The sequence below is a fragment of the Liolophura sinensis genome, chromosome 9 (assembly GCF_032854445.1).
Source record: "Liolophura sinensis isolate JHLJ2023 chromosome 9, CUHK_Ljap_v2, whole genome shotgun sequence".
Lineage (NCBI taxonomy): Eukaryota > Metazoa > Mollusca > Polyplacophora > Chitonida > Chitonidae > Liolophura > Liolophura sinensis.
This window is the reverse complement of record NC_088303.1, coordinates 28376056-28520234: the sequence shown is the minus strand read 5'-3', so window position 1 is coordinate 28520234 and position 144179 is coordinate 28376056. Positions and strand designations below refer to the sequence as shown.

Below are 144179 nucleotides of genomic sequence, written 5' to 3'. Positions count from 1 at the left end.
TTTTGTTTGGGGACGGGAGGGGGAGGTACATTAATATCAATTGTCTTTAAGTAGTCCCCAGGATAGTGGCCAATACTCTCTAGCTTGGATCTAGGCATCAATTTTCTCTTTGAATGAGTCTGTTGTAACGAAATAATCTACCGATTTATTGTGCTGCAAAAAGGTCTCTGGCAGCTCAGACGGTTAAAGCGCTGATTCGCACCCACTGTCAGGTTCTTGAACAATGAATAAATAATTGGGGTTTAACGTCACATTGCCAATATTTCAGCCCTATCGTTGAGACTTGTGAAGTTGTTTCGGTTCTGTCCTATAGACATGAGATGGGTCGTATATTTGATGGAAAATATAAGTGAAAAATTCTTTGAAAATTGCGTTCAACAATTGCGCGGCACGGTTAAATTCTCAGTATACTCGTGTCTTGGTTGTTCTGCAATATTTTTCATTCATGCATGGGGATACATTCTTCATGCAGCGGATACGTTTTTATGGTTGAGGCAGCAAGGCAGCAGCGAATACCATTTTAAGGTCTTTTTTTAATATATGTACATGATAGAAACTTTATTCATGGCTCTTTTAATTACCGAATTTAACGAAGAGCTTCTAAATGGTAAGTTCCATAAAAAGAAAAGGTCTTTAGTAATGCCCTTAATCTTTGTGAGATTCTTCATTCTGAAGACTGGAGACAACTTCTGCTGCTCTTAAAAAAGAATCCATCAAATTTAGTGGCAATTTAGTGAAAAATTTATTGGAATTTAGTAAATTGTATAATTAATGTTAGAATGCATTATGTTATTGTGGCAGATTCGTCAATTAATTATAATACACACATATTACATTTGTAACTCACAGTAAGATTGTTTGCGATTAACAAAATAATGTGTTGAATATGATACAGTATTAAGTTATAACAATACATTCTAGCATCAGCCAAACAAGTGACCTTCTGTTAAAATTAACAGATTATTCACGCAAAACAAATGCAGAAATCATACATTCAATAACTTCTCACGAGGTCACTGGTTATAAATAAAGCCACTCTCCTTGCCTGGCCACTGAGATGAGATGACCTGACCTAGGTCGACGGTCGAGATCAGGTCAGGTCAGTTCATCGCCCAAACAATATTGGTACGAGAACCATTATCTTCAACTAGTGAATGACTAAATGGGCAGCTTTTAATTGCTTTATTGTAGTGAAACTACTCTAAAATTACCACTGGCATGAACTTCACACAACAAATCGAAAAAATTCGCTAAGCGAGATGCAGCCATTTTTGTTAAGCCTCAAAGCACATGTCAATTATTCTGCACGTGACTGGTCAACCATTGGTTTCCAGTCCATAATCCCGGAAAAGTTCATGATGGCCAGTATATATGCTTTGATTTCTTTTGGGCTATTCCAGTTCCGACGAAATCTGACATTTCGACAGTTCCCCATAAAGGTTATGTAGATTAACTCTTACTGCACATATCAGTTATTAATGTTTATGTCATATTGTAAAATTACCATTGTACAATTAAAAAGAACATCACGAAATTGCAGTCATATACATTGGAATCTGATTTTGGCTGTTCTATAACTATTTGGTTAGATGTGGCCGTAAAACGGCTGTTGAATTCTCTAGTCAACACTACCAAGACTTGTCTCGTCAGAATAGATATAACTATGGTAGATATCCGGAACCAAAGAGAGCCCATATGCTTGTTGCAACGGAGTATTTTATGGGTGAAGCGATCACCAAAAATTCATTCTCTTAATTCATGTTGAGACCGCGGTTTTGAAAAAGTGGTGTCACACTAAACTCACCTTTAATCTGTTAGTATATTAGTTTAAAAAAAAAATGTATTCCAGCAACCTGCGGATGGTCGTGGGATTCCCCCGGCCGCCGTCGTATAAGTGAAATTTTCTTGAGTACGGTGTAAAACACCAATCAAATGAAAAATAAATAAATAAACATATTGATCTTCTCAAAGTGAAGTTCGATTTCGAGTCTATTATCTTATTTTGGCCTTCCTGGTAATGTCTTTGGAGTTCGACAGTTATCCTGACTTTTTCTTTCAAAACGGCTCATCAAATTGAATTGGAGTGGTAAATAGCTTATGCCTGTGTTTCTCATCTTGTGAACTTTGACATAGCTCTTATTCTGACGATTTAAATCGGTGGGAAATATTTGTTAATTTATTGGTGCATATATCAGTGTTAGTCGATATTCAGTGCATGTACATTGATCACATGTACTTTTGTTTAGCCTTTCATGTAAATTGCTTGTGTATGTTTACCCCATTTGCAGCGTTTTGTGGCTTGCATGCACAGCCGGAAGTAAAGAAACTTTAAATGGAAGTTAAATCCAGTCTTGGCATATGTTCGCTTGGTGGTCAGTATATAAATCAACAAACCAAGCGATGAAGCTCTATAATAAATATGTGGGTCTTTGGACCGGTCTGATACAAAGGGCCACCGTTATGATATGGTAGAAATAATATTAACACTTTTCCTATAAGGCCCAAGCCAATACACAAGGCCTGCCATTGCCTTAGTTACAGAAAATGGTCAACATTGCATTGTCCATTAATCACAGCTAAACATACTGGCATGTCGTTCACTGACTTTATACCTGGAAAATAGTGGGGGACTTTTGCCAACAGATTTACTCTTAGTTCGTCCACTTAACCGTCTGGGAAGTCAGCCAGAAGACGTTTGTGACCTGTCAAGAGAGCCGGAAACGGCGAAAAAGAGCCAAGAGCGTTTGATTTAATGTGGCAGATACCCCATTGGGCATGGTGCGCTGTGATATTAGACAAACCGACACATTGTCTTCAAACTCTCAAGGAATCGTCTGGAAAGCTCGTAAATCCCCGCACCTGTAATTCGCCCAGGGGCGCTCTCCCGTGAGGTCATGACGGATGCAGCTCCTTGAAGGTTGTTTAATGCTGGAGTCCACAGTATATCAGGGGATACAGTCAGCATCTCGTGCGAGGTCGGTTGTGCAGAGCATAATTACACATCCTCATTGGCTTAACGCCGGTGTGTTTTGCACTTCAAAGCATTCATCGCACGAATGATTTTAATGGGCAAAGAGGGAAACGCCAAAGACTAATTGTCCATATCTACTGACGCCACCTGGTGGCACAGCTCATACATGCTATCATCCTCCTGTGATGTGCTGCTTTCTACGCTCGCTCCATATGACTATACATTGGTGTGCTCGCGCGGAGCTATTTTATCAGTGTTCAAAAGTGTCAGCGTTTAAATTTTATATTTTGTTTAGATTTTATAAATTATCGGCGTTTAAAATTGTTTCAGGTGTTGGTTAGAGTCGTGTTGTACACACTTCAGAGTGTAAGAATGCATGTGTATAAATGCATGTGTATAAAGTACTGTTAGAAACAAAGACAGTTTTTGTGTTTTATGACATCAGTTTTTGAGTTTTACGTTGTACTTATAAACTTTTCAGTTATATGAATGAAGGAACGAATGAATGAATGGGTTTAACGTCGTACTTAACAATTTTTCAGTTATATGACGATGTGGAGTCATTAGGTGTATGTGCATATACTGTGTTTTCTTGTAGCAAGGCGTCCATGCCGCCAATGTGCTGCCGCCACCGAAGTATCATGCCGAAGACACCAAACATGACACCCCACCCAGTGATATTATTGTTACACCGGGCCAACCAATTCCGTTTGCTTTGCTCTAACCTATATACCATATTTAAAGACTTTGATGTGACTTGACACAGTTTTGATCCATGGCCTTCCGTCTTCGAGACGGACGCTCCATCCATCAGGCCACCGAAAGAGTGAGTGAGTGAGTGCTTGGGGTTTAACGTCGTACTCAACAATTTTTCAGTCATATTACGACGAAGGGCATTAGGGTGCATGTACGTGTAATGTGCCTCCTTGTTGCAGAACGGATTTCCACCGCTCTTTTATTTAGTGCTGCATCACTGAGACGACTTACCGAAGGCAAGTAAGCCGCCCCGCCCGAGCCATTATACTGATACGGGTCAACCAGTCGTTGCACTATCCCCTTCATGCTGAACGCCAAGCGAGGAAGTTACAACTTCCTCTTTTAAAGTCTTAGGTGTGACTCGACCAAGGATTGATCCGGTCCCGAAGCAGACGCTCTACCAACTGTGCTATCCGGGCCGGTGCCACCGAAAGAAAGTGTCGAGCAATATATTTACATAGGTATGAACATGCCATACTTCATCCGTAATTGTCTCTCAAAATGACTCGTAATTAACCCGTATCACACATTCTGAGTGATGTGCAAGCTAATTACTCGTCCATTTTGTAGCCAACTTAGGGGCGAAATGCTGTGCTGGACAACGCAAAGATGAGTTACACGTTATAAACAAAAGGACTGAGTAATTAACTGAAGTGCTTGGTTAATTGATATTCCAGTGAAAGAATGAATGAATGATTGGTTCACTGATTTACTGAATGATTGATTGGTTGATATGTTGGTTGATTCAGTTATTGATTCATTTCTTGATTTCTTGATCGATTGATTTGATCCAACGCGTAAATCACCAATGGGGTCATTCCTTGACAATTCCCTCAATATCTCGTATACCTAGATGAATAAAGCTAGATTAGTATTTTATTGACCCCGACATTCTCGCGTGGAGGTTTCCTGTTAAATAATGTGACTTTCTGAATGACTTTTGCTGGACTAATACCATGGTTGAGCCCCCTATTCCGAGTCGTCTTACTTCACTGGTAATGATGACCCTGAGGTGTTAGTCTGGCCTTAACTTTCACATCCTCTAACATTTTCAGCCAGGAAAGTCTCTTGGTGTACTTTATGTGGCCTTAGGACGCTTTCTTTGTCTCGACTTGCCACTAGTTTTAGCACGTACTTTAAGTCCGATGTAGAAAATTTACAGCCTAGTTCGAACGTCTGTTCTCTCTATTTTTAAGTCAACCGTAAAATTCCACCAGTCCGTTGTCCGTATTTTATAGACTTTGTTCGTCGTTTCCGAGCATCAAATTCCTTCATGTCATTAAGGACGTGGGCAAGGTTAAATTAAGAGCGCTTCTGCGGAGAAGTTTTCTGTGGATACATGTACCTTGATGCCTTAAGCTCCGTCATTACCAGCATATAAATGAGCCAAAACACTCTACCATCGTTGTCTGTATTGTATTTCTGCGGAAACCAGCATTCTGCTAGTGTGCTAAACATCCTCAAGGTCTGGTCCACTTGCATTGCATTGATGTGTTTGTTCATTAAATGTGTCCACAATACAGCATTTTGAATAGTTCTATACCAGAGACGGCTGATAAATGTGTGCACAACACAGCATTTTGAATAGTTTTATACCAGAGACGGCTGATAAATGTGTGCACAACACAGCATTTTGAATAGTTCTATACCAGAGACGGCTGATAAATGTGTGCACAACACAGCATTTTGAATAGTTCTATACCAGAGACGGCTGGTAAATGTGACCACAATACAGCATTTTGAATAGTTCTATATCAGAGACGGCTAATAAATGTATCTACAACACAGCATTTTGAATAGTTCTATACCAGAGACGGCTAATGAATTGCAAGTAACATCGCTGCATCCCCGCTTCCCCTAGCTAATTCTGATTTTGTAACAGTGCTAGGGGGTTCATAAGTTTGCTACTGTTTACGCATTCACATGGACAGAATATAACCCAACCGTGCTAAATTAGCAGCAAGCCGGATTTTACTGGGCATTTACCAACTATTACACCGTCGTTGTTGCTCTGTTTTCACTCTCTAAAATGTGGTCTGTTATATTAATTTATTTCCATCGCTTAACAAACTATTTATGGACTAGGAAAGTATATATTGTTATACATTATCAGGGATTCACGTAAATAGAAGACGTCAACAGTTTTCCATTTACAGAGACCGTGTTTGTTACCTAAATATTTGGTCAAATATTTAGCTGTTTATAAATGGAAGAATTTTATTATTTACCTTATATGCCGTTACTAAAGTATGCAACTTAATTATTGTTAATCTAGACAAGTTTCAAGAAAAATCCTTCTGTAAACCCATCCCGTTTTAAATATGTTTTTATCCCCTCATATCCCATGGAGCTAAGCTCAGCTGAGTGCAACTAAAGCTATGTTATGATGAGGGAAAGGCGCCAGGGATCCTTTAAACGACTTAATTAAGTCAAAATCCCAACCGTGTGTCATGCTTAGTGCAACCGGAGAAACAAGGCTCATGTCTAATAATATTTTTAATTATTTTTGTTTTTATTATTACACACACTGAAGAAGGCAGCCATTCATTAATCCTGTCACAGATATGGTTGATTGAATGTTACCATTCGTACTAGTGATTATTTAAATCAAGAAATCACTCTGTTACAAACAAATTTTGCAAATACACATACATCCACCCCATATCAGGACTTGATAGTCAAACGCAGTACCGTGGCTCAGTTTGTTAGCGCGCTATCGCAGTGTAATGACCCAGGAGCCTCTCACCAATGCGGTCGCTGTGAGTTCAAGGCCAGCTCATGCTTGCTTCCTCTCCGGCCGTACGTGGGAAGGTCTTCGGATGTCGTGGGATTCCTCGGGCTCTGCCCGGTTTTAACCCACCATAATTCTTGCCGCCGTCGTATAAGTGAAATATTCTTGAGCACGGCGTAAAACACCAATCAAATAAATAAATAAATCAAACGCGGTACTATTACTCATTACAAGAGCTACCATTCGTGCAGAATAAACCGCCCCTTTCGCAAAGGACAAGGAAGATCTAACTGCTAGGTATAGAAAATTTCCGAGACGTCTGCTCGCTGGTCTTAAAGAATGTCTTTCTTTTATTCTGTTTCATTTTACGTAGACTCTTTGTTACCAGCTTCTTTTTCCCCTCAAGTGCAACTAAAGGGAGACAACCGTTGGTTCCACATGACAATTCGGTGAGTCAAAACAGCCCATATTTTTTGTATGGTATGGTATGGTAGCCAAGCGCAATACTGCCAATCTAGTGTTTACTTCCAATCGACGTGACATAAATCTTTTATCCACCCATTCTGCTAAAAGGAACAAAAACTACATCGCTTAGGCCGACTTGATTTAGGCGTGCAATGTACCCCATTTAGCAGTCTGGACTCTCAGTCCCCGGCTCAGTAGTGGCTACTTACAACAGCAGAACCACAACGCGGTCTACAGGAATAATGATGTATAGTGCTGCCACACTTACGCACTATCCAGCAGCCTGTGGTTCAGAAGTGTATTGGAAGTTAAGCCAGGCTTAAATCTTAATATCATTATTGGCCCAATGTAAAGCTAATGGCACTTTAGTCCAAACTAAAGTTTATACTGTAATACTGCTAATACACTTTTAAATAACTCGACCATGAAGTCTAGATATGACACCTCGTCCTAAACAGGACCGGTAAGCCTGTACTTTGCGCTTTACCGCTTTACCGCCTGAGCCACCGTTGGTCTTGCTATTACTGCTATATGTTAACACTTTTATAAAGTAACAAACAGACGAATCCAACTACCTTAACATTCATTGAGTACAAGGGAGGATAGATCTCTTCTCCCCAGCTTAGCTTTCAAAACAACAGATCTGTACTCTGTTCCATCCACTAGCCCAGGAGCCTCCAAGAAATGAGTTCAAGTCCAGCTCATGTTGACTTCCTCTTCCACCGTACGTGGGAACGTCTGCAGAAACCAGCGGATGGTCGCGTTTTTCCCCCGCGCTCGGCCCGATTTCCTGCCTCCATAATGCTGGTCTCCGTCGTATAAGTGAAATATTCTTGAGAACGGTGTAAACACCAATCAAATAAATAAATAAATAAATCGTGCGTTCATGAGGTAGAAAATTGCTAAATTGGGGCGTCAACTAATTCAACTGTAGTCAACGTTCTAGATGTTATTCCTCATTTTAGACTCCGATTCCGCTTCCCACGAGCACCTTAACATTTCTCCAATTGAAAATCGATGTGGTAGTGAGTGTAATTTGGTCATGTGCCATTTCCACTAGCTTTATGTGCTTCATATACTTTAGACGTTAAACTCTATATATTCTCTGTTCCTGATGTTTTAAGGTCCTTCCAAGCCGTGTACACGTGGACTGGCCTGTTGTCTGGATTCTGAGGACAGTAATAACAAAGACCGGGCGACGAAAAGAACGGATGTCCGGTCGGATTTCTCATTTCGGTGTAGGTCGAAATGAAGTTATTAAGCCCACGACTTCATTCACCAGTCACTCCTAATCGGAAGGTGCCTTAAAGGTAGGGACGTCTGAGAAAACAGCATGAATGTCCGGATTAGCTGAAAAGCTTTCAAAGTTTTCGCAATAAGGTTTTTTCCATTGCTTTACTAATTCTGTCAAGAGCTTTGATTTAATTTTAGCAAAAGGGCGACATTTAGGGTTGCGATCAAGGATATTTGAAGTCGGACATCTGTTGTTGTTGTTTTGAGGTTTTTGACTTATAACAATGTGACATTGTTGGACTTGCTGAAATTTGAAATCCTCTGGTGATGGACTCATGAGCTTGTCTGTTCCTTTTCCGGTGTTCAGTTTAAAGAATTATTCAGTGGAATGATTGTATGCTATATACAGAGATGGTGAAAAAGGGAGAGTAAATTGCTACGCTTTCATTACACTAGAACAAAGGGTGAGTGAGTGCTTGGGGTTTAACGTCGTACTCAACAATTTTCCAGTCATATGACGACGAAGGAATCCTTAGGGTGCATGTACGTGAAATGTGCCTCCTTGTTGCAGGACGGATTTCCACCGCTCTTTTATTTAGTGCTGCATCACTGAGACGACTTACCGAAGGCAAGTAAGCCGCCCCGGCCGAGCCATTATACTGATACGGGTCAACAAGTCGTTGCACTATCCCCTTCATGCCGAACGCCAAGCGAGGAAGTTACAACTTCCTCTTTTAAAGTCTTAGGTGTGACTCGATCAAGGATTGATCCTGGATCTACCGGTCCCGAAGCAGACGCTCTACCAACTGTGCTATCCGGGCCGGTCGCTAGAACAAAGGCATCTGACTGTTATCTGAGTGTTGTTAGAATATATTATGTTATTATGACACTGTGTCATATTCGAGTTATTATTCTAACTGTCTCACACAATCTTTAAGCTGAGTTAATAGAATATATGTTCTATATTTAACAAAATAATCCCCTGTAATAATAGTATACATTCTAAAATTACTTAAATATCAGAGCTTCTGTTGTATTTAACAGATTATTGTCTAACCACTCCAAAATTATAAATCCAGCTTTTGTAGAATTTTGCTTGTCAATTTCAAAATATAGAGGATAAATCTGTCAAATTTACCAGTAATTATATGCAGTGAAACAACTCAGAGTTAGTACTTGTGTTGATCTAACACAGGTGTTAATTTCATCAATCAGACAACAAACATTCTGACATCAACGGTGACGTGTCGTGTCTTCTTTGGTTTTTGTGGCTACACTAAAGAATTAATTAAAGTCTGTTCTCTGAGTGATATTGGAATGTATTCTGTTATTACAGCACAATATTACGTCATATTCAACATAATGTCCTGTTAGTGTAATACGATCTTTATGTTGGATTAATAGAGTATGTGTGTTACATTTAACCGAACCATCTGCTGCAAAAACAGAATACATTCTAGCATCACTTAAACAACAGACTTCCTCTGAAAATTAACAGATTAGTTAATGTTTTTTTTAATGTAAGGGCTTGTAATTTGCTATACTAATTAAGAATTTGCATGAAGAGTTAAAATAAAACACTAACTGAGGTAATTTGACACACTGGTTACGTGTGGTGCCTGCCTTGGCTTAAGTCGCTGTGCATGATTTTTTTTTTTTTTATATTTTAACATAACAGCGAAACAGGATATGAAACTGTCACGTTTAAAATTTTAGGTGAATTCAATTTTAATGTGTTCAACAAGCTACTACAAGTCCCAAGCCCACAATATGGACATGGGGATACAGAAGAATCAGTCTGTGAAACTGAGATGATATCTCTTGCTGGGCATTCTGGGGAATCGGGTTTCCTCAGCCTTAGGAACACGACAACCTACCATCTGTGACCATGGAAGCACTGAAAACCTCCCAAAATATTGAGTACAAAAGTGAAACAAAAAGTAAAACAAAAAGACACGAAAATGCCATAAAATGAGTTGGCGTTCTGTTCTTAAAATTTGGAAACCAGAAAAAATAATACTGGTAGAGTTTTCTAACCTAATATAATATAAAATAAAGCTGTAGCATTGCCCATTATTTACAGCCTACAAATCAACCGGGACAGTAAAGATAAAAATACCCGGGTATATTATGATAGTGGAAGGGAGGTAACTACGCAAAGCACCGGTTATAGCGAAGATCATGCGCTCGGACAGAGAGATTCAGTAGTCGAGGTAGTTAATAGGTATTCACATTTGCATGTTGACTTTGCTTACAATTTATGTAGTAAATTTGTCCACTTTCCCCTCATCAAATATCACCATCCCTCAAAAAATAGCGCCATCACCAAATGGCTCTAAGCTATTTCACAGCGTAGCTGCTTTCACGTTATCATTTTTACTAACATGACAACATTTTCGTTAATTTAGTCTCTTTCTTGCTAAAAAAGAGCGGGTTATAACCCTAGGGGAGAAGTCTTCATTCACAACTGTCATTTCTTATTTCGAGTCCCAGTCAGTCAGGAAGTGGTTAGAAACTGAGTGATGTTTCGGTCGTCGATGGGTTTTACAATTTTTCACACATCTGCCTAATGCGTCAAAAGTGTTTCACGTATCTGGTATATTTTTTTTTACTTTTAGAGCTTCTAACATACCTAAACACGTTGAAACTGGGTGTTACTTTGCCTTGGGTCGAATTTATACGAAGTTAACTTTGTAACAAGTCATTAGAACTGAATACAACTGGTAGATCTTACTTAGTAGCGCATGCATAATTTAAAATTTTGTGTTAGAAGATGGTACATGGAGTTCGTTTTCGATTAGTATTTTTGATTAAGGTTAATAGGAAAATACATTTACAACTTTGAAATCACCTGTGGTTTATTCTGACCATATTGGGCCACTTCAACTTTTTGCAACGTGACACACATAGATTCTTACATTTTATCATTCAAAATGCATCTTAATTTAGAGCTATGAATGCATTCAAGAAATGAATCTTTAAACGGACTATTTCAAGTAAAAATATTGCTCTGACGTCACTGACACCCTCTAGGTCCTAACAGAAAACCATAGATTAAATATCGCACTGAAGAATTCTAAAAAGATAAATCAAACTATTTTCCTGGACAGTGTTTAATGGTCTTTCAGCTGATAAAATACTTAATTTTAGTGTATTCTTTGCCTTTAAAGTAGATGTACATAGCGTATTTCAAGTTTATTTCGACTTTCTTGTTACACACCATTTAATTTGATTTCTAGATATAATTCCTACAATTTACTGATAAAATATTTACAGATACATACACGGTGTACAATAAAGATTCTTACATTATATTGAGACACTTATGAAAATGGGCACGGTACAAGTAACTAGAGGTTAGCAGACGGGTCAGATGTCACATGGACTTAAACTGAATGTCACATGGACTTACACTGAATAATCACACGCACAAAATCGAATATCACATGCACGTAGATCGAATATCACAAACATTTAGATCGAATGTCACATGCACTTTGATTAAATGTCACATGTACACAGACCGATTGTCACGTACATGAAGATCAAAGATCACATGCGTTTACATCGAATATCACTTGCACAAAGATCGAATGTCAGATGCACTTAGGTTGAATGTCACATGCACAAAGATCGAATGTCAGATGCGCTTAGATTGAATGCTGCGTGTACATAGATCGAATGTCACATGCACTTAGACTAAATGTCACATATACACAGACCGATGGTCTCGTACATGTACATCAAATGTCACATGCGCTTACATCGAATATCACATGCACTTAGATCAATTGTCACAAACACTTAGGTCGAATGTCACATGCACAAAGGTTGAATGTCAGATGAACTTAGATTGAATGTTGCGTGTACATAGATCGAATGTCACATGCACAAAATCGAATGTCACATGGACTTAGACTGAATGTCACATGCACATAGACCGAATGTCACATGCACTTAGATCGAATATCACAAACATTAGATCGAATGTCACTTAGACTAAATGTCACATGTACACAGACCGATTGTCACATGCACTTAGACTGAATGTTACATGTACATAGATCGAATGTCACAGGCACTTAGATTGAATGTTACATGTACATAGATCGAATGTCACATGCACAAAGATCAAATGTCACAGGCACTTAGATTGAATGTTACATGTACATAGATCCAATGTGACATGCCCTTAGATTGAATGTTACTTTTATATAGATTAAATGTCTCACGCGCTTGGATCGAATTATGTGCCCCCTGTTTTGTCACTTATAGCATGTTATTAAAGTTTCTATTAAACCTATGTTTCTTTATTACAAGAATCTGAATAAATGTAAATAATTGTCTTGTTCATAAGTTTAATACCTGTGTCCAGTGCTTGTTGTTATGTATTTTTTTCAGTTGTGGTAAAATGTTCTTTATTTATTTATTTATATGATTTGTGTCTTACGCCGTACTAAAGGATATTTCACTTATACAAAGGCAGCTAGCATTATGGTTGGGGAAAACCGGACAGAGCCCGGGGGAAACCCACGACCGTCCGCAGGTTGCTGGAAGACCTCCCACGTACGGCTGGAGAGGAAGCGAGCATGAGCTGGAAAATGTGCTTTAATCGTTTCCCAATGTTCAGTGTTTAAATTGTGTGTATTTTTGTATGAATGCTGGAAGAATGCATGCAATTTTAACAATATTTTGCTTTTGCTTTATATTTTTGAAATAATGTTTTGAACAGCATAATATTCTTGGTTGTGTCATTTTGCACAATGGTAAAAGTTCACACTCCCGCAGCTACTGCAATGAGTATGTCAAAATGAGGAAACTTCTGCAGTAAACTGATATTCCTGTATGAGTAATGGCTTACTTGAAATCCTCCAGTCCCATCCGCTCCATCCCCTTTCCCATCCCCCCCCCCCCTCCCATCCCCTCTTATACACAAATCTGGGTGTTTTGCCAATGTTTTTGGACTCTGTTGCAATGATAACCTTCCCCATTGGGAAAGTTTTAGCTGACATAGCTGACATAGAGAAATCCTCCAGTCCCATCCGCTCCATCCCCTTTCCCATCCGCCCCCCCCCCCCCCCCATCCCCTCTTATACACAAATCTGGGTGTTTTGCCAATGTTTTTGGACTCTGTTGCAATGATAACCTTCCCCATTGGGAAAGTTTTAGCTGACATAAACAATACATTAGTTTAAAGGTGAGGAAAACATGCTGTAACTTGTGTAAAAACCGATGTTAGATAAATTGACCAGAGACTGGTTTTCACGAGACACGTGTGACCATTTGCCAACTTTCACATGCTCTAGTTTTCCTCTCTCTGTTGAAGTCTTTCTCTATTGTACGTGTAGAGAACAGTGATAGAGAAGGTCATGTCACCAATGTGCCAGTCTTTGCATTGTTTTCATGGGAGTGTTAATTAAGTAAATGTCAACGACAACGCAGCGTTTAGAGTAATTCTGATCACTGTAACGGACATCTCTGTATTTCTTTACATAATAAGCATATATGACTATATGAATAACACCATAACTGACGTAAACTGACAATTGACAATATTTCACTAGTTAGATATGGCTACTCCTCATATATTTCACTACCGTCGCTGCTGTGGCTTTACTCTCTATGCTGCTGTAATTTTTGTTTCTCATTTGTTATCCTTAATGGGTCAATACCTATCGTAGTACCCCAGGAGTTAAACGCTTAAGCACAATCTTTACTTAACATATCAAAGGTTTTGTCCGCCAGACGTTCCTTATTTTTTTTTTTTTTTTTTTTTTTTTGGTGGGCACTGTTTTTTTTTAAAGACTTGTCACAGTTAGTGACAATCGATTAAACAGTCGGATGTCAACCAAACCATGGATCGCAGTGTTTTGGGCTTACATCTTTTTTTCCATATACAGAGAAACAAGGTTTCGGGATTTCTGGAGTCAAAAGTGTCATAGCAACGCACTCACATGATTCAACAAAGCCCATTGTCATACCTGACATTACACTCATGATATAATTGACCTGTCTCGTCATTCTTTACTCGATCACCCACTGATAAGTATACATCTATTCTTCGTGAAAACACCTTCGTGACCCAGTTAACTGAGAGCCAATCAAATGGTAGAAATGTATGGGAGAAAGGGAAATTTATATACAAAATATTGTTGGACCGCTTACGTCATGTGATCCAAATGAAAGCTGACTGACTCCACTTGAGTGCCGGACAACTAAATGAATTATCAAGAGCTATCAAAATGAAATGTTGAACTGAAACGCATCAGTATGAGCTTAATGGACTTAATCAGTTGCCAACTAACAACCATTTCAAGACATGGGAGTTAAATGGAAAGGTGAAATTGTACATGCTGGAAAATCTACCATAACAACTTTTGACATAAGATATTTTAGGATTTCTCCACGGGAATAAACAACATCAACACTTGTAGACTACAGCCATTGAAAGGCCCAAAGTCAGCCGCTATGCGTTTGATGTATGCATGTCCCTTTACCACAAAACATAGTTTAAATAAGGCTCACATCCTTTAAAGATGATGATCTATTACCAGGAATTTGTTGGCATATACCTTCTAAAGCATTTATTAAACTTAATGAATGAGTGCTTGACGTTTAATGTTATACTTAACAATTTTTCAGTCATATGACGACGAAGGAATCCTTAGCGTACATGTAATGTGCCTACTTGTAACAGGACGGATTTCCAGCGCAATTTTTAATTAGTGCTTCTTCCCCCGAAAGCAAGTAAGTCGCCCCGCCCGAGGCTTGACACTGACACAGATTGCACTATCTCCTTCATGCTGAACGTCAAATGAGGAAGTTACAACTTCCTTTTTTTAAGGTCTTAGGTGTGACTGGACCCAGGATTGACCCTGGATCTACCGCTCCCGAAGCGGACGCTCTACCAACTGTGCTATCGAGGCGGGTTTTTTTTTAAATTCATTCACTGGCAGTTTTTCCTCTGCAGTGTATGCAATCATTGGGCTTTCGTGTGAAAGAGTAATCCCTAAAACTCATTTGAGTGTCGGTCATATTTTGTTGAGCTGAATCTAGATTAACAGCCAATAACAACTTCACCAGCCGTGGATGTGTAAGGTTCAGTCAGTGACAGGCCTAGTGAAAGAACTGACACTGTTTACCGCCAATGGCCGTTGACACATGCCACCGTTAAATTCTTGGTCTGCGTGCACTTTTCCGCTAATATCGCTCAATGCCAACATATTGAACGCCAGAAAAGCGCCTAATATATTTCGGCGGGTAAACATGTTTGAAAACATATTTTTATTGAAGATTTTTATATGAACCATCCGTGTATGAAAGAGGATCGCGTATTCCTACAGGAATGCTAATTCAAGGCTTGGGAAAACTTTGCCGTTTTCCTACTTCATATAAATGTCCAACTGTAAAATAAAAAACGCTCAACAACTATAAAAGCTTAATTAACTTCGTGGTTTTGTTTTAGTGTTTTTAAACACCATCAGCACGTAGTTTATCTTTTACTGACTTGGGACGAATAGAAACTTTCAGTGTGCTGTGAACAGAAAGTGTAGATATAAAATTGGCAATGCGTCCTTGTGAACAGAAAACCAGCACTACCCTTTCTTGGTGAAGTGAAGGCGAATGGCTTTGCCAGACTTCACAGCACTTACTACCTACGATAACATGTAAAGTAGTAAATGCAAGTGGATATTTCATAACTAAGTTGATGGCTGTGGGTTTTTTATGGTTCTTCGGCGATAGGTTTAAAATCATGTTAATTATTTCATATAGATGCTTTGAAGTTGTACCCTTCAGTCGAGATTTGGTTTGCTGAATGATGTAATATGACGACTCACGTAGTGTCCAGTCGATGTCTGGTGCAACACCGTCATACAAAAAGTCATTACTATTATTTTTCACGTCTTTGGCTGAACTGCAATGAGCCAGTCTTTCTCCAGTATAATGGATTACTAATAGCAACATCGTTGCAAGAGCTGTCAACAGTTTCCTGTCTTTTTTTACCTGTATAACATTTTGCTTTCTTAATGTCAGCCTTCAGTAAAAACTGAGGTAAATTGACAAGAAAGACTCGTGTGAACAATCGCAAGCTATCACGTTGTCGCCACTGCTTTAGGCGTTGGAAACGTTGATATTGTATTTCAAAGATATTGTATTTCAAAGACTGCACGACAGCACATATATCGGGTCTTTGAGATCCCCAATCAGCAAGTAGGAACGTAATGATTTAGCCATTGCGCCTATCACTTTCATTTTCACAATTAACCATATCAATGAAAAGATCAATGATTGCACCTGATGAATCATGTATTTTACACGAGTAAAACGGTCTTGCGGATTTTAAAATGTCGTTAAACGCAGTTTTTTTCTTTTGTGTGGAAACAATTCCCACGATTTCACAGCGAGTAACTTTTTACATTTAAAGATAAAATGACATTTATCCTTAAATGTAAAAAGTTAGTTGCTGTGATAACGTGGGAATTTTTTCCAAACAAAAGAAAAAAATCTGCATTTAAGGACCTTTTAAAATACATTTTATTATTTATCCTCACTTTTCTTTAAATTTTTATTTAACACGTTACTCGAGAATTTTTCACTTCATAGGAAGACGGGCTAAACCAAAGACCCTTGGTGAGTTACTGGCGGACTCTTCCCCGCCAGACATCTGTCGCATTGGCTGAATGCTTTTGGCGAGAAAGAACCGTTGATCAGTTATTACATTTTAAGTATGTGTTGCAGAGTTTATGTAACTAAGATACAGTTAAACTCACATTTGCGTGTCCATATAATTGGTACTCACCTTATCACGAATCTATTGGAGTGCACCAGGTTGTTCAGTAAATTTTACTGGTACTGCCTCAAGAAATTGAAACCTGTTTTTTGTATTTTTTTGTTTCTTTTGTTTTGTGAACGGCTAAGTCTTTTTATCGGCACTCTACTGCCCTGTTCACAACTACGCTCCCAATTCGAATTCTGTGAATAATTTTGTAATACTAAAGGTCAACATGACTGTTGATCTCTTTCTGTTGATTTGCTGGTCAGTGATAGGGAGGACTAATGATGATGGAGTTGGTCTAAACGCGGGTGCAGCTGGGCTTTGTCGTCCTTACTCCCATTAAAAGGTGATGATGACTGTACCATTAATATGTCTCGTGTTCATTCGCATTTTATGTATATGTGATGTTTCACTTCATCTGCTGCCTGCAGATTTGTTTGTTTAGCACTGGATGTTAAATCATGGCAGAAGAGGGCAAATTCCTTCTACTTCTCTTGGTGTAACTGTGGTGTTTCCTTTGTTGTTGTAACGAGCAGTCCATCACACGTGTACGCTTGGTAGGACAATGTAAGATGTAGAAAGCCGGTGGTTTCTCGTAATAGATAATAACTATCGCAGCAGGCTATGTCAACAACTGCCTGCAGACAGAAAATCTCCAGATTTAATGGAAGTTGCTCTGTGCTTTATAATCAAGACAAACTCCCGCCGAAAAAACATGTAAAACAAAATGAAAGAAACACAAACAAAGGAACACGGAGCCATACGTGGGAAGGTCTGCCTGCAACCTATGGATGGTCGTGAGTTTTCGACTATCCGCTTTCCTTCCTCCATAATGTAGGTCGCTGTTGTATAAGTGAAATATTCTTGAGTACGACGTAAAACACCAATGAAATAAATAAATAACGTAAACGTAAAAAGTCTTCGTTGTTTGGTAAGTGGGGAGGTGGGGTGCTTTTGTGTTTGTGGGTCAGGCATGAGCTAACATCTGGGGAAGAGAGAATACTACTTAAGCCGCATTCATACGATGCGCTTAGTCGAAAGAAAGGTTCATTCTGCGGTCGTAAGGTGGGATTCGAGCAGAGCTAGAGAGATATAAATACGTCTTCACATGACGCGCATGTTCATTGCGCTGGCCGAACTCGACGGGTCGACCCAACAAATCGCACCCCGTTAACGCGGCTTTAAACAGCTTCCGTCGACCGCGTCATGGTAAGTAGCATTTTCATTAAACTACGGGACCTACCTCTTTAGCTCTGCTCGAATTCCACATTCCAATTCAAATGTTAGGTTGAAAAAATTAAAAGAAAAATATGTAACATTTGTAACGGTGGGAGAACATATTCGTTCTGTAAACCACATGGACTACGCTCAAATTATCCACATAGATCGTTAAGTTCCGCAGACAGTCAACAGACAAAGAAAGTATCTCTCAAGTCTAATGTTAATTGCCATAAAATGGCTATCTTAGTATTTCCTTGCTTGGAGTTCAACAGCATAGGGGTAGACCCAGTGGACTATTACTCTGCAACAAGAGACTGTTACTCAGCATGGCGTTTCAGTGATGCAGCGCCATAAATAGTAGGATTTGAGGCCCTATTCTAAAATATAACCAATTTGCCTCCTTCCTCAGCTCTAGCATGTACACGAGGCAAGTTGTTCTGGCGACCTTCATCTTGTTATGACGATCTTTACCTAGACCTCATGAAATCAGAGGTTATACAACCATGTGATAGCATGACAGTTTCTGAACGTGACAATTAGAATTTCAACAGCACGACTTGTCAGTAAAACCATGTGACGAACAGGTATGTTGTTAAAATGTAAAAACTCGGAGATAATGTCTGTATAGTTAATAAAATAATAAAAAATATAGTTAATAATAATAAAAATAATAATAATAAAGTAATACGAATCAGTAGAGTATACAAATGTGTAATGATGAAACATTTACTCTATGTGTCACACAAGAATTTGAACTCGGATCCCCACAGCCGAAATCCAACATTCTAACCAACTGACCCTAAGGAAAATTCCCAGCATGAACAGCTGGAAAAAGCACTGAAAAGCTCCTCCCGTTAGTACAAACCTTCCCAGTTAAACCATTCCCCTCTCCCACGACACACCCACGTTCATAGGCCGAGAGTCTCACGTTTCTTGTAACCTCTTAGGCCATGACACCAGTGTAATGGTGAAGTAACTGCTCACCAGCATTTGAACTCTGATCTTCAAAACGGAAGTCCAGCGTTCTAATAACTGAGCTAACGGGAAATTCCCAACAGTTACTGACTGCACAAAGACGGGGAGAATGCTTCCCTTGCAAAGGTCCTCAGTTACATTTAGTAACTATATTTAGTGCTCCCATCCGCCATTTTGTGTAATTCACATTCAATTTCCTTTCTCGTCGTCATATGACTGAAAAATTGTTGAGTACGACGTTAAACCCCAAGCACTCACTCACTCACCCTCAATTTCCTTCCAAGGGCGCGTTGAAACTGAAATTGTGAATCACGCAACTTCGTGTGAGAGTTACTTTAATCTCGTCTATATAGTAGTTCTTGCGAGAACGTGACTGGGAAACAACGGTTATAAGACATTAAACAACAAGTAAATAAAGCAAACAAACGCAGTAATACACATGACCTAAGTTACAATTATCCACATATAGCAGTTATTTATATTTTCATTATTTAATATAGAGAATAGTACAAGAAATTCTATTTGAAAACATTAGAAATAGTTTTGTCTGTCTTCACCACAGTGTGCCCAACAACATGAAATTTCTTATATGGAACTAATAAATATAACCATGTATACGGGAAAAACAATGATTAAGAGTAACAAAATATACCGAAGGTACCGATAAACTGTATAGCAAAGACTGATTCATACTACAGTCCTATCACTATGATGCTTCCATATTTCATTCAGTTGCAGTGTCATCAGCTATTTCCCCACTTTTTGACGTACACTTCGTTTGTCCTCCAATACACAGTTGCGACTTGATACCTTTCCTCATGTCAGAACTACAGGCCGCGTACAGAATACAGTTCGTCATGGGGTTTGTGATGTACAGCGCGTGGCCAATGGCGAACATGTAGAAAACTGGCGGATCTTGCGCGGTATGTGCGGCTCGCACACCGTTCACAGCCACCCACAATGAACCGGCTGCCGCTGCGGAGTTACAAACCAAAAATGCTATCACGATAGATATCAGCATGCGCGTGATCTGAGTCTCGCGAGATTTCTCGTTCAGACCGTTTTCTCCCGTCATTTTCAGACGTTTCTGACGTGCTTGCCATAGCTTAAATATTATAGCTGAATTCAAACAAATCAGAATTATAAAAGGCACAACCTCTGCCACAATGAGATACGACCAGAAGATCCAGGATGCAACTTCATCATTTAACCCTATGTCTGTCACGCCAAGAGTAAAGAACGTTTGGTTTGTGATGGGGTCGGTCTTTGCAATCGGATAATTACGAAAAAAACGTATAAAGTTCAAGACAAAGGAGAATACAAATGCCCCTATCACTGCAAGTTTTGCTCGCGTTCTGGTACAGTACTTCTGGGCTTTCAGAGGCAGTGCCACTGCCAAATACCGCTCCACAGTAAATGCAATGATTACCCAGACTGTCGCTGTGTGGCATATACTCACAAGAGGATATCCGTAACTATAATGAAAAGCACGAAAAGTTTGGTAAATCAGATTGGTTCTGGTGGCCTCAAAAACCGTAAATGTTGTAGGGAAATAGTTTATTACAAACACCAGATCAGAGATGCCTATGCCGACCAGATAGATGTTTGAGGTTGATTGTAGGACGTTTTTTCTGAGAACAGACAATATTATCGCGTTTCCAATCATTCCCAAAATGGCTAATGCTGGGAAATATATTCCTGTAATAAAATGTTGGACTCTATCGAACGTGATCATCCATGGTAGTACTTTATCTCTTTGCAATTTATCATCATCAAGCCGTGAGATGTTGCTGTTCTTATCAATATCCAGCCACGTGCCAAACAACGAGGAGTTTAGCCCAGTAATGTTGATTAATCTTTGGCACTCAACAACAAGGTCAGTACTCTCCAGGACTGTTACGTTGTCTGAAGGACTTGTATTCAATTGTTGGCATATCCGTAGGAGTTCCATTTCAGCACTAGCATAGAACGCTCCAGCAACAATCAAAGACATCAACAGCATCTTGGAATGGGTCGTTCAATGATGATTTTTCTATATTCTAAAGTGAAGAACAAAAGTAAATAGATAAAAACAGCCGATTACGTAATGTTTTCATGAACAAATTACTATTTTTGCGTTAAAGGTAAGTTTTTCGCCGCAAGGAGCAGAAAATAATGGAATAATCCGAAAATGATAATGGACCCACGTCTCGTGTGATCTTGCGACTGAAAGGCTTATCCACCCGGGCAAGAGGCGTTCCCCAGTAGAGATATAGCAGACTTGATATTCAACGGATATAAATACCGTTGTCACTACGAAACTACGGCGTTTAATACGTGGAGATTAAAAGTGATGTCCAAAGCTTCATTTGTAAAGGAAGAACGAGAAAGCCTTTAAGCTTCTTAGATCCAAAGATTAACGATACGACTTACGTGGGAAAAATATCCGGAGATGACATCTTGGCATGGTATGCAATTATACTTACCACATCTACGAGTATATATGCGGACATATTAGCCACAACGCATACTCCATTCCCAACACTTGCTTTAGATGATTGGCACCTGGCTCCATACCAATCACGTGATTGTGATTTACTTTAATCCACATTAATATAGTAGTAAAAATAATCTGTTGCTAATTATAAAAAAAAAAAATCTGAAAAATAGGAAACAAATGCATCTTAAACACCGACTTATTCAGAAACGACAGAAAGAATTTGATTTCAGTATAAGATTTGTATCCTTGTAGTTCCTATAATAAGACCAAATTCTTTCTGTCTAGGATTATCCTGACGGCCTATTTTGGGGTGTGAACTAATACCAGTGACGTGGGTAACTAAATGGAATTTTCATACTGGATAGGATTGATTTTATATAACACAAATTAAAAGAAGCAGACTAGAAGTACCTCATTAATATCAAAGGCAAAATCTCTGCCGCTGATTATAGACTATATTAGGGGATTTTCTTTTCAGTAGATCAGTAGAATCTATACCGATAATAGCTTGATTATCGTCTTTTATTTCAGTTTCATCCAAGAGCAGTGAGTGAACAGAAATATTGGAACTCTGTACCTGGTTGACTGGACGATTCCTCATTGATTCTTCTGTGATGAAGATAGTTATTTCATAGTGAAATTTGTGGGACTGATAACATTGATTTTATGTTTACTGAATGCTATGCTTGAATGTTTTTAGAACCAGCAAGCGTGTTAATTTGCAGTAGGTAGAATGTTCACCAGTCAAGCAACATTTTTGTGTGGACGACTTGTCTGCCAATTTATGACATTCACGGGTGATATATACACTGAAGAGAGAGATTTATGTTTACGTTTCACACATTTCACAAATGGAGTCCTTAGATACCGTTAAATAGCAAAGCTGGGAGGTGAAATGAGGAGCAGTTATGCCAAGATGTGCGATGCGTCGAGGCATTAACACTGCGTAAAAAAACGTAAAAGTAAGTCGCCTGGGAGAGCGGCAAAGTTATACCGCGATTTGGATGAAGGAATGAGTCGCTTGTGTGCGTCTCGTGAGGTGGTATCGTTTACTGATATTGCGACTTAACAGAATCAGTTGCTTGCTGCGGCTCTTGAAGGTGTGTGGTTAACTGATGTCGCGATTTAATGTGAATGTTGTGAACCAATGTCGCAAATTAGCCAGCATAAATAATATGCCAACCTGTGTCGTTTTTGTCTTCAACGAACTGTTTTAGTGATTTATCTTTGATATATTTCTGATCAAGAGGTGATTGTCTTAAGAACATCAATGAGAAAGTTTGTATTTATCCAGAAAAATAGCTTAGATTCGTGATAGAAACCATTATCCATTTGCAAGTTATTTTCCTTCCAAGCCCTTTTATATTTCTTTTTTCATAGTTTGAAAATAACAGTCATTTACTGATTATACCTTTCTACACCATTCAACAGTATATCATTTCAATGTAAGGATATCTACACAGATTACATACTTCAACCGTGCCATTTAGGTTATGACCGGTTAAATACTCTCATAATGACTAGTTCGCAAATCGCATAAACAACCGGCAATTGTCTCTTTGGTAAACAGTCCAGTGACAGACGGTTCCATGGATCAATGGTTAATACTTCTTTATTTGCTGAGGATGTATATCGTTGCTTTCCCCTGCCATTTTAGTTATATTAAGACGGCTTCTAGCAGGCTGACCATAAAGTCGACGTATTTATTTAGCAATAACAAAAGACAGACCACGCCGTCGGAGTGTATAGATCACAGCGCACATATACACAAAACCTTACCAATTTCGCAGCCAATCAGACATTAAGAATATTCTAAAATCCACAGTACCCAACTGTGGAGATGGCAACTCAATCGTCATTCACGAAACCTTAAAAACATTGCTAATTCATTACAAACTAGGATATTTTTGTTCATTCCTCGACTCACCAGTGTTGGATATACCGTGCGCAGTGTACTGAATTACATGTACGCTGAATTACATAACCCATTAATATCTAACTCTGGTGGCTTAAGTTTATTAGAGAACGAGCTAAAAAAAAAAGAGATGAAAACGTGTAGGTTTTAAGTTTGGCCACATTTTATGTTGTTAAATGTTAGGTGTTTTTCATCACGTTAAGCTAAATATGCAGACACAATTACACGTTCACGATTAAAAGCCGGCTGCAGGTTTTGTGATAAAAGATTAAGCAACGGATGATGGGACTAGATCATTCTGCGGAAGCATTTCCCTAACCCCGAATAAGGTAACGGTTGGCTGAGCAAAGACTTGCAGGCGGGAGTTTAAAACTTCATTACAACATAAAGGTTGATAGACTTGTTTTCTGTTTCCTGTCGTAGACATTTCTACCTATAAAACAAAATACAAAAAACGAACGCAAGGAGTGACGTGAAACCCGAGTGACGTCAAACAAGTACGACATGACGCCAAATCACGCTCCAACAACTCAGCCATCCCAGAATGATCTTAGATCCATGTATATTTGAACCCAAACTTTCCAACCACCAAAAGTATTGTTCAGCTTATGTTTAAAGTGATACATGAGGGAACTCTTGATCACTGATGTCGTCCATCATTAGGGGGGAAAACACGTCACTATGAGATAAATCGTCTCATAACGGGAGACCTCGGTTAACTTGGCAGGCTTTTACCTAATCTGTTTTTATTCAGTCAACAGGCGGCTTTAGTTTATCCGACCATGAAGAAAATGAAGCTTACAAGAAGTGTTAGCGTTTGAGTTAGACCTCGCCTTATGGTGAACATACGCAGTGTACTCATCTGACAGGCTTTAATATTTTCTTCATAAAACCAAGCCTAAGTGTTGCTCGATAAAAGCTCAAATCAACACGGGGAGATCATTGTGTAGAGGGCAATATTATTGACAGCTTATACAGCTTGCTGCGGATGCACCAAAATGAAATTTTATGGTCTCCCTTCTTAGCCGATATGAACTGCGGCCTTCCGTTGAATAGTTCAAGTATTTGAAATTACTCTGCATCCCATAAAGTAAGTCTAAAAATATAACAGCCACAACATTTTTTATTCTTGGACATGCTACAAAATCCATTTTTATTTTATTTTTGTTTCCATGGTGATAATGATCATGTCCAGGAATATGTTTATTGTTATGATATTTTAGAAAACATTTACATCCTTCCGATGAAATGATTATAAATAAACTATTTTCTACAGTTTATTTTTTAGCATTCATTCAGCTAAATTCGATAGCGGTTTAGGTGACTGGTATCACCCTCTGTCAAAACATGTTGAACTCCGCCCAATATCCAGCATGTCATTATTTCATAAATAATTACGACATGACCCGAGGAAATGAGTTCATACCATCGAAACCGAATTTACGCAGTTTAACATTATGAATTAGAAAAATTGTTCTACCTTCATTTTCTGTGGAAGAATATAGACGTATCCAGAGCTTGTGTTGTTACGTGTTACTGAATAAAGGCAATTTTGGTAGCTGGTATGACTGATTTTACAATCAGTTGAATATAGGTGACTGGCCAAAGAAATAGACTACAGTATAGTGATGCCTCTAAGGCTGTAAATTACAATAGCAATAATGATTTCAGAACTCAGTGAATTCCACTTGAGTCGTCATATATTATGCCTTATAGATATTACTTTAAAACCAGTATTTTCGGAGTCTTTTCAGAATCAATTTATGCAAATTATACTGCGTGAAAAATGCATGGAATTTCCCACTGAAGTCTCCCTAGCAACGCCATGCATCTGGGATAGAAGTGTTTTTGGCAAGTTTAAATGCATGGAATTTCCAACTGAAGTCTCCCTAGCAACGCCATGCATCTGGGATAGAAGTGTTTTTGTGCCGAGATAACGGGCATAGGTGTATGACTAATAGGAATGTGCCGAGACTGTACACAAACATGTGCCTAGAATGTACACAAGCATGTGCCGAGACTGTACACAAACATGTGCCTAGAATGTACACAAGCATGTGCCGAGACTGTACACAAACATGTGCCTAGAATGTACACAAGCATGTGCCGAGACTGTATACAAACATGTGCCTAGAATGTACACAAGCATGTGCTTGTCTTCCGTTTCTGTGCTTACTGGCTCACTCAGTTCAGTTAGAACGCTTTTCTTTTTCATTTTTGTTTTTCCGCCCCGGCCGATAGAGCTTCTCTTCAGTTAGGTCCCAGGTTCGAATCCATACCTCGGTGGTTCTGCAGCGGTTTTAATTTAGGAGCTGACTTGACTATTGTTGCATAAACGAACAAGATTTCAGGTGAACACAATATAAACCCAAACAAATTTATTCCTATTAGTCATACACCTATGCCCGTTATTCACTTGATATAGAGGCATCGTCTATTTTCCCCTATACGATGGTCGATAATTATGTAAATTTCGAGGGATTTAATAACAAAATTGTCCTTAGTTTAATCGATGTTGGTGATTAAACATCGTGGTTCTAGCTGAATTTATTACATTCTGGTGAGAAAAGTCACCTCCTCTTAACACTGTAAAGAGAGTTAAAGTGCTCAGAACAGAGAGCGAAATTCTGAAGAGACGTACGAAAGCATGAGAAGCGCACGAGATTCTGGCGAAATTTAGTGTACAACGCGAGATTTAGTCGGGATTCAATCGAGAATTATTTCTAGAACCGATCTCGATCGCGATTGTGTTCGAATTTGCACATTGTTTTTCCTGAGATGAGTTTCGTTCTAAGCTAGGAGAATTAGATCAACTATAAGCACCCATAAAAGTTAAATGGTCATAAAAGTGTTGGTTGCTTAGTAATTACTCTTTAAAATGCACTCCCGATCCAAAACGCCAATTTTTCGTTCGAACCAGGCACTGTGTTTTTAATTTAAACTGTGAAATTCTACATTAACCAGAAAATATATTTACTGAAACTTTCCTGCGCGTATTTCTACGTGCTGCCAATGTTTCGTTTTGGTTAACGTTTGTCTTCACATGTAAAACATAAAACATAAACTTTATAATGTGATCAGCTTTGTCATATTTTGGCAAGTTTAAAATCCGTATTTCTGTCATACTCTGTCAAGCATCCTTCATAGTACAATGTACGAACAAAGTCTCTCCGGAGAACGGGTTGTACCTCAAAGAGTTAGAGTCTTTGTTGTTCTTTTTTTCCTTAGAAGCATACTTTGTGAGAGTAAAGATATAGGCGGTTTTGCATTAAATAAATGTTATCAGGAATTAGAATGAATAAGCTATGTTATGACGTAACGTGTGGCAACTATAGCGAAATCAGACGTGAGTCCAGGTTGGGAGTACATGTAGTCCGCTAGCTATCATTAACATTAACATGTTATGTGTGGTGGAAATGTAAGCCTTGGAGTCAGATTTGTTATATGTTTATTTACTTCACTGGTGCATAACTGCGCGCTCAAAATTTTTTCGAAAAGTTACAGTTGTGGTGCAGTTTCCTTACTTGAAAAAAAAGACATTTCATTGTGCTACCTTGTCATATAGCAGGAAGAAAGAATAGAACAGAACTGAAAAAAGGAGAAACCCTAGTAGTGTGTCGGCAGCTGTCACTCACAGCTATAGTCAGTTTCACTTCTTGAGGTGCACAGTTTCTTGCACTGGGGTGGATTAGGCGCCTTATCACACCAGGTCCTTTGGTTAAGATTCATTCAAACTCTTATCGAGAAATGAACGAGGAGGCGAGATTCCAGCCAGAACACGAGATTCAGTCGACTACGCTGAATACAGCCAAGTGTGCGAGCTTTCCACGAGATTATACCTCGTCAGAATATCGCATCCGGCATCCATAGTTCCGCGACGTTGTATCAGCTGAATTTGTCTGTCGTCAGTATGTTGCTGAACTCGAGTTGATACATCATCGCGGATTACACGCAGTTACGACAATCTCTTTATTGTAGATATAGGGAACTTGAGGATCTGTGACAATGTCACACGTGGAAACTCGCAACCCATCGTTCCATTTGAATCTATGTAACCTTTCTTACAAAACTTCAAACTCGATCCACTCGCAAAACAATTGAAGTTGTAGCCCGGACACGCACTCATACTTGAACTCACAGTGACAATGGTGGAAATGCTCAGATCTAAGGCGCGACATCTTGTCACGTCTATATTTAAAGATTCAGCCAAATTTGAAACTTCACACGCAAAACAATTGAGCCGGTAGCCCGGGTACGAGTTTATACCTATTTATACAGTGTTTGTTGGGAAACTAGCTATCTGATCAGCAATACAACATCGTCACAACATCTGTACCTAAATATCCAGAAAAAAAATAAAACTGCAAATGCAACATAATTTGAGTTGTAGCCCAAATATAACGCCATAAGGTACAAGACAGTCTTCTTCTAGTAATTAAAAACTAAATACTCATCATTACACTTTTATATATCTGCAATTTTGTAAATTACCAAAGAGTGTTGATCAGTCTTACGTGACTTTACATTTGCTTAAGTAGCATGTCAGTGACTACTTTGTTAAGTTTACAGAACGGACCGTCAGGATTTCCCACACATATCTGTACCCTGTAACTCAGTTATAGTAAAATTGCCCCCCGCACTGTAAATGCTACCCTCTCTGACTGACCTGAAGAGTACCGGCAATGTCGACTGTCCCGAAGGCGATAGCTTCTCGATGCTGGAGCACACACCTGCCGTCCAAGAACTGGAATTCATAGTGTTACTAGAAGACTGCCTTAATCAATACACACCATACCTAAACTTGTGACGTCACGCGTCTTAACGATATCTGGAAAAGCTATCGCCACGCGGTATACGATTATAAGCTGATTAAACCCCTCTATCGGCATGATGATAAACACATACGGTTTCATGTAGAGAAGCCTTTCACAAATTGACGTGCAGATTTCATCTGTGGATATATTAACTCTTAAATGAATGTTAGCCGAATGAATGTTATTTGAATGTTACAAATGGAGGCCCTCTCACACCACACACTTCCGTATGCATGCTCATCGGCTTGTTACATAGTATGTACAATCTGTATACGGACAGCATCGTTCCGGTGTTAGAAGAAAACATTATAAGGCGTCTGTAGATCCTCAGCGCAAAGGAAATTAAAGGTATAGGTCCGACGGATTTCTGGTTTTCATCACCGCCCTAGCTAACAGTCCTCAAGGGGATCAACAATGAGTTTCTATGGACCTTTACGCATAAAGTATATACACCAGTAAGACGAAGAAAACTAAACACTACAATACTAAAAGGCAAGTTCAATTCCAGCTCATGCTGGCTTCCTCTCCGACCGCACGTAGGCCTGCCAGCAACCTGCAGATGGTCGTGGGGTTTCCCGCGGGCTCTGCCCGGTTTCCTCCCACCATAATACTGGCCGCCGTCGTATATTTGAAATATTCTTGAGTACGGCGTAAAACACCAATCAAATAATTAAATAAATACTAAAAGGCACATCTCATCTTTCATCGTACTCGTTAAACTTCAAGCATTCATTCTTTCATCAGACATATCCTATTTCTGGATCCCATATACCTCTTTTTGCTCCATCTTCTAATCATTAGTACATGTCCACAAATCCACCCATGATATGTCATTCGGAGTAATATTGCAGATTTTGTTTTTACTCTTTTAATGACTACTTGTATAGATATTTCTCCAAAAATCTTGAAATTGTCTGTGTGAACCCATCGTTTTACATTGTGTAGATATTTCTCCAAAAATCTTCAAATTGTCTGTGTGAACCCACCGTTTTACATCGCAAATCTAGAAAAAATTAATTTCCTTCATCATTCAGTCAGGTATCGCCACGGACGATATTATGTATTTTCCTTTGCTCAAAAAATTATTTCGCCAAAAACGCTCATCCCTGCCTGTCATATTAAAGTGGTTGCCCCAAATCTACACTTGGAACTACGTCTCTTAAACTCGGCGCACTTTTTTGTCATTTTTCGGCTCCGTACGTCTAGGTCCCACGTCTCGGGGCACCTGTTATCTTTCAATGGCTGAAAACTTGTCAATACGACAATCTAGGGTCGCCAAGCTTCCGGGACCTAAGCGACCCCTGGACTCTCACCCAGTTTGCTCGGATGTATATTTAAACTGCTACACCACACCCCTCACTTTCAATGTTTTGGGATGTTTTAAACCATGTCGTTTTTACTGTTCTGCACTCTTTCAACCCAATGTCTCGGTTTTGACTCTCAAGAATCTTTATCTGCTCAATGGCAATCTAATGGCAATCTAAGCTCCCGAGGCCCGTTATACAAAGCACACGGAACGCTGTGTCCTTGAAACTACCATAGCGATGTAACAACTACTGCACTGGTGGCTATGGAAGTTAAATGCATGTAACGTTAAGTGCGCTTTGTAAAACGGGGGTATATTGTAAATAGGTCGTCATTTCTAGAATCAGTTGGGAATTCTTGTAAACATGTTTATTGTTGATATCCATTGAGACCGCAAGATTCTAGCACGTGGTTCGAGCCTGTAAGTGTGAGTTTACAGTCTATCGTCGTCCGCTTCGCCTGTCGGGAGTGTTCGTTGTGACAATTAGAGGGATTTATATATTTGAGAAAAATTTACGCCTTTAGCAGTTTGACGTAATCAAGTTTAACGCTTTATTTTACTCTACGGTCACACATTGGGTGATGCCCACCATTCCTGTGTTTGAGACATCTGTTCTGAGTTTTTATTGCTCATCGCATTTTGTGCTGTGACGTACTTTCCCCCAATTTCATTGGATGTGGCGTTGATCTGGAGGCCGCTTTGTGTTAAGAACCGAGGACTGGATTTACAGTGCACGGCATAGATGTGTGATTTTACCTAACCAGTTTCCAAGGGAATAGAGTGACTCGCAGAGAAGTTGGAAATAATCATTTGTCAGTACACGACTGATTGTCACCTGGATACCAGTGTTATCTTTCACTTAGGAATTCATGGGGAACTGTGGATTTACCTGTTTCTGTGGAATGAGACTGTCATTGAAACTCAGTGTATATGGACCGGAAGTGTGTATCTTCGTAAGATCTTTAATGTTGTTACTGGTAAATTTATTTGTATATTGAATGTAGGTTGCATGATTATATTAGATTGTTCCATTACATACACTGAATTTATCTGAGTGTGTTCTCCCCTTGTTTGGTCTTTGTCTGGTGTGCGGGTTATCACTGTCAGGGAATTGAACAATCTATTGGTTTATTGTTTTTCCTCTCCAGTGGTAACACCTTTCCAGTTGCGCCCTTGTCCAGAAGCTTATTAAGGGCATTGCTTGCATCGGGAAAGTATAGGTCATGTAGAGTGACCAGAGGTCAACTTGTCAATCAACGCGATAGTAACGCATACAGATATAGTACAAGTGACGTTATGAGATTAAGCTATAGTTTATAAGGGTACGATTCAAAATGAAACTGATTGTATAAACCAGGCAAGGAAATTAACAGAAATATTATTTATAGAGCTAACAGAATTTTCTTGTGTCTATATCCCTTTATGTATATGATTAGTGTTTACGACGTACTCAAGAATAATTCACTTATACGACGGTGACCAGCATTAAGGTGGTAGGAAACCAATTCATGGCTATTTGTTTGGTGTTGAACTCCGAGCTCATTCACATAACGGTGATTAGGCTTATGGGTGGAAGAAACCGGAGTGATCTTGCGGATTAAGACATCCGCACTTTGTCAAGCGTCTAAGAGAGCTTCTGACTTAGATCCATAGTTTGAGGCAACGGGACAACTTTCTGGTAAATACCGTGTGAGGCCCCATCGAACGTTTTGGATATGTGGAAAGCATTAAAGTGGATTTCCTTATTTTGGTTTACATTGGCTAAAACTGAACAACGCCGTCAAATGGTTCAAAGAGCTGCTTGTCTTTTGAATGTATCATGATCCTATATCCGTTGTACATCGATGGCACCAGACATGACTTCATTCCTAGTGGAAATCGAAAACATCAGGCATTAACCTGTTCTCAGTATATAGAGAACACCAGAGTTGTCATTATCAGTTTGCTTTATTTCACACAACAGAATAAAATCTAAATACGCATTACTCACGCGGAATACTGACATAAGGTAGATAACTATTTCACTTATACGTATACGACAAAATACGCAAATAATAAGTTTAACAATGTTTATCCTCGAGTACAAAATCAAGATCACAAAATAAAGCACTTATTTGCACGCTACTTCAATTTTTACTGTTCGTTCTGTTCAGAGATATGTATTGATATAATACGCAACTGCATGTCCTATTTAACTGCATTCGTGGGATCCCCCGGGCTGGCCGCCATCGTGCAAGTGAAATATTCTTCACTATGGCGTAAAACACCAATCAAATAAATCAAACAAACACATTAGCATTCGCTCGTACATTAGCTTGAACAGTTGAATTCAGTTTGAACCAGATATAAGATGGAAACATTGTGTCAAAGGTTAAAATTCACGTGGGCTTACCTTCACTTCTTGATAAATATTATTGTGTGACTAGTGTTTTAAAACAGGATATCTATAACGTTTTGTTGTATGTCCAACAAAAGAATTTTATGGTTTGGTTGTATGTTCACAATGTGCACTGAAACTTGATCGAGATCCAACATGGTCGCGAGTACAAGGAAAACACCAAGTCTTCAGAAAAACACCAAGTCTGCAGGAAAACACCAAACCTACAGGAAAACGCAAAGATACACATCGACAATTAGAGCTGTCCGTTTTCATACTAGCCTATATTGGATTTTATGCTTGCCGTATATTTTGATGTATCTTTCGTATGTCCTCCAATACACAGCTGAGACTTGATACCTTTCCTCATGTCAGAACTACAGGCCGCGTACAGGATACAGTTCGTCATGGGGTTTGTGATGTACAGCGCGTGGCCAATGGCGAACATGTAGTAAACTGCCGCATCTTGCGTAGTGTATGCGGCGCGCACTCCATTCACAGCCACCCACAATGAACCGCCTGCCGCTGCGGAGTTACAAACCAAAAATGCTATCACGATAGATATCAGCATGCGCGTGATCTGAGTCTCGCGAGATTTCTCGTTCAAACCGTTTTCTCCCGTCATTTTCAGGACGTTTCTGACGTGCTTGCCATAGCTTAAATATTATAGCTGAATTCAAACAAATCAGAATTATAAAAGGCACAACCTCTGCCACAATGAGATACGACCAGAAGATCCAGGATGCAACTTCGTCATTTAACCCTATGTCTGTCACGCCAAGAGTAAAGAACGTTTGATTTGTGATGGGGTCGGTCTTTGCAATCGGATAATTACGAAAAAAACGTATAAAATTCAAGACAAAGGAGAATACAAATGCCCCTATCACTGCAAGTTTTGCTCGCGTTCTGGTGCAGTACTTCTGGGCTTTCAGAGGCAGTGCCACTGCCAAATACCGCTCCACAGTAAATGCAATGATTACCCAGGTTGTCGCTGTGTGGCATATACTCACAAGAGGATACACGTAACTGCGATGAATGGCGCGAAAAGTTTGGTAAATCAGATTGGTTCTGGTGGCCTCAAAAACCGTAAATGTTGTAGGAAAATAGTTTATAACAAACACCAAATCATAGATGGCTATACCAACCAGATAGATGTTTGAGGTCGATTGTAGGACGTTTTTCTGAGAACAGACAATATTATCGCGTTTCCAATCATTCCCAAAATGGCTAGTGTTGGGAAATATATTCCTGTAATAAAATGTTGGACTCTATCGAACGTGATCCTCCATGGCAGTACTTCATTACTATGCAATCCACCATCACTGACCACGGACATGTTAGTGTTGTTGTGAAGCTCCAGCCACGTACCAGACAACGAGGAGTTTAGCCCAGTAATGTTCAATAACTCTTGGCACTGAACGACAAAGTCGATACCTTCCAGGATTGTTACATTGTCTGAATGAATTATAGTATTCATTTCGTGGCATATCAGAAGGAGTTCCAGACCACGAGTTCCAGCTACGATTCCAGCCATAATCAACAACACCAACGACATCTTAAGATGTTTCTCCATTCTCAGTTCAGTCTCCTTTGTTCACTGTCCTGTTAATAAAACAGAACAAATGGCTTAAGTTTTGTCAAATAGCTGTTTTGATCAGTGCATTCCTTGCTAACACCTTCATCTCCCTACCTTCTTAATTCAAAAAGATTCACTAATATAACATCACTGTTATATACACATCACCAACGTAGGTAATAAAGGTAACTGTTACGAACTGATTATGTTCAACTCTGTCTTATTCACAAAGTATAATAATACCATTTGCTAAAGATACACATACTGACATCTAGAAGAGTTGGCATAATAATCATATAGACTACAGTGGCGTTTAAAGACAAGTACATTAGTCGTTGGGCACAACTATCAGTGATTGCCCAATGCCCAGAGGCTGGTGCCATTGTATGTTATTGGACGCCTGTATTTTTATCTATATATATATATATATATATATATATATATATATATATATATATATATATATATATATATATATATATATATATATATATATATATATTGTACGTCGTTAAACACCAACCAAATTATATATATATATATATATATATATATATATATATATATATATATATATATATATATATATATATATATATATATATATAGATAGATAGATAGATAGATAGATAGATAGAACCATCACGTTGGAATAGAGGCAAACGAAATCATAATCATCTTAAAAAAAAATGTTTACAGAGTTAAAGTCATATTTTGACTCCCTTCGGCAAAATGAGGGAGTACACCATCTTGAATAATTGTGAAATTATAGATAAAGCCAACCACATCAACACTGCAAATCAAAGAAATAAAGGCCTATAAATCTATTGACCTACTAGTATATATGGAGTCACCATTTCTTACTCTGGTCACGCCAGTTTTCTTTTTATAAAGCTGACAGGTGTCGTATAAAAAAAATGCAATCAATCAATAAATCAGAACCCTGTTAGGCCTTACAGGGAGTAACATAATACATTCTCTCATCACTCAGAAACTGAGATATTAGTTTTTGTAACGTTAATGCATGCATTAAAGGTGGTGACTGTAGATAATGTGCACATTTCCATAGAATCACATCACAGATGAAATCAGAATGTTTTACGTCACGTAACAAAAGACTTGCCAGTGAAATGTAAGTCCTTATTCACACTAGCGCCACCTTTTGTGAGAGGAAAATCTTTCCATACCCCAATATCGCTTGGAGTACAAAGAAGTTTATTTATAATCTGTTTTCTTCTTAAAACTCTACGAGAAGTATTTTAATCTTGATTGATGGAAGAATTTTCATGATGGTGAAATATTACCCGTTTTATGGGTGGAGGAGGCCTGGAGAGCCCGTGGTAAACCACTGGTCTATGACACGTTACTGGTGAACTTTACGTCGTCAGACGAACAGATTTACTCGTCATATTGGTGGAAGGTAATCGACTGCACAAACGACCATGGATCGGTGTCCACCTGTTTATTGTCACCAAGTCTGCCACGTACAGTTCACGCCATTTTAACAGAATATTTTTTATTATTATAAATGTTTTTTCCCTTTAAAATTATGATTGTATTTATATATTATGACAGCTTTGTATAATATAATATATTTGTAAACAATTTCCTTGTGTTTCCATAAATCTAAGATCTATAAATTCTGATAACTTTTATAATATATATATATATATGTTTTAAAACAATTTGAATGTGCGTTGAGATAGATGTGATAACGTAAGTATGTATCCAGCGAGCCGTTAAATATGATTGTGAATTCATGAATTCGCAAATTAATATACATTATCAGATTTCCGATGAGTTATGCCTATCATTACGTATGAACAAGTTTAGAATGGCCTGGATAAATCTGATATCCAAGGTGTATATTATATATTTGTGCACAAAGCTGTAGAACAACGGATCGTGACAGAGTTTTCACATCTGAGTGCAAGGTAAGGGTACGTGATGATTTTATTTCATATGCCTATAGCTTGTTCTTCCTCGAGATAACATTACATGCTTTGGCTGTGTTTATTCAAATAGGCTATCTGAGACTATGAAGTTCATGAATACTAGAGTAACATCTACGGTATACCATGTGCTAAAGTGGTCTATTTCTCGGTGCGTATTATATCGCCAGGTAATATATAAAGTGTGTGCAGGCTTTAAATGGTTATACATGTATACCGCCACCCCCCATCCCGCTTTCAAACGAAAAGGTGAACAGGAGCTCTGGTTTCACTTGGGTGCTATGATTTTCCTTCGTTTTCCCTTGTTTGGAAGGTTTTCCCGAAGTTCGGTGCCTTGGTTTCGCTTTGGTGCGGAAGTTTTCCCTCGAATGGGTTGATTTTCCTTTGCATGGTTGGTTGGCCTTCCCTCGAATGGTTTGGTTGTTTTTTCTGGAATGATTGGCTGGTTTTGCCCGGTAGGTTGGTTTCACCGGGTGCAGGGTTTTCCCTTGTGTTCGGTAGCTTTCCCGGGGGTAAGTTGGTTTCAGCTTCACTTCACACCAGGTTCGTTGGTTTCTCCCTTATACGTTGGTTTCTCCTTTATCCGTTGGTATCACCCGGGTGCAGTGGTTTTCCTCGCGTTCTGAGGTTTTCCTCGTGCAGTGGTTTTCCCCGGGGTCTATTGTTTCCCCCCGTGTAGTATTTTTCCATCGTTATATGGGAGCCATGGTTGTGAAATTTTCTTTACTTAAATGTTAAAGAAATTTCCATTAGCATGAAATTATTTGATGTTTGCATTATATATGCAAAATGAAAAAGTTTGATGAATTTGAAACTTTGGCTGACCATATCTGGCAAGAGTTCCTTTTTAGCAAACTATTTGATACAAGTCGAACGGGAAACAAACATGAACACATGGCGACTTGTGGCCATGCAGTATACAAGATGGCAAACAGGCGACCTTCGGTTCATTTCTAGGTTTTTGTTTGTATATTTCTAAGGTTTAGGAAATATACACATAAAAATTTTTCGTCTTGAAACTCGACTCCATTTACTCGAGGCAAAGTTCCATTTGACCCAATGTTTCATATAAATGGCATTCAATTTGATGAATTGTGAGACAGCTGAGGTATGCAGTGACTATAAACCGGATGTGACATGCATACTAGAAAACCTTTATGAGGAGGGGGGGAGGCGACTTATAAGACTGATCAGGTTTAAATATTTGGCAAACATTTAAATCCATTGAAGCTGGAATCCGAATTTTAAAATTCCTAATTTATCATCAATATTACCACAATGAATGAACCATGATGTACTATAGATCTACATACCTTCACACCTTCCATAATATTACGAGGAAGTTCTACCCACACAAAAATATACTGCTTGTTTTTTCGTTGTATTAGTGTCCTCTATTGCCGGAATAATTGATGTCTGATCAATTGCAGTCAGAATTTACACTTACTTTGGTACTGCGTCACGTTATATTCGATGTCTAAAATCCCGTTGCAGCCTCTGAGATCTTTGTCAACCACTTACTAGCCCAATATGTGGACAGGGCTTGTGCTGACCCTTTTCTTGTTGGCTGGAGCTTGTGCTCTCAATCAAAATGGTGAGATCTCTCTTCTTTCGGTACCTTCATCAAAGCCGTAATACTCAAACGTTACTCAAGTATTTTACTGAGATAAAATAAACATCACGTACATACATTCTTACTGAAGAGCACCAAGGATTTCACCTTGTTATAGATAGGTGAGTAAAATATATATTAACTTTATCTGTTTTCATCTTGTAACACATGATGCTTGGTGTCTTCTGGCATGATATTTCTGTGACGGGAGCACATTGACAGCATGGACTAGTCCTGTCGCATGAAGACACATTGTACGTACATACACCTAATGAATCCTCATCGTCATATGACTAAAAATTTGTTATTACGACGTAAAACCCCAAACTTACAAACATACATGCATACATCTTATAACATTGGACTGATCATTTGTCTAATCTGCACCATTCCAATTAGAAGAAAAAAAAGTTCAAAATAAGACGTACAACCTCACAGAATTCATTTTTAAAATGTTGTTTTTGTCCTTGAAACCGATAAAGGACTTACCTACCGAAATTTTTGCAATGTAGAGCGAGGAGAAGCTCCGAGGCAATAAGGTTTACGTAAGATTCCTGCTTCGCCACCTCATTACCTTGCTTTGGGTACTTGTAGTAAAAGGTTCTCTATCGGTTTCTGTATATATTTGTTTTTACCAACATGAATTTTTAGAGTGGAGAGCCGTTCTCACAGAGTCCTATGCCAACTGGACCATCCAAGCCAACCTCCCTGAACCTAACGGATTTTGGCTTTTACTTTCTGAGGACTTTTTGTCACTAGGTAGAGGTTTTCCCATTATGAATTATCCAGGTAAGATTTGATTACATTTTAAGCCGGGTTTTAATGTCCAGCATGGACAACACCTAAAATGACATGGCACTATAAGCCCCAATTGATTATCCCTGGTACGACTGGTGAGCAAGAAAAAAAAGCACATAACCCTCTTAATTTCACAATTAAAAATGTTTCTTGAATTTGACATTCTACGCGTCATTTAATGGATATTAGACAACTTCAATGCCAATTACAGAACGTTTTAAAACGTTTTGAATAATGTTACAACATCAGACAGATTAGATTCTAGCGTCCGGGATATGGTAGAGTTGACTTTCGCAAAACTTTCGTAAATCAGTTTTTCGTAACTTTTCTCCTAAATGACGCCGCATTTTGGCACTTGAACCTAGATAATATCCAATACGAAAAATAAATACTAATTTTCTTGAAAGTTGACGGTTCCACGTGGTTTTAAATTTGTCATTGTTTTAGTACTATTTCGCCTATGGTGCTGAAATTTTCACGCAACGTGATTAATATAATGGTGTTATGATTGAAACAGTTTAAATAATTACATATAAAGAACTAGTGTTATCGCCTTTTTCTAGTCCACCAGATGTATGCCGATAAATTTGATTTTGATTATTTTTTCCATCCGTCTTTACACCTTTCCAAAGAATATACATGTATCACTTTATTTCACGTGCATTAGTTTTTATCATATATCAGACACTGCTTCTAACACAAAGCAGCGGATGCTGGATTTGAAACTCAATCCTACAGTAGTAAAGACCTTGTGGTGAGTACTGCAGCATATACCACAAAAACCAGCGGCTCTGTGTCATCTGTACGATAGAAGTGCCATGTTGAGTTGAATCCATGCAACGTTTAATGTTTCCAATTGGTTTTGATTACACATTCATGTATCCCATTCATCCACGTGCTCTTCTATAGGTTGCAGGAGCGTGTTGATTTTTCCTACTATTTATGTAACAAATTTGTCAACTCCAACATCAAAAATATATACCCCTTAGCTTTCTTTCGCGGTACCATGCCATACCCTCGTATGTAGCTTGCACTTTTCCAAAAATCAACCCCGTATGACCACCATGTTACCTTGGTAACCTCCAGGGGGGATAGATAATAACACTGGGCAAAAAGTTTTCAGTTCTATCCAAAACAAACAAAATTCAGATATATTTTAACTGGGTGCAAAATAATAGTGTATCAGCAACCTATAATGTGTGTGCGTGGGAGTATTATCCAATTAGTGCTCCCTCACTCTAGTTCGGTGACAAATCTTGGACCCAGGCAAATCTTGGATTCATGCAATTGCCCGAATTAAATCTCTCTTTTGCTTCTGTTTTAAAAAGGAAAATACTTGAATGCTTTTCATGATTTTGATTAATGCAAAATACATGTAAAATTTTAATCTATACAAAGCGCAACGAAATGACCCAAGAGCCTCTCACCAACACGGTCGCTATGAGTTCCAGTCCAGCTCATGCTGGCTTCCTCCCCGGCCGTACGTGGGAAGGTCTGGCAGCAACCTGCGAATGGTCGTGGGTTTCACCCGGACTCTACCAGGTTTCCTCCCACCATAATGATGGCCGCCGTTATATAAGTGAAATATTCTTGACTACGGCATAAAATACAAATCAACACAAAATTGTACATAGAATTCAGGAAAGCTCCACATGAACAGTATTGAATACATGATATTTTCTTAAATTGTAAATTGTATAAAGCCAAAAATAATGTGTGCCTCAAATGAACTATGGCAAGGACGAACTGTCCAGAAATATTTCAAATTGCAGTTTACAATTTTTTTAACAAGAAATTCCATAAAAGCAGTAATTTTCTAAGGTTTTTCCTAAGGACTCATTAAACCTTATTAGAATGACGTTAATATAGTTCATCAAAGATGATTCAACAGAAAATATTTAGTTTCAAAATATCCCGTAGACAAATAAGGGGAGCTTATAAAGAAAGTGATGTGACGGCATTTCACTGAAATGTGGTCCGAAAAGGCCACCGTATTTTATCCTACCTTAAATGCTTTTTATGGCGCACAAAAAATTCTATAAAAAAATAATAAATTAAAACTGTTTTAGGTACATTTTTGCGTGTCGTTTTGAAAATCACGGTCTTGTCATATCCTTTATCTTCACAACAATTTGTTATCAGAATATCAGCAGTTCCTCGACGAAATAGGATTTTTCCCTGATCCTATATATGCTGGCCTTGTGGACCTAGTGTACGCTGATGAGATGATGGCTGTCGCTACGCATATAGGTGTGGTGCAGCGAAGAAATGGTGTCTTCCACATCGGAAAGTAAGTCTTCCATTGCACTGTTGTTTCTTAACACATGTTGTCTGGTTTGTCGGATTTGTCCCGTTTGTAGGAATTAAAATAACTAGAGCACATTCCCGATGATGGATTCTTAAACCGTAATATATAGTATACTATGCGTGTCGTTTCTTGAAGTCTTTGGATTACTGTGGGAATCACAAAACGCGCATTGTTACAAGCATGTGCGGATTTCTCAACAAAAAAAAATCATTGACTTACTCCGTGATATTTTTCAGAGGTGTTCGGTTGTTCAAGATAGAAAGTGGACAGGTGAAACTGTGGATGGAGATACATAATATGGATTCGTAATTTAAAAAGACGTGTACTGGAGCATAACCCCATCTGCAGCCTGTCACAGTTGGATTTTTACAAACGTGTAATACAACAAAACTGATCAAATTCATCTACCTTTGCTTTTTTGTTTAATTTCATGCATATAGCATTGATGATATGGTTTGATGGTATATGGAAATTCAGCCTCAGTCAGATGAACAGTGAGATATGTTGCAGTGTAAAACATTTTGTTGACATTTATCACTTTTTTGTCACTGTTCTAGTTCTCTGTCGCTGCCTTACATTTTACTGTATTGTACACGTAAAGGCAGCTGTACCCAGTTAAGTCGATCTACGCGTGCTTGCGACCACTTGGTCACAGTTTCTGCCAGTGAAGTATCAAGTGATGCACCACGTGGTTATCACATGCATGAGTTACACAATGAAAATGGCGTAAGAGTAAAAATGAGAAACAAACTGGCTTGTTCAGCTCTCAGATCAGCAATAGGCCTAAGCACAAGATCAAACAAAGAAGGCGCTTGAATAAGTTCAGTACATATATATTTGAATAAAATACACAAATAATACAACAGACAATAACATACAAAACAATACGAATAATTACAAAAATATATAGTCCCTTACTTATGAGAGTACAAATGACGAATGTCGAATGATGTGAACGCCGATATCTCCAAACCCGACAAAATCTTTCACAGTGGATGACAGTAAATATGACTGCTCTCAACCGGACTTGAATAAATGACTGCGAGCTTCACAACTCTGTCGTTCATATTTACAGACTAACATAAAGAAAATTCGGGATGGTTTGATCATAAACCTGTTTGCATCACCGATGCCTATTTCCAGAATGTTTACTCTATGTACAATGACACGAAACTTACAACCACCGGTACATATTTCCAGAATATATACTCGACACGAAGCTTATAAACACCGAAGCCTCTAGAGAGCTGCATTGAATTACAGTACAGGTAATGAAGTACATAGAGGAGAAAATGTACGTCAGACACTGACCAAGTAAGATCAAGAGCAAATAAAAAATATAATACAATGTTTGAAGACGGGGTTTTGGGATTTGATTTGTATATAAAATAACATGTGACCATCTGTGTGATGTTTAATTATCATTAAATTTTGTCTAAGACTGTATACCCAGGCGTATGTATACCTATAAAATGTCTTCAAAATCTAGAAATTAGTATTCTGTTTTGCCTACCAATCGATGAGAAATTTCTGTCAACTTGGTAATGCCAGAATATATTTTGGTAAAGGTTATATATCCGGGAAGCCTGTGCTGCAGATTGTTCACAAAGCAGGGGCAAAGCCTAGCTCCAATCGAAAACGGTGAGTCTATGCATAAATTATCATCATTATTACTACCGGTATCTGACACCTAAACTCAACCAAAGCCTGCATGTACCTAGTGGCGACATGATATAAATGGTCGTGAAAGCCTATTCTCGAACTTTATATAGACACTTTAGAGAAGCTGCAGATTTTATTCTAAACGTGTTATTCATCTTTATCGTCAAAATGTTTTATTCGTGGATTTGAGGAGAAACCAAAGTTTTTTATCATCAACATTTATTTTCACAAGGTATAAATTATTAATGACGATAATGACTGCCAATACGCAAGATAAAGTGAACAAGAATTAATATAGAGCGGTGATCCAAGGTGAGTTATTGAGCAAACCATTGGGTACGAAACAATACAACAATAGACTGAATTAAATTTCTGCTGTGTTCGATAGTTTTATCATGACACTGACAGCAATAATTTTAAAATGATCTGAAATGGAATAAAAGATGTTTATCTCTTTTTACCGCAAAAACAGATGTTGTACAAAAGCACCTAAGAGAGAAATTTGAAACAGAGCCGAGGGCAGCAGTCAGCTGTTCCGCGTCTGTCTGCAGAGGCATATGCCGTTATACGTGTACCTACACGTGTTATTGTTGTGGTTCTTTTGAACTATACATAATAGCCGTTTTGTGAGCCTGAAGGTGTCTCAGGTGAAACTGACAGCAAATTATATCACAATATATCTCAATTACACAATGTGGCCACGATATGGCTGAAAAATTGCCGATGTGGCGTTAAGCCATAATCATTCATTCAGTTACAACACGCATATATATATATATATATATATATATATATATATATATATATATATAGCTTGTTTTCTATATAAAGCGGCATACATGCACGTCATCATTGAGCGGGAAACAGGCGTTTATGGAATTCCCTGTTGATGTGCACTCCTTCCGCAAACCGTGTAAAAATGTTAGGAAAAACGAAAGAAGAGTGGAGTGACTCTTTATTTATTTTTTACATGTAGTAGTGTTGGGGAGGAGGGTTCTAGCGCACGCCCCCCTTGGGGCCCTCCCCATAACAAATAGAGGCCCCCCAGCCCCCCCTCTCAGCGGCTGTTACGTCTTTTCCCAGATATCGCTTGGCCTGCCCACCCACCGCAAGTGCCGCCAGCCTTTCCCTGAGCTGCCGTGCATCATCTTGTTGGCTGGGGTCGGGCTGTTGGCTTCGGCCGGGCTCCTCCTCTGCGCCCAGAATCTCGTCTATAAGCTCGTCGGTATCCAGAGAACCACAACAATTCATACGTAGGGGCGCCTACATCTAATATATAATCTTAGATGTGGCGGGCGTATCGGTCATTAGCAGGAGCTTAGAATGCGGATTGTTCTTGAGCTTCTGTCGAACCTCTGCCTTTTCGCCTTCGGCCTCGATGATGTGGTTCTCCTCCAGGCATTCGTTGAACGAGTGCCGATCTTTGCAGTGGAATAAAGCCACCCACCTTGTCTGCTCGCGAAAGTCTTTGAGGACGGCGTTGTATTTCTGAGTGAGGACCCAGACGCTTTGCTTTGCATGACGGCCCGAGAAAGCCATGAATGACAGCATTTTTTGTTTCTTCTTCATCGCCTCCAACGCGCTACAATCATCGATGATGTATAGGGTGGGCTCCCCCTCGAACAATCTGTAGAAAGCTCTCAGACAATCGTTGAGACGCTCGCCGGGGTCAAAACAATAGACCTCAGGGTCAGACAGTATCCATCGCCGCCGGTACGCCTCGTTATGCTTAAGAGTGGGGCACAGGATCACAGTGTGATGAAAGAAACCGCGGAAAGGGCCCTCAAGCAGGTCCAGCACGAAGACTGTTTTGCCGCAGTTCGTCTGCCCACAGATAATCGCGCAGTGGGCGTCATCAATAAAGCGCGCTATCGAATCTACCATTCTGGATGTGCAGCTTTGCGTCCATGATCACATAGAGATATACATTCAACACGCCGGGATCTTCTCTCTCTTTTGTCACCTGTATCGTAATCCCCTCGCTGGCGTTCAGAACGCGCCTCCCATTGCCATGCAGCTCGTCATCGTCGCTTGGCCGAAGGTCAAGCCAGAAGGCGTGCTTGTGCGTCAAGAACTCTTCCAGGGAGACGTCTGCCAGGCCTAAGTCTTTAACGACCCTGGCCACCTCAGGGTCCCGCTTCCGTAGGGGTGAGCTGGCGAAGAACCTCTGGACCTCGCCCCACTGCTGGTACGCCCGCATGCCCTGGCTGTACAGCTGATTGGGGAACCCTTCTATTGTGACTTCTACTTTGGTGATCTTCGGGTTGTAGAAGGATTCCGACCTCCTCTTCCACGGGGCTCCTTTAGTCTCGAACAGCATGAGGATGCCCTTCATAGCTCTCGCGGGCATGTTCAGGTTTATGTTCCAGAGAGTATCAGACTTGTCCTTCACAAACTTTCGGTGGCGGAGGACGCGATCATACAGAATGGAGACGCCCCCGGCAAACTGGGTGCGGATCTGTCTAGCGAGCTCCTCTTCGGTGACCATATCGAACTCCGGGCTGATGTTGTCGATGGTGTAAGTCGCCTCGGCATCGTCTGTTGCCTGGATGACCCGGCCGTAATCGTTGAACGTCAGTTCGTACTCCAGTCGGTCGGCCAAGGCACTATGGTAGAATGGCATGTGGCTATCTAGAAGCTCAAAGTCTAGCGGGATGTGGAACCGGCTGCCAAAGGCGCGAGCGATGGCCTTTTCTCCAGCATCGTCGTCACTTGGGTCCTCCGCTTCGACTCGAAGTTTAAGCATGTTTTCGCTGCCGATGCCTTAGTAGGCCGCATTCTGCCGTTCGTTTTTGGTCAGCCATAAGTAGCCGTAGCAATGAAACACATCAGTCGTCGATGGACATTACCTCATTCCCGCTGATTCTGATCGTGGTATTCTTGACTACTGCGCGTCCGAGATTCCCGACCACTGTGGCGTTCGGGTCGGATGAATTGATCGTGATCGAGAAGGCCAAGCGCACGGTACCGGGCACAATGACGTCATTTGCGCCGAGGTTGGGGAAGCGGACCAAGAGTTGTTGATTCTGGTCGATCGTACTCGGGCTGTTGGTGACGACCAAGGACTGCCGTACACCTTGTACCCCCCGAGGCTTACGGAGTGTTCTGAAGGGGTTTAGCCTGCGTCCGTATGCATCCATTGTCTATACTACTCATGTACCGGTAGTTATTCAAATTGAGATCCTGGTAATCGAGGATATACTACAGTATTTTGAATCGTTCGTCAAAATTATTGTGTCCAGTCAATTTCACATATCATAAAACCGAGCGAATTATTGTGTCCAGTCTTATAGAATTACAATTCATGTACCCTGATCGATCGACCGAAATATGTACGTGTATAGTATATACCCATTAATACACAGATTCTAATTTCACAGATCATAAAACAAAGCGAATTATTGTGTCGAGTCGTATAGAATTACAATTCATGTACCCTGATCGATCGACCGAAATACGTACGTGTATATTATATACCCAATAATACAACCAATACGATCAACTGATTTTTTATTAGCATCATTCTTGACGATGACGTAAATGAAGCGTTCAAATACTGTTCAAATATATAGTATTGATTAATATCTTTCATAATAACCTTCCTCCTATATTAAACCAAATAATCAATTTATCTCCGTGCTGCTATAAAGTTGTGATGTACATCGTTTCATAAAGTGGATTTTGGCAAACGTCTAGTTATCCATTTCACTCACCAGTTTCAGTCTGTTTAAGCTAGGAATGCTCACATAACTATGATATCGGCTTCACGTATATAACAGAGACAGGATACATATTGATGGACTTACATAATTTGCGTGTGGTATACGAATGTCGGATTGGAGGTTTAGGTGATATGTACAATGAAATATATTGTTTCAAAGTTTCTCTGAGCCAACATTTGAAGACACTTGAAGAGTTTACGTTTATCTGAGTCTGCGCATGCATTCAGGGCCAAAACTGCCTGTAAAGAGAGTGAAAGTTGTTCTAAACCAACCTTTATAGCTTATTCATCGCTATTAGTTGTTAAAAATTGTAGATCATATAGATAAAGCGGAATATTTCTGTGATTTTAATACGAACTACCTTGGTTGTTCTGGATTAAGACATAGTTCACATTAAATAAGCATCCACTGTCGAGCAATGGAAAGCCCTGACGGGGTCCAAATTGTGATCGTGCATGTATTCCAAACAGGGAGAAATGGACATTCTTCATGCAAAAGCATTTGTACCCAGTAGATCTTCAAGGAGATCGCTCTAGACTTTGTAATGCGTGAAACGCATGTAACGTGAAAACATTCTCTTCTCATGACAAAATAAAAATCTTCATCAACAAAAACCTCAAACTACATATACATTGAACAAATTTACTACACAAAATAAACTAAGTAATTCTAACTTATTTTGAAGAAACAGACTTAACTTGCTAATGCACAGAAAATGATGATACCAATGAACATTTAAACAAGTATAATGTCATATCCAAGAACACAGTTTAAATATGTATGGTGTATCACAGAGAATTTAGTGATAACTAGAACATAGTTTAAATATGTATGGTGTATCACAGAGAATTTAGCCATAACCAGAACACAGTTTAAATACGTATGGTGTATCACAGGGAATTTAGCCATAGCTAAAAAAACAGTTTAAATATGTATGGTGTATCACAGGGAATTTATCCATAACCAGAACACAGTTTAAATATGTATGGTGTATCACAGGGAATTTAGCCATAACCAGAACACAGTTTAAATATGTATGGTGTATCACAGGGAATTTAGCCATAACCAGAACACAGTTTAAATATGTATGGTGTATCACAGAGAATTTAGCCATAACCAGAGCACAGCTTACGAATGTGTTAAGTATATCACAAACAACATATCAATATCCATGATTCAACTGGTGAATGTGTGTTTGTTTTGCAGCTGAAGAAGAGAGTCGTGAAAACAAAATTCTTTTATGCCAGTGATAGGTTCTTCAACACCCCTTGCAAAGCACATCAATTAATTGATAAAATTGTTTTAGAATACTCAGTGATAGATGTGAACATCAACAGCCACATCTTAAATCTATAGACCTACAAGCAAAACTTGTTTGCAGAGCGATCACCAAGAACGAGCGAAAGCATACACGTTGTGGAAATGTACACACAACTGGCATACTTTGCTTGTAAATCTGGTCACTTACGTCAAAATGTAAGAAATTTCGAAAGTGTCTAAGGTGTGAAGAAAACCACTTTTTTTCAACCAACATGATGTGTCGTCACATGCTGCTAAGGTCGTCAGTAACTTGCCAAAGTTTGGTGGTTTATGCCGGGCATTCCGGTTTCTTCCACCCATTAAACTGACCTCCATCGCATGAGTAAAAACTTCTAAAGTACAGCGTTCAGCAAGAATCAAATAAATAAATGAATAAATAAACAAATAAGTAAAGAGGAAAGGAATGAAAAGTAATTTAAGATTGTTTCATTTGTAATGGAAAGTCCACGAGTAGACTAGCAATATGGTCACCAAAACTATACTCACCAACTGAATTCCCTCAGAAGCCTCTACTGTACAACAGCTTGATCTGAATATTGTTCACGACAGTATCTTTTCACGCTTTATAAATCTATCATGAGTCTGTATATGTTAATTGACGCCCATTGATTGGACGGTCCCAGTTAACAACGGCAAGACCTTACATGCTTGGAGTATGTATAGAAGCGAAATAACCAGCAGCATTTAATGATACACATTAAGATTACAGTGTTCAATGCAAGCGCAAGGATCCCCGTACAGTCCGCGTGATGAGAGAGTAGGGTCTTGGCGGTCTAGACATGCAAACTTGGCCTAGAAGGTGACTAATTTAGGGAAGTACACATCTTTTCGCAAAACACAGTTTTTCTAGATGTTAGTTACACCCCAAAATGTGAACTCTGTGACCTTTATCTCAGCACTCTTAGTCATGTTCTAGTCAAAATTTAAAATATATCTATTTTTGTTATTGTGTTTAATGATACCTTAAGGATTGTAGAAATTCTGTATTATACGGTTGCGCGAAAAGCAAGTTCAAAAGATTATGACTGATGGGAAATTTAGAAGGCTACATGCCAAAAAAAATTAGGCATATTTAATATCTCGCAATGTAACGCCTCTATCTAATGCCTACTTTCCATCAATGATCAAATTTTTTTTTGAAATACGACATTTATAAACTTACTGGGAACGCGGAACCAGCGTGGTGACCCTCATTTGGACCCTTCCACCACAACATTGTTGTTTTGACCGTTATCACAGTTGATGTCACGATTCCAGGGTGCTAAAACTATGGTCTTAGGAAAACTGTATTTTAAAGCTATATTCACGCAACTAGAAGAGAGCTGAGAAGCCTTTTGTAATTTTATATTTTATCCTGAAAGGCACATTAAGTAATAAAGTTAATGTGATTTTTAAATTTTAAATCATTTTTGATTATTTTGATTAAACCCTAATCGTTCATCCATCCATTCATAAGATTTAACGTGTTTATATATATCTAAAATGTTTTTATGTTGAAAATATTTGATGTTTTCGAATTTTATTTCTTTATGTTTTCTTAGCTGGTTTTAAAGCGCTCGCCTTTTTTGTTTGATTTTGGATTTTGGATGTTTTCGACCTTAGGTCGAAAGTCATGGTTTTCTTGGTTGTGATATGAATGCCCCAGCCGCGATGTGGTTGAAACACTGCCCATGTGGAGTTAAACATCAATCATTTCTTCATTCATTCTTTCGAATGCAAACAGATTACATCTAACTTTGAATAGGACTCCCAGGCAGTTTTGGATGTATTCGACGTTGACTACGCAAGCACCTTAAAAAACGTCTAAACAAAGCAAAACAATTAAGAAACAAAAGACAAGCAGGCTATATTCCCTATCCAAGGACTTGTAGAAGAAGGTAGCCATTCTAGGAGCAACAGTATCAAAGACAGTAGTTCACAGCGGTATAAAGCGCTTAATCTTTGGACATTTCTCACTGGTTACATCAACATTACGTATTTTTATGGTAAAGAAAAAGCAGAATTAATAATTTATAAGGGATTTTATCGTACAGTCTTTAATTCCCCACAGGGCTATTCTTATGTCACCAACATTTTACAGCGTAAAAAGTTTGATATATCAAGTATCGATTTAACTTCCCACAGGGAAATACCTTTTGTGTGAGCTTGTCAGAAAGAATAGCTCGTCTTTTTGTAAGTTTTGTTGACTAATTGTATAATTTTCTTCCGTAAATTCGGTATTATCAATCTACACCACAAATTCTGTTGATAGTGGCTGTTCACACCTTTGTTGCCTGCGTGAATCGTTTTTACTGCTGTGTATTTAGTTCCGTTGGTTGTGTAAATGGCTTTGTTGAAAACGTAAAGAGTAACGTTCACCGTGAACAATACTTTCCATCTCAAATCTATATATACATTTGAGATATATAAAACAATATATTGGACCAACCAAGCAAAACTCCATTTTGTGGGTAGACCTGTCAAGAAGTGTTAGACATTAAACAATTCGCAAAAACGATGCATAAAGGCGAATTTCACAAAAAAGGAAAAAAAAAACAACCGACTTGCATGTTTTCCTTGTGAACTTAAACAGCCATGTCTGTGTGTAACTTATTTTGCAGGATTCAAGAACATTCAAACCATTCAAGACACAGTTGGAATGCATTATGTTACCATTGTGTGTACAATTAAATCTTGTGCACGAGGTGTTTGTTTTAAACTGTCTTTGGACAGTAAGTTCGTACATTCTCCCCGCTCACAGCTCGTGGGGCCTGGGTGACTCGTACATTTCTCACGCCGACTGCTTGTGGGGCCTGGGTAACAATAAGCGGTTGGCGGCCCTCATGCGGTCGTTTGCGCAGTCTAACGTCTTCTGAGGCCGCTTGCGTTCAACCAATATGGTGTGCATATCTGTACGTCACATGTAGGAAAGTTCGTCAGTAACTTGTCAAAAGTCGTTGGTTTACGTCGGCCACTCCGGTTTCCTCCACTCATAAAATTAACCACCATTGTATTGGTGAAAAATTCTTGAGTGTGGCGTTAATCAGCAATCTAATAAATCTAATAAATAGTGGAGGAAAGAAAGAAATATAAGTTTGTGTCATTTGTAGCAAAAATTCCACGAGTAGACTAGGAATATGGTAACCAAAACTATATTCACCAGCTGAATTCCCTGAGAAGCATCTTCTACACCAGCTTGCTCTAAATATTGTTCACGACATAAGGTGAAACCAGGAACTGAACCCTAGAGTATAATTTCACGCAGTTTAAAAATACATGCACATACATACATGTATCTGTCATGAGTCTGTATGCTAACTGACGTCCGTTGATTGGACAATTCCAGTCGATGACGGCAAGATCAGAGCTAAACAACGCTTAAGCTAAGTCTTAAAGCCCTTATAGTATTATGTATGTAATCAAAATTGGCAGCAGTTTTTACTGGTGTTGCAAATTCTATATTGATTATTTAGGCCTTCAAAAGTATACATTACGATTATAATACTCATTGCGAGTGTGGTCACCGGCGTGAGAAGAATAGGATCCTCTGTGCAAGAGTTTCGTAAAAGGTGACTATCCTAGAGCTCTCCGATATGAGCCCAGTGAACGTAACAGGTTCATTCTTTAAAAAAACACCCCAAATGTGTTCTCTTTGACCTTTAATCCAGCGCTGCTGTTGATGCTGCTTTGTATAAATACTGTATTTAAAGGTTACAAGAAATGGAACTTTAAAGCGAAGATTATGGTTTTATGAGAATTGAAGAAAGTTATGGCAAAAAAAAATTTTTTTTTGTTTGAGACGTGAAATTTCTCGTAATATCCGTCTATCTTATGCGTATTTTCTCTCAGTGGTCTTTCGGAATGACGTCATCCATGAACTTAAGGCAACGCAGAACCAGCCTTAGTGACCCTCATTCGGACCTTTCCCCCAACATTGTTGTTTTCACAGCTATCACAGTTTACCGTCAGGACTCCAGGCTAGTAATTTCCTGTCTTAGGAAAGCTGTAGTTCAAGCCCTATCCTCGCCACAAGATGAAAGCTGAAAAGGCTTTTTTTAAACAATTTTATACTTCATCACATATTCTAAACTGCACAATAAGAAACAAAACCCAAGGGTTTCAAGTATTCTTTGATGTGATGTTCAAATTTTAACTGATTTTTGTTTATTTGGTTGTTTTATGAAGAATCTTTCTTATATGCTCTGAATTTGCATACTGCAATCCCCATGTCGAAGGTCAACTGTTCCCTGGTTCTAAGATGTTCGCGATATGGGTGACATACCGCAAATGATGGCATTAAACCCTAATCCTTCATCCATTTATCCGTAAGGTTTAATGTATTCTTAAATGTTAAATTCTTATATGTTTAAAAATGTTTCATGTGGTTTTCGAATTTCAACTCTTTATGTTCTCTTATCTGGTTGTATGAAAGAGTCCGCCGCAATGTAGTTCAAATACATTCTATTAGTGTAATGTGGTTTTAAAGACCAATCATTCAATCATTCATTAATTTGAATGCAAAGAAACAGATCACATCCAATCCTGAGCAGGGACTCCCATGTATTGTTATACGTCCCCATATACACACATATGAAGAAAACGCCTGGAAACAAAACAAATAAAAACAGCGTAAAAATAACAAGCAGCTTTGATCATCTAGCCAAGGATTTTGTTTATGGCAGAAGGTAGCCATTCCAGAAACAATGAAGCCAAAGATAACAGTACACAGCCGTACATAGGGAACAGTCTTTGGACATTTCTCAATGGTTGAATGATTTATTTATTTTGAAAAACAGAATAAAAATAATTTATATTATCGTGTAGACTTTAATTCCCCACTCGGATATTCTTACCTTGCCCGTGAGCAAAACATCGGCGAAAGCAAAACTTTATCAAAAAAAAAATGGTTACAAAAACAAAATTGACAAGAGATAGTTTCAACCAGAAAAAAAATACTTGCTTGATGCGTAAACTTTCATGATGACTCCTCTGACAAGCGCATGACAATTTCGAACCTACTTGTGCACGATTTTGATATGAAAATTAATGGCGAAATAATATGCAGGCCTATCTTAACACTTAACCGAGAATTATATCCATAAAATCATTTATCCATATACATTTAATCATCGATGTCGATTAAATTTATCGATTTCTTTAATTTAGTTATAGAGCTAAAGAGGTAAGTTGAGAGACTTTTATTTCATGCAAACTGCTACAAGTCAACATGCAAATAGACCTGGCAAAGCGAGGTACTTCCACTCTGTAGGCGTATAGTCCATAACGAAGTCTTCAAATTTATCACACAACTTTCAGTATTAATAATGCATTCACCCTGTGGGTTAGTTTATAATAAAAAAAAATACCTCTTGGATGTGAACTACGGAAGATCATACCTGCCAAATACATGTATATGCGTTAACATGTTTTACATGTGTGCTATACTTTTTTTCAAAGAAACCTTATAATTCAGAATTTTTCTCTAATGTTCAAAGAGACAAGAGGGTTGGGGTTTTTTTTTTTGCTGTCAAGAGAGGTCGTTATCTCTATGTCATCTGACTGCCGAGTACATCAAGCGCATTTTCTAATCGTCAATGTTCCCCGATACTGATTCGATCTTCGGCCTTTCCGCTATGCAAATGATCAAAGAGCAATTGTACTTTATCCACGGCCACACACTCTCTTTCTGATTGAAGGGGTGCTTGCTTCTCACTATGAAGAGTATTTGATAAAAGCTGTTTCGTTGTAGTAGACATGCAGGACGAATTTCTCGGCTTAATTATGGGAAATAACATGCCCTGTATGCTGTGATCAAACATGTGTTTCCGATTAAAGTGACAGTAATGGAACTGCGCCATGAAAAATCTATTTCTATGTATTTCATCCTTTCTTTTCGAACAAGAATTCGAGAAAATTGCCAAGGCTCAAACAATACAGCAATACACTTATGAAAGTAAAAGAGCCTTCCATCTTCCAAGTAGTACATTATAATTAAGAAAACATGCACGGAACTCAAAAGATTATGAAAAGTTATATTCCATCTCATATGTGTATAGGCTATAGTTTCTAGAGATCTGTTACTATCTTGTAATGATGCCATGATTATGTTAACAGAACCGTTGCAGACGAGGATGTTTTTTCTCAACCATCCATGCCATATATAAATTACCTGCCCAGATAGCTGGTAGAGCGTCCGCTTCTGGGTCGAGAGAACTACGACCTTAAAAGAGGAAGTTGCAGAGGTAGTCGTCTCAGTGAGGCATCATTAGATAAAAGAGCGGCGAAAATCCGTTCTTCAACAAGGAGGCACATTACATGCACTCTAAGGACTTCTTCGTCGTCATATAACTTAAAAATTTCAAGTACGTCCTTAAACCCCAAGCACTCACTCATTCATATAGAAGTCTCGGGAAAATTGTCCTCATCATCCACTTGTAAGGGCACCACTATCAAAAAGTAAAGATGAGAAACAACTGGCTTGTTTTACTCTCAGATCAGCGATAAGCCTTACACAAGATTAAACAAAGAAACATAAAGATATATGAATAAGTCCAATACATATATCTGAACAAAAAAGACAAATATTACAAGTGACAATAATATACAAAACAATACAAATAATTGCAAATTACAATTTGCCTGTGAATGTGTAATTTCTCATAGGGGAAAGGTTGACAGTAGCGTCCGTGATGCCGAGCTGCCCATGTATGTTTAAGTCCTCGGAAATATAGACAAAGTCACGTTCAGGGTTAACTGGGATGAAATGTACGTAATCGCTCTAAGAGACAATGAGCGATACAAACTCCAAAATAACGTCTCAAAAAATAGCAAAGTGCTACGTACAGAAAATGGAGTACAAATAACGAATGTCGAATGGCGTGAAAGCCAGTATCTCCAAACGCGGTAAAATCCTTTACGGCATATGGCAGTAAATATGACTGCTCTCAAGTGGACTTAAGTAAATGACTGCTCTCAAGTGGACATGAATAAATGACTGCAAGCTTCACAACTCCGTCGCTCATATTTATAGACTAACGTAAAGAAAATTCTGCATTGTTTGATCGTAAACATGATCGTAAACACCGATACATATTTCCAGAATGTATACCCTATGTATAATGACACTAAACTTATAAACACCGAAGCCTCTAGAGCGCTCGACTGAATTCAGTTCAGGTTATAAAGTACACAGAGGGGAAAATGTAGGTCTGACACTGACTTAAGAACAAATTTAAAAAACGTAACACCATATTTAAAAACGAAGTTCGTAATACACTGAGTTATTGACACAGAGCCATTATATGCTTTCTTTTCGTACCTGAAGACAAATTTATTGTAAATCTGAAAATTATGCTGCCCTCTTATGCATTGAAGTCATAACTTCATCACGACCCATTCATAAATGTGTACTACACATGGGCCATTTTACCAACGTGGTCCTATAAATATGGAAATTTTTCCCCACTGTAGGATCAATCCTCACTGTAGGATCAATCATTATCCTTAATGACAGGAAGTAAATTAACAAACAGTAACATTACTTCAAAGTGGATGGTAGCTCATAACATCCGATTGAGAAAAGCCGTATGCAGTCCCAAATCCGATAGTCCTTTAATACTGTATTTGACTACGATAATGTGCATGGCGATGCCGGGCGAAAACCAGGCATGTGCACCAAAAAAATATAATCAGTTAATTTTAACAGAAAATACGTTGTCTCAGTGATGCTAGAATATGTCTTCTGTTATAACATATGCTGCGTCCCATTCAACACCACAGCCTTTTAGTAAATAATGCAATCTTCGTGTTGAATTAAAAGAATATGTGTATTATATTTAACTGAAAAATCTGCGGCAGTAACAGAATACATTCTAGCCCCACTCAAGCAAAACAATTTTGTGTTAAATTTAACAGATCATCTCTTTTTGTATCGAGAGTATCTCCGCCAGTTGTCAATGCTGGTATCACCAAGTATCTTACATCCCAGGCATATGACTGACGGTTGAAACAGTAATGAAGTTAGAACTGATTAGCACTCGATTTTCACACAAACCTTGCGTTCGCTGAAGACCATACACTATAGTCTTTCACCATAGCTGAGATCCGTCAATCAAAGAAATTTTCGTTAAAATGGCATTGATTGAAGTCCACCCTGGAAATATCTAGAGATCTAAACATTCTGCATTTTATGGAAGCGGCTGCAATCTCTGCATACCGACATAATCCGTTCAATGTTATACACTATCCTAAATGGATTTTTTTTTTTTTTTTTTTTTTTGATTGGTGTTTTACGCCGTACTCAAGAATATTTCACTTATACGACGGCGGCCAGCATTATGGTGGGTGGAAACCGGGCAGAGCCCGGGGGAAACCCACGACCATCCGCAGGTTGCTGCCAGACCTTCTCACGTACGGCCGGAGAGGAAGCCAGCACTTGAACTGGACTTGAACTCACAGCGACCGCATTGGTGAGAGACTCCTGGGTCATTACGCTGCGCTAGCGCTTTAACCGACTGAGCCACGGAGGCCCCTTCCTAAATGGAGCGTCCGTGACCTAGTGCTTATAGCGTGCTAGCGCAGCACGATGACAGATTCTTACCAATGCGGTGGTATATGTATAAATGCAAACGTTATTTACGGCTTTCAACGCCAAAAAAAACCCAGATTATTTCCTGATCCAACTTGTAGAGAGTTGCCATCCAAAGATTACCGTCTAAACTGAGCTGTTATATCTTTGGACATATCTTATTAACAAGTGATCACGTGCATATTTACATGTGAAAATATCTAAAATGCCGGACCAAAATTACAAAACCCTCGAAAAAGAAACCTACAAAACTAGCGAAAGCTCTACAGATTTTCGGGCCTTAACGAAAATAAATGCTTCATGTTTTTTTTAAACAATTGCGTTATTTGTTACTAATAGTTACATCATTTTCCTTTAAATAATTGAAAAATTGTCTCTCAAAAAATGTTTATAATGTTACTCTGTACAGGTAAATTTTTCGCCGAATTTTCATGACCGTTTTGGGAGAAAAGAAGGCCTGTGGGTTTGCACAGAAATGAAGAAATAGTGTATGCCTAATCATGATTTCATTTTGAATTCTTTGTGATCGTAAGACAGGAATGAGTTTGTCCTAAAAGTCTGACAGTTTCAGAAGTGAAGCTAACCCATTGTGTCAAGGTGCCGTGTCTGAACCAATAAGAACTAGGTCATGTAGGTACTTATTAAGGTCGTTTGCATTTCAAAATGTTGGTGGGCTAAAATGGACTTCGGCGCTAAACATGCTTCGACAAGTTGAAATTTGAAAGACAGAGTCTTATGTCGACGGGGAAATATGACTTAAAGCAGGTAAAAAAAAACTCTTCGTGTAATATTTGTGCGCAAATTACCTAGATGGACCGATGTGTTTGATCGTAGGTATGTGTTTTAAACGTCGTCAACTCTGTAAAAGCAAATCGGGTGGTTCTGAACAACAACAACAACAAGCAAATGTCAAAATTTCAGATGATCGATATCCAGCGAAAGGTTGATACATATTACTTCTTGTTTGTTGATGCCAAACATAAGGTGTCATCTGAAAGGTGTAATACTTTCAGTAAGTAAATAATGATGTCATCATGTGAAGCGTTTACCCAGGGTGGAATCAGGCGAGAGGCACTGACATAAATATTACATGTGTGACTATGATCATATAATTTTAAACTTAAAACTGAAAAGACAAAACTTGACCATGGAGGAAGAATATATTGTGCTTAAATAACAATATACCTTTAATATAACTTTTTGGTATCACCTCGGTGATATATGATATCGCCATATGCATGGATAAAACATCCTACATACAGTTTGAAGGGATTACCTCTGTATTTTATCTCATGGATAAAAGATCGCACATTCAGTTTGAATTGCTTACCTTTTTGGTATCACCTCAGTGATATACAATATCATCATATGCATGGATAAAAGATCCCACATTCAGTTTGAAGGGCTTACCTTTTTGGTATCACCTTGGTGATATACGATATCACCGTATGCATGAATAAATCACTCCACATACGGTTTGAAGGGCTTAACTTCTTGGTATCACCTCTGTGATAAAGGATATCACCGTATGCATGGCTAAAAGATCCCACATTCAGGTTGAAGGGTTTACCTTTTTGGTATCACCTGAGTGATATACAATATCACTGTATGCATGGATAAAACATCCCACATTCAGGTTGAAGGGTTTACGTTTTTGGTATCACCTCGATGATATACAATATCACCGTATGCATGGATAAAACATCCCACATTCAGTTTGAAGAGTTTACCTTTTTGGTATCTCCTCGGTGATATACGATATCACCATATTCATGGATAAAAGATCCCACATTCAGTTTGTAGGGTTAACCTTTTTGGTATGACCTCGGTAATATAAGATATTACCGTATGCATAAAAGATCCCACAATGAGTTTGAAGGGTTTACCTTTTGGTATCGCCTTGGTGATATACTATATCACTGTATGCATGAATAAAACATCCCACATTCAATTTGAATGGCTTACCTTTTTCGTTTCACCTCGGTAATATGCGATATCACCATATGCATGAATAAAACATCCCACATACAGTTTGAATGGCTTACCTTTTTATGATCTTCCATATGCGTGATATCACAGTTCAGTGTAACTCAAATCACTGTTTGGGTTGAATATGACAGTTTTGTTTCCACCATTCTTCAGAAATAACTAATGTTACATTATTTCTTGTCTGGAGGTAGGATTATAATACGCTTTTCAGACTAGTCCAGTAGGCCACAGACCCCCATTAGTTTTCCATAAGCGACAATGTTAACATTTAGCGCTGTAGCTCAGTCCCAAACATTCCGAGGCCAATAAGCTTTGGTGCATACCTGGCCCAGCATGTGAGAAAGAAGCTGTAAAAATCTTGACATAGGTTGACCGTCAAAATCTGGACCTTTCCATGCCGGCAGCTGGGAGGGGTGCCTAGCAACGCCAAGGGGACGTCACTCGCAGCCTCATCACCACCTGTCTCCTTGTGTCCTCTCGCCCAGAATTTCAAACTTTCACCATTAAAACTCATACCTGCCCAAAGCTTAGACAATTTCCATCATTTTGATACCAAGCATGCACCTGTACACCACGGCAGGCTGGCAGCAAAAAAAGACTTTACACCCTAAAATACACAGAACTACAATCGTCCCTACTGAAAACGGAGGTTGTAATGGGGGTCTGTGTCCAGTAGAGAGGGTCAGAACTCTATTGTTCAGAGCCTCTGGTGGACATGATGGTAGATAAACTGAGCTGTGAAATTCACCGTGCATACATTATGTAGTTCTTGAGACTTAAAGGCTATCCCAGGAGTGATAATTAAGTTCACATTGTGGGAAGACAAATAAATTTAGATAATATATTTTTATCTGGAGAACTATCCAGAGTGAATTAGTTCATACCTGAACATGCAAATTAGTGGCAGTCTGCAGATGACCATTACTACAGTACATGGCCATTGATACATTACATGACCATTAATACTGGACCATGCTACCACTACTCCAGGTACAGCATTTAAAGCGTCTCCATCATCGTGCCTCATGCTGGCTTCCGTTCTCCAGCCGTACAATGGGAAGGTCTTACATCAACCTGTAGCTGGTTGTGGGTTCCCCAGGCTGTTAGCCTTCCTCCATAAAGCTGGAAGCCATGATGTAAAACTTCTGTGTTCTGCTTTTGAATGTTTTCGAGGACATAGTGTTGGTATTTGTTTGATAATCTTTCATTTTTTCCACCACATTTTTGGTAACATTATTAACTTGTTGTGTTTTCTGTGCTTTATTGTTTTTCTTATCAGTTTGGTTGTTACATTGAGAAATACATGTTAATTTTAGATTTTAAAACCACTATCATTTTCAAGTTTCAATTTCAGGATGATACAGCTGTGTGTAAATCTTCAGCGTCATGAGGAGTGATCATACAGGATTGCACAGGGCTAGGCTCCGGAAGATGATTTAATTGCAAGGTGCATTGTAAGGGAAAATATGTGATTTTTTTTATCACATTTACAGTGCTTTTTTTGATCACATTTACAGTTCACTTGTCACATCTACAGTTCTCTTGGTAGATTGTTTCTCCCCTTTTGTGTGAAATGATGCAATGTACACCTGCTGTCATATATTTGACCCGAGAAGTGTGCGTAATTGGCGGTTGGGGGGTAGGTGTGTGTTGGCAGGATGGGGGTGGTGGGGGGGGGGGGTGTACTGTTATATTGTACCTCATTGTCCTATCTCCCTATTAATATCATTTGATGATGGGCCATATTTTGCATATGTATATAGACCGAATGGCAAGCATTACTAGCAGCTTCCAACATGCAGAAAGTACATATCTTTGTCGACCATGTAGGAACGAAAAGTCCAAGGCTAATTATGGTATGGTAAACCAATACCACTCAACCCTCCTATATATTCTAAAATCATAGGGTCAGAAACACATCTGCTTTCATTATTGTACCTTACCGTGTATAAAGGTGAATTTCTAGTGAATACAGCTTTTTTTATTATTTAATATGCTAGTCGTGCTGTCAGAGTGTGGTCTTTATTTAACTCCTGAAGCAAAACTAGAATCTATTTAATACAATTCATATAATACAATATAGACGTTTTGATTGCAACATGACATATATAGATATACATTGCCAGTATCATGCTCCCTGGCAGGTATCATCCTTGGAAAACCACTTTCTTGTCTCATTCAAGATGTTAAGTGACTGCCTGATATACATCTCTAATTGACCAGCAACTCTCTATCAAACATACATGTTAAAGAGAAATTCCACATGATATATGACAAAGAATATATGTGATATTTTATGATAAATAACATTATGTGGACTGGTCAGTGCAAGAAAAAGCTACAGTACTGCTTGATCCTAATGCTATATCTGGTAGGATGTGGATCGAATCATCTATATAGGAAGGGCTTTATATCATACGCCGATCATACAGCCAAGATGGGTGTACCATCCGCGTAGGATGGCGTAGGATCCATGTATGATGGGCGTAGGATTCGACCATCATCCGCGTAGGGTTTTACAACATACACTAACATTCACAGGATACTCATCTTACTTGTAACAAATGCCACGTTGTTTGACACAAATCTTGTTTGTTTTCTCTGAGTAGAAAAAATATTCACAAACAGTTTAGTTCCCGGCGTGATTACTAATTCGCATATAATCATGATAATAGGCAGATCGAGTTTTGACTGTTTCCACAACTAATTCAATAAATGCAAAACCAGAACCTACATGTATAATACGCCATTTTCTTCAGTGCAAAATTTTCTGAGGGACTCGATTTAAGTGCTAGATATAGTTTGTAGTTATAACAGAATATATACAATATATGCCTGTCAGATATTTGACTATGGGGTGGGGGTGGTTATTAGCAGTACACAGGGTACACCCGTGATGTATTTACAGAAAAGTGCTTTGTTCTCACCAAGATGGCATAAACAAGTGTTTTAAAGAAGCCATCATTATATTACTGTGCTAAAATTACATTATTATTCTTCAACATAAAAAAAAAAACATAAAAAATTTCTTTGTTATTCTTCAACATAAATTATATATTTGTTCCTTAGAATAAGAATATGAGATATCCACTGTATATTTTTCTTTTTTTTTTCAGCCTGTTTTGATGTTGAAAATGTCCCATACAGTAATCCCACCACTGTCTAACCCGGAGAGAAACCCCTCCCAACAAAGCCTTAACCTCATGGGGAAAAAGTTAGAGGCTGCTGAGGAGGAGACTCGCCACCTTTTGGAAGAAATTAGCAAAACTATGGAGAAAGGGAGACAATCTGGACCCATTGGTCTTAATCAGGGAGACTTTGTTGGCCAGTATTCAATACTGAACTTTGAGGACATTGTTGCAGGAAAGGGAAACATGCGCAGTGTAAAGCGAGACATGAAAGGAAAAACCCTGAAAGACTTTTCACATTCTTTAGCAAGTGGTGGGAAAAGTGCTGGCCCTCTGGTAGGAAATCTCTCAAAGGGAGATAACCAGGGTCCACCTCAACAAAATTATGATGCTCTTATATCAAGGATGTGTAGAACAGAAAGTGCTATACAAACACTGAAACTTAATTTGCTCAATTTAAAGGGAAATTATGAGTTAAAGAAGAAACAGCAAGTAGAAGCTGAGGAAAAGCTTGCAACTGTCACAGAGCGCTACTCGCAAGAGGTGAACAAACTGGAGCGTGCCTTGTCCCGAGCCAGACATGACACGAGTCAGGAACTTGAAACAAGAGCAGCTCTGGAGGAGGACATAAAACGCTTGAAAGATGAACTTGAAGCCAGCTCCAGGGCCAAGGTACATGTTCACTGGTAAACTTTTTTTTATTCAGTGAAGCAATCCCTAATTTCTTGATTGGCAGTTAGTAGTATCATTTCTTACCTATGTCTTCAACCAGTGTACCTTTCCATGTAGGTTACACAAAAGTAACAAACCTGATGATATAAGACCAAAGTCAAATTTCAAGCTCAGGGAGATACCACTAGCCCACCTTTGGCAAACATATTCCACTAGCTGTGCTCTAATCTTCCATTTGCAGAGCATGGTGATTTGTTGCACTATTCGTCACGGTGGACATCCGGGCATTTGTCATTTTACTTGCGCAGACATGCATACTCGCTCTCACATGGCGTTGAAAACTTTGTCTAAATAACATGGGAGTTAATACAAAACTCTGCAACACAGTCTCACAAGTCCAAAACCGGTTTTTGTTAACGTTCACAATTTATATATGCTGTGCACATTGGTCTGTTGTCTTTACATGTTATAACTTCTGGTTACTATCAGCCCTTGTTCTCTGAGTATCGTCCAGTGCTGCTCATTTCCCTGTACCTTCCCAAGTTGTCTTTCACCTTGTCGTCTGCGTGCACCTGGCTCATACAAGTGAAGTACCCAGATGTTCGCAATCTTAGTCATTGGTGTTAGCGAGACCATAACTTGTCCCAAACAGTCAGTTAGCATACATGTATGACACATGCGCACTTTAGTACAGTACAGGAAAGCTTCTGGCACGTGTTACTGACTAATTGATTCGGAAGAGGGATTCTCTGGCCTCTTGTTCTGTATTATGTGTAGTTTATACAGAACTTGCTCAAGCATTAAGCTTAGCCACTAATGTTATGTTTAATATTTTGAATAAACAAGTTTCTTACCCCTTGGTTGAGATACTAATTATTTTGGATATATCAAAGATCTGTTATTAGAATTGCTTGTTTGGTTGTCTGTATATGTGGTATATATTATTTGACATTTCCTAATACAATTGTAATTTTCAGTCTGAATCAGATGCCGAAATCCTTGGGTTTAGTGATACAAAAGAAAAGCTTAACAAGAAAATTCAAGGTCTACACGATGACTTGTCAAGGGAGAGAAGTCTGCGTGAGAGTCTGGAGGAATCACACGATACCCTTCTGTCAAGGGTTCGGGAAATGGAGACAGTCGTTGAGACGGAGAGGTCACAGGTAATGATGGAAGACTGGAAATGGTGATTAGATTTTACATGTAGCAGTGAGATGTGGAGAGAAACGACTGAACCTTGCTATCTACCCACTAAATTCCCTGACATCAGGCTGCAACCAATGTTGTGGAATCTGAATCCAGATGTGCGATTGGTTGAGCACAGCCATTGAGGGTCTGTTAACAGGGCCCAGTTGTTCAAACTGTATAAGCTAATACCAGTATTACAATATATTTGCGATTTTAGCAAAACCCAACATGCAATACAATTGTACAGAGAGCAAATGGAACAACAGCAGATTTAGTAGATATTTAATATGCTGTTGCACAATTATTTATAGACCAAGTGCAAACCTGAAGATTTGGCCTAAAGTTAAATCTGTTATTACATATAGATCACATGACAATTTTGAACAACCAGAACCAGATTGTAGCAGACTGTAAATGTCACTAAATAGAGCTTGCTATGTTTGCCAGTAATGAGGCCATCAATAAAAAAATGTTTATTCGGCATAACCTGTCATTCTGGCTAATGAGAAAGATAGGCGTTTTTACAGAAATGTTGATGAATTATTCACTCAAAATTGTAATAAAAACTTTTAACAGTAGGTCTTTTTTTTTTTTTTTTTCATTTTTTGAGGTAAGCCTAGGTAACCCCCTGAACCTCATATCCAGTTCAGGACAATTAAGGAAGACCTTCCCACAGCCAGAGAGGAAGCCAGCATGAGCTGGACATGAACTCACTGTGAGCGTGTGGATGAGAAGCTCCTGAGTCATTGTGTAAAGTTCATTGTGGGAATAACCATGTTTGTATGCCCATCACACATGTATATAGATTGTTTTTCACACAGTTGAGAAGCCTGGCTGAGAACTGCAATGAGCTAACAGCAGAAGCCGTGAAAGCTAAAGAGAATCTCAAAGCGGAAACCGACCACAAGCAACTGGCTGTCAGAAAGTGTGAGATTCTTGAGAAAGAACTGGGTGAGTTTATAGGATTTTTCAGTATCTGTAGGGGCCTCTGTGACTCGGTTGGTTTATAGCGCGCTAGTGCAGCGTAATGATGCAAGAGCCTCCCACCAATGCGGTCACTGTAAGTTCAAGTCCAGCTCATGCTGGCTTTCTCTCCCGTATGTGGGAAGGCCTGCCAGCAACCTGTGGATGGTCAAGGGTGTCTCCCGGGCTCTGCCCGGTTTCCTCACATCATAACTCTGGCCGTTGTCGTATAAGTGAAATATTCTTGAGTACGGTGTAAAAGACCAATCATAAATAAATCAGTATCTGTGGTATCACTATCCACTGAGACAAAATTGTTACACATTATACAGCTCTCAGCACATTCTGATTCAGATGTCTTTGTGAGTCTCTTTATACAAGCCGCATGTTTCCCCGCATTCTGGGTGATTTGAATCAATGATATGAAATTTTGCATTTTACTGAAGCAGGAGAAGCAGACTTGACATTTATCAAATCAAAATGATTGGAACTCCCAAAACCGCACTGCGAGAAACAGTCCACTCAAGAAAGTGGTAGGTTAGATTGGTCTCAGTGCAACAAGTGTTGGCTTAGGGTTAGCCTTGGAAACTCAGTCAAGAGCTCGTTGTAAATATTGATGCTGTTATTTTGTGCCAGTGCTGACTACTGTGGGAAAGGATTTTGTTTAATCCTTTTTTAAATGGTGTGATTTGTTTTATTGACCAGCTGAATTTGACAAGTCACAAGAAATATGAACAGATATAAAACCACGTTCTCATGGTTCCATTTGTCAAACTCTACAACTTGTACCACTTTATTTCAGTCAAGGATTTACCTCCCTTGACAGCAGGTAGATTCTTTTATATCAGTGTTCAAGCATATGGGTCTATGGAAAATATTGTGCTTTTTACTTCTGTTTCTCAGTGCACAGGAGCAGATTGTGATGATTCAAAAGTAATTAACCTAACAAGAAATTCCACAGATAGATTTAATAGTTACAGGTAATCTCTGTGGTTGCTTAAATTGCATCACACTGGTACTTCTAAATGCTAAGAGAGTTGAATATTTGAACTGATGCCTGATACAAGAGAGGGAAATCCTTGAAAAGAGATCCTTGTAGCCTGTGTACTACTAAAACATGGAATACTGGTGGATGTCTCAAATCTGTGACAGATGTACATTTGTGAGTTATTGTCCATTAAACGTGACAGGTGAGAAAGTCAAGGAGTTAAGCCGTGGTGAAGAGGAGAGAGAAGTGCTGAGATCTGAGATCAGCAAACTCAAGTGTCAGTATGAAGATCTGATCCATCAGCTGGAACTCATGGAGAAGCTCATGCTGGAACATCAGGTTAGTGAAAACTGTACTGACATATATAGCAGTCGGCTTCATGACAGAAGGATTCTGCATCATGAAAGGAGCTAGCATAATGACCTAAGTCTACATCATGACAGGAGTCTATATCATGACAGGAGTCTACATCATGACAGGAGTCTGCATCATGACAGGGGTCTGCATTGTGGCCTGAATCTGCATCATAACAGGAGTCTGCATTGTGACAGGAGTCTGCATTGATGCAGCAGCCTGTATTGTGACTTCAGTCTATATCATGACAGGAGTCTGCATCATGACAGGAGTCTGCATTGTGGCCTGAGTCTGCATCATGACAGGCGTCTGCATTGTGGCCTGAGTCTGCATCATAACAGGAGTCTGCATTGTGACAGGAGTCTGCATTGATGCAGCAGTCTATTTTGTGACTTCAGTCTATATCATTCATGACAGGAGTCTGCATTGTGGCCTGAGTCTGCATCATGTCAGCAGCCTGTATTGTGACCTGAGTCTGCATCATGACAGCAGTCTGTATTGTGACCTCAGTCTGTATCATGACAGGTGTCTGCATCATGACTTCAATGCTTCATAAACATAATTAAATTTGTTTGTTGTATTTTCATTTATTCATTTTTTTTTCATCAGTTTCACTATTCATTATCTGATTTAACCTTTGTAGGAAGTTCATGCAGATGTTCAAGGAAAGAATCAGCGTCTCAAGGAAGCTCTTGAAAATGCAGAGAAGCAGAGGAGTAAAGCAATTCAGGTACAGTTCTAAAATAATCCCCCCAACCCACCCCCCACAGGTGCTTTTCTTAACCTGGACCAAAATATGTGTGAAGATGGCAATATCTGTAATTCTAAATTACAAAGTAAAAGATCAGTGAAAATTCAATTAACTTTAAATCAAAACCTTTTGGGGAAAGCGTCAAATGTTTTGACTAGCATGAGTTTATATTTACAGAGCTCTATAAATTCGTGTCAGAAATATATTAAACGTTTGACTCTTTTCCCAAAAGGTTCTGATTTAAAGTTACCTGCCCTCTGTTACTGGGTATCTGATCCTACATAAAGTAACGCGGGCCCTGTAGCCTGTTGTTTAGGACATTAGGCCTGCCTTCTTTAGGACATTATGTGGGTAAACTGGTAATGTAATACTCTTACATTATGCCCTCTTTATGATATTATGTGGGTAAACTGGTAATGTTATACTCTTGCCTTCTTTATGACATTATGTGGGTAAACTGGTAATGTAATACTCTTACATTATGCCCTCTTTATGACATTATGTGGGTAAACTGGTAATGTAATACCCTTACAGTATGCTTTCTTCATGACATTATGTGGGTAAACTGGTAATGTAATATTCTTGCATTATGCCTTCTTTATGACATAATGGGAGTAAACTGGTAATGTAATACTCTTACATTTGCATGGGCAAGTCGCCATTGTGCAGGATTACATATCCCTTTTATGCCTTGTGAGGCATTTTGTGTGTACGCTATAGGATCATTGCTGTGGGTAATATGCCCAGTCAGTTTGTTGAAGTTTTGGGACCAAGTGGAATTGACATAATTAGCATGCCATAATTCTTCATCCTGTTCAACTGCCTCTTCAATCAAAGTTTTGAACGTGCAGTTGCTGAGATTTATTTTATTTATTTATTTTGATTGGTGTTTTACGCCGTACTCAAGAATATTTCACTTATAAGACGGCGGCCAGCATTATTGTGGGTGAAAACCGTTCAGAGCGAGGGGGAAACCCACGACCATCCGCAGGTTGCTGGCAGACCTTCCCACATACGATTGGAGAGGAAGCCAGCATGAGCTGGACTTGAACTCACAGCGACTGCATTGGTTAGAGCCTCCTGGGTCATTACCCTGCGCTAGTGCACTAACCAACTGAGCCACGGAGGCCCCTGCAGTAGTTGCTGAGAGAACTATGGCTTGTTGAGAAATAATTGACACAGTTGTATGGAGCATGCAGCTTCTGTGACACAAACGAATCAATTTAGCGTCATTTTGATTTTTTTTTTTTTTTTTTTTTTGATTGGTGTTTTACGCTGTACTCAAGAATATTTCACTTATACGACGGCGGCCAGCATTATGGTGGGTGGAAACCGGGCAGAGCGAGGGGGAAACCCATGACCATCCGCAGGTTGCTGACAGACCTTCTCACATACGGCCGGAGAGGAAGCCAGCATGAGCTGGACTTGAACTCACATCGACCGCATTGGTGAGAGACTCCTGGGTCATTACGCTGCGCTAGCGCTTTAACCGACTGAGCCACGGAGGCCCCCGCGTCATTTTGAGAATAATAAATTACACTGGAAAAAGTGATTTAGAGGCCAAAAAGGTTGAAGATTCTCATTAAATACAACGCACAAGCCAGAAAGTAGTATACCTAATTTGGTTTTCTCTCCATAAATAACCTCTCAGATGGAGAAGGAAAACACTGAAAACCACATGAAGATGGAGGAGAAAGTGCGACAACTTCAGGCTACTGTGAAACAGCTGGAATGTGAGAATGAGGAGCTGGTAGCTAAAAGGTACAAACATTGTATACGACTACATAGTACTGTAATTGTACACATATATGTATCATTACATGTACTGTTGATGTACGTTTTAAAAGAAAAGACTACACTTCACTGAACATATATGTTCATCTATAAAATATCCTACAAGACGTTAAAAAAAAGACTTAATTTTCTATTCTTGTGATGATTCACATCTGACACAATATCTGAGATATTAAAGTAAGCAAAAGCATGCATTATCAGAATTGCTGCCATGTTGTCAGTTTTGACCATCCAAATGTGAGTTATTTCTATATCCCAAGGAGACAGCTATTTCTGCTCATGTCACCCAAAATTTGTTTTCCCTTTTAACCATGTGTGTGTGGGTTACAAGTGATGCAACATTGTATTTACAGTTGTTTTTAACATGGCTTTGTGAGAATTCCTGATAAAAAATTGATTTTATAGTTACTGGCCAGCACACTAATAAATACATGTGGCCATTCAGGTCTGTTTCCTCTCCTCTTCCGAAATAACTCTGGTTATATTGTTGCCTTTTCTTTTAATTTATTTATTTATTTATTTATTTATTTGATTGGTGTTTTACACCGTACTCAAGAATATTTCACTTATACAATGGCGGCCAGCATTATGGTGGGCGAAAACCGGGCAGAGCCCGGGGGAAAACCACGACCATCCGCAGGTTGCTGGAAGAACTTCCCACGTACAGCCAGAGAGGAAGCCAACATGAGCTGGACTTGAACTCACAGCGACTGCATTGGTGAGAGACCCCTGGGTCATTACGCTGTGCTAGCGCACTAACCATTTGAGCTCTTTTCTTTTAAGGTTATGATGTAAAGACTTTTTGGTTAGAAGCTGTCATTTTGTCACTGCCTGTCTTTTGTTGTTGATTATTATTCTTGCTTTCTGGTTAAAATTTTCTGTGAACATGATTTTATTATTGAAATACATGTATGCACATGTAGGTATTGTTTTAGCTCTTGAAATTAAAATACATGTACTTCTGGAGAACTACCGATCTTCTAGCTGTAGTCCATGTTATTTGCAAAATTCTTGATGTCATATTTCTGCTCTAAGATAGGAATGTGTTATTATTTGAACAATGAACAGGGAAGGGTTAGAGAATGAGGTGTTGGAAAGCAATGGCGTCCTGAAGAGTCGCGAGCGTGAGTTCCAACAGTCGACAGAGGCGCTGGAGGCTGAGCTGACAGAACTCAGAGGAAAGCTGTGTGATTTACAACAGGCAAAGGAGAGAGCGATGAAAGATAAGGAATCGCTTCTGGAAGAGGTTTGGCACTACATCTTTGTGGGAATTTAAAAATCAGACGACATATGTTTTGGTATATGACATTAAGTACATGAAACCAAGAGATGTTAATCAGAAGTACATGTATACATATCTATATAAAACTACCCGTTTTCTACACACCACATTAATCCCCATTGTTTAATACCTGACAACGTTCATGTCCTCATTTCCATCCTTTGTATAAGATAGACAGTCACATGTAAAACTAAACATTAGAGTACATCACGTTGCTTGTCAGTGGTTTGAAGTGAACAATGCTGTGGTTTTGGTGTCAGATGATTTATTCATGGTTTCATGCAAACAGAGCTGTGGTGGGGATGTCAGATGCTAAAGTGGCAAATTACAGTAGTGGACTGTTTACAGTATATTAGAGCAGAGTAGATCACAGTACACTTGTTTCCATGAATATGTGTTATCCCTGGATGCATGTGAACATTGCTATGGACAGGATGTCAGCATATCTTTGGCACCCCCCCCCCCCCCCCCCACCCCACCCACTCAGGTTTGCAACACAAACACGGATCCATGGATACATGTGAAGACGGGACTTGTCAGTTGATTGAAATGGAGCCACTTGACAAACTTCGTCGAGTTCAGATTTAAAATAAATCCAACCACCTGGACATTTCTCATGGAGTTTGACATATAGTTCATTTTATTGTTTTCCTTTCTTGTTATGAGAGTTACTTAGCGTAGGCGGTTTTTGAAGTACAAATGTTCATGCCACATGTACTGAAATAATGGTCTTTTTTTTAATAACAATTTTTCTGCAACGTCGGTTTTGTATTTTCTGCATCCATGCAACCATGGCTGCAATTGTCATAAGGTTGTGAGTTTTGATTATTTCTCAAAGATTTGGCTTTTCCAGGTAACATGATATAGTGTCACAAAGTTATATATACCTGTTTTTCCAAACTGATAATGTGCCAAAATTACATGTAGGGTTTATGTAGGTTTGCTTGTTTTAACTTTCAGTACACAAATAGAAGTAGCACATATTAATATATACAATTCTCCCATAGAAGGGCAAACCATCTACAGTGTAATTTGACAAAAAAGTTGACTAATTTGTCTCAAAAAACAATCTTTTTTTTCTAATTTAGTGACTGTGTTTCAGTGCAGTAACGTTGCAGTTCTATTGAGCTCAAAAAGCAAAGTAATTCATATATTTGTACAATATATACTCTCATCAGTGTTGAGTTATTTATTTCATTATGGTTTATCGTCATTCCAAGATCACTTCACTTAGGACGGGTTGCAAGATTCATCAGTGAAGGAAAGATAAGTAACCGTTGTAACCACTCACTTTGGCGCGTTACTGACAATTCCCCTAAATCAGACGCACGTCTGAGCCAAAGGCCTGATCAAAAAATGTTTGTATACATGTGAATGACATTGATTTCAATCAAAAGCAAGCCAGCGTGAGTAGGCCAGCAAGTTTACCACCAAGGCCCAGTAAAAACATGTATGTTTCTTTCCACCGATTCTCTTCCATGCGAGTTAAATGCTTGTATTAGTCAATCTACACCAACCTTTCTCCGACATGCATAAATTTAATGGTAAATTCTGGATAAATTGTTACAATATTCTTTGTTGACCCGTGGTTTTCCAGACAAAAGCATCAACAATTGAGCTAAACGTCTATTTCAATTTTTTCAGATGGGATTAAATAGTCAATAACACCTCATCTGACATATCTAAGATACAGCAAATCATCCCTAAGGTGATATAGCTCCTTCAGAGCTTCCGGGGCCTTGGCGCCTCCGGGCCCCCCCCCCCCTCCCTTTTTTTGGCTGGGACTCTAGGCCCCCCCCCCCCACACTTTGAATTTGCTTCCTATGCCCCCGCAGTATAATAGAGTCAAACAGATCACAGTACACATGTCTCTGTGGTTTCAGAAGATCAGCACTACCAATGGGATATCAGACAAGAAGTTGACAAATTACGGTATAATAAAGTCAAACCGATCACAGTACACATGTATCTGTGGTTTCAGGTGAACAGTGCTGTGGACGGGATGTCAGATGAGCGCTGGAGACTGAGGACAGAGTTACAGGACGCCAAGCTGGAGATCCAGAGTCTAACACAGGCCAGTAAACAGTTAGAGACAGAGAACAGCAGCTTACAGGACCGGGTTAGAGCACTGAGTTGTCAACAGGTGAACAGTCAATACCCTTTTTATTTGAAAAAGTTATACAGTGTATATATACATATATGTGCTTTTTTTTATCCCACTCTCCACAGACAGCCAGAGACATTAATTCTGCCCTTCTGTTGGACTCTTCATCCGTCTACCATGGGTTGGCCTGGGATTTTTATAATATTTTGTGTACAGGTTCACTTTGTGGAACCGTGCGTGAGGTTTTGCGTATGTAACAAATTCTGTGAGTTTCAATTGGTCATAGGTTTCCATGTAATCACTGCCCTAGATCTTGTCTGTGATAAAATTTTTATGTATTCTCAGATCATTTCAAAAGTCAGCAGCCTTGTATGCTTAACAAGTTTTTTTATTCTGATTACCTGATTGGTTTTTGTGTGCAGAAATTGTGTAAAATATTTTACTGCCTTGTGTGTAGATTCCTTTCGGGGTCGCTTTTATTGGAGATATTGGAGATGGTCAGCTTGATTCACCTGATGTATTTTGTGTATTCATTGGAGAGAAGCAGCTTCATATTGCTGTGTGTATTTGTGAATTCTTCAATTCCTACTCCTGACAGAAACAACTTGATATGCTGTTCACAGTCCTCACAGAAACAGTTTGATCCTCCATGTGTACATGTAGATATATTTGTGTATAGTTTGGTTCACAGTCCTCACAAAAACAGTTTGATCCTCCATGTGTACATGTAGATATGTTTGTGTATTGTTTGGTTCACAATCCTCATAGAAACATGTAGATATGTTTCTGTATGGTTTGGTTGACAGTCCTCACAGAAGCAGCTAGATTCAGCGCTAAAGGAGACCACAGAACAGAAGAACCGACTGGCGTATGACAAAGGTCGGTTACAGTCTCAAGTGACCCAGCTACAGGCAGAGGTAAACGCGCTGGCCAACACCAGAACAGAGGTTATACAGCTTAACAAACAACGAGACACAATGGAGGCCAAGTACCTTAAGGTATACAAGCATGGCTGTCTTCTGTACGGCAGGGTCATACGTGTACATGTATAAAAGAGAGAGTATATCCCGTAATACTACAGATGTTTCTGTAAAGCAGTATTAGATACCTGTGGTATACACACTCGCTGTATATGTCTTGTACAGCTGTGTCATGTACACGTGAAGAGTACCCTCAGTATTATAGACACTGATTGCATCCTAATCAGACTGTGTTTAGCCTCTCTTGATTGGATCTTATGTCTGAGGGGTTGTTGTGTTACATGTACCTTAGATAATACCAGAGCAGTTGGGACCCTGTTGCCATTTTGTTGACATCAGTTGCTCTTTTGGTGTCATTCTTGCAAAATTCGTAATACAACCGTTTAAAAAGGTTCATAATTCACTCTGTCATTCGATCATTCAGTCAAATTTTGACATCCTATCTTTTGACATTTGTCATTCACTTAGGTATGAATTGGCCTGAGTGTAGGATGAGGCTAGATTTTAAAAAATTCTTTAACCCCGTCCCTATCAAAAAAACCAGAGACGATCGGTAGTGAACACATCTTTCAAAATTTCAATAAAATGTGTAGGGCCTGTTTTTGGAGAGTCGGTCGGGTTATGCCAGGGTGCAGGTTAAAAGCAAACATATTTTTAAGCATGGCCTGTAATAAAAAACCTATGACATGAAACACCTGACAAAACAAAATTGATTTCTAATAAACATTCTGTTTCCCTTGTCCTCAGCTGAGTAGTGTTGTTGTTTGTCAGTGTCAGAAAGAGCTGAGTGAGTACAAGCTGAAGGGTAAACGTCTGGAGAGCCAGGTGAAGCAGTGTGAGGAGAGTGGAGAGAGGCGAGATAAGGACTTCTCCCTGGCGATACAGTCCAGAGATGAGGCCCTCAAGGAGAACTATCAGCTGTTAGAGCGTCTCAATACTATGGAAGAGCAGGAGAGTCACAAGGTATGAAGCTTTGTGTTCTCATTTCTCATTTCAAAATTTGATTTGTGGTTTATCTTTATGCTCTAGGCTTACGCTGTTGTGGTAAAAATCTTGGTTTTCAACACATTTTTGTTGGAAAAGAACACTTGAGACAGGGAAAAAACACTGAACCTCAAAAATTACCCATCAAACCTCTAGCCTTAAAAGTGGTAAAGCTTCCCCTACCTTAGTGAGAGACTTGTAGATTGCCTTGCTCTCACTGATCGTTGGACTCGTTGGTGACAGTAAGGTATGGTGTGCATATCTTTATGTCAGATGTGTACAAGTTTGTCCTGTATATGGAAAGGTATTTCAGCAACTTGCGGATGGTCATGGGTTTTCCCCGGGCTTTGCCCGGATTCCTTCCACCATACATTGGCCGCCTTCATATAAGTGAAATATTCTTGAGCACGGCGTAAAACACCAATCAGATAAATAAAAAAAATACAAGTTTGTCAGTAACTTTCCAAAGGTCACTGCCATCATATGTTAAAGTGAAAAATTATTCAGATTTGGTGTTAAACCATGGTCAGTCAACTTATAGTGAGACAACTTATCTGGTGTCATATGTACAGCATTATAAAGTCCAGCCAAACAGTAAACATACACAATGTATATGAATTTCTCAGTTTGAATTTCTCAGTTTTATTGATGCTTACTAACTTCCCTTCAGCTGTCTAGTCTAGATCAGAGACTGGAGCAGAGTAAGCGGGACAGCCGTAAGCTGACCCACACCCTGGAGGAGGTGATGGCGTCCCACACACAGCTGCAGACGGCGATGGAGAACCTTCATCAGGAGCTGGGACAGAAGGACTCACAGATCTCACAGCTCACCACAGAAAAGTGAGCAAATTGTCATACTTTTTTCAGCTCACATTCTTGTACATTAGTGAAGTATCGCATAAATTTTTTGTCTTTGTGATGCTGCATAAGTGAGATATCGCGGTTAAAAATAGGCAAAATCACATAGTGTTGAAGAAATTGACAGCACCACCATGTTATCAGTTTCTATAAATCAGGTGGGAGTTATTTCTGCTTACATCAGCGGAAGTCTGTTTCACCTTTTAACCATACGTGCCTGCAGGGGTATAAGTCATGCAACATCGTGGTTCTGGTTGCTCTAACTTGATGCAACGCATGACCTTGTAGGAATTCCTTATTAGAAGTTGATTTATGAGAGAAGACAAACTTTGCAGTACAAAATACTTTACAGAACATTGGTCACAAAATCTGTTCTGTTTAAAATCAATATTTCAGATAATGATATTTGTTCATATTCCAAAATGGAATGCGGAACAATAGATGAGCTGTTTTTGTATTGCCCAGTTGTTCAGAGTTTTTGGCAAGAATTAAAACACTGGTTTATAGATGTTGTGAAATACACAGTGCTTTCCTCAATCACCTTATTAATTATGGCTGGGAAAAGGAACAATTATTCCTGAATACTGTTTTTATTATTAACTACTTGTAAGCAGCAAATTTTTGACACAAGTTTGAAAACAGCAACTTTAAGTTTTATAACATTTTTACAGAATCTAAAATACCAGTATATCAGTGAAAGTTTGGCTGCAACAGTGAACCAGAACTTTAGAATATTTGACGTTAAATGAACATTTGTGAAACAAGTTGATTTATGGAGCGGCCAAGCACTGTCCGAAAAAAGAGGTCTTTGACCATTTGGGTGTGTTTCCACCAGTCTTCCTTTTAAAACTCTGGTTGTATTATTTGTTGTCTTTCTTTTTAAAGTGAAAGACAGCACCTGACTAATGTTTATGAACACTGAAAGACTACTATTCAAAGTATCTTAAACCGATATTAAATATTTTTTCAGATTTTTTTTTCAGCCTAGTAAAAGTTTAGTGAAACTTTGTCTTGACACAGCTTCAGCATGTCTCCATTATCGATGGCAGGGTGATGTCACGTTTAATCTAACTCTCTAAAGTCAAAGATAAATGTATTTCCCGTATGATAGTTTAAGAAGCAGCCTGTTGTAGAATGAAGTTGTGGACTTCATCCATGAAGGAAGGACCAAGTGATAAATAGCTCTCTCAAAAATTCAACATATTGGAAGGATATATCTTCCACTGCTTGAACCGTTCAAAACACTGTATAGTAAGTGTACTATATCATTTATGCAGTTTACTAGTAGCCTGCAGATGCACAGCCAGGGTATTCCTGGTTGATTTAGTAGCCTCCAGAGTGGTTGTGCTGGTGATTTTGACCCTAGTTAAATGTTTATAAAATTGCAATAGGATTGTTGTACAACTGGATTCATGCTCAATTCTGGCAGAAATGGAAATAAATCTGAGCACCACTGAGACTGATCTAGGAATTCAACTGTCGCTGGATTTTATGTTTCAGTTAGTAGTGGCAGCTTCTAAGATGACAGTAGATGACACCTATTGATCACAGATGTCATAGAAAGAACGTCGGCTTTAGCACGGTGTTTCAATAACTTTACTGTATTTCATAAAAGAAAACAGAAAAAAAATCCTTTGTATGTAAGAAAGACAAAGGGCAAAATTTAAAATCTTCAGTTCTAATATATTCGGAACAAAAACAAAATGTCTTAAGACTTAATTAAGCATTGTCCAATGAGATGCTGTCTTCTCATTGCCTTAAACCTTCAGCATCCGAAATGAATTTTTCACTGAATCAGATATTTGTTATTTACCAACTGCATGCTGACTAAATGCTAAGATAAACGACAAAAATGTATTGGTATAATTTGAACAGCGTGTCTAAGTAGGTCTAAGGTTTACTGGGGAGATGAGTGCTGTGTGGGCTGAGAAGGTATACTGCTGCCTGACATAATTTGAGTACCATCGTTGAATATTACACAGCTTGTAAATCAACTGATTTTAGTCTGTGGTGGTCCGTATATGATACAGACTTGTCCCACAACATTGCATGAAATTGCCTATCGGCTACAGGTAAATAAATCGCTGTACACGATCTCAACATGATGTTTTATCAGTAATTCTGTGTTATCACATGTCACTTTATGGAGTGAATGGGTAAAGGCTAGGTCATAGCTTAGGCCGCAAAATCTGATAGCAACGTGTTTGATTGGATAAAATTCTCAAGATGGCTGCCTCGTTTCACACCAGCCATTTGTGCAGTATTGCCATTTGGTTCTACATGTTATTTGGTGAAATCTCATTAAAATAATAAAGTTTGATGCTTTTCAGATAGCTTGAGTATCCTGCTTTCGATTGAAATATGTTTTAGCGAGATGCTGTCTTGTCCTTTTAAAGTTTCTCATTCATATGTGAAACGGTTGAGGAAGTGAACATGCCTGGATATAACGTGAACCAAAAAAATCATCTTAATTGACAGTTTCCAAAAGCTGCTTTTACCATGACTTGAAGATTTTATAAAAGCTTTTGTATCAGTGAAGCCAAGTGTACATGTAACTGTGTCTTGTTTTGGTTTTTTCAGATCACAGGCAAAGTCACTTGTACGAGATTTACAGCATGAAGCAGAACTGCTCAAAGAGAGGCTGGTAGCAGTGGAAATGCTGGAATCTAAGGAGGTATGGCTACATAAATGCAGCAGTGTGGTCCATAAAACGTCTGTACATCACATTTGATATTAAAATCAAAGAAGATTTTAGCCCAAAATTAAAATGTGATTTTGGATGATTTGTTTATTTATTTGATTGATGTTTTACATTGTACTCAAGAATATTTCACTTATACGATGGTGGCCATCATTATGTTGGGAGGTAACCAGGCAGAGCCGAAGAGAAACTCACGACTATCCGACTATCCGAAGGTTGCATGCAGACCGTGCCACGTATGGCTGGAGAGGAAGCCCCCCTTGGCCACTGAGGAAGGCCCCCTTGGCCACTGAGGAAGCCCCCCTTGGCCACTGAAGCCCCCTGATTTTAGATAAGAACACTTTTATGAACACACTGATTGGTAGTCAGGCTGTTAAGTCCTGTTTCTTGCTCACAAACACTCAACTCTGACTCTAACCCAATTAGCTGCAGTTTTAAGTCAGGAAGTTTGAAGTAGCTGAAGAAGTACAAAGATTTATGTTTACCTAAATGGATTTATGTAGCTTTGTTCTTCTCACTGTGTCTGGCCTCTGTTTGAGATTTAAGGCACTCAGGGTGCCAGTTGTAGCCTTGTGTTTGTTGAGCACCACATATGACAAAAGTTTGTCTGTAACTTGCCAAAGGTCATGCGTTTTCTCAGGGCATTTCAGTTTCCTACAACTCTTTTCATACTTTAATCTTCATCTGGCTAACTAATTAACCACAGATACTCGTAAATAAAGCGATTTCTTTATCCTCTGCTTTTCAGCTGGAGCCCTTGAGGAAAGCTCTTAAGCAGTGTAGGGACGACAATACCAAAATGGCTAACTCCCTGGAGGATGTGTTAGATTCCAACTGTGGGCTTCAGACTACCGTGGATAAACTACAAGCAGATGTAGAGAAGAAGGACGCCCTGATTTCCAAACTCAAAGATGCTAGGTAAGACAGGGAGACAGGTGCAGTCTGAGATCAAAGATAACATTTCAGCATTTCTGAGTTTGATTTAATTTTACCATTGTGAATCGAGTACTGAGAGTGTTATATATCAAGGCTTTGTCATTAGGATTGAATGAATGCTTATTGCTTAGCGCCATTTTGGATTCCAGCCATATTGTGGTGACCATTACTATTGAGATCCAGTGTGTTGTATTAATTTCTGCAATACATGAAGTGCTTATGATATGCTGTTGTTAATATATGAGTTGTAAGGATAACATGTAGACAGCTTGTGATATGTTTGAACCTATATTTGACAGAGAAAAAGAGTTTAAGACTGTGCAAAATGAGTTAAAAACTTACGAGGAGCGACTGAAGGCTGTCAAAGATCAGCTGAAGCAAGAACGAGAAAAGTCCATCAAGAAGACAAATAAAGATGTCTCCGAGGTAAGATATGCATTAACGTATACTTTCTCTCCATCAGAGTTATGGCCCTTAGCCTGACCTGTTTTTTCCATTTGTACATTTGCCATACACATGTATCAACAACTTTCCTCAACTGATATAGCTCAGCATGTACATTTGTACAGTACTAACCTGAGAGGTCTCCGCAGCATGGCACTAGCATACCACTAGCTCGCCACATGCTCATCACTAGCACAGCTCATCACTAGCACATCCCACATCTCACACCTAGTACGCCACTAGCTAACCACCAGCAAACCGCTAGCTCACACATAGCATTCCACCAGCACACCATTAGCACACCACAAACAGCTCCTTACCGTTCCACACTACCTTCATCTTCTTAGATGGTGGGGTTTATACTACTGTGCAGTAGTCTTTGTGTCTGGTGACTACCCAGATGTACCTGTCTGTAAAACTACCCATTCTGATACCAGTCAACAGCTGATTGTGCTCAGTATGGTTACTCATGAACTTTAGTACGATTAAAACTGTACTATGTTCAGGGAGTCCATTGCTTTTTTTTGCTTTTTTTTTTATTTGCGAATAGCAACTCTGTGGAAGGACTTCATTGTCTTGGATGGTATTATTATTCTTGATTTTGGGGCACATTTTCAAGAAGAACATTCTTCGCTTCTTGTTTGTGTTTTTTTCTTAATTGAAAGAAGTATCTCCATTTAAATCAGCAGACCTCTTAAGTGATGATTTTCTCTTGTAGTGATTTCTTAAATGCACAGATCGGCACGATATGGCTGAAATATTGCTGATGTGGAGTTAAGCCATAATCATTCACTCATTCATTCAGTAGCACAGAAGTTCTTTTTTTCTTGAAAAACCAGGTCATAAAATTGTATTTAAACTCCATGCAAAGAGAGCAAATATTTATGTACTGAACAGAGGAAGTGAATAATTCTTCATGACATAATCAGAATTGTAATTTACCTCCAAAATCCTTCCCTATCAGATGAAGAAGCAGACTGAAGGAATGGCAACAAAGAATGGAGAATTGTCGAGAGCTAACCTTGAATTGCGACACAAACTGACAGAACAGGAAGTGCTAGTGAAAGAGCTACGCCAGAAACTATCCAATCAAAAGGCACAGAATGATCACATGGCCAGAGCAAAGAAACAAATGGAGGAGCATGTGAAACACTTAAAGGTCTGTAAAACTATACTGTTTGTAGCGGGCTAATACCACATGGTGTGTGTAACAAGCTATGTAGTGTACATGTAGCAAGCTAAAACCACAGGGTATGTGCATGTAGCAAGCTAAAACAACAGGGTATGTGCATGTAGCAAGCTAAAACCACAGGGTATGTACATGTAGTGTACATGTAGCAAGCTAAAACCACAGGGTATGTGCATGTAGCAAGCTAAAACCACGGGGTATGTACATGTAGTGTACATGTAGCAAGCTAAAACCACAGGGTAAGTGCATGTAGCAAGCTAAAACCACAGGGTATGTACATGTAGCAAGCTAAAACAACAGGGTATGTGCATGTAGCAAGCTAAAACAACAGGGTATGTACATGTAGTGTACATGTAGCAAGCTAAAACCACAGGGTATGTGCATGTAGCAAGCTAAAACCACAGGGTATGTACATGTAGTGTACATGTAGCAAGCTAAAACCACAGGGTATGTGCATGTAGCAAGCTAAAACCACAGGGTATGTGCATGTAGTGTACATGCAGCAAGCTAAAACCACAGGGTATGGACATGTAGCAAGCAAAAACCACAAGGTATGTACATGTAGTGTACATGTAGCAAGCTAAAACCACAAAGTATGTGCATGTAGCAAGCTAAAACCATGGGGTATGTACATGCAGTGTACATGCAGCAAGCTAAAACCACAGGGTATGTGCATGTAGCAAGCTAAAACCACGGGGTATGTACATGCAGTGTACATGCAGCAAGCTAAAACCACAGGGTATGTACATGTAGCAAGCTAAAACCACAGGGTATGTACATGCAGTGTACATGTAGCAAGCTAAAACCACAGGGTATGTACATGTAGCAGGCTAAAAGCACAAGGTATGTACATGTAGCAAAGTAAAACCATAAGGGATGTACATGTAGTATACATGTAGCAAGCTAAAACCACAGGGTATGTACATGTAGCAAGCTAAAAGCACAAGGTATGTACATGTAGCAAAGTAAAACCATAAGGGATGTACATGTAGTATACATGTAGCAAGCTAAAACCACAGGGTATGTGCATGTAGCAAGCTAAAACCACAGGGTATGTGCATGTAGCAAGCTAAAACCACGGGGTATGTACATGTAGTGTACATGTAGCAAGCTAAAACCACAGGGTATGTACATGTAGCAAGCTAAAAACACAAGGTATGTACATGTAGCAAAGTAAAACCATAAGGGATGTACATGTAGTATACATGTAGCAGGCTAAAACCACGGGGTATGTACATGCAGTGTACATGTAGCAAGCTAAAACCACAGGGTATGTACATGTAGCAAGCTAAAACCACGGGGTATGTACATGTAGTATACATGTAGCAAGCTAAAACCACAGGGTATGTACATGCAGCAGGCTAAAAGCACAAGGTATGTACATGTAGCAAAGTAAAACCATAAGGGATGTACATGTAGTGTACATGCAGCAAGCTAAAAACACAGGGTATGTACATGTAGCAAGCTAAAAGCACAAGGTATGTACACATGCATGTAGCAAGCTAAAAGCACAAGGTATGTACACATGCATGTAGCAAGCTAAAAGCACAAGGTATGTGCATGTGCATGTAGCAGGCTAAAACCACAAGGTGTGTACACGTGCATGTAGCAGGCTACAGCCACAAGGTATGTACATGTAGTGTACATGTAGCAAGCTAAAACCACAAAGTAAGTACACATGCATGTACCAAATTAAAACCACAAGGTAGGTACACATGCATGTAGCAAACTAAATGTATTTATTTATTTATTTATTTGATTGGTGTTTTACACCGTACTCAAGAATATTTCACTTATACGACGGCGACCAGCATTATGGGGGGTGGAAACCGGGCAGAGCCCGGGGGAAACCCACGACCATCCGCAGGTTGCTGAAAGACCTTCCCACGTACGGCCGGAGAGGAAGCCAGCATGAGCTGGACTTGGACTCATAGCGACCACATTGGTGAGAGGCTACTGGGAGAGAGGCTACTAGAGCGCTAAACTACTGGGCTGTAGCAAACTAAAGCCACAAGGTATGATCATGTACTGTGCATGTAGCAAACTAAACCACAGGTATGTGCATGTAGCAATCTATAAACCACAAACCACAGCAGCCTAAAACTACCCTGCAGTTTGTAATAGGCTGATACCACTTATTATTTGTAGCATGCTAGAACCCCACACTGCATCTAGAAGGCTAGTAACATTTATTGTACACAGCAGACAAGAAAATAAGTTTGTGAAAAAGAAAAAAAAAGTTAGATGTATTTTAAAAGCAACACTAGTATGTATACTATATTTCTTGTGAAAAGGTGCATCACATGTAAAGTAATCCACTTGAACAACTTTGTCAGTGACCTTGTACATAACATCTGTCTGCTCATGTACAGGTTGTCCGTGAGGAGCTAGATGACCTTGAGAAAGTCAGAGATGAGTATGTAGAGAAAAATAAACAACAGGTAAGGAATGCAAGTGTAAAAGAAGATGTTAAAAGGAAAATGGCAAGTGCCTGTGTGAAGTTCTGCACTGGTAGTGTTAAAATACAATCCTATTCTTTTCTAAACAATTTATGTCATTGTTGTGATTTCTAAAGTATTGGAACTTGTTTAATTGGCATTCTCGAAATGGTAACAAGGAGAAAAGTCTAGAAGAGAGTTTTATTGTGTGTTGGGTGCTTCAAACACAACCTGTAAACATACAATGAGGAAGTTTTGAGTTCAACTCTTTCATTGCTAAAGGTAAAAAAAGGTGTCCTTCTGTACAACGTGACCTGGCAGAATGGTTAGGCAACCATTTTTGATTACATTTACTTTAACATGCGCATCTGAAAAAGTGTCATAAAAAGTTCTGATTAGACAAATGGTGGAGGAAATTGTAGAGCTGAGCATTTGTGAACATGACAATTTGTGGAGTCTCCAGAACAAGGTGAATGTTAGGTGATTGGGAAATTTGTCAGTCAGCAAAGTTGCCTAACTCTGACAAGTCACATGATGTTTTCATCTTCAGCAACGAAAGGGTTCGATCTCTTATTAAAGACTTGTTTAAACAATAATACAAACTGGAGCTTGATGAAATTTGGACTTTGGTACGCCCTTTTAGAAGCTGTAGAGGCCCTGATCTGACTACATATTGCTTTATTTTTCTATAACTTTCAGAAGTAAATTAAAATCCAATCATATTGAGTTGATTTGTGAGCCTAATTATAAAGTAGAAAGGACAAAATTTATCTTTTTTACTGACTTTTCTAAGGCTTAATTCCCCATTGTTGTAATGCATTTTGTCCCTGTGTTGTAAGGCTGCATCAATAGCAGAGCTGCTTGGTCAGCTTGGGTCGTTACAGTGTGAACTGCGTCATCTCGCCCAGGCCCAGTTCACAACACAGGAACTTGTGCAGCAGAAGGACGAAGAGCTGAGAAAGGAAAGAACTCTCCGTGAAGAAATGGCCAGGAAGTACAGGGTATGCTGGTTTAACAATACCATGAAATGTCACCACAGAAAGTGCATTATTAGAGGCAAATATATGTCACAGAGTATTACTTTTGGTGATGAGTGAGTGAGTGCTTGAGGTTTGATGTCGTGCTCAACAATTTTGCAGTCATATGACAACGAAGGAATCCTTAGGGTGTATGTAATGTACCTTCTTTTCGCAGGACGGATTTCCGCCGCTCTTTTATCTAGTGCTGCTTCACTGAGACAACTTACCGAAGGCAAGTAAGCCGCCCTGCCCAAGCCATTATACTGATACGGGTCAACCAGTCTTTGCACTATCCCCTTCATGCTGAACACCAAGTGAAGAAGTTACATTTTCCTCTTTTAAAGTCTTAGGTGTGACTCGACCCAGGATTGATCCTGGATCTACTGCTCCTGAAGCAGACGCTCTACCAACTGTGATATCCAGGCCGGTCTTTTGGTGCTGAAAATGGTATCTTTCCAGGAGGATATCAGCCTACCTTCCAAACAAAAATTAGAACACTTAAGATGAATAGACTTCTCAAATTTAGGCAAAATGTACACAAACGTCCTGGGTGAAAGTTTGGGTCATTTGCCATAGTTCATCCAACATTACATCTTATGTACATCTTGCGTGTTATTAAATCTAGCTACTGATGACTACAACTTTAAGTCATGAGGTTTTTCATTTGAGCTTACATTTCTTTTAGTAGTTATTGTGAGAGGACCGTGACTAAAGGGTCAGCGGCTGGTCATGGTGCTTGTGGCATGAACACATAGGGTGCAAGTTCATACCCAGCCTTCGACAGGGAATTTGTAGATTTCCAGCTCTCACTCCTTAAGGGGCCTTTACAGTGACAGTAAGAGATCTGCGATGTTTGCTTCGCTGTTTGGGCAAGATCACTTGTCTTGCAACAATATAGAGTTCATATCTGCACGACACATATCTGAAAGTATCTTGCCAAAGGTCAGTGGTTCACCCTCGATACTCCAGTGTCCTCCAACCGTGAAACTGACCTCTGTCGTAGTTTTAAAAATTCTTGAAGTTGGCTTTAAACACCAATCAAATGAATAAATTTTAATAGTTGTATTTGAATGTAATTCCTAACAGGATTCAAGAAGGAGTCGAGAGGAGACAGAGAAACAAAACAAAGAATTTGAAGAAAGGATCAGACTGGCAAATGAAGAATCTCTAGAGGTGTGCAGTCAATTAGTAGGACAGACTTACCAGTAGTAGTTTTGCACAGAATTTTGTCTAAATTCATGAAATTTGACTTGAGTTTTGCTATTGCCTCCTTGATAACACAGTTTAGGAATTTTTAAATTTTGTTATCCAGAATCTTTCTGTTTAGAAATAATGCTTGTTAAAAGTACTTATTATTTTGTTCATTGTTAACTTGATATGTGTAATTGCTGAGATGCATATTGCTGGCAGTTGTAATTTCATACTTGTAAATATTTTGTGTCATCAGGTGTCCAGAAATCTTGAAGCCGCTCATGACTGGTTCAAAATCAAGTTTGACTCCTTGCAAGATGAACTAGTTTCATCAAAGTAAGTCCATCAGCTGTGTTGTACACTCAGGGGTGCAGGTTTTTTACCAGTTTTTTTATTCCCTTAGAAGTGAAACTATATGAGTAGCTAAGACCAAATTTGCACACATCATAAACTAGATTAGACACTTTACTCAATGTAGCCATCTTTGAAAGAAATTCCCTTTAAAACCTGTCCCCTATTTTTATTAGACCTAAATATTTCCTGACCTGGTTGGTTTGAAAATTTACTTCATTGCTAGATCATAAGCTAAATCTGTGCATGGGGAATAGGGAAATGCCTTTGACACCGTTTTTGACATTTAGTTTGGCGCTTAAAGTTTTTAAACTACACACATATATGAATATCTTTTGAGAAAGTTCCAGGTTTTAATTATGTTTTAAAAGTGGCTCTTCTTTTTTAGACATATCCAAGCAGAGCTAGAACATGATAATGAGATCCAGAAGAAAAAGCTGGAGGAAGAGAGACAGAGAGCCAAGATGGCTGCTGAGAGAGCCAAACAGATGATAAAGGTGGGCTTATTATAAGTGTTTGGGGATCATGTTCTGTCATTTTTCCTTCACTTTGTGAGTATGAAGCTGCAGAGCATTATTCCTTCACCTTGTGAGTATGAAGTTGCAGAGCATTGTTCCTTCTCCTTGTGAGTATGAAGGTGCAGAGCATTATTCCTTCTCCTTGTGAGTATGAAGTTGCAGAGCATTTTTCCTTCTCCTTGTGAGTATGAAGTTGCAGAGCATTATTCCTTCACCTTGTGAGTATGAAGCTGCAGAGCATTATTCCTTCACCTTGTGAGGATGAAGCTGCAGAACATTATTCCTTCACCTTGTGAGTATGAAGCTGCAGAACATTATTCCTTCACCTTGTGAGTATGAAGCTGCAGAACATTATTCCTTCACCTTGTGAGTATGAAGTTGCAGAGCATTATTCCTTCACCTTGTGAGTATGAAGGTGCAGAGCATTATTCCTTCTCCTTGTGAGTATGAAGTTGCAGAGCATTTTTCCTTCTCCTTGTGAGTATGAAGTTGCAGAGCATTATTCCTTCACCTTGTGAGTATGAAGCTGCAGAGCATTATTCCTTCACCTTGTGAGGATGAAGCTGCAGAACATTATTCCTTCACCTTGTGAGTATGAAGCTGCAGAACATTATTCCTTCACCTTGTGAGTATGAAGTTGCAGAGCATTATTCCTTCACCTTGTGAGTATGAAGCTGCAGAGCATTATTCCTTCACCTTGTGAATATGAAGCTGCAGAACATTATTCCTTCACCTTGTGAGTATGAAGCTGCAGAACATTATTCCTTCACCTTGTGAGTATGAAGCTGCAAAACATTATTCCTTCACCTTGTGAGTATGAAGCTGCAGAACATTATTCCTTCACCTTGTGAGTATGAAGCTGCAGAGCATTATTCCTTCACCTTGTGAGTATGAAGCTGTAGAACACTATTCCCTCACCTTGTGAGTATGAAGTTGCAGAGCATTATTCCTTCACCTTGTGAGTATGAAGCTGCAGAACATTATTCCTTCACCTTGTGAGTATGAAGCTGCAGAACATTATTCCTTCTCCTTGTGAGTATGAAGCTGCAGAACATTATTCCTTCACCTTGTGAGTATGAAGCTGCAGAGCATTATTCCTTCACCTTGTGAGTATGAAGTTGCAGAGCATTATTCCTTCACCTTGTGAGGATGAAGCTGCAGAACATTATTCTTAATATCCAATTTTTGTGCTCTTGTTTACTGCTTACCCAGAAGGCTGTATTTCTGGAGGAAATCTGTCTGTTGTTGTCATTTTTTTGAAGTCTTCTTTAGTCAGAAAACCACGAGTCACCTAGTTGACTCCAAACATCACTTGAAGTTATGCTTGTGTCATGTTTTTGCAGTCTAGTCGTAAAACCATCAGCCGTCTGGGTGACTACACAGAGCTTACAGGTCATGACCCCAAACATCATGTGATATCATTACATGATCAGATCGAGAAGGAGAAAAGTAGAAAGCAGGAGAAAAATAACAGCGGAAATTCAAAGGTAGATTATTTCTTTGAATAAGATTTGAGTATCTAGGATTAGGATTATCCTAGGATTATTATATGACATGTACATTGTATATAGACTGTTAAATGCCACACTACATATACACTTCCTGTGTTAATGTTTGTTCATTGGGTATTGGGACATCCAAATCTAGAAATGAGCTACTCCTTCTCCATTTTTCATAGCACAGCTTGCCTGAAGACCTTTATTTGCTGTAAACTTCAGTGTGCTTTTCTGTGATTCTAGTGCTTCAGAAATTTACTAGTGTTAAAGCCCATTTATATTTGTACATAAATGTTTCTTGTACTCCATTTGCATGTATTCATTTATGAGGATTTGGAGAAATCGATCTCAAATTTTAAGTCAGAAGTGTGTTTTAATAAGACAAATGTTCCTAGGAGTGTTATTTGTGATTCAATTGTTTCAGTTGTCCAGCAGTCAACAGCTTGAAGCTTTAATCAGCAGGTACAGTAAGAGGTGACAGATAACGACTCTGTAATTAAGGACTCTGGCCATCAGCACTGTTGGATCAGAGCTGTGTTGACAATAAGCACTTGACGACGCTCGTGTTGCCATTTGCTCAGTGTAACGTTCGTTGAAGACCACTTGTCTTCCAAAGTGTACATATCTGTCCTGTCTGTATGGCAACGCATGGAAAAGTTGGTCAGGAACTGGCCAACAGTCCGTGATTCACACCTCCCAGAAAACTGACTGCCATCCTATAATACTCTAAGTGTGGCATCAATAAAACAACAATCGAATTAAATCAGGCTAAAATGACCAGGTGTCCCAAAAATTAGACAAAATAGGGTAGTGCAATGTAACTCCTCGTTTAGATTGCCACTTTAAATCTCAGTTTGTTCAGATAACATCAAATGGATGCTCCAATAATTGGATTTGTTTAAAACGGTTTGAATGGACACAGACATAAACTCTGGATACTGTATCTTTATGGGGTGTTTGTGGGACCAACTATTAGCCCATCTGTACAGTTACAAGTTGTTAATTGTTTGTGTGAAAAAAATAACCAGACCATTTTGGTGACGAGACTTGCTTGATATTTGCTATGTCGTATTTATTCATTGGTGTATTTAATTTTTTTTTTTTTTAACCACGATCACTATGTCGGAAAGTAGTGTTTCTGGGAATATAATTGGTGTTGAAATGATAGGATGTATATGTATGCATGTGTTTGGTGGCGATATTATGCTGTTAAAGTCTAGTAGAAACTCTTTCGATGTCAGACTGATCTAGTTACATATGTATATTCATCCAAATTCACAAAGTATGTAGAACCATGTACAATCCGCATTGATCAGTATTACTTCTCCACGTTTTAAGGGTTTGTAACTGTGACTTTTTAGGTCATGATTTCTTTATGTGTTTACAATGTAAGACAGTTACATTTTAAAGAAATAGAGTTTTTAGTTGTTGTTTTTTTTTAAATTGAGATTCCTGTTAATGTTTTAGTTACTAATCCGATTGTACTGCACATTTTACAGTTATGCTGTATGGTTTGCTGTTTATTTATTTTTTTCATGCACATGATGCAATGTTACATGAAGATCTGATCATTATGCAGTGTTCCAGGGGTTTGAAAGATGAAAAGATCTTGAATTTCAGTAATTTAATAAATGGATATAGAAAAATAATCTCTGCTTCCTATTGTCAGCGTACAAGTTCAGCCTTTTATAAAATCTGGCAATGCATTGATTTGTGTTAATTGATTGTGGAAATAGTGTTATGCTGCGGTCATGAACTAGGGCCATTGGTCGCTGAAGGCTGATCTTTGAAAAACATCTAATAGTAATTGTCTTGAAATAGTTTGAAAAAAGATCCTCATTAGCCAAATCAGAAAAGAGTGGGAACTTTATATGTATAAGTATTTTATAGACATTGAACAAACCTTGTCGATCATGTAAATAAACGAAGTATTTATTGGATAATGAATATGATCGTTGTTAATCCTTTTACATGTCTTTCATTTAATTAAAACAATAAATTACTGGATTAGCAAAGCTAATTCTGTATCGAGGTATATTAACGGACCGGTGCCTAGCTGCCCTTGATACTTAGTACTTAATCCTTTGTGTGTCATCTTCGGTGACCGTGAGTACTGCTTAAAGCATTAGTTCGTTTCACATTTCCCACCCCCCCCCCCCCCCCGGGTTCTGCCCGGTTTCCTCCTAATATAATGAGGGCCGCCGTGGTATTTTAACGAGAGAAATATTCTTTAGCACAGCCTAAAGCACCACTCAAATAAATACAAAAATTTCACATTTCAGCAGGTACATTGAGTAGCATGTTTGTTTTTACCTTGTGTTCACATAAAGTTGGCCATTTGCACGAAGCGCGCGTAGGCTACAAAATTCAAAAGTCTCCAAAACTCGGTTCCCGTTTTAGGAAACGGTGATAATTTGTGCCTGTCGTGGCCTCAGTGGCTACACACATATATTGACACAGGTCTGGCTTTGTCATATATAGTTTTGTCACACTTAAGAAATGGTAATATTCTTGAGTGAGGCGCATAACACCAATTAAAAAAATAAATAAAATAAGAAATAAAAGGTAGCTTGTTATGTGATATTGGCCTTACCCACTTAGTGAACAAATAAACATTCTTGTACAAAAAGTGATTTAATAAAAAACGTCTCTGTGCATGCTATTTACACTGAGCCTTACAGCTCTGATTTATGCTAATTATTTCCAGATGCCTACTGTACATTCGTACTCTACACCTGAAGCAATGTTGTACTGCAGAGCTCATTCATTACAACAAAAAGCACACGCAAAAACTCATGGGTGTCTGCCAATCAAGAAGTAGCCGTACATACTAGTTATAAAATCTATTGCGCAGCGTCCAATAAGAGAAATGCATATATGTGCAACTTATTTTTAACAATAGCATGTCTCCATGACAGCCTGAGAGTACAGCGCATGTTTCATATACACTGCGAGGGGTTAAAGTTCGTGTTTACCTCACATACGTATTTTTCGTGCTTCCCGCTTAGTGCGATTTTCACAAGGCCAAGAGACAACGAAGAGTATACGACAAGGGAAAGGGTGTGGAGGGTATTCGAACCGAGGTATTCGAAACCGAAGGGCAAACCTCTATAGCATTAATACGCCGGTATGGATGAATGATTGATTTCCACTTTACGCCACCTCAACAGTATTTCAGCCATATCATGCATGGTGAAAACGGCGAATTAAGCGTGTAGTATAAACACGACCAGCAGTCACCTAAATTTCATCCACGGAAAGGAGATTTTGTTGGAAAATGGTAATGGGTGAAGTATTTCCGCCCACAAAAATGGGTGGAGTGTCTTGAAAAATTACCACGATTAACTCGCGCCGAATCGTGTTTTCCACAGGCAGCTAATGAACGCTGAGCTTCGCACCGCTTGGTCGCTAGCAGTTAGTGCAGTATAAAACATCTAACAAACGAAAGTTTGATGGGCTGTCAAAAGTGAGTTTGTATGCAAAATATTCGGTTAAATGGCCTGAGGCCATAACGGCTGATGACTGCTCTTTATACAGATAAACTCCCATTCATGTTTCAATGACCATTTTCACACAAACTTCTGTCTACATTGTAACCAGGTAGTGAATGTACGATGTGTTACGACAGCAGACCCAAGCCTGGCGTTGATCTTTTAACCCTGTCGAATGTCCTCAGTGATTATGACAGTCCTGGATTGGACAAGGTTGTTCCCAAAATTTAGCATAAGAGATGTCACAGGGGATAATTTTTCTTCATGATGTTTTCCAAGAAGGTAAAAAACAGCACCCTTCACCCTATTCTACAAAATGGAGCACTCCTCCCCCGGGGTCACCGGTGGACCAGGAAGACACTGGAAGACATCTGTAAATTCTTCGAATCTGAAAAGTCAAAAAAAAAAAAAAAACAACCTTAAATGATCATTTTCAGTTTACCCCGCTATATTTCTGTTCTTTGCTTTTTCAGAAAGGACACGGAAGAAATTTGACCTATTAGATATAAAGGAACACTGATAGCAAAGTCAGTAAACCCAAAGCGAGTAAAACCAGAGCAGAGGCGACAGGCGATAGGTGTCAGATAGTCACATGTACTGATGATGAAATCCGGCCTCTTGTCAGTTTATCTCGGCAGATAAAGACTTTATTCCAAGTGTTCACGTATATGCTTAAAAAGTAGCTTAAAGTTACCTTATTCTGCTGATTCCATGGTGCTAGAGGGCATGTAAATTGCTACTTTTTATGCATTTTCATGAACAGTTAGAATAATACCTTGACTGAGGTAAAATGGCAAAGGCCGTATTTCACCGGTTAAGTGTGACCATTTATCAGCTAATACGCTGACGTCTCTACTCTTGTTTTTCCACTGTGTGCTGTACGTCTTCAATCGTAATGTAAGGATACGCTAAGATTATGTGGGTCTACGGTATACAACATATTCCTCAGCTGACGCTTTCTTCATTGTTCTTCAGTATGCGGTGAAACTAGCTGAAACGTATGTGCTTATAACCATTCTCAATACTTATACAGTGCAAACCTTCGGGAATAACTCTTGTTAACTTCATCGACAAAAGTTGAAGATTAAAATTTCCTTACATGTATATAGAAAAAAACCAAACAAATAATAGCTGATCTTGGATTTTTGCAAAGATGTCGTGACTTTAGAACGTTTAGGACAAAAACAAATTCAGACTGTAACATGGCGTCCAGATTGTTATGGCTTTGAATAAATACGTATTGACCATTCTACAATACACCATTCGACAACTGAATGGTATATAGTTCTCCTGCAATAGTCTGCTAAAAGCCTTAAATCGGCAAGCCAGTCGTTATTCATGAAAATTATGGGTACAAAACTCACCCAAACATTGATGGCTCCTTTAGAGCGTTGAATAAACTACTTGAAGGAGACTTTTCACATCGACCCTGACGGAATGGAAAAGGTTTCAATCACACGATCACGTAAATTGCTTCTTGTGACCAATTCATAAAATATACATCGATTAAAAAAAACAGAAACGAGAAACGTTATAATTTATACATGGAAATGGGATTTTGGCTATAAAGTCAACTGTAGACGTTGATGTGAAAATTCAGGAAATATTCATCGATTTAAAAGAAAAAATAGAAACAAAAAACGTTTTAATTTACTTGAAAATAGCACTTTGTCTATAAAACATAAATTCACATATAGACCTAGATGTGACGCAATTCATAAAATATTTATCGATTTGAAAAAAAAACAAGAACGAAAAACATATTAATTTACATGAAATTGGCAGTTTGGCTATGAAGTCAGATGTAGATGTTTTCTTCCCCTATAAACAAGTAGATGTGTGTATGCTTATTAATTTCACATTACCTGCACAAATGAAACAAAAAATCCTTGCTGTGGTGTTAAATTAGCTCCTGGAATTTTGTTTGCATTGTTGTTGTTGATTTCCCAAGCCTGGAAATGAAAACAATATAGTCTATCATGATTTACCATCAACATCCTGCATGTCCAACACGTATGTGAAGTGCCAAATTAACACTAAATCGAGAATTAACACTTAACACTTAATCGAGACTTAACATTTAATCGAGAATTAACTTTTAATTAAGAATGATCGATATCGCAAAATGAATGCATGAATCAATTATCGATATCGCTAAATACATTTTTATGTGGATAAAATATAGTTAATACAATGCTTGTCACCTTTTATGAAATGTCATAAACCTAATTTTATTGGTTAAACAGCGCACAGGGAGCCCATAACAGTGTATCCTTAATCTTTATACCTTGTAGGCCAAAATCAGTCCTCCTATATCGGCGATATCCTCGTTTAATAACCTCGGATTATCTTCCGGCTGATAAAAAAAACACAGATGTTTTAAGTGTAATTCTGATCAGCCGATATGTATATGGCTATAATAACATTTTTCATGTACAGATCTGGATATGTGATTTGCATTTGATTTGATAAGAAATGAAGTACTAGCATACACACGCAATTAGCCCCGCTTATACAACATGCGATTTGTCGCGATATCGATTTCAAGAACTTAATAAAAATGTAAAATGTGAACAGTCATTCCATTTTTGCGTAAATCGTATGAAGCAGAGTCTATCTCATTCGACTATAGCCACATTAGAATAGGCCTATAAATCGAGATGAATCGCACGGTTTGAACACGGCCTTATGGAGAAACAATCCAAAGACTACGAATAGAACAATATACCATGCGGAAAAACAAACTTAATAAAGGGCTGTCATCAACAATCAGTGAATGACCCAGGAGTCTCTCAACTATGTGCTCTCTGTGAGTTCAAGTCCAGCTCATGCTGGCATCCTCTCGGATGGTCGTGGGTTTCCCTCGGGCTCTGCCCAGTTTCCACCCATCATAATGCTGGCTGCCGTCGTATAAGTGAAATATTCTTAAGTACGGCGTAAAACACCAATGAAATAAATAAAAACAATGAGTGATATTTCATTCTGAAACACCTCTAATAACACTTAATCCGGTTAATTAAGGCAACTGTTCTGAATGTCGCGACTAAGAAAAAGGCTTCTGGGACCAATTCCACAAAGCCATTTCTGACTTAAGTCAAACTTTGAGATACTGTTTTAGAACTTACTTTTGGGCCATAGAAATTAAAAATTAAATCGCCTCATAAATGTTACCTTAAGACAAGAATTTACAAATTTAAATTACCAGTGTCAAAATCTTGCTGTTGTGACGAGATGTTTGATTTTGTCTAAGTCAGAAATGGCTTTATAGAATAGCCCCAGATATGTAGAACTACATAGGCAGTATGAGGTTAAGAGGTCGATTCCAAGTAATTTTGACTTAAATCAAAATTTTAAACTTCAGTAAAATACGCAGTCGGGTTCAAATTTTCATCATATTTATCTTCACACTGTACTTAAAACTCGTTCCCAGTTTTAAGTTATATATAGTCAAAGAATAAGCATTTAATCACATTTAAAATTCTGACTTAAGTCTAACTGTCAGGGAACTTGCTACTTCAAAAGATTTCAGGGTATTTTGTAAGATAAAGCTTACAGCGACATTTCCATGAGAGCTCGGACTTTGTGAGTTACTCAACACCCCAGTCATGCACTCAGCCTCGTTCTGGAATGCCAGACTAGTGTCATTGGTCCACCATGGATTCAGTTTTCCTTCCGCGTCGAAGTCTGAGCCTGTCAGATATAGCATACGTAAGCCATTATACATTTATTTATTCATCTGATTCGCATTTCATGCCCCACTGAAGGATATTCAAGGGACGAATGGAATAAACCACAGCCCATAGGCAAGTAACTGGAAAACTGTGAAGTGAAGCTGCAACTTAACTAGCGGTAGCCCTCTGCAGGGGTTGTGCACGTGACACCGTCACCCTCATAGAACAATAGCCAGTCAGCCATATTGGAGACTCTTTCCATTGACTGGTATAGCCACAGAGCATCAATATGGTTGCCAGAAGTAGATCATGCAAGCCTTCTATAGGTGAACATAAATACAAAACCTTATTGGTCAACGGTTTGTCGTCTTCGGGATGAACCATGTATAAATCTTGACCACTGACGGCCGGAGCTTCAGTATATATATATTTTCTGTTTCACATTATTTCACCTTCTGTACGACGACCAGGTATATTTTTAATCGACGCAACTCCTCCCGAAATATCTGACAAATTTCCATGTATTTATTTGCTCATGGCGCATGTTCTTTCAATTTGCATAATGTCATACATCACTCAAGCCAGTATTTTCGACGGTCTTGATTTATCAGTTTTAGAAATTATATCAACTGCTGACCGTGTTCCTGACGACGAATGCAGTTTGTTTTCGAAACACTTAGGCGTCTGTTAGTACAGTGCCATACATGTATCTGCGTACCTTCTGTTATCAAAGAAGCCACCATTTCCCGCGCCATGACTGTTCCAAGCGTACCAAAATTGATAGCACTGAAATGGACATGTGTAACCATGGTAAACATGGCAGCATTCAAAGCGAGGGAATCACCAAAGATAGTATATAGGTACAGGTAGATGGAGAAATATTGTTTAAATGTGATGAAGAGAATCTGATTTATAGAATTTACATTGAATGTCACAACATACAGGTCGTTGAATATAATGTTGGTTTTATCATGACTATGGAAGGGATTTAACTGTATTACATGTAATGAGTAAGAATCGACTTACTCTGGTAGAGAGCGCTGGAAAATGGGCTTTTGTAATAGACCACCAGGTAAAACTGAAACACAAATAAATAATCAGCCCTAAATCTACAATAATATCCTTACAACATTATTTATTCAAAGGGTGTTGTGCATTTCTTGGTTTAAAAGACTGCAAAAATCCTGTTTTTAGGTGAAAAATCGTATATAATTTGAACTGGTTTTTAGAGGATATGTGAAGCAACAAACCTATAACGTTTGTCCTTGTGTTGTAACTAGTCCTGACAGTATGTGCATTGACACCATCCCAGCTAAACCTGAAAAATGAGAACAAATAGGTAACCTTGAATGGCGTCATTGGTGAAAGTAATTCGCTGTACGCTGAATGGAGGGTCTGTGTGTCTTATATTCATATATATTCGTTACCATGGCTATAGTTATACTCCTATCTCTTCGGTGATCATTCATTTCAGAATTATGGAATAGCCTGGTTGCTTGAATGTTGAGTATCTGTTCACAATGTTCAAAACATGCTTTAGGCCAAAGTCTTTTCTCTGATTTTTAGGAAGCTAATATTTATTTATTTATTTATTTATTGATTTATTTATTTATTGATTGATTTATTTATTTATTTATTTATTGATTTATTTATTTATTTCATTGGTGTTTTACGCCGTACTCAAGAATATTTCACTTATACACATTATGGTGGGTGGAAACCGGGCGACCATCCGCAGGTTGCTGCCAGACCTTCCCACGCACGGCCGGAGAGGATGCCAGCATGAGCTGGACTTGAACTCACAGCAACCGCATTGGTGAGAGGCTCCTGGGTCATTACGCTGCGCTAGCGCTCTCACCAACTGAGCCACAGAGGCCCATAGGAAGATAATTACCTTCGCAAATACCACCATGAGAATATCATTTTTCTCAGTTTCCTGGAACGTCAATTTCCTAATCTGGAACGTCCATTTTGGTTGACTGCTGGTATACTAATGTCTGTTTAGACGCACAGATCCATGTAGTTATCGCCTCCAAATACGATTCATACACTTACATTCATGCTTGGGTTACTCTGACGTCATCAACATAACCAAATAGTTGTTATAACCATGATAAGTTAGCTAATATTTCATTAGAAAAACACCCACTGAGTTTTGTCCACAGGTTTCCCAGCTCGCTCTAGGCACTTCTGAACGCTCGAATGCAAAACGCTGGTCAACATCTCAAAAAATGTTTGGTTGTGCTGAACGTTGAACTGAAAGAAAACAAGAGACGCCAGTGTTTAAAAGACACGTGTAAGGAAGTAGTTTGTGGCCATTCGTGCTTTCGCTGAACAAATTCCCACGAATCAGCCAGGAAACAGTTTCATATTCTAGATTCGTCATTTTCTGGTAACGTGCATTCAACTTGATTTTAATCAAGTGGATACGGAATATTTTCCACAGAAACACAAAACCGTTACAACAATGCCGGACTGTATTTCGGCTTTCAGACTCTCTCTCAATTAAGGTTAAAACACGAGATCATCATAAGTGATAATCGCCACGATATGGCTGAAATATTGCCGATGTGGCGTTAAGCCATAATCATTCATTCATTCATAAGTGATAAAGAAGAGAGAGGGCAAATTGTCCCACACAGACTCGCGAAGTATTTATGCCAGAGACGTGGATGCTGGATTTCCGTATATCCCCCATTTAACCATTTTTCCATTTTTTTATTTGTGGTTTATTTCCAGCTGAATTTTATTGTGAACTCTGTGGCGTACATCATTTTACTTACATCCGAGTAGAAGTTGTCAATGATGGATGTTACTCTCAAATGATCTGGGTACCCGACCTCCACTCCCAGAGAAGCTGCCTGAAAAAAACATAATTGGTAACGTGTAAAAGCATAAACTCCGTAAATATTTTAAAAAAACACAAATAATTTTAACCTCAAATATATTTCCAAAGAGGGATGGAAACAGACCTAAAGGCCACAACCAGCTTTGTTCTGACGTTCTTGATTGCTCTTTGGGTCAAGTTTTATTTTGGAATCCATGCGCGGCAATTGGACGCAGAGTAAAAGGCAAAACAGGGTTTCGGTGATATCAGTGGAAACAGCAACTTTCTCGAGTTATGAGCATAAATCGCGGCTGATTGGTTAAAAATGCAAACATGGCGGCACTTCCGATTGTCTCAATGTGTGTGGTTTTGCTTATAGCTCTGACGATATGCAACATCGCAAAAAATCAAAGGTGTGCTTTTTAAACATCATGTGGAATACTTTATAAATATACATATGTATTTAGTGCAGAGTCATCTTTTCCTTAAATTGAAATAGTTTTAGCCGTTAATGTAATCTTACATACAGTTTATTTATGATCTCCACATGGACTGATATATTTCGTTATCAATGAAGATTAATGAAAAATACACATCATACACAGAAATCATTAAATACAGGGAATACTATTTTTGGAACGAAATGCCTTTTCCTTAAATGAGTGTCTGTATAAATCGAAAATGGAAAAAAAAATCACCTTCTCTAAAGCTTTTGTTTTCGTATCAATGTCCATCCAGCGAATTGAGTCCACTGATGTCACGAATGTTTCCTTGATAGTTTCTGCCATATGCTGCACCTGTCGTGGAGAAATATATCTTAATCTTTCGCATTTATGCTTATGGCCCTTTTGCATTGTTTTATGTTGTTTGTTAAATATAACGATAACACAAATATATACACTACATACCTAGATACACAAATAATAAATTGTTGTTAACATCACTGTTATTTTTTCTAACCTCATTTTGCAATAGAGGCTGTATAAGTTGCTCCTAAATAATCATTTACATGTCCGCTCATAGAATAAAACCCTGATTTACAAACAAGAGGCCGGATTTCACCGGTTGAATGTGATAATTTGCTAATTATATATCATATTGTTGTCGTTTCTCTGGTTGTACTCTCCATGCAGTGGTCTTTTATATATAATTTAATTATTCATTTCATTCATGTTTTACGCCGTATTCAAGAATATTTCACTTATACGACGGCAGCCAGCATTATGGTGGGTGGAAACCGGGCAGAGCCAGGAGGAAACCAACAACCATCCGCAGGCTGCTGCAAAACCATCCCACGTACGGCCGGAGAGGAAGCCAGCGTGAGCTGGACTTGAACTTAGAGCGACCGCATTGGTGAGAAGCTCCTGAGTCATTACGCTGCGCTAGCGCGCTAACCAGTTTTATATATAATACCTACACACAAGATAACGTGCCACAAGCTGAAAGTAATTGTCATCATGTAATACAATACATGAAAATGAACTACTTTGTTACGAAACTTACAAATTTTTTATTTTCACGTTGCGTGGTTGTCTTACTGTACAGAGTTCCTATCGCCAAACCCATGTAGTTGTTAATCAGCTGTAAACAGTCGTCCTTCCTCTCTGCCGTCACAGATCTGCCTGATAAAAAGAAATTATGCGTCTTCATTATATGTTTCGTTTCACTGAAACTAGGTAAAACTACACCACCTCCTGACCTCGAGACTTGGAAATCAGTCGCATGCCTGAGAAACGGTTATTTTATCACTTCATCGTTCACTGATATATATTGTTTAGTCCAATACTGGTCGGCCCAAAGTCGCCACACTTTGACTGGATGGGGCATCATGTCCTGATGTTTCACATGGCATTCTAATCACGAAGGTAACGATACAAATATGACTTCAGTGAGTCATGGGGTGGGCCTCCGTCGCCGAGATGGTTAGCGTTCCAACCCGGCGCACTGACCCATGCAGAAGACTGTCACCAATGCGGTCCTCTCCGGCCTAATCGTGAGAAGGTCTTGTAGCAGCCTGTGCATGGTCATGGGTTTTCCCCAGGCTTTGCCCGGTTCCCTACCATTATAATGCTGACCACCGTGGTATAAATGAAATATTGCTGAGAACTACGTAAAACATCAATCAATCAAATAAATAAATCAATGAGTTATGTCTGCATGAAACAAAAGGCTCCTTTATAACAAGACGGAGTGGCCTCCGTGGCTCAGTTGGTTAGCGCGTTAGCGCAGCGTAATGATCCAGGAACCTCTCGCCAATGCGGTTGCTTTGAGTTTAAGCCCAGCTCATGTGGATTCCTCTTCGGCCGTGCGTGGGAAGGTCTGCAAGCAACCTGCGGATGGTTTCCCCCGGGCTCTGCGCGGTTTCCTCTCACCATAATGCTTCACTTACTTTTTGAAGAAAACATTGGTCTACTCCACATACTACTTTCGATTTTATCACAGAGGTGGTCAAAGTAGTGTAAGCTGTTACTTTTAGGTTGTAATGAATACATAATTTCATGTATACCCTGAATGACCAAAATATTCGACCACAAAAGAGCATTTTTGGAGGCAAATAAACGTCATGAGATATTACTTCTGGTGCTAAAAATGACATTTTCCCAGTAGGATATCATCCTACCTACCAAACCCCTCTCAAAGCACTTTTCTAAAATCAACTCCTAGAATCTGGAAAAATGAGCAACATAATCATGGGGGAAATTTTAGGCCATTTAGGGTAAATAATGTCACGACCTTTCAAGCATTGTCATACGAACCTGTCATCTTCAAGTTTAGTTCGACTTTGGCATCACGAAGTTTCTGAGACATGAACGGCATTACTTTGTACAGTAATCTCCACACAAGATAATTCTGGAGAATTCTGCAAATAAGCAAAAACATTCAAGCTCATTCGAAACATTACAAGCTATATACCGGTTTCCCCCAGGCTCTGCCCGGTTTTCTCCCACCATAATGCTAACCGCTTATTCTTCAGTACGGCATAAAACACCAATTAAATAAATAAATAATAAACAAAATTAGATACTTGGCTTGAAGTTAAATCCGGTATTAAGTCTTCAAGCAGTTTTGAAAGGCCGGGCAATATATATATATATATATATATATATATATATATATATATATATATATATATATATATATATATATATATATATATATATATATATGTATATATATATATATATATATATTGCCGTCGTACCATGTACATATATATATATATATATATATATATATATATATATATATATATATGGAAGCTTCACTATATATCTATATATATATAGTATATCTACAACAATCGTATTGTGATATCTGACAGTCGAAATAGCTCGAGGCGTGGCTTGGGCCGCGTTGGCCCTGACTATACCTTTCTGCGAACCACTGTGTTTATTTATTTATTTATTTATTTGACCACTGTTTAACTGGGTTGAGGAAACCCGGGTTAAAGCACCGATCTTTGGCAAGTTACTGAACTAAATGATGATATCTAACCTCTTGTACTGTGGCCCGTTAGTGCCACATTTTCAACATTTTCTACTAGTGGTAACAAAAAAGGAAAGTGAAAAACGTTTACACCGCGGAGAAAACGATTTCACCCCGGAGAAAAGGTTGTTCGTAATCATGAGTTTTCATTCAAAAACCTTGAACCATAGTAAATCATAAGAAAATGTTAAAAATTTCGAATGGCACCGTGCTCTTGTCAATTTACCTCAGTTCGCGTTTTATTCTAAATGTTCATTTAAATACTTAGACAGTAGCAACCTACACACTCCCTAAAACCACGGCTCTCAAATACAGAAACGTTCCTCGAATCTAGCCTATTTATCCGGAGTCTCACCTCGGGTACGACGTCGACACGAGTAGTGATAGGTTGGAAAAGTATTGGGGACTTGTCAACAAGACTTCGGTGGATGAAGTTGTGTTTGGGAAAGACCGGAAGAATCTTGTCCAGTCTACCTGTAAATGAAATGAACGAGAATAGCTGAGAGCGGATGGGTTAAATACGTTGCCATGGTTTTAATATGATAACCATATAACTGCTCTAAATAATAATCCTTTTGGATGTCAAAGGATTAAACAAAACAAGAAAAACATTTTCAGAGAACACCCTAAAGCCTAGGAGCTAAAACATTGTTTGTCTCTGTAGTGTTTAGTCTAAAATTTAGTATACTATTCCAGAGGATACGAAATGGCTTGTGAAGTTTGTATCAATCCTTAATGTATAACAGTCAGTGACTGGTTAATGTGATTTTCCTTATTCCTTTAAGCAAAATCAGTGTTTCTCATCTTTAGAGGACTTCTTACTCCAACTACAACTCGAACCAGCTCTTCCTCGTGGACTGGCCATATGCCGTAGCACATGAATCTGAAATCTTACCCAAAAATTTTTTTTATCTCTCATTTGAAATTGTTACGTTCATAACAGTCTGTCAATATATGTCTTTGAATAGCAGCAAATCAGATGTAAATGAAGACATTTTTATCTGTTATTTTCTCGTAAACATTAAAGTCTAGCTTACCTCCGATGACATAGCAATCAGCGATCTGATAGTGGTTTTGTTGTACGCCTTCCTTTCCGCCTTCTCCGATTCAGTCGCGAAAATCTGTTGGACAGAAACCCAATTGTGTGTTTGCTACAGCTTGACGGGTCAGGTATGCTACAGCTTTGAAGGGTCAGGTATGCTACCGCTTGACGGGTCAGGTATGCTACGGTTTGAGAGGTGAGCAATATTGACTCATGGTAGACCATGGTGGATCATGGTGGATCGCTTTGCCGATTGAAAAGTGACGTCACAGAAAAGTTCACCCACCCCTTTTGAAAACAAACGGACCCAATGTGGTCTATAGGCACAAAACGTTCATTTCAGTACATTTTTATATCATTTTCATATCGATTTTGTCGATGATGTATATAGATTTAATTTAACTAGCAATTAATACCTGTGTTCTTAATGACTAATTAATGATTTCATGCATTCTCATTTATATGAAAACCGACGAAGGGCAGGTTTCTGTCCAGTTCCACATTTTTTTTCCACAAAATGCAATCTAAGCAGAAACACAATGCACCGAGATACTCTTTGCCCTGTCAATGGCGAATCGGGCCCAAACCGAATCGACCGTTGCTCTCTAGTTTGCGCACAAATGTTCATCCCAAGGTATGGATTGAACAATAGGCTACGCAACTTATTCTAGAATTACTTCAGTCAGGAAGGGTTTCCCCATTACATGGTACAGGGTAGTGCATGCATGGATATGCGTCTGTTACGCTAGCATTACTTTTGCCAGTTTTCTCTCGAAGTTGAAAACATCCTGTATGAATCTGCTTGCAGGTTTGCCCGCTGCTCCCAAATGGACAACAGACGCCTTGAGGAAGTTCCGGTATGCCGTCAGAACTGGGCTCGCGTAGTTCTCCAGGTACAACTTCCAGTCCGGTAGAGTCAGGCCTCCCTCAGACAACTACAACATTACGATTGACACATTTATGTATAATTGTAAGCTGTGGGCCATTTTTAGCGGTATTGTTACTTAAAGCCAGCATATAACTGATACTTGAAATTACGTCCTCAAAAAGAGACCACGATCATTTTTTAACCACAAGAGTCGTTTTGGGAAGAGTTGGTTGCATGCTATCGTCGTACCATGTTCATGTTTCAACAGACTACTGTATTACCTACAGGTGAAAGCACGATTTTCTGAAAAATTAGCTAACAACAGAATTTTGCTCACTTTAAAATTTAAAATCAGACGATAATTTCTTTTTAGTGATTTAAATAACTGTTCATGGGTAACATTCTTTGCATTTATTTCTTTATTTGATTGGTGTTTTACGCGGCCAGCATTATGGTGGGAGGAACGTTCTTAGTACATTAAGACATTCTAAACTGTATATAGTGTGCTGGTTTGTAGAAATATTTACCTGGCATGACGTTTCATTGTATTTATTTATTTATTTTATTTTATTAATGTTTTACGTCGTACTCAAGAATATTTCACTTATATGACGGCGGCCAGCATTATGGCGAGAGGACACCAGGCACATCCCGGGGTAAACCCACGACCATCCGCAGGTTGCTTGCAGACCGTCCCACGTATGACCGGAGAGGAAGCCAGCATGAGCTGGACTTGAGAGGCTCCTGGGTCATTGCGCCGCGCTGGCGTGCTATACACCTCCGCCACGGAGATCCACCTCTTCATTGTAACCTACCTGTATGATATACTTTTCTGGATTGTCTAAATCAGGTATTAGTTTCCACTTGAACAAGACCTCTGTGTCAAAGGCCAACTGAAGTTGCCTCATTGGCTCAGACAGCTTCCAGTCTCGTACCTTTTCCTTGCTCCATAAACCTTTAACAACACAGAAGCAGTTTATTATAATATTATTTAATTAGTTATTTTCTTCATGAATATATTACATTTTCTTTCTTGGACCTTGTGTCGAATATTCCATATGGCTAGGCAAAAGAAGACGATGGACATATGACAACTGGCGTCGGATATGTGACATCACCTTGCGTACTCCTCACCCCACTCCTTCTGAGATTAAGGAATTTTTAGCTGTGACAAGCAGCTCTACAAGTCTCGCTGTCTATCGGTAGGTCAAAGTTTGGACATTCTATCCATCCACCTAACGAGGCGCATGAAAGCAAACTAAAGACGACAATAAGTTTTTGCAGGATGTTGTCATTGCGAATGCGGGATGTCGCAGCTATTGTGACTGCGGGATGTAGCAGGAATTGTGAAGGCGGGTGGTCGTACACACTGTGAATGCCGGGTGAAGCAACTATTGTGAATGCCGAAGGTCCTAGCTATTGTGAATGTGGAACGTTGCAGCTATTGTGAATGTGGAATGTCGCAGCTATTGTGAATGTGGCACGTCGCAGCTATGGTGAATGCCGAATGTCGCAGCTATTGTGAATGTGGAACGTCGCAGCTATTGTGTTAATATCCGAAGGTCGCAGCTATTGTGAATGTGGAACGTCGCAGCTATTGTGAATGCAGGATGTCGCAGCTATTTTGAACGTGAGCTTTAAATCGCGGCATGCAGTGTCTGTCTCGCTGTCCATGCCCAAGGGTGCCTATTTTTGGTCTGGTCGTACGACCTGTGACTTTTGAGGTCAGTACCACTTATATTTTCATATTTACAAACACTTATTGACCTTTGAGCAAATTTTAAATCTACAGTGTTCAACTGTTTCGTCAGTTTTGATGGAATTTACACATAAACAAATATCGGACAGATCAGTAAAGATATGCATGTAAATGCAACCCAACATGTAGTCCTGATATACTTGTTAATTATACATTTACTTACTTTGGCGTTTAATTATATAAATTAAACCACTTTATTATTTTTATATGTATAATATCTAATATGAAAAATAATTTCTTACAACACCTATACATCTTTTATATTTTTATCTTTTTTTTTCATGTTTGGTCATTCAAACATTTTCTGAAAATTTGCATATCCCATTTAATGACATTATTTATTTTTAGGTGATCCAGGACTGATTAGTCCTGATAACCCATGTGTACGGATATGTGTGTCATGAATAGCACCTGTATCAACGACTTGGTAATATTCTCAGATATGCTGTGTGCCAAAAGGAACTGTTTGTATAGTGGTGGCGTCTCTATAGCTACCTCGCTTATTCATCCACACTTAAGGCGTGGCATCATTCCACTACAGGTCGGTGTGAACTAGGAGTGTACATTGCAATGCATCTTGCCGCTTCCCCACTCCATACCTTGAAGTTACAGGTTGGGTGCCAGTGGTTTTAGCTCTTTCTCAAAATAAACGAAAGAATGAATCACTGTACACGTATGTGGTGAGATTATAAGCGAATAGATGACGTAATATGAGTTGGCGGGGAGAGATTCGAGTAAATTTAAGCAGATAAGTAAATCCATCACACCTATACACGTTTGTCTATAAAAATTGTATGGTTAAATGTGGAAGAGTGCACGTGTGCATAAAATACATGGACCAATGTACAAATGACTTATATCAACATGATATATATTGTCGCCTTCTTGAGCTTAAAACTGGTTTAAGGTTTCCTTTAAAAATAACACGTAAACCGTTATAAAGCGTTTATTTGTTTAATATAAAAGTAAACTTGTTTCACGCAGTTTTGACGAATGTTCTGTCAGTAAGGCTGTGATCATATGTAAAGGGATGTAAGAAGCTTTTGTGTGATGACCAGTGTAGGAATGCAGAACTGTCTTTATGGCACTGTTGGTAAGATGGGTTAGCGGAATGTTTTATTATGAGATTCAAACAAGAAGCATTAATAATATATAGTAACTACTAGTTTGGATTTGGCTAAGGTCAAAACACAAAATCCGATTAAAGTTTTCAGTAAGAAAAGTTCTGGGATATTGGACTATCTCCGCCATAGAAATCTCACAAGATTTACAAATGGGCGCCATTTACGCAAGTGGTTGCCGTCTGAATGACATATGCGTTAACAAGATCGAGTTACTATCCCTGCGCTCGCCCTCTCCCAAAAAACATGGCTCCTATTAACGGCAGAGAAACTATCTCGCACGGATCTGGCGTGGAGGTGAACTCCATATTGAAAATACTTCCTCCACATCTGATCAAGCAGATGGGGTGTATGCGATTCCAAGCTTGTGGACTGGGACATGTGGTAGCAGTCTGGTGACCTTAACATTAGCGCACTGGAGTCGCTCTGAGTTCTCCGTGTTAGTTTGCTATAAGTGTATAGGCCTACAGGGGTTGTGACTTTTGTTACATTAAAGGTGGTACAAAATTTGAAGCCTATATATCCATTATTATTTGCAAAATAATTGTTAGTGCCCAGAAATCTTGTAAAATACAGCAATGTGGAGACCATGTCAATAGCTTGGTCATTTTGCTACATCAATAAAAAATATGATCGCCATTGACAGTATACCATAATGGGAATACACATATTAAGATAAAACAAAATTTTCATGCCTGGTGAATCGAAGAATTTTGAGGTCCTACATTTTGAGGTACACACCACTATATATCCATTTAGGCTGTATTACAGTAAAACAGATCACACCGGAATTTCATGCAGTGTGCACATCACTGTCTCGCAGATAAAAACTTGACTAAAAGACTGCCATACGCAAAGTTATCACCGCTGCTAAATCACTGTCAGGTAGAGCTCACACCACTACTAAATGTCACGCAGCGAATATATCGCTGCTAAATCACTGTCACGCACAGCACATACCGTTGCTAAATCATTGTGACACAGAGCACAGGTCACTGTTAAATCAATGTCTCGCAGACAGCTGCTAAATGACTGACTGTCACGCAACACACCACTACTAAATGTCACGCAGCGAATATATCGCTGCTAAATCACTGTCACGCACAGCACATACCGTTGCTAAATCATTGTGACACAGAGCACAGGTCACTGTTAAATCAATGTCCCGCAGAAAACCGCTAAATGACTGACTGTCACGCAACACACCACTATTAAATGTCACGCACTGCACACTTCGCTGCTAAGTGACCATAACGCAGAGCTCACACCGACGTTAAATCATGGTCTGGTAGGAGTACGCATTACTAAATCAATGTCCCGCAGATCATACCTGTCTACTACTATTAAATGTCACGCAGAGCATATATCAATGCTAAATCATTGTCATGCAGAGAACACATCGTTGTGGAATTCATGTCACTCAGAGCACTCGTCACCTTCACTCCGAGCACACACCGCCGTTGAATGACCATCAGACAGAGCAAAACATGACCGTTACGCATATCAGATATCCTTATGACGCAGTGCACACCCCATCGTCACGCGGATAACACAACGCTGCTACGACATTGTCTGGCCCATCGCAGATTAATGTTCGTCGCGTGGACAAGACAGCAATGCCTTTCCAAGGGTCAAGATAACGAGGCAGCGAGACAGTGATGCGAGACAGCCAGGTGGCGAGGTAGCGAGGAAGCGAGATTGTGTTAATCTCGCTACTTCGATATCTCGCATCGCTACCTCGATGCCTCGCCCTGTAGTTGAAAGAGCGAAGTAGCGAGATGTCGCCTGTAGGCTTCCATACATACCAACGTTACTTAAATCACACATGAATATTACGTACATCACACATCACCCTTGTGTAGATCGCACATCACCGTTAGGCCTACGTAGATCACACACCATCGTTACGTAGATCACATCTTATCGTTACGTACATGTAGATCAAATGTTACCATTAGGTACATCACAGCAACGTCACATAAATCATGCCTCATCGTAACGTAATATATCAAATTAGGTTTATTGTGTTTGCAGTTTTATCTGTATCCCGCCTATATATGTACAAACTAAAACATATTTATTTAATACAAACCGATATACTTCTGTGTTTTTACACGCACGAAAGTCATAGCCTGTGAATAATTTTGGACGAAGAAATATAGCGTCATTCTTGGTGGAATATTTAATAAAACATGTAAACAGTCTTTAAGAATACTTTGTTGCATATAACAGTTCTGTTTCCCATGTATTATATATCGTTTACCAAAAGTAAATATGAATTTATTTCAACCTTTGTACACAAAATTCTCTCTCTTCGACTGTTTATGTTTGAAAATATACTCTTGACATGGTGACGAGCACATTGTGTAACTTGTATGGAAATACCAGCATATTAAATTAAATATCCCAATTTGATCTGAAGAACATTCATAATGTGACAATTCACTTAGGCTTTACTTTTTTAGAACCCTATATATAAGCTGCGAATATCCGATGTGGTATAGTTTGCATATTCATTTGTATTTTTCTTTTAGCCTTTGCCCAATATTTTCTCCCTCTAGATCTGCCCGTATTTAAACATATATGCAACCCACAAATATCTTACCTATGGCTGGCCATCCGCCAAGTTTTCTCACGACCTCGACAAATTCCTTCCTTCCTTGTTTCTCTATAGCTTCGGCATCCATGCATCCGGCAAACAGCTGTTTCACTTTACGTTCCGAAGATCTCTTCCCGATTCTCCCCACTTTAGACTGAAGTAATTTCAAGACGTTTTCTTTGACGATATTTTCCAGGAGTAGGATTGGATCCGTAGGACTTTTCAAAGGAAATATTGCATTGCGCGCTTCCGTTTTGCCGCAAGCGAATCTCCAGAAATCCCTACATGGATCCGCAGTAAGATCCATTTTTTCCAAGAGGTGTAAACCTGCCTGCAAACAGCCCTGCGTCAAACATATCGACTCATTATTAAAATGTTCAACGCCGGCGTCATCGGCGTCTGTGGATTCGTTAACTATCCGCACGTCGTCGATGTCCACCGCCTTGTTTCGGTTAACTCCGTCATTTTCCGATGGCACCTTGGACGCTGGTGTGGAATGTGGCCAAAGAAACCAACCGATTATAAACCCAACTAATCCACAGATGACCAAAGTTAATAGAACAATGACAACTATCAGACAGAATTCTCTTTTCGTCAGTTTTCTAGTTTGTTGCTTTTGTTGTCGCTGCTGTTGACTTGCTTCTAACCGTGCCTCTTCCGCCTTGTTCACTTCTCTCTCCGGTACCTGAAGATTTCTGCTCGACGGGTCTGCCATCGTTCACCGCTGAAATCTTCTGACTCAAAGACCAGAACAACAAAGTTTCTGGCACTCCGTGAATTGCGTATGCCCTAGCCTTCACAGAACCAGAGAATGACAGGTTTTTTGCAGCAGGTTGCTATGGCAATATGACAAACTATTCGCTGGGTTTTTATCACACCCATTACAACTGGTTTCGATAAGTCTCTGTAGTCGACGCCGCGACCTTTTGTATGTGGGAATCACTCCGCATGTGTTTCTACTATAAATACTGAAGGGCGGCGAGTTATATGTCTTTTTCTCTCCTATCCTCTCCTGGGCTTTCCTTATGGGATCAGTTGCCACTTAACAATACCCCTTCTTGGCCGCCACCTTCACTTTTTGGGGTTCCCGCCCAGTTTCGTTCAATACCTCAGCGGGATATCAAGAAGTAAGGAACCAGCCTAATTTCCACACATCTTTATTTGATTGTCTCGCCCCCGTGTTCAGGTTGTTTATATATAATCGTTAGGTAACGAATGGAATTTTCAAATCCTATTATTGCTACCAACTACCAGGCCATTGTAACCGATATGCTTCAACCAATACCATGAATTACACCACCATCTTTTGGATATTTTCTTTTTACTTTAAACGCGAGCTTGCGCAGCTAAGGATAAATTTTACTACCCCAACTGAACAGTCATCAAACTGAAAACAAACCAACAGCTTGATATTGTTTTAGTAATTCATTTTCTGGTCCAAACCAAGATTGAAATCTTCCACATGCTTCCAAATTCTGAAGACTTACACTTTACAGATGCCTAGAATAACGCGCCACTATGTACGTGTAGAAATTAGGCAATTATGCTCAGTGTATTCCATTTATTGCTTTCTTTTCATTTGTCTATAGCGGGACCTGCTTTGACCGAGAGGATCAGCACGCCATCACGGAGCAATGACTCAGGAGCCTCTCACCAATGCGGTCGCTGTGAGTCCAGCTCATGCTGGTTTCCTCTCCGGCCGTGCGTGAGAAGGTCTGCCAGCATCCTACGGATGGTCATGGGTTTCTCCCGGGCTATGCCCGGTTTCCTCACACCATAATGCCGTCGTATAAGTGAAATATTTTGAGTACGGTGTAAAACTCCAATCAAATATATAAATAAATATATAAATCTTTTGTGTATAAACGGTGTTACGCGTACCTAACATTTCTCTTCCATCTAATAGACAATGGCTGAGGATCACTCAAGAAGTCTCGGAGGGCTTACTGACAGTAAGTGACACTTTGTTTACACATGATCTCATTTTTTTACGAGTGCCCCAGATTACTCACACCTGGATTAGCTGGACAGTACAGACTGTTCGTAAAGGCCTACAGAAAATGATTACTTAATTTTTTTTTGCACGTGATTTACAGAACATGAATGAGCCCCCGCTTTCCTGCCACCGCGTGCTCACACGCTCCGCTCTATAGCCACATGTGCTGCGGATTATTTTCCAACCGTCAATACAACGAGGCCGAACGTGTGGCATTGCCCGCGAGTTTGTAGCCGCGAGTCTGGCCATCATTTTCAACTGGAACATGGAATCAGCGATGAACTCTTAACACTGCTAAACCAAGTCTGAAAATATTTCAGGAATGATTCTGGAAGAGTTTTAGAAACGACTGTTAAGTTAGAAATTGTTTTTTTTTTTATTTCGCGTGAAATTCAGGCTCTCGTTCTTCATATATGTAGGCCTATGCCTACATTCAGGCGGTTTTCAGATATCAGACGCTTGCAAATCGTTAGCGGCTAAGTAGACGAAACCTGCATTAAAAGCGGTCATTAGAATCCTTTTAAAAAATCTGCCTATAGGATATATGGAAAGGAACTCTAAAACGACGATTATATTTTTAAGGGAAAGAAAGTTATGCCAAAAACATGAAGAAAATCCGTGTTTGAGATATATTTTAGATCCCTCTGATTTAGGCCGCGTGAACCGGATGCGATTTGTCTAATGGACTCGTCGAATTCTACCAAAGGAATGGGAATGTGGGAATAGGAGTCATAAGGTGTATGTACATATACTGTGTCTTCTTGTGGCAACGTGAGCACATGCCGCTATAGTGCTGCCACCACTGCAGTATCATGCCGAAGACACCAGGCATGACACTTCACCCAGTCTCATTATAATGAATCTATGCGCTGAAACAGACATTCGTTTACAAGCCTTTAACTAAAAGGGACGTTCCAGGTTAAAATTGCATAGCCAATTCCCAAAACGACGTTTAACACAAACCACCAAAAAGTTAACAGTACGTAAAGTGCGAAATTAGGACAGAATCGCGTAAAGAGAAGTGGTCAACAGTTTTCAGTGATGTTGGATAGACACAAAGACGAATGAGTCAAATTAGTATTTAAATCGTGTACCGTGCTAATATATAAGTTGTCGATAACAAAATATGTATCTCAGTAGCGCTTTGATTGTAAATTTATAATTTCAATGTGGCGATCTAATCTAAGATGATGAATATCCGACCACTAGTCCCTGATTAAGCGGAATTAGACACAGTCATAGAGCAGAGTGCCAGATTCTGGAGGCTCCGTTCAGATTTACTTAGAAGAGAATTATTATCATCGTAAGACATAAGAAAATTAGACTTAAGGCGTTTGATGGAATAACCTTGACAAACTAGTTTTTGCAGTAATAATTTTTCAAGAAAACGTGAAGGTCGTGGGTTTCCCGTGGGATCTTCGCGGTTTCCTCCCACCATAATGCTGACCGTAGTCATATAAGTGAAATATTCTTGAGCACGGCGTAAAACACCAATGAAATAAATGAATATATACACCAAAGAAATTTGCAAATAATCAATATAGCCATCACCGTACATTTCTTTTCGATGCTTTAACAACACATATTACAGAAGGCTTCTCAAAAGTAAAACAAAGTATTCAAATATTCATGACACTGTGTAGATATATAACATATGAACATCTGCATATAGAATTGTGATCATGAGCCTTATACCAAATACCAAGAAATGAAACATAAAACAAACACATATGGTATTCATTATGATAGTGAAAACACACATATTGTTTTCCGATTTTATAGTATATTAAAACTATCAATCTATATGGACTCACCCCTATCCGCTCCCTCCAGTAAAATGTCGTATTAAATCAATATTCTCAAATATTTAGATCATCTCTAAATTATTTATTTCATATGGGGAAAATTGTCACCATCACAATTGCTTTGTAGGCATACTGGGACAGATCGACACATACCGGCACACTTTGTCAGCCTGCATGTTGGTTTACCAAACAAGGATATACCAGTATTAATTCTGTTATTTTAGAAACGATTCGGTGATGAGATCCTCAAAGATAGTATCTGCCTCAGTCCTCAGACATTGTTGCCTACGATGGCTATTTTCTGACGTTATGAGGAAAAATGTTTACTGGGTTACAAACGTTTATAATTCCCAAACAGTATTTAAGGTTTTTCGCTGTCGGTTTTGGCAGAATCCCCTGAAAACGCCTCGTTAACTTTGCCATTCTTTTTCGTCCCATTCTCTTCTCGAGCAGTCACCTCAAGTTCCGGTTCATCTGCACTGATCCGAGCCCAGTGCTGTACCTCGCCACGGGCGAAAATACCAAATATGATGGCACCAAAGAAAGCAAAGCCGGCGCAGAGGAAAAACACTTTTTGCCACTCCCCTTGGGTTTTCTGAAATGACACCATTCCCCCCAAAAATGATTTTAATAACAGCTGTCAGTAAGGTGTGCATGTCCAGCGTACCTACCTTGTTATAGTTCGCCTTTAGTTACTAATATATATTTTCTCGAAACAACAAGTAACGTGCACAGGAAACTACAAATATAGAATTAATGTTGGTAAATATTTTTACAATTCGGCTTTTGCAGTTATGCCATCATCAAGATATGGACATTTTTCCACTACCACATGAGCTCTATATACAGCTATGTCGAGTCACCCCTTTTGTAGAATAAAGTACTACTGTCCCTCTGTTTTGCCGTCCACTAAAATGGGTTAAGCTTGTTCAGGCGAATACTCGATACAAACATCACAAACACACACACAAAGAAAACCTTTATCTCTGTTACTTTTGTCATGTAGACAAGGTATAGAGTGGTTTCGTCCCAATGTTTGTGATGATATCGTCCTGTCATTATACCTTGGTCAACTTTATAATAGAAATACATAATAAACAGAATTAGTTAAAATGTGCATAACTTACGTTGGTGGTCAGGGCGCCATTAACTAGCGGTGCAATCATCCCTGGTAACGTGGCACATGTGTTAGTTATTCCAAACAGCTCTCCAGCAAACCTATCACAAATGTGTCAGGAATATATTATAGGCTTGAATGATTATGGCTTAGCGCCACTTCGGCAATATTGGATCCATATCGATAGCCGAACAGTGACAAAATTTATGGATTTAAATCCTTTAGTTTCATGTATAACAACGTTTTCTTCTCTCTATGGTAGCTCATAAGCATTGGATTGAAACTCCTTATCATAAAACGCTTTCTGTTGTATAATTTTGTTGTTCTATTTGCTACTATCTTAGGAATGTAAAGGGATTCGCCAAAATTGCAGAAAAGGATTAAATGAAAAGCAAGGTTCTTATATATCGAATACAACGACGATACTCTATAATTCTTCATATCGGAACTATATCTAGTTGTTTATCCAGAGACAATCACTTTGGAAAGTACATGAATGAATTACCGAGGACCAAAGTCGACGTGATTCACAAGGTATCCACCCCTCGAGAGGCCTAGGAATGACACAGCCAATGCGAGAAAGACAATAGCCAACATCCGGTTTTCACAAGTAACGAATCCGGTTGCCACCAGAGACGCAGAAGCTCCGACGAATGCTTGAAATAAAACATTTATATGTGAATTAATTATTTTTAAATTTATCAAGCGTCAATGAAATAATTATTTTTCCACGGTGATTGCATATACATACGGTGTACATAACACTTTAAACCTGATTAACTCAGTATAATGTCTGGCCGCCATGTTTATCACTGCTTTTCGATACATATCAGCGCAATATTTTAGGTTACCGCCACACAGAGATTCTAGAAACATTATGGGGGGTCCAAGAAAATATTTCAAACACAGTCACCTAATTAGGGGGTAAATAAATGAGAAATATGTAGTGACCTTTTTATAAATGTAACAATTTAACCCCACATTCTTCTCTTTTATGGCCGTGCCATATACTCTTCCATATATTAGGTGAACATTTGACTAGGTAAAAATCACTCATCCAAAAAGACTTCGTGTATGAAAAGGTTCAAGAGCAATGTATTCAAATGAGTCATCTGAAAATGAGCCACTTTCCACTGAGATAAATCAGTCTAAAAGTCTGAAAAGTGTTGTTGTTTTCATTCATTTTCTAAATGATAGAATGTAGGTCTACCTGGGCTTTAGAAATCAGGAGAATTTAATTTGATTTGTATTGTGTGGAAAACAAAACGTTAAAAGCCTTTTCTCAAATACAACCATCTAGCTCACCGATTATTTGAAAAGTCCTCCTGGTTGCCGTGGTTGACAGCCATTTACGCTGACGTATGGTGTCCGCCAAGTAACCCGCCACGACGGAGGACAAGAACTGACAGATGTACGGTATGGCCGACAACAGGCCGTTCTGAAACAGAAAATAATGGTAATATCATGTTCACCCTCCTTTTTTTACTACAGCACTTAACACTTTTAATTTGGACATCTCAAAGAGAATTATTAAGCTGTAGCATTACTTGTTTATTAACGTCTTGTTAATAAACAAGACGTTACTTGTTTATTAACTATTAACTGTTTATTATCTATATAATCAGCAATAACTGACTAATTTCTTGGCCTTGTGTCTGACCATGTACTCATCGGGAACAGATATCAATTGTCACGAGTTACAAAAGTCAATCGCCTTTCCTTCAGTATTATCTTGATAGAAAGGCACATATTAGTAAATGCAGGGGCTTCCGTCATCAAGAGGTTGGCGTACTAGCAGAAATGTTTCGCTAGCGCACTAGTCGTTGTGAGTTTAAGTCCAGCTTATACTGGACAATAATTCTATGTTATGAATCAAGGCCCATTTGCATACATATTTGCATGAAGAACTATATCTGGAAGATGTCCGGTACCAATTTAAATTTTCTTTCCTACCATTTTGTTTTGCCCTTCTTCATGACATTAACAATAAATTTGGACATACAGAAGATGAACGTGTTTACCTGTTTTATGTCAAATTTAAGAACTTCTTTCATGTAGGTGGGCAATGCCGTCAGTAGAGAGTAATTGGTCCAGTTGTTGCAGATATGAGCAGTAATACACGCCCACAATGCCGGGGATTTGGCCATATCCAGCCATGGGGTCCTTTTGTCTTTGTCCTATAAAGGCCAAACATTCAAATCTATATGCATATGTGATGACTCATTGAATCTTCACCGCAGTAATAAAACAGTACAAAAAATATAAGCATATTTCATTTATGTCAGAGTGTTCTGGTTTACATATGGAGGAAACCGACTACAGACTGACGGAAACCGCCTCATTCAACAATGTGCCAAGCACAAGGCTGCAGTCGAGTTTGGAGCTTTTGAACGCAAATTGTCATTGGCAAAGAGACGGTGAGCCAATCGATGCTCCCGGATCATCTTCCAGAACCATGATAAGCCTACTTTTTTAGAATTCCACTGCTTGATCATGCCACTTTTCGCGAAACATTCTTGGAAACTTATTGTGAGGAAACCTTGTCGGTGTTATAACTTCAAAAATGGACCCGTTGAAAAGGGCGACATTTCGTGTGCATATTGCGTTGAAATGCTTGATATATTATGGATATTTTATCAGTTAAGCCAAACTGCACAACAGCTGCATTTTTAATTTCAACATTCATATGTCATACAACATGATGTAATGCCACATCTCAATAGTTTGCTTGAAAATATATGCGACCTTTGTGCACTAAACTGACCTTTAGAAAACAGTGACCTTTGTTTGAATCACATCTATATACTCTGGCGACATTTACAGTGAGATGGATAATTTCATACACAAAATACCTCTTACGAATGTGTCCCCTTTGCCTCTGAACCTTTAACATAACCGCTTTGACAGAGCCTTGTGACATACTTAGTTGACATTGGTGTCACAACGACAGATTGGCGTGTTAATAAATAAAAAACACTATTTACTTTACATCTGTTACTTTATTTACTCATCGCACTGAACACTCTGTTTCAATTTGGCAGGGGAACTGGTCGTGGTCGAGTGGTTAAGTTGCTTGCCTTTCAATCACTAGACACCCAAAGGTGCGGGGTTCAAAGCCCACTGCTTTGGGGCTTGATGGCGATAAGCGGTCGATAATGGCCATGTGATCGTTTACACAGTCAAGAGTTCTTAGAAGATTATTTGCCACGCACCAATATGATGCTCATACCCGTACGCTACACGTTGTAAAGTCCGCCAGTCACTTACAAAAAGGTGCTGGTTTACCCCAGGCACTCCATTTTACGCTACCCAAAAAACTATCCGCCACTCGTATTATTGAATAAATTTTGTGTATAGTGATAAATAAAAAAGAAATTGTAATTTTGGCGATCTTAATATATTGTGTGCATTGACATGTAATTAACACAGTTAGTGTTTGTCTTAATTTCCCGGCCGTACTTGGGAAAGTCTGTCAGCAACCTGTGGATGGTTTCCCCCGGACCATGTCCGCTTTCCTCCTATCTTGCTTGAGTAAAACACTAATCAGATAAATAAATTAATGAGTTAATGTCTTATTTTATAACATAATGAGAACACTTGTACCATATATTCAGAGACGATGGGGAAATGGCTTTCGACCTATTATAACTGTAACTATCCGAATGTTTTCATTCTCTTATCATAATTGTGATATGCTTATATCTCACACTTATATCGGCATGGTCTCCGATGGATTGTTCGATGAAGTCTCGTTCAATCTCTGTGATTCTCGGATGATCTCGGGGCCTGTCATGAACGACGTAAAACCAAGCGAGGAGCCAAACAGCAGCACCAAGCCCTACAATGGAAAAATAATCCAAAAGAAAAACGTTACAACGTTCTCAAGAATATGTCACTTATACGAAAGGGGCATTATGCCGGAAACCATGGAGAAACCGACAAACTATCCACAGTTTGCTCATCACTGCATGGTATACATTAAGATGCCAACTGATTACACAAAATTGCTCCTAAGAGAGTGGTATCTGCTTACTTTATTTTTACTGAATTTCGTTTCAAGAAACGATACTTATGAACATGGGGACTGGAATCCTTGTGAACTGTAAAGTCAAAATATCCATCTATCAGCGGAATACTGTTCACGCCATGGTAAATTAACTGAACCTTTAGCTTCAAAAATCCAATGTGTACCAGTTTCATCCACGTACCGTACACATAAAATATTGATCCCCAACCGTTGTCGAACCCATAAGCGCACAATAAGCCGGATATACTTAAAGTGATGATGTTTCCAATTGGTGGGCCTGTAGGAAACAAACAAACAGTTGGGTTTTAATCATGGGACTCAGTCGTTACTCATTTTGTACGGTCTTACATGTATGCAAAATACTCAAAGGTTTAGGATGAACCTTTTCCCGCGGAATGTGCACAGATTATGTAAATTGTGAACGTCACTAAAACCTGCTTTTGTACTAATGAGTCTGTGAAGCAGAATTTTGTAAAACTCCCTATTATTTATTATTTAGACAATGTTTTCACTTTCCTGCATGAGCGAGTAAGCGTGTTGGGGCGAGACAAACGGCAAATATCCGGATGTCCGCTGTCTCCAATACGTTAGAAGCTTGTTCGCAAAACATCATAAAGGCAATAATGGACGATAGACTACACAGCTTAGAGTCAAGTTGAGAAGGGAACGTTTTCGCATTTACGATCACATCTCACGTATTCGAGATTGTACGCGAGAAAACTATTATACCTACCTGCGTAACATAGTGCCATTAGCTTACTCCGTTCTAGCGGAGGAGCCCATCTTCCCCAAAGGCAGTGAGCTGCCGGAAATGCGACACCCTGAAAACCATGATCATTTGTGACATTTAAAATATATCTAAACCGCCATTTGTTGTCGGAAACTACTTAATCCCTTGCTCTGGTATTAGGGCATTAAATGAACAATTTCATAGTTGAAGGCTCCATGGCTCAGTTGGTTAGCGCACTAGCGCAGGGTAATGACCCAGGAGCCTCTCACAAATGCAGCCGCTGTGAGTTCAAGTCCAGCTCAGGCTGGCTTCCTCTTCGGCCGTAAGTGGGAAGGTCTGGCAGCAACCTGCAGATGGTCGTGGGTTTTCCTCGGGCTCTGCCCGGTTTGGACCTACCATAATGCTGGCCGCCGTCGTATAAGTGAAATATTCTTGAGCACGGCGTAAAACACCAATCAAATAAATAAATAAATAAAAAAATAAATTTCATGATAGCAAAATTAAACCAAATCGAAGCGCCAACTGTATATAGACCCATTACGAAAAGATTCCTGAAAAAGAATTTATTCCTTCGCATGGGACTTGTCACAAAAGCCAAGCTGACGAGGCAAACTACCTGCTGACGTTGATCCAGTGAATTAAAACGTTGTCTTTGGAGTTTTTAGTTCAGTCTCACTCATACAAGTATGCCATATACGTAAAGTAGATTTGGGTTCAACATCAGATAAATCAGTTATTCATCACAAAAAGTGCCAAATGTTAAACATTACTAACTGTCGCCAGCCCAGCAATCGCACGTGCAGCGAACACCAAGTACACGTGCGTGCGTGCGCACACCGGAAGTAACAGAGTGGAGATAATGCACAAGGCCATCCCCCCGCCGAGAACCCTCCTGCATCCGAACTTCCGGGCTAGCCAGCCCCCGGGGATCTGTGTGATGACATAACCGTAAAAGAAGGAGGCAAGCAGCTGAGACTGGAGAGTTTTGTCCCAGTCGAATTCCCCGCGCTGAAAAAAATGGCATCATGTGATATATTATCACGGTTTTTATTGTACTAAATTTCAAGAACATAATGACTAATAATTTAGACCCTCGTTAACCGGAGTTATTCAAACATTTCCCAGTATAAAATTAGCAATTGCCAATTCTCAGCCCTCATTTCCCCAATGCCTGACACCTGATGTAATTTGTTTCAGTTGTAGTCCGTAATTCTAACATACCTCCAAAAATTTTAAAGTGATAGACAATACCTGACTAATGTTTATATCCACTGAAGGACTACCGTTGAAAGTATCTTAAACCGGCATTAAATATTTTTTTAGATTTTTTTCAACCCAGTAAAAGTTTAGTGAAACTTCGCCTTGACACATCTTGAACGTGTCTCCATTATCGAGAACAAGGTGACGTCACGTTTACTCTAGCTCTCTAACGTCGAAGGTATTTTCCGTATGATAGTTTAAGCAGTAACCTATGGCAGATAAAAGTTGTGGACTTCGGTGATAAAGGCCCAGGAGACAAATATACTTTTCTCGGAAATTAGAAATACTGGAAGAATGTTTCTTTCACTGCTTGAACTGTTGATACAGTGAACCTACTATATCATTTACAAGGAACTCCAGTGACCCTGTTTAAATAGCCTAGCTGCAGATGCACAACTGGGGTATTCCTGGTTCAGGTCATAGCCTCCGTAGGGGTTCTGCTTGTGATTTTGACCCTATTAAATGTTTACAAAATTACAATAGGATTGCTGTACAGCTACGTTCATGCTAAGTATCGAAACAAATGGAAATATATCTAAGCATCACTGAGGCTGATCTAGGCATTCGACTGTCGCTGGATTTTAGGCTTCAATTTTGTTGCGTTGGCTACAAAAAACATCTCCTTTACGCGAGAAAGACGAACTCGGCGAACTTTAAATTGTTCAGTTGTAATAAATTCAGAAATATATATATATATATATATATATATATATATATATATATATATATATATATATATATATATATATTTCTTATTTAGAAACTGCTGACCAAACGCTAAAATGAACGACAAAAAATGTATTTGGGGAGATGACTGCGGTTTGGGCCGAGACGGACTGTGCCTGACATAATTTGTGATACGTCTGTGGCAGTCCATAAATGACACAAACTTGTGTCACAACACTTCGTGAAATGGCCCTTCGGCTACACGTAACTAAATCGATGTAAGCGATTTCAAAATGATGTCTTATGCAGTAGTTCCTTGTTATCATATGTCACTTCATGAAGTGAATGAGTAAAGGCTGCGTCACAGCTTAGGCCGCGCAATCTGATAGCAACGTGTTTGATTGGATGAAATTCTCAAGATGCTTCAACTCACACCAGCCATTTATACAGTATTGTCATTTCGTTTTACATGTTATTCGGTGAAATCTCATTAAAATAATCAAGTTTGATACATAGAAAGTTTGAGTGTCCTGCTTTCGATTGAAATATGTTTTAGCCTTGTGCTGTCTTGTCCTTTAACACTAAAAGCAATGGTGAGCGAAGCGTCCTCAAATTGATAATCTATACACAGTTGCGTCATGGACGCTGGGACGGTTCCATTTCGCTGCTAAAACAGGGGAACTGGGTTGTGCTGTCAGAAGGTCTGTTTTATTCAAAATTTTACAGCTCACATTTTTACGAGGACAAAGGCAAACTGAATTTACATATAAGTGGTCAGGCAGTTAAGTTTAAAGGTAAATATTTACCATTACCGACATCATGTGGCCAATAGGAACTAATCCCGTGTATGAGATATAAAGAGGTGGCATCAAACAACAAGCAGCAAGGTACTATATCTGGATAAGCGCAACATGGGCAACGATGCATTTTTTCAACGTCCTCTTACTAGTAACCCGTCCAAAACAACGGATTTCTGGCATTACAAGCGGTGGGAGTGAAGAGCTTGTGCTCGATGATGGCAGACAGTCGGAGCTAGGTGCACTGTCTGCTTTTCACCCTTATCACACGCGGTTTGTAATATTGGAGCATTGCTGTAAACGGGAATTTGCGTGTCAAGTGGTCTATCTGGCAGAGAAAAGCCAATAGTGCACCTCAATGGACAGTCGGCGGTACACAAACCACTGTCTCCGGGGCACTGCAGCCAGAGTTCTGAGCCACGCTGGTGTTGTAATACATGGGATAATGTCCGTAACTGGCTGCCTGCAACGAGTCCAGCCTGAGATCGTCTGAAGAACAACGAAGCTCTTTGAGCAGTGTTTTACACTCTACCCTTTTTTCCTCCCAGTCATCGACTTGTGCGTCTGGCTCCGTAGCTACCAGTGTGACCCGATTCTGCCGAAATCGGCTCCACATGTTCATCTAATTCTGAGCAACGCTACCATCTCCATTTCAGCTTCAACTGAATCTACAAGTTTCCTCACGAAATAAATCGTTCACTTCTGATAGTTTTTTTATTAGTTTGACTTCAACCCATTAAAAGCATCATTCCTCTGTCGTTGTAAAACTGTTATGTTCGAATTTAGGGCTTTAAGTGACATGGAGTGGTGCTAGCTGGAAATGTGCATTTATTGATCCATAATTGTTAAGTGTCTCGCTCTCATTGCACGACTTATTTCTCACCCATTCCATTGGCGTGGACTTGCCCAAAGTCATAACAACACAACCTAGAGCGTTAGGTATTAACAAAAAGGAGAGAGCGGTTGTTTTCAGTGTTATTCCCCCCTAATGGCCCCATTATTTCATAATGATATGTTAAAATACAAATAAAACGTAGTTTGCCATGTTCAAATCACATAGATAATGCACAGCAGACGAGAGGTGTCCATTATTTGAGGGAAGAGGGGTCGCAGGTCTCCCGAGTAAGCCTCTCAAATATGTGATTTAAACATGGCAAACAACGTTTTTTAAAGGCAGCTACACAGAGTTTGTTTTAACATTATGATTAGGACTACTGCATGGCTTCCGGTTCTAATGTCATCTGTTTAAACTTGAGTCCTTCTGTCTCTAACTAATTTTAGGCCTACATGAGTAAAACGTCATCGAAACTTACCGGACAGAAATGCTAAACTTCTAAACACATGGTCTTTTATCCTCCACCGATCTCTGTTTTAGTCAAAATGCTGAGAGTCGTACGCAATAATTCAAGCTAACGATTCTCATCAATCACACCCCGAGCTCAAAACATATAATAGTGATGCCAAGTATTATGTGACCAGCTTCTTCGCCATTTACAACACGATCTTCGCTTCTTTCGTGTAACTTACAGTATTTTACAGTATTCTACGTTTCATTTATATATGCCAGGCTTTAGTCTCCAAACTTGACTATACTTTTTTTTACTTACGTCATCCGTGCCACCTGCTTTTCCGGTCTCATCCGTACAGCCATCGTCTGTTTCCGTCGATACGTTGGCGACTATCGAGCCGTTATTTAAGAAGAGGCTTGAGACATTTGGGGTTTTGACCATACACACAATAGCGACGCTGAAGTCTATCCTCAAAGCGTAGACAAAGACAAACCCAACAAATCCTACCAGGGAAATAGCCCATCGGAAAGATGTATACACAGGGACTACAAATGAAAACAAAACAAAAAATGCAAGCTACACATGCAGAAATAAAAATATATTTAAGCCATTTCAGATGCTCCCAGCTAAATTTTCACAAATCTGCATTCTCAAAAACTTACAAACTCACAAACCCACATTCTCAGAAATATTCACACCAGCATATAAACAAAAACGTACATTCTCACAACACAATCTGCCACAAACCTAAACATTCTTTCAAAGTTTCATTCTTTTTAAATTGAGTACATAGAAACTCATTTCAACATGAAACCAGCGTTTTCTGCATGGATGAATCGTCGATTACCATGGAAAACACTAATACACAGTTCCCTATAGAACAAGACATGTTTATTTACCACCTGAACTTCAGACAACCGTAAGCGCTAGCGCAGCGTAATGACCCAGGAGCCTCTCATCAATGCGGTCGTTGTGAGTTCAAGTAAAGCTCATGCTGGCTTCCTCTCCGGCCGTACGTGGGAAGGTCTGCCAGCAACCTGCGGATGTCGTGGGCTCTGCTTGGTTTCCTCCCACCATAATGCTGGGAGTACGGAGTAACATCAATCAAATAAATCAATAAATAAATAAATAAAACCAATAGAAAATACATTATTCGTCCAAATACCGCCTTAAAATATGCACCTTTACAAAATCTCCATTCCATATATATACTCTCTTAAAACTAGAAACGCATATTTAAAACATATTGGCGACATGATCAGGTGACATGATGAACGTCCACTTGGCTGAATGTGATTCTGCTGCTGATTTCGTGATTACTGACATGACACTTTCACATACAGAAACTTGGCTGAAAATGAGTACTAAAATAATTATCCACCTGGAACAAACCAAATTTTCAAAGGTGAAAATTAAGCCTATGCTTTACTGGCACCCATACGAAGCGATCCGCTGCAAATCTGCATTCTCCATAAACAGACATGCTTCCCGAACAAATCTACACATGTAAGACATATACCAACTGTCTTGTATAAAATTATTTGAACATAAAATGTATACCAATCTGTTTTCAAGGACGCTATCCGCTATCAATCTGCATCCACGATACATATGCACGCTGTCTATTCAAACCTGCAGATAACATTTGACATCGATAGACACCCTTCCAATATAAACCTATATGTATTTCATACAATGCATGGCGCCCGTACAAACCTTTCCTGATTATGATTCTTTGGAATTGCATTTAGATTGAATATTGCGTTTTTGCGCTATACCGAAGTATTCGTATACATCGTCATGCATTGTCAGGCCAAATAAATACCTTTTGATGCCAATCTTCTTCCAGTGAGCATTTGAATCAGACGCTGCTTGTACCGGTTTCCCATTGTCAAGCACTTCGGCGATGAAATTTCATACAAGATATTCACGGGGAAATTATGACACACTGTCAAATATGTATATATACATCGAAATGCTCGGATTGAATCCTTCAGATTTTGTATGGTCTAGGTGCAACAGGATTTGAATGTGAACTTCGAAACAATACAGCTGCAAACACGTTACCTATCACGCTAGCGTCTCCTATACAGACTGATTAAAGTCAAGAATTAGAGACATAACAAAATCAGAAACTCAATATGCATTCTCGTTTTTTTGCACTAGTACATCCATGACAAAGACGAAATACTTAGGATATTATGTGACCTCTTCCCCTTGTGGTTGGCCGGTGACGACAAACATTTACGTAGTTGAAGCGTTGTGGTGGATAGTAAATGTGTTAACTTCTGTATCCTTTACAGTTTTTTACATTTTAAAGGCCATCACATTAATTAAGCCCGATGTTTGATATCTGAAGGTTCTATCTGTGGTCAGTGCAGATTAAAATCATAAAACCGGAAGCGACATAGGACAAATTGTTTCTCTACATGTTATTAGACACTTTTTTCTCCATCTTATAGAGATTAATGTGTGTGGATATAAACCTTTCAAAATGTTACCGTTTTTTTTGGAATATTTGTTTACAATGCCGTGTATATAGTACTGAAAATAGATGTTAGTTATGCTATTTTTACCGGAGAAAGAAACAGAAGGAAACATGTGGATCATGGCATGAGTTTTTTGGGATAAAATGACATCTTAACACCAACAAAAGTGTATAAAAATAAACAGGAAGTCAATCCGGAGTTTATCCTCCTAGGGTGACCATGACAGCTACACAATGTCTCAGAAAATTCAGAGCCTCTCGCTACACCATAAAAGAAAGTCGTCATCACTGGTCAAAGTGCTTCCGTAGGATTTTGCAAGGTCAAGATGGATTCCAACCTTTCGGGCAACAAGATGGGTTTATTCGCCATTCATGTGCTGCCGCACTCGTCTTTCCGGCTCATCCCTAATGTGTTCAGTCAGTGTACAAAAGCAAATAATTCACAATGATTTTGATTGTCAACAAGGCCCAACGAACAATGAGAACAGGGGAATCTGAAAATTCCTCGTCCAAAACCTGGATTGAACCCTCACGTGTCGTGTCATAGAAATTGAGTGAGTGAGTGCATGGGGTTTAACGTCGTACTTACCAATTTTTTAGTCATATAACGACGATCATAGAGACTGAAATACATTTTACATACTCTTTAACTGCTCGGCCACGATCCACTCCCAATAATGACTGATGGAATCTTTGCAGTAATTTTGAAGCAAGATTGTATAGAGCAGTATTTGATTTAATCATGATCGGGTGCAGAAGCAGGTATGTTCATTTATTTGTTTATTTGATTGGTGTTTTACGCCGTACTTAAGAATATTTCACTTATACAACGACAGCCAGTATTATGGTTGGAGAAAACCGGGCAGAGCCCGGGGGAAACCCACGACCATCCACAGCCGGAGAGGAAAGCAGCATGAGCTGGAATTGTACTCACAGCGACCGCATCAGAAGCAGGTTTGTGTACCCCCATTTTACTTTATTTACTTTTCACACACATGACGGCGGCCAGATTTATGAGCTGAGTCAACTGGATTGCCCAGAGAAAAAAAAACAACCATCATTTGCCAAGTATCAGTACAAGGCAAACTTCACTTAAAGGACCGGCCCCGATTCGGCTCAATCCTTGGTCGGGTCACACCTAAGACCTTAAAAGAGGAAGCTGTAACTTCCTCGCTTGACATTCAGTATTAAGAGGAAGTGCAACGACTGGTTGACCCGTATCAGTATAATGGCTTGCCTTCCGGTAAGTTGTCCCAGTGAAGCAGCACTACATAAAAGAGCGGTGGAAATCCGTCTCTAACAAGGAGACACATTACATGCACTCTAAGGACTCCTTCGTAGTCATATGACTGAAGAATTGTTAAGTACGACATTAAATCCCAAGCACTCAATCAGTCTTCACTAAGAGCCACAGTCGAAATAGGGAGCTGGATTTGAACACGGAACCTCATTGACCAAGGACCTGATAACCTCAATGAGTCATTGGTTGAACCGACTGAGCCATGTAGTCAAATACAAATGCTTGTATATTTTCATGTGACACAAGTATTTCTTCACATTCGGTCTATTTTACTTTACCTACGCGTACAAGCTGTCTAGGTCGAGTCTATATATTTTTTCAAGATAGTAAAATGTTAATATATTTTAACCACAACTTAGCCTTTATCGCCTGGTTTAAAGTATACATATCCCTATCCGCAGAACAAACAATGCTGGCTACAAAAGCCATTGTCTGTTACATGCCTAGTGAAAATTAGACTCCGAACAACACCAGAGATTTCAATAGGCCCCATTTGAATATGTAGGGCAAATTCCATGCTGTATATGAAAATATGGGGTAAGGACAACTGCACCACTCCGCCCCTTCCCACGTTTCCTTTCTTGAGCTACTTTTGACCAAAGCGTGGATTCAAGGAACATTTTCGGGTTAGATGTGTAGATTATTGAGACATGTAGAACACCCAGGTATTGGTCATCAACTATATAAGTCTATAATTGCTCAAATTATTAACACGTCTATTGTCTATTTAATTACAATTTGTCAATAATGGTTCCATCAGATTAAAAATTCCTCTCAACGGTTTTGAGCAGTAGTGCGATCGGGTACGTTGACATGTGGATAAATATAAACAGTTTCGTAATTAAGACTTTCGTAGCAATTAATAGATTATCAGTTTGAATTTAACTTGAGGAAATCCGGACAAAATGATTGCATTTAAATTCTGAGAACAAGAAAACCTGTGGCTTAAAGGACTTGAAAATCAAAGATCCATCGTACGCCAACAAGTGAATCCACAAAATATTTAGCTGGGCTTTATGACAAGAAGGTGTCAGTGTTTTTCTCACTTTAGCATAAGGCACTTCTAGCTATATAGGCGCCAGTGATAAGCATTGCGTCCACAACTGATCATTGCTCAAGAAAAGTGTGCACCAGATACTAATAATTTATATGACATATAATATATTTTATTAATGAGAATGAATGAAACATCGTTCATGAAATTAAAGTGATGCAAAGTGATTTCTTCTTGTTTTGTTTTTCTTGATATCTTAATAATTCCTGAGACATTTCAAGAAAGATGACTTTTATTTGGACCTACGTCACCATAACCCTGTTCCTCTGAAATATGTCCCCCGATGTCAGGCTAGTCCAGAAGATGTAAGTGGGGCTATCCACGATTACATGTGGTGCTAAAATCAAGTATTGTGCGATTCATAGCCCGCCATATGTAAATATTCATGTGCAAATATATAATAAGATGAACACTGTCAATAATTTATAACCTAATTTATGAATAATACACCTAACTACTTATTTAATAAAAGAACTTACTGCATAGAGTGTAAAACCATGCAGAGCAACGACGTCGATGTGATAAATGGCAAATGGTCCCACGCAATTGCCTCAGGATTTTATTATAACTGTTCATGTAAAAGTTTAAATGTTTGCAAATTACACATGCCCTAGCACCATACTTTTAGCAGAATTAGGTGAAAAAAATATGCAATGGTATGAATGGCAATTATTCCTCCAACGAAATCATCACTCGAAAATGTCACGTTAACATGTTCCGGGTTCCACTGTATAATTTGTTGTGTTAGGTAACTTGTTTAGGAATAAAGAAAAGAAACACTGTGAATATCGTAACGATTGTGTTTGTCATGAGTTTAGGTAATGCAATACTCACTTAGTCGTCATGTTTATACATGTAGCACGTTCAATACTTTGCACAAAATCCGAGTTAGGTGTTGCTAGGTCATGCTTCGTTATTCAGCTGGCCTCGTTTAAAGATAATCCGGGTACTATCATCGGGCAAATAAGTACCTATATAACGCCAACCTGTCCCGATGTATCCATCGTTTTAGAGTTATGTGCACAATATAGATGGTATTTCTTAAATTCTATACATAGAATATACCACCCTTGATATGAAATATGGACAGAGCGTTCAGGATATCGAGCGATCTGTATCACAGCTGTATGTAATTCCGTTTAACCCCAGGCCAGGAGATGTATAAACATCCGTGTTTCTTACATCGACGTGATCTTTTTATCAACAATTTGAATAAAACGCGACTGAGATACTTATATTTATATTTGACCTGAAAAAAATCCACTGATTACGGGTTTGAAATTTGAATTGTATGTCCGTCTTCCTTGGTTCGTTGAAAACTCATGAATTTAGGTTAAAACTCCCGCTAACCAAAACGCCCGCTGCCAAACAACGACCAATACCTTATGTCAAAATGCCCGCCATGGCATTCTTGGACATGTATAGGTAAGACCAGATATATGGACATAAGGAACTCTCCGTTACAAACAATAACAGATGAATAACGCGAACAGTTATGCACATCATTACTACCGGTACATGATCATAGACAAAAATTGACTTGTCTAAATTTGTAATGTCAGGTATAGTTTTCTCAGCGGTAGCAAAACGATCATCTTATTACATAAAGGCTATCAGCTTCGCCGGTCCCCTATACATGACTATTATTCAAAAAGTGTGTATTTGTTTTTCAACTGATGTAAGAGTTTTATACACCATCTTAATTTTTTGTTTTTATGTCACACGGACATATCAATAGATTATATAACACACAATGCAATGACGGTGTTTGATTCTTCTCGCCATTGTTGGAAGAATGGATTCTGATTATAGATAGAAGACAGCACATAATAAAACCCTTTGCGAATGGGGTCGTCAATAGTTATCATCATTTCGGTAGATGTGGGAATAGGTCCATCACTTCTATTAATAAATGGCCACTAATGCACCTGCCGAGCAAGAATGACGTCTGAACTGAGATCGACGTGGTCAGAGTTGGAGTTATTTGGTTGTTTCTCTTAATAACAACTCTCCGCAAAGCAAACTGTTTCATTACAAAACATAAGGCCCCCTTACGTCTATTATGTGTTAAATTATGGTGCTTGGGGGCGTGTATTGTGCTAATATTTATGCATTTACATGAACAGTTAGAATAAAACCTTAACTGAGGTAATTTGAGATAGAGACAGTATTTCACCGGTTACGTGTGACCATTTGCCAGCTATCACACAGTCGTCGCTGATCTGGTTTTACTCTTTATGCTGTACGTCTTTAATTATATTTTAAAAATGTGTAATATGTATACTTTTCTGTCTTATTCACCTGTTAATTGTTTCTAGGTACCAGCAGGTTTAATAAGAGGAATATTCTTGTCAGGTTATATCGGCTAACCTAAAAGGATGTATTAGCGGACGTTATGGTGATGGACGTTTTGGCTAGAGGGCGCATTTCACCGGTTACGTGGGACCATTTGCCAGATATCTCACTGTTCTTACCGCTCTGGTTTTATACTCTCTATGCTGTACGTCACCAATTATATTGACCTGCTGCTTTTTACAGTTGGTAGAGCGTCCGCTTCGGGAGCGGTAGATCAAGGTTCAATTCTGGGTCGAGTCATACCTAAGACTTTAAAAGAGGAAGGTTGTAACTTCCTCGCTTGGCGCTCAGCATGAAGGGGATGGGGTAAGGACTGGTTGAGCGTATCAGTATAATGGCTCGGTCGGGGCATATTACTTGCCTTCGGTAAGGCGTCTCAGTGAAGCAGCACTAGATTAAAGAGCGCTGAAAATCCATCATGGAACAAGGCGGCACATCGCATGCACTCTCAGGATTCCTTCGTCGTCATATGACGAAAACAACTGTTAAGTACGACGTTAAACCACTTGCACTCAATCACTCGCTGCTGGTTTCTAAGTTATTTGCGAAATTGATTTTGAAATTATCGACTTGCAACTCCCTGTCATGTTCTATATACAAGTGGTATACCGGATGTGGAACTTAACCGCTAGATAATTTGAAATCCGTCCTACGGCCAAATAATGGCCAAATTTTAAAAAGTTTTTATACATTGCGTCTTTAAAAGTCTCTCGTACTCTGCTAATTGTTGTGTGAATTACCATTTACAAATACATATACACATATTATTTGTTCTATTTTGTGTATTTGGTTGGTGTTCTACGCGGTACTTTAAGAAAATTTCACTTACATGACGGCGGCCTACATTAGGATGGTTGGAAACCGAGCAGAGCCCGGGGTATACCCACGACCATCCATAGGTTCCTGCAAGACCTTATTCATTCTACGTGTATTCTGTGAGCACTCTGATCAGCGGTGTCAAAATCAGACCTACGTGTATGACGCATCTCAAAATTCGACAAACATTTCTTGTCATGAGATACCAGGAAAACCAAACGCATTTTGCATATACGCTGTTGTCCCTGGTTTTTGCACTGCGGCAACAAAGGCAAAACTTATACTTTGCATAAGGAACAGGGCGTTACAAAACCATTAGGCACATGCAAAATGTTGTGTGCAGCCAAATTTCCGGAACTTACCTTTCTCTTTCTCATTTTTCGCCAAGTCGAATTTGTCCTTCATCATGTACGCAAGGCTATAGCGTGTCCGTAAATTGAGCGGTGTTATTTGAAGAGGTTAATTGTCTTGCGCTATACGGGCCTACAAGGGTATAAACCGGTCACCTGACGGTATGTAGTGTTGAGACCGGCGGAGTGATCTTTGTCAAAGGAGAAACGAGCCTGGAAGTTTACCTTCCCAGGCCTGACCTCATTGTATGCATACATACATACATGTCAAGGAAAAACCGCTGTTCACAGTCAACCGTGCAGCTATAACAGTAAGGGAACTTCGAGTGATGGCCATCGGACTAATCTTATTCTGGAACTTCATAATGTTTATAGTGGACAATACATAAAAATTACATAAAGTTCAGATGAAAAACTTAGTTGTAAATGTGATCGATTTTTGTTCAAACAGAAAAAGAGACATGAAAATTATTTTGTATGGTGGGTATTTGGGACCACCACTTTTGTGTAGTAATGTTAGAAATGAGGATGTACAAAACATGCTTGATAAACATATATTTGCATTAGAATTTTGTATTTTCAACTAACAAATGTGTTCAACCTAGATTTTGATCATATTTATATTTCAATATATTCATAAATATTGTCATAATAACCATCATTTAGAAATATTTCCAAATACCATTTCCCTTGATAGAAAAAGAAGAAAAAGAAAATTATTAAAGACAAAATTTGCAAATATGTTTTCACGCTCCCTTACGGAACCATGGAAAGGACATATAATTCTCTTGTTTTCTACGGCGAAAAAAATAAGAGAATTTATTTAAACAAACATTTTTCTGGGTTTTCATATGTATAAATAATAAGTGTTAGTGATCCATTCAGAAGCTTTGTTATTTAGAATGCAGCATGCGAAATGATTCACTAAGTCGGGGGAAAGTACTTTTTGCCGAGTCAGCAGACTTATCCAAGAGTTAGCCAGCCAATCACAGATGTTTTTTGAAACACCGTTTGGGGCCATAAGTCTGCATTATCCGTGTAACGACTGTATCCCCAGCGTCCGATTCCACTCTACCTCCATGGCCCGACCAACTCCCATAATACTGTTATTCATCCATATGACAACCCACAAACATTATCATGTTCTGAATATGCCATATGTGGTATATTTCCTTAACTACTGTCCTCACTTATGCCTCTCATTTTCTCTCGAGCCTATCAACATCCTTAGGCCTACTATATACAGGCCTATCTAGCTGACCTTGTCATATTATCTGTCCGAATACATATAAGTAAGCTGCTCTCTATTAGTAGAATCCATCTTACAAGGACGTATATCAACAACTGATGATGCCAATGGCTGACTAACATAGGGGTAAGCCTGCTAACTCGGGGTAAAGTACTTCCCCCCCCCCACCCCACCTCCCGCAGACTTATAGAGGACCAACGCAATGCTGCACTCTAAGTAACGTCATTTCTGATTGGATCATTAACACAGGGGAAAGTAACCACTCAGTGATAAATTTTAGTTGATGAATTCTCTTTTTGGCCGTCGGAAAAAAGAGAAGAAACTAAATCAGCTAACTCGGGCCAAAGTCCTTTCCCCCGACTTAGTGGCCAATGAGAAACTATTATTTCAAATATCAGCATTTCGACTGGTTGGTTAAGTTGGGGGAATGTACTTTCCCGGCGTATCAGCATTTTGACTGGTTGGTTAAGTTGGGGGAATGTACTTTCCCGGCGTATCAGCATTTCGATTGGTTGGTTAAGTTGGGAGAATGTACTTTCCCGGCGTATCAGAATAGTTTTTTTAATTCTCTTTTTTTTTTTCGATGGCTAAAAAAATAAGAATCATAAAACTATATCTCTTCCGCGGTTCCGTACTCTTTCATCTGATTCTGTTATATCATTTTTCTATGTTTTCCTCTGCTTTTAAATGAAAAACATTTTTATCTTTGTCATTGAAGCAATACTGTGGACTATGCCAGTGAAGGATATAGAATAGAGGGAGAGGGTGAGGAACGAGGGATAAGAAACACCACACTTTAAAAGGCTTTGGATTCGACCACCTCGATCGGATCTCCCAGAATTATTGCAAGGAAAGTACCTTTTCCGAGTGAAATGTAAAACACAATAAAGGACAAAAAAATCGAAACAATCGAAGACAAACTTCGACTTCACCCAGAAAATGTGTACCCGTTTGAAGGTATTTTGCTCGTTCATTTCCTACACGGATTACGCCACGATAACATAAAGGCTAGTTTGAAGACCTAGTTTTAAGACAGAATTTTGGTACTTTATTTGGAAAGCCCAGGATACAAGTTGTGAACTCTTTTAATCCAATTGGAGGTAACATTAAAATCCTGACCCTAATTAAATACACGCGTAGCGCCACGTCGATTCTCTTTCAAGAAACAACTGTTGCGAATTGTTTCTCCTACTTAAACGTGTTTGTAGTAACATAACAACTATCGATTCTTTTTCAAGAATTGGGCGGTGTTATTTCAAACAAAGAGTGAAAAAAAAACGTTACATCACAATTAGAGTCAATGAATGCTCTTTCGTGCCGGCCGAGCCGCATTATTTGCATAATGAAATATAATACATTAGCAGCATTATTGATCTTTCGTGACAATGTTACATGAAGTTTTAGTGCAGCAGCGTTAGAGCTTTTAGCCACGAGGAGTCTAGTCCGTTGTACTCTATATAGATCACAACTGGATGTTTAAGATTATGGACAGTCACTCGGTTTATGATTAGTTACGCGAGAAAGTAAGTCTGAATTGATTGAAGCTTACATATAATCTGGGGAAATCTTACAGTAGATTATACAATCTCTGTCACATTGACATAACCAGGCCTCGAGATATTCAAAATGTTCGTAATCAGAATACCACAAATTAGACCCACAAGTTCACCTTGCTGTTCATATTTGTGCCTAAGAGAATTGATGACGCTACTCTGCCTTTTCTCGCACTGGCAGCATTTAGTGTATTTGAAATGAAGACGAAGAACGAAATCGTTTGAAAATGAATTTCACATTGATCAGAAACGAATGGACGCTTATTTCTTATGATCGGTTAGACAAAGGATTGACGTCTCAACAAAGGCTTAGATTCGTCTATGAGGAGAAGGTTGTGAGGTCTTCTCTGATAGCTCAGTGGGATATGGGAATATTCTAAAGCCTTGTGTTCGTGAGTTCGAATTCATCTCTACCGTATACTAATCTAAGGCCCAGGTGGTACAAGTCGTCATCCATCACCACTCAAACCACAAACTTACAAGCGCGGATTATTGATAAATAGTCAACTGCGCAAACAATAGCGTAACGTCACAGTACACGTTTAAGTTTGAAGAAAAGATACGAAACTCTATAGCATATGGATGACTATGTAATATTTTTCTACTGCAGTGATATCTAAAGTGATACCACTGTGAAAAGTGGTACAGAACTAGTAAGGGCTAATGGCCAGAATTTTGCCCATTTCTGTTACGGCGTGGACTCGATTTTTAATATTTTACCGACAGACATGGAAATATGTGGGAAAACGTGACATTTTTGTGGTTTGTCCAAAAAAAAATAGTTCTTTCCCTCTCCAAAATATTGTTTTGGTTCGAGAAGTTACATATGTCTGTATCGTATGAGTTTGTGGGGAAATAGGTAGGTCATATACTTCAACCAATCAGTTATCATGCAAACTAATACATGGCCATTGTAGGCTACTACTTCATTATACTTGCTCACTCCCTGTATATTGATGAGTTTTACATGTAGGCTACGTGTACATATAGGGGGGGGGGGGCTCCATGGCTAAGTTGGTTAGCGCGCTTGCGCAGCGTAATGACCCAGGAGCCTCTCACCAATGCGGTCACTGTGAATTCAAGTCCAGCTCATGTTGGCTTCCTCTCCGGCCAGCAACCTGCTGATGGTCGTGGGTTTCGCCGTCGTATAAGTGAAATATTCTTGAGTACGGTGTAAAACACAAATGAAATAAATAAATAAATAAAATACATGTACATACATTGTATATGTATTAACTATGCAAAAGCATTCCATGCTCCATCCAGTAAGCTAGAAAATACTCGGTGTTAAAGGAAAAAATAATACAAAATGTATATATGTATCGATAAGATCATGAGCGGCCCAATTAACATTTAATCGAAAATTGTAGATATTGATAAATAAATCATTGATAGTGATTACTAAATCATTGATATCTATCAATATCGATAATTCATTCATCGATATTACTTATTCATGGCAGCGATTTATTGATATTAATAAATCGTTTATGGTTAATCTCGACTAAATATTAATTTGACCTTTATATTAGGTATCTCTAAGTAAGTTTAAAATGCATAACTTTTTATTTTTGTTTTCTTCCTAAATAACTCAGATTATGATATGAAACAGATACGCAGTATATTCCGCCTACTCGGGTCATTAGCGTACATTTATGAGTTTCAAGAGCCTGAATTCAACTATTTATTGATACCCTCTTTCTTGTCTGAAATTATAGCCCTAGGCTTTTCCCACGGACCCACTGCATATAAGCTATTATTCTTAATGAACGATGATTCTAATGAGCAGGTGAAATATTTGACAGTCCGTAAATTGTGTAACGTTAAATTGAGAGATATCGAGGAAACTGGACAGACGGTTTGGTAGCACAATATTATGGCTCTGTAGGCCTATGTGTGTTTGTGGCGAGGAGGGGGACCTGAGACTTCGGCAGTATTAATAAGAACTTTTTTACATAAGCTTTATTTGACATTGAAACATTAAGCGAGATTTATATTGTTTCTCTCTCACGATGAGACAAAGCATTTGCTGGGTAAGTGTGCAGTGCCTATATACATAGTGTAGTGTGGAAAAATATACACAGTTTTCCTTTTTTCCTTAAATCCTTTGAGCTGGGGAGATAATAAATATATCCTGTGGCCGTTGCCATACATATAAAAGGACCACTTAGCCAAAGACAGTAATGCTGGTATTCGATCGCTGCGGGTAGGGATTACGTGTAGATGTTGAAGGTGGAAGTCTGTGATAGGGGCGTGCTCGGGCTACTAAGATCCTGCTCAGGCAAAGTCTTCTCAACGGGTAATCTTTTCAGAAACAGCCAAAAGATACTAGAACATGCAGGTCAAAGAAGAAGTTTGCCCCACCAGCATGAAGATGTTTATTACACATATTACGAATACATACTGCAGCTGGAATTTATTTTACAGTTGTTAATGACTTATTTGTAATCATGACCTTATATATAAATCTGAATGTTGTCAAAATCGGTGCTACTCTTTTGCTAGGTGTGTACTTAAATAAAGTGTAGACAAGACTTTGGAGCGACAAGATGCGTAATGTGCGAGAAATACTACACATAGATTCAGCCCATCAATTTAGATAAAAAAAATAAATAGATAAAAAAAACCCAGCTGACATTCTTTCTATATTAACCATGCACCTAACATACAGGTGGTATATATATATATATATATGCCAACTTTTTTTGTTAAAGGGAGAAATGAATATAACGATTTGAATCGAACAAGTTAATTAAAAAAGACGTTAAATTATTTCCTCGGGTTATGTAAATTACCATTAATACGTTTCATTTGTAATATTGTTGTCAGTCGTCGGTTTCCTCCCAGCATAATGGTGGCCGCCCGTCGTATAAGTAAGACATAAAAGTACGGCGTAAAATACCAATCAACTAAATAAAAAAAATACAGTTATTTCCTAGTTATACTGTTTGTTTACATTGATGTGGCCCTATATATGACACATTTTATTAAGGTATACCTATTAGACATTAAGATATGATTCATCTGATATTCATTTTGTCGCCAATTTGTATACATACTTATTTAACCTAAAATGTATTCCATGTTTCTAGTTATGATCATGTTGATACGGAAGAATACACGTTTGTTCATATATGATATGAACCAAGTCTGATTAATAACGGTGAGAATATACAGTTGACACTTTTATTTAGCGATCAAAGATTTAGAATTTGAGTAGGGTTCTAGAATCGGATTAACTGGGCTGGATTAGGGTGGATTATCATTAGGGCAGGTTTGACCCAGGGAATTGGATCAGCTACGTCTCAGCGGGAGTTGCTATGTTACCCTCGAACGTGTCTCGAGGCAAGCTTCGAGACGGCTTAGCGACCAATAAGATTGGACTTTATAGATCAGTTCGCTTTGGACAAAAACAAAAATAAAATATTCCTAATGCGCGTGCCTCGTGTCTTTTATGGAGAAAAGAAAATAATTCAATGAATCGATTCGTTTCGATACCATTTCATTTTATTCGTGGTATACCGGTATTTTATGCCTTACTGCCATTTGAGAGTTTATTGACGAAGACAACTCCAGCTTTACTTCGCAGGCGGTATTATACTTCATCATTGTTACATAAGAGAAGAAGCTGTTAACAAACTGCCAGGTACTTTGAAGTAGACAGCTAATTATGTTGGTGCCTTTTGGTGCGATCCCCGACCATCTCCTGAAACCCTTACACGTGGACACAACCTTACAGTACAACGTGAAGAAACTTAAGCTGCCAAACTCTAAGGATCCGTCTTATTTGGAATCTACCTTGATCCTCGCCGCAACCCTCGACCTTCCTCACACGGCCTCGAATTCCAGTGACTGCTGCTGTTGTAATTCAACACCATTGCAGTTGCCAGCAAGCTCCAAGACGCACTATACTGGTTTCGGGACAAATGCTGCAGGATTTAATTTGGAAACTGGTAAGTACTTCATAAAGCTAGGTTTGACCATTTTCCTGGTATCACCTTTAACAGGGTGCCAAAAGGCTCACAAAGATTATAATATGTTGGATTCGGGACAAACATGCTACAGGAATTAATTTGGAACTTATATGTGGGTCATAATTAAGTATTTCCTAAAATCTGGGTGTAATTATTTCTGATGTGAAAAAACATCAGATGAACACTGACATGAACATATGAATTTGATATGCATCATACTCCAAGAGTTAATTTGGTTTGTTTTTTGGTTGTAATAAAGTTAATACGTTATTAAAGTACTCCATATAAACTGTGTTTAATTTCTTTTTATTCCAAACTATAACATAGTGAAAAAACAGTATGTTCAACACGTTCTGGATTGCTTGTATTAAAGAGATAGCACGTTCCACGAAGAATTTGCCACATATACATGCATGTACAACAAATGGACAAATACCAACAAATGTGATCGACCAGCAATCAGGAATCAAGAATAAACCAAAAAATGTTCCAAATATATTCAAGACATTGTTGCAGTGACAGATGAGTGTGTAACATTACGTGTACTGGGATTTCCTTGTGTTCAGGTTAGCCAATTACTTGTCCGGAGATTTTGACAGCATTGATATTTGTACATTCCAAAATAATCTAAAACCTGACTAATCGTTTGGTGTAGTTAGATATTTTGGCTGTTTATCGATCCGAGTAAGTATAAATGTGCCAGACAGATAATTTTTCTTGCACAAAGGAAGGTTACCTTAATTCATTTCTTTTGACAAATTTAAAACGTTTTTGAAATTCCAATTTGATTTATTTTTACTTAATTTCATCATTTATTTTTTTCTTTATTCAGGTGCATTTCAAGATCATAGTCAGATTTCTGTGATCCCTCAAAGGAATTTCACAGAAAGCGATTGGCCGAAAACATTCAGTGTGCTACCCTTGACAATTGCGCCTGCGCATTGTATGCCTACTGACAGAAAAGAAAACAAACAATCCGAAAACTCATTCGAGTTTCAGGTCGGCGTCAAGCCTATAGGAGATTCCGTGAATCAACCAGACAATGTTTTACAGAATCTAAAGGATATTTACCTTGGTCAGCCGCTTCAGTTTGAATGTTCAACCAACTCAACAAACGTTGGAAAACAATGGGAAGATCCACATGTCGTTCCGGAAACAAACATACCTTTGTTCCCAATGAAGGAGGAGGACATTGACTGGTTGTTTGTCAATCCAATCACTTCTGAGCAGGAATCTATAAATGATGACGTCATCAGATATACTAATTTGAGCAATATGGGTCACATTTGGCAAACTGATTACTCGTTTAACAACACTGTTCGGGACAATGACTGGGAAAATCAGAGTTGGGTTTGACAAAACCTAAAGTGGAGTTGAATTGTCATTATGCAAACTGTCTATTAACGTTTTTCATTTACAAGGGATCATTCCTGAAATGAAATGCTTGTATGCTGGTCCCTGGGTCACGAATCTATTCTTAGACAACAGTTAGACTACCTCTTTAAATTGCGCAATTAATATTAAACTTACATTTGAATTACTTAAACGCACGTCCAACGGAATTCTAAATATTAAAACAAAATTCTTAAGGTAAATCCTAACAATTTTAGCGTAGTTAACTGTTCTGTAGTCAAGATAAAGTCTGATTTTAAGGGATACAGAATCGACTCTGATTGTCTGGTTTGAGAGATAGGTCCAGGCTATGCGTAGTATGAGCTTAATTGTAGGTATGTCAGATTTATTCAAGTGTGACCAAAACTGTAGGGTTTAACCCAGAGAACCCTTTCTCCACCCAATCATCATCGATTCTGTGCCCCTTTAAGTACAAGATAGCTTCTGGGCTCAGATTTTATCAAACAATTTCAGGGTTAAGTCATAAAGTCATATATTGCAAGTGCTTTAAAAGCCAACCTTTTAGAACTGAGGAAAAAAAACTGAAATTGTGGTTGGTACATTGTGCTGCAGCATAAAACCAGTGAACCTGACTCAAAACCAAACGAACTAAAGCTTTATGAATCTTATTACTTTCTGTAAGTAAAATATGATTTATCTCAAGGGCCACATATGTGCATTGGAGTTTTAACGACTGTCTAAGGAATTGAAAGCGAGAAAGAAAACTTTACGATATAACCTGCACATGGTATTAAAAACAAATTTATCATTATATCTAAAATTTCGAAAACATGTATGTCTGGAGTTTTACGTCTTTTTTGAGTCATATGACGACGAGCAGTAATTAGGAGTGTGCACATGTACAACGTCTTCTTGTAGCAGGGCGAGTGCATACTGAAACACATCATAATGAAAACACCAGACACGACACCCCCACCCAGACACATTATACTGAGACCGAGTCATTCTGTCCTGTTTTCTTCTTCTAACATCTTAGTGCTGAGCTCCAAGCGTGGCAGCAACAGTTACTATTTTTAAAGTCTTTGGAATGACCCGATCCGGGTTTCATTCGAGGTTTCTTTACTTCGGGATGGACGTTCTAACCGTTAGGCCACCAAAGCGGTTGCTATGTTTCGACAACTGCATGTACTTCTGTTTATATGTAGTAAGTTGATAATAATATAATACCGATATAACACTATTTTATTTTTATCTTATGCTGTATGCATGAACTAAATCAACATGCAAAGTTCAACTCCACACTTCTGGTACTGACAATGCGGAATGTCAGTAGTAAACCACTGACTTCTGGCAAGTTACTGACTAGATTCGTCCATTTAAAAAGTGCTGGTTCATTTGATTCAATATCTGTTTAAATTCATCACGCGGTACTAACCAGTCAAAATATGTATTTTGGGCTGAAGTATAACATTCAAACTTTGCTGAGGAAGCTTTCAGCGACAAAGGTGTCAGTGACGAAAGTAAACTGCAGCATTCTGTGATATAATGAGACGTTATTCAAAAATAAAGTATTGATACCACTTGAATAAAGTCTTCCGTTTTGGCATTAGCTTTGAATTCGCTTTTTATCTGAAATATAAAATATACAAGTCCATTCATGCTATTAATGTACATTTGCCCCTGTGTATCAAATCCAATATGGAGCTTGTATTAAAAAGTCACTGATCCGTAATAAACCCGAAAACGGCAAGAGGTACCGTTACTTTACATCGGAACAATAGCGTATTCCCGTTACAAGAATTTCACTGACGCTGTACTTTCACCCCGCTCAGTACATACAAATGCATTGACATATTTAGGTTGACTGTCTCGGTACAGACCTATACAGGTCATCTCCCTAGTGATAGCGTTTAATACAAATCAGCCGACCGGAGCTTTCTACATACTTTGACGGTATAGCAAATAGGGTGCATGGATATTTCTCTTGTCACCAGGCGGACTGCATGTATATATGCTCTTTCAGAAAATCTGGAAATCTCGGTTCAGTCCCAAATAGTGTTGTACTCAAACCGGTGTACATCTACCTTGGTATTTTCTCGGTTGGCGCTCAGCATATGAGGGTAGGTCAAGAATACCAGTTGGTGTTTTACGCCGTACTCAAGAATATCTGGGAGGAAACCAGACAAAGCCTGGGGAAACACATGACCATCCACAGGTTGCTGAAGAGCTGGCCACTTACGGCCGAGGAAGAAGCCAACATGAGCTGGACTTGAACTCACACCGACCACATTGGTGAGAGGCTCTTGGGTCATTACGCTGCGCTAGTGCATTAAGCAACTGAGCCATGGAGGCCCCATGCTACATAATGTTTATATACTTAAATAGTTGAGGTTTGGTTTAACGTAAATCAACATAATGAGCGAAATCTGTTAATTTTAAATCGGTTATAGCTTCCGTACATTTAATCTATATCATCTTCTCGTCATGACAAGGGTGAAAAATTGCCGATAGGACGTTAAACCATAGTTCATACTCATCCATATAGCCTATGTTAACAGAATACGTTGTCGGGTAATTGTTACAAAGGATCAATTTCATGACAATACTGCCATGGATTAGTGTTAATGTTTAGATCACTTGTTTTGTTTTATTTAAATTTAATTATTTATTACACAGGAATAAACCTAGCATAGTTTGATTGTCACCGTGACAAAATGAAGCGAAGTGGGTTCTTCCTTTGGTTTGTGAGACGAGTGTTTAACCATTGCGCTCTCCTCGGTAAGTATATGTTAACTATAATTTAAGTATATGTTAACTGTATATTAAGTATATGTTAACTATATTTTAAGTATATGTTAACTATATTTTAAGTACATGTATATAGTTTACATCCATCCATCCATCCATCCTGATAGGGCAATTTTTGAATGGATGACAAGTGATGGAATCGATGTTTCTACCAGATAGGAATTTTGTCGTTAACAAAGTTAGCCTACAAATAGGGTTCGAAAATTGTTTCAAATTGTTTCTTGTTAAATTCAAGTAACTACACGTAGCTTTGAGTGAAAACATTGGATCGACACAGGGGAGAATGGGTATCCCTTTGAAGTTTTGATATTGTGTACCCGTATTCCAATTCATTGCCAGAATTGGGATTTTAGACCTCATCGAAAGTACGTTAATTATCTGCTTTTTGTTTTCAGCGTGCTTGTTTGCCGGAGGTTATGTAGTCGTGTCGGTATACAACCAAAGTTTCCTAGAAGAGGCCCACCGTTTGAATGACAAGGAAATGCTGACGTCTAAATTGCAAAAACTGTTTCTGAGGGACGCTGTGGTTCGTCGCCTTCGAGAAAATAATCAGTCTCATCTGAATAGTCCGACCAATCAACCGTTAGGAATTTGTGTTCGAAAATTCGGAAGGTTGGGAAACCAAATGTTTGAAGTGGCAGCGTTGCTGGGTATTGTGCATGTCAACGGCATGAAGGCTTTCGTAGAGGCGGATAGCGATCTGATTGGCCTGTTTGAAATGCCAGATGTAGTCATCAAACCTGTCGGGAAGTGTGAAGATTTGGCAGTCCACCACGAGAAGAACAGATCGGTTTTTAACATGTCATTTACACATTTTGATCGCCCGCTGCATGGAGACGTCAGCATTGCTGGGTATTTTCAATCATGGCGATATTTTCACCACATTTCGGACATCATCCGTCGTCAGTTTACGCTACGACCTAGCATACGACAGCTGGCATTGGAGGCGTTGACGAAAGCGATAGTTTCTCAACGCAAATCGATGGACTTGATCAGTAGTACTACATATGTGGCACTGCACGTGCGGCGCAACGACATGATGAACCCCGACCGGAAAAAACTGGGCAACAACGTTGCGCCTGCGTCATATATTATAAGTGCACAAAACTACTTCAGGCATCTCTTCCATGACGTTTTGTTCATCGCCGGCTCGGATGACATGTCTTGGGTAAAGTCCAATGTGCCTTCATTTGATACTGTGTATTTAGAGGGGAACAGTGGGGCGGTAGACTTTGCCGTGTTGTCTATGTGTGAACACACCATATTCACTGTTGGCACTTTTGGTTGGTGGGCGGCCTGGCTTAGTAATGGCAAGACTATTTATTACAAACATCAGTTCAATAGCAATGCAGCTCCTCAACAGTTTATGAATATTCATGACTATATGTTCCCGCCTTGGATACCAATGGAGTAATTACCAGTACTCGACTCTTGCTTGCGTGTAGTTTTAAGTTCTTTAAGTTTTACAAATTCGGTCAAGTTATGTTTTAAAACATGAACCCAGGGCCTTGCACGTGAGTGCTTTGGGTTATCCCGCCAATGGCCCATCTGCACCATGTCCAGCTGTAGGGGTTGGAATACATTTGTCGGTGTAAAGGAGGGAGGAGGGGATACATTTCTCTATGTCCAGCTGTAGAGTTTGGGATACACTTCACGATGCCCAGCTGTGGGGATAGGGGTAAATTTCTCAATGTGCAGCTTTTCCGGATTGGGGATACATTTTTCCACTTCATTTTTAAATCGGTTTGTTAATGGTGATAAGGTTAAATTTTGTAGGCGATAACAAGATAGCCAAAATTCGTTTAAATGAATAGCACGGATGGTTTAATGAAATCAGTACTTCTGTGTCATTATACGATATTTACTCATTAGATGTTTTGGTCTCGATCAGCGACGGCTTGTGTTCACATGAAGAGCGGTAAACTGCTCATGAAAATGACCAGGAATGTTGGCTTCCCGACACAGGCATATCCATGACCAAAAAATAAACTTTATTACAAGGTATTAAAGTCTGCTCTAAGTCAGAGTTATATTTGTGGAATCGGTCCCGGAGCTATAGCAAAGAAACTATTGTTACAGTTGCGATATGTCGCGGTGCTGCGCGGTGCGGTGTGCTTCTAACCGCGCCTGAACTCTCCAAGCGTCAGGCCAATCAAATGTTCACCAAGCTGCAACGTGTTGTGGTTTTCTGCAGTATTTTTCCGCGAAAAAAAGTCTTGATGACGTCATTTAGTTTGACATAAGTCGTTTTTCCCTCAGATATAAGGAGCGGCGTTGAGTATGTAAATAAAAAATCTGTTCTCATATTGAACCTTTTTGGCAAGGGTTTACACAGGCTTATGCATTAAACCACCGCACATAAAATGAGAATGAACCATGGTTTGATTGTGAACAATTAAGACATTCCCCCCTATCCAAGGGGATCTCTAAGCTGAAGCAAATTTTAGCCACCGAATTTTGTTCATTAAGAATGTACACAAATAAAATTCATATTTCCTACGTCATTTTTGTATTCGTTTGTTTATATATTTATTTCACTGTTGTTTAAGTACTTACAAATTTTTCAGTTATATGATGTGGATCCCTTGAATGGGTCGTACAAACCGGAGTGACCTAAGTAATCCGCCGACATTTTGTAAGTTACTGTCGAATATGATATATATCCCAGATATGCACGCCATACTTGTGGAAGACGAGTGATCTTCAACAAAAGCTAGCTTATTTTCGCCAAGTCCAACGAGCAGAAATTCCCTCTATAATGCTGTGTTTCTACGAACATGCTATATTGCGTTTCCAGTCACTTGTCCGATAGTTCTTCCGATGATAGAAATTACTTAAATACTCTGTTCCTGTCTTATAGCATCGGACGAAGATTTATTGTGTGGATTTATTTATTTGATTGGTGTTTTACGCCGTACTCAAGAATATTTCACTCATACGACGGCGGCCAGCGTTAGGGTGGGACGAAACCGGGCAGAGCCAGGGGAAACCCACGACCATCCGCATGTTGCTGACAGCCCTTGCCACGTACGGCCGGAGAGGAAAAGATAGTTCGAAGAGTAATCGTGTATGCCAAGACAAGCAGTCGCGTTTCAGTAGAGCTGAAGGCATGTGGCATATGAGAACAAAGATGTCATCGCAGTCTAATCGACTGGGTATGGTAAGAATCTTGTGTATCAGCTTCTGCCTTGGGTCATCCAGCGTCGACAACACAATGAGGGACCCACGATAACTATTGTTTTATCCCCAATAAATTCTGTTATGCAAAATCAAGTGGTTCGTGTGTTAATATACTTGTATTTAAATCGCTGTGGTTGAGCTTGAGTACGGGCGGAGATGATAATAATACCCTTGTACGCCTGTAAATAGTGCACTACTCAAAACTTCGGTACGTTCGCCATCACGTGAGGTGTTTATATAAAGCGAAAGTAGTCAACTCAAAATCAGGTGACGTAATGCACGAACCTCGCTTTCGACGTCGCTCTTGTAAAAATGATGGCGCCCAAGAATATAACACATGTAATCTCAACAAAGGAAGTAAGTACATTTCTATTTTAGAATGTAGTCCGCGTCAGTGGCTTAAGGGGAGACAACTAAACTCACTAAGAATTATAACAAATAGCTGATGGTTATCACCCCCTACTTTCTTATTCATGTGGCGGTAAAACTTAATTTCTACATGCCTAACATGCTGTCGAGATTGTTGGCAGACAAGTCCGGTCTGGCGGAAACAACTTAGATACGTTTAGGAAAGTGTAAAATTCCATTTCTGACAGATTTCTGTGAACACCGGAAACTCAACATAGTGTTCATGTTAGGTTTCCGCAGAAACTTGATTGTGATTTGTCATACGTTTCCGTCGACTGGAAACTGAACAAGCCATTATATGACTTTTCGGTAGTCAGAATTTCAATAAGCATATTTTATGAATTTGTCTGAATTATGTGTACTGCAGAGCAAGTATTCCAAATGCGAACCTAGGTTTTCACGAAGTGACTGAATGTGTCCATAAGACCATCTAACCTCTCGCGGATATCACGACTTCGAATCTTATGGGGAGCCAAATTAACATTTAATGGAAAATTATTCATTTATTTATTTATTTATTTATTTCATTGGTGTTTTACGCCGTTCTCAAGAATATTTCACTTATACGACGGCGACCAGCATTATGGTGGGAGGAAACCGGACAGAACCCGGTAAAAACCCACCCAGATTACTTTTCACGTACTACGGTCGGATGCAAGCCAGCCTGAGGGAGACTAACTCACGGCGACCGCATTGGTGAGAGCCTCCTAGGTCATTACGCTGGGCTAGCGCGCTAACCAACTGAGCCACGGAGGTATATATATATATTTATTTATTTGTATATTTTTTATCGATATAGTTAATTCCTTTGTTGATATTGATAAATACCACTATTTATCGTCTCGATAATTCTCGTCTAAATGTTAATTTGGCCCCTCATAGGATCC

The 144179-nt window shown here is 39.0% G+C and overlaps 4 protein-coding genes across 4 annotated transcripts; 2 read left to right on the top strand and 2 right to left on the bottom strand.

Annotated features, from left to right (window-relative positions):
- The first annotated feature begins 56265 nt into the window (after positions 1–56265).
- On the top strand, positions 56266–87986 carry LOC135475764 (coiled-coil domain-containing protein 150-like). The gene is made up of 23 exons (XM_064755702.1): positions 56266–56300; positions 60641–61324; positions 62302–62487; positions 63334–63463; positions 64666–64802; positions 65461–65547; positions 67220–67329; positions 68431–68608; positions 70626–70787; positions 71555–71746; positions 72500–72691; positions 73383–73552; positions 76151–76244; positions 77020–77189; positions 77507–77633; positions 78616–78810; positions 81213–81281; positions 82118–82279; positions 83384–83470; positions 83745–83824; positions 84228–84336; positions 85701–85844; positions 86278–87986. Exons 1-23 carry the CDS (start codon positions 56271–56273, stop codon positions 86329–86331), a joined length of 3549 nt encoding a protein of 1182 aa, XP_064611772.1. The 5' UTR covers positions 56266–56270; the 3' UTR covers positions 86332–87986.
- Positions 87987–89112: 1126 nt separating this feature from the next.
- LOC135475425 (endothelin-converting enzyme homolog) lies at positions 89113–107446 on the bottom strand. The gene is made up of 18 exons (XM_064755313.1): positions 106724–107446; positions 102054–102193; positions 101126–101305; positions 100366–100449; positions 99684–99802; positions 98599–98702; positions 97346–97464; positions 96541–96639; positions 95799–95876; positions 95165–95271; positions 94266–94333; positions 94042–94093; positions 93734–93801; positions 92898–93034; positions 91632–91700; positions 91210–91296; positions 90709–90773; positions 89113–89732 (listed from the first exon to the last, which is right to left on the bottom strand). Exons 1-18 carry the CDS (start codon positions 107430–107432, stop codon positions 89654–89656), a joined length of 2364 nt encoding a protein of 787 aa, XP_064611383.1. The 5' UTR covers positions 107433–107446; the 3' UTR covers positions 89113–89653.
- Positions 107447–110362: 2916 nt separating this feature from the next.
- Positions 110363–128885, bottom strand: LOC135475535 (sialin-like). The gene is made up of 11 exons (XM_064755458.1): positions 128780–128885; positions 120723–120949; positions 117167–117400; positions 116396–116483; positions 115844–115939; positions 115343–115473; positions 113657–113812; positions 112941–113073; positions 112141–112291; positions 111646–111736; positions 110363–111113 (listed from the first exon to the last, which is right to left on the bottom strand). Exons 1-11 carry the CDS (start codon positions 128823–128825, stop codon positions 110880–110882), a joined length of 1587 nt encoding a protein of 528 aa, XP_064611528.1. The 5' UTR covers positions 128826–128885; the 3' UTR covers positions 110363–110879.
- Positions 128886–135239: 6354 nt separating this feature from the next.
- LOC135475763 (galactoside alpha-(1,2)-fucosyltransferase 2-like) lies at positions 135240–141175 on the top strand. The gene is made up of 2 exons (XM_064755701.1): positions 135240–135522; positions 140100–141175. Exons 1-2 carry the CDS (start codon positions 135240–135242, stop codon positions 141116–141118), a joined length of 1302 nt encoding a protein of 433 aa, XP_064611771.1. The 3' UTR covers positions 141119–141175.
- The last annotated feature ends 3004 nt before the right edge of the window (positions 141176–144179 follow it).

Coding starts and splice junctions, on each gene's coding strand:
- LOC135475763 (XM_064755701.1), top strand. CDS start 135,240: ATGTTGGTGCCTTTTGGTGCGATCCCCGACCATCTCCTGAAACCCTTA. Junction 135,523..140,099: donor AGGATTTAATTTGGAAACTG/GTAAGTACTTCA, acceptor TTTTGTTTTCAG/CGTGCTTGTTTGCCGGAGGT.
- LOC135475425 (XM_064755313.1), bottom strand. CDS start 107,432: ATGGCAGACCCGTCGAGCAGAAATCTTCAGGTACCGGAGAGAGAAGTG. Junction 91,701..92,897: donor GCTCTCATGGAAATGTCGCT/GTAAGCTTTATC, acceptor TTTTTTTATCAG/CCGGAAGATAATCCGAGGTT. Junction 91,297..91,631: donor GACTGATTTTGGCCTACAAG/GTATAAAGATTA, acceptor TTTCATTTCCAG/GCTTGGGAAATCAACAACAA.
- LOC135475764 (XM_064755702.1), top strand. CDS start 56,271: ATGTCGACGGGGAAATATGACTTAAAGCAG. Junction 83,825..84,227: donor GATGAACTAGTTTCATCAAA/GTAAGTCCATCA, acceptor CTTCTTTTTTAG/ACATATCCAAGCAGAGCTAG. Junction 84,337..85,700: donor GAGCCAAACAGATGATAAAG/GTGGGCTTATTA, acceptor ATGTTTTTGCAG/TCTAGTCGTAAAACCATCAG.
- LOC135475535 (XM_064755458.1), bottom strand. CDS start 128,825: ATGATGAAGGACAAATTCGACTTGGCGAAAAATGAGAAAGAGAAAG. Junction 116,484..117,166: donor CGATTGCTGGGCTGGCGACA/GTTAGTAATGTT, acceptor CATGGTTTTCAG/GGTGTCGCATTTCCGGCAGC. Junction 111,114..111,645: donor ATGGCGCCCTGACCACCAAC/GTAAGTTATGCA, acceptor GTGTCATTTCAG/AAAACCCAAGGGGAGTGGCA.